The sequence below is a fragment of the Zalophus californianus genome, chromosome 2, assembly GCF_009762305.2.
Source record: "Zalophus californianus isolate mZalCal1 chromosome 2, mZalCal1.pri.v2, whole genome shotgun sequence".
In the NCBI taxonomy this organism is placed as follows: domain Eukaryota; kingdom Metazoa; phylum Chordata; class Mammalia; order Carnivora; family Otariidae; genus Zalophus; species Zalophus californianus.
Window position 1 is genome coordinate 195,111,229 of NC_045596.1, and position 121,896 is coordinate 195,233,124.

Genomic DNA, 121,896 nt, shown 5'->3' on the forward strand with positions numbered 1-121,896 from the left:
AATGTAAGCTAGCTTCAGGGGCGCCTCGGTGGCTCAGTCGGTTGGGCGTCTGCCTTCCGCTCAGGTCATGACCCCGGGGTCCCGGGATCGAGTCCTACGTAGGGCTCCCTGCTCAGTGTGGAGCCTGCTTGAGATTCTCTCTCTCCCTCTGCCCCTCCCTCCACTCACCTTCTTCCTCTCTCTCAAGATAAGGAAATAAAATCTTTAAAAAATAAAATGAAAGGATCATGGAAATTATAAAAGAACAAATTAGAACTTTCAGAAAGAAAACAACAAGAATTCCATAGGTGGGTTAAATAGCAGATTGGCCATGGATTAAAAGAGGACTGGTGACCTAGATAACAGATCAGAAGAAAATACCCAGAATAAACCACGAGAGAACGAAGAGAACAAAACATGAATGAAAAGCTAAAGAGCCCTGGAAGAGAGGGTGTGGTGGGACAGACGTCTACCGGAATCCCGCAGGGAAGGAGGAAGGCAGTATTTGAAAAGACAGTTAGTGGGAGTCTTCCAGAATCCACAAAAGAAATGAATCCACAGACACAGAAAATGCAATTTCTATCACAGAAAAGATTTTACAAGAAGCCACAAAGAAAATGCAGAATAAGATAAAATGATTAGACCAACAGGTATAGTCTCAGAAGCTAGAACACAAGGCAGAAGATAGAGAAATAACACAGCTTAGTCTGTTAGGGCCACGGCAAGAAAGCACCACGGACTGGATATCTGACAAATAACCAGGATGTATTTCTCAGAGTTCTGGAGGCTGGAAGTCTGAGATCAGGGGCCCCTTCTAGGTAACTGACTTTTTTGTGTATCCTCACACAGCAGCGGGGTCTCGGGAATACAAGTCTCTTCATAGGACTCTGTCCTCGAGACCAGATCACGTAAAGGCCCCACTGAACACCATCACATGGGCATTAGGATTTCAACAGAAGAACTCAGCCTAGAGCGAAAACCTTCACAGTGTTGGGAGAAAATAACAGCCAATCTGGAATCAGTCATCCAGCAACACTTTTTAACAACATGGACAAAACAATGTATTTTTTGATAAATAAAAACTAAGAGCAAACATCAGTCCTTCAGCAAAGGAACACTGAACGGACTGACTTCAGAAAGATAAAAAAAGCACAAAGTAATGGTCAGTCAAGAAACCGGTAAGTATAGGGGCGCCTGGGTGACCCAGTCAGTTAAGCGTCTGCCTTCGGCTCAGGTCATGATCCCGGGGTCCTGGGATCGAGCCCCGCATCGGGCTCCCTGCTCCGCGGGAAGCCTGCTTCTCCCTCTCCCTCTCCCCCTGCTTGTGTTCCCTCTCTCGCTGTGTCTCCCTCTGTCAAATAAATAAATAAAATCTTAAAAAAAGAAAAAAAAAGAAACCGGTAAACATATCAGTCAATCTAAACAAAGCTGTTTGTAGAGATGATGAGGGTGGTATCACATTTATGTTATTAAATTTAAAAAAATAAATAGATAATGATGGACAGCAACAGCATGTAGGCCACAAGCAAGTGAAAATGGCTAGTGTTCATAGGCCCACGCACACCTGCAACTCTTCTAGCTGCTGGGAATATAGCAGTGGGCAGAGACAAAACCCCAGCTCTCACGGAGCTTACATTTCTTTGGACTTTACATTCCCAAGTATCAATTTAAGAATCATTAGGAATTTGTTACATATGCATGGTAATATTTCATGGTTTACCTGATTTTTAAAAAAATCAATGAATTAAAAATTAATAAAACAAAAAGTCTCAATCAATTCAAAATAAGACAAGAGAAAAAAATAAGCATAGATTATACGTAAAGTACAAAGAAGAGAGAGTAAGTCGAATTAAGTTGACATTCATATAGCCACCGAGGGAAAGGTAGAGAACTTCAGATTGCATTGTTAAAACCTGTCTTTACGCTATTGAAAGGAGCTTTCTCTAAAACCTAAGAACATAAAAAGGATGAAAGTAAAATGCTTTCACACATATCTACTGTTGACAGTTTGTAGTTCAGCTTGCCCAGAAAATACCTCTTTCTGCATACCCTTAGTGGGTTTGTTTTTAATCTAATTTCCAATGATATTTTATTTTTATTTTTTTGGTACGGGGGAGGGGCAGAGGGAGAGGAAGAGAGAGAATCTTAAGCAGGCTCCACGTTCAGCGCAGACCCCGACAGGGGGCTCGATCTCACCACGCTGAGATCATGACCTGAGCCGAAACCAAGAGTCAGATGCGTCATCAACTGAGCCACCCAGGCACCCCTCAATGATGTTTTAAAATTTACTTGCCTCCTTCCAGTGAGAGGGGATTTACTGGCACTATGCACACACATGTGATAAAACAGATTTGTTTCTGGTAGGACCTCTCAAAGATCTGTAATTTTCTTTCCACGTTACTGGTTTTTGAGTCTTCTCTCAATTTATGAGATTAGATATTGCTCCCTCTTGCCTCAACACTCTCAAAGATTTTAGCAATTTCTATGTGAGGTAAGACTAAATGAACTGACAAGTACACATTCTCATGGGTAATTTTTCTTTATGCTCCTCAGTGTTGTAAATTGTGAACCTTCACCAGCCATCCTCTGCAGGGGGAAATGCTGAACTATAACTTGTTTTCCCCAACCGCACCACCAGAGGGCGCGAAAGCTCCAGGAATCAGCAATAGACACGCATTTGCGAAAAAGACCATCACAACGATTGGATTTTTCCACAGCTTTTCACAAGAATACACCTGCGCATGGTGAAGAATGTCCACTTCGTGAGGGTGAAATGAAATGCTAAGGCATCGAGGTGTAGAGTCTGCACAGAGCACAGTGCCCTGAAGGCTCTTTGGGAAATAATTTGGCACTAAAACATTTTACTGTAAAGAAATATTTAAAACCAAAAAATTTGGGAAACTATATTGGTGAAAATTACTTCCTTGTCCAGTGACTTTACAGGTTACACTGAATAAAAAATACTTCCTTTATATAGAAAATTATTCTCCCGTGCCATCTCACTGAATAGTTAACGGAGACCGCAATACACTGAAGACATTTGTCTCTTTCTCCTTTTAAACCTTGTGAAGCCTGTTGGGCCTGTATTTCTTCTACTGACCGCAACGTAGGATGTTACCATGAGGCAAAACTGGGCAAAGGTACCATACATGGGACCTTTGTGCTAGCACTGAGCCCTGTATGTACTACGTTTTTCCCGATATACATGAACGATGAGTGTAATTTATCAATTAAGCACACTAAGACACTAACAATGATACTTAATAATAAAGCAGAACAATGACAACTCTACTGTAACAAATGTGAATGTGCTCTCTTTCTCTCTCTCTCCCATTCTCACAATGTCTTATTTTACTGTCCTCAACCCTCTTGTGAGATGAAACACCTACCTGAGGAGATGGAGGGGAGTGACGTCAGCGTTGTGACCTCAGCGTTATGACGTCAGCATTGTGACGTCAGCATTATGACCTAACCCCAGCTGCTACTGACGTTCTGACCCTCGGTGAGAGGAAGGAGCCTCTGCTTCAGGAACAAGGTTGCCGGCAGGTAACAGAAACCCTGGGTAAGGGGAGACTGCTGATTTTCTTTTTTTTTTTTTTTCTTTTTCCTTTTTTTTTTTTAAAGATTTTATTTATTCATTGGACAGAGAGAGACACGGCGAAGGCAGACGCTTTAGGACTGAGCCACCCAGGCGCCCCTGAGAGAGAGAGAGAGTGAGCGAGAGAGAATCTTAAGCAGCCTCCACGCCCAGCCCTCAGCCCATCAGAGGGCTCGATCTCACGACCCTGAGATCATGACCTGAGCGGAAATCAGTAGTCGCTTAAACGGCTGAGCCACCCAAGTGCCCCGGATGAGCACTGGGGAAGATTTTACGACCTGTTAACAGTGTTGTAGGTATATTTAATTATCAGAAAGGTTACCAAGGATTTTAAGTAGACAAATGACCAGTGGAGGGATATAATAATGTGATGCACTGACTTAAATAAAAATAAATATTTAGAACTTGATGGAAAAGATGTTGAGTAAATACTGGTTTAATTGAATTTATTGCTGTGATATAATCAAGTGTAAAAAGCTGACGGTTTGTGAACGATGGATTTTAAGTTGAAAGTTATAAATCATGTGACACAGCTGTGCTTCACGCTCCTCACCTGAGTCTCCTGATCAGGTTTCTAACATGGTACCTTAACCACTGTCACTTCCTGGATAAGGACCCATGGTGGCGTCAGACAAATCTGCAGTTTTCTTCGCTCTCCAAATACCAAGGACAGTGGTGAGCTTTTTCCGAGTCCTATGCTCCCAGAAGGAAGCAGTGGTGAAGACATTTCACTATCTTTGAAGTTCTGAGAAGGAGCTAACTTCAAGGGATCACCTCCCCACACATTCCAAGAACTAAAGCTTCCACCCTTGCTCATCATTTCCTTGTTCACCTCTCTAAAATCCCACGTCTTCTTCCTTTTGAGACATTCTTCTGCAGAAATGAATGTTCTCCCAATTGCAATGGGCAGAAGAAAATCATCTCCTTCATTGGCTGGTGCATTTTGTCTTGCACACCAACTTCCAGCCAGAGTTTTACTTCTTGATTTTTTTTTTTTTCTGGTCCTTTTTATTTCACATGGTTAAAATGAAGGTAAATTTTTCCATACTTTTCATGGTCATTAATAAGTCAATCTATCTGATTGAACTAAGAAATTGGTCTTTTTCTGTTTTTACTAGAAAAACACTGGAGCAGACTCACTACTTGCGTCAAGTGAAATAACTACCTAGCTTGTTCTATAATTATATGTAAGGGAAAAAACTATCTCTTTGCTGAGACACTTTAAAGTCCGTAAACTGTTTAGCTCTGTTCCCTCAACTCCCCACATGCCCAACACTTCACAGAAATAATAAAAACCTGCTATAGGCCAAGAATGCTAGAAGTTCCTTTTCCCGCACACATTTATTTCTCACGGCAGTTCTGAAAGTTATGATCATCCCCATGTTTCTGAGGAGACAATGCAGCCTGGATGGAGGGGCATTCAACTCTGGTGCGGCTGCCAGGGTTTGGATATCGGCCTTACTACTAACTACCCTCATGACCTCGGGCAAGTCGATCCCGGTTTCCTTGTCCCTAAAATGGGAATGACAACAGCACCTCACTCACAGAGCTGTTGTGAGCTCACTCAGCGGGGAGTCTAATCTCTGCGAAGCACACGTACTCACGCCGGGCACATACAACTCAGTCCACATCCGACATGATGTGTGGGCAAGTCACTCTGTTAGGAAAGTATCACTTACCCAAGTTCACATAGCTGGAAAGTGACAGAACCAGAATCCAAACCCAGATATTTCTGACTTCAAAGCTGATCACTCTTTCTGTTACATAGCCCTGCAGAAGCTGAGGTTTTCTGTATAAGATTTTGTGTACATATTTTGACTGCAGAGAAGTGTGGTAGAGTTACCAATAAAAGACTTTTGAAAAGAGAACTATCTGTACTAATACCCCTTAGGATAAATTTTATTGGGGAAAAGGAATGTAAATATGATTTTAAGAAGAAAAAAGAATGATAAAGTTTTTAACATTAAGGAAAGATTTGTTCATTAGATAAATGGTTGTGACTATCAATCATTATGGTATTTCTATTCCATTTGATATATTTAGATACATTTCTTAAAGTAATACAACAGCTTGTACTTTAAGACGTTAATATTTATAATGTGCCAAAAATTACATCTTTTCTACTATTTTAACAAGATGAAAACTTTTAGATGTCTAATAATATTCGTGATTCTTGTTTTTCCCCCACAAATTTTCTATATGCTATGCAAGCAAAAATGTTTGAGGATCTCTTTCCTAAAGAAACACAGACATATCCACCAGGCTACCTATGTAAGAATACTCACAGAAACTGTCCATTAATAGGAGAACAGATGAAGAAATTTTGCAGACTGTGGACTGTTATGCATTACTATATTACAATTATTACGACACAACGAAAATGCATAAACTGCAGCTTCCCACAAAAATATTAATCAATCTCTCAAATTTACTAAGCCAAAGCAGCAAGATACAAAAAATTCCAATGGTAAGATTCACTTATGTTCATAACCAAGCCAAACTAAATTATATTGCTTAGGGATGTGTGATAAATTATGTCATTACTGCCAAGAATCCCCTTCCCTTTCCCCACAAGAGGATTACGAAATGCAGGAGACTTGCACTATTTCCTTATTGAATTTACATTTCCACCTTTCTGAGTTTGGGTCAAAGGCTTTGCCATGTGACATGCTTGAGCCAATTAAATGAGTAGACATGAAGCTTGTCACATTCAACCAGAGGCTCCAAGAGGCACCGAGAATTTCTTGCTGTTCTCCTGCTCTTCACTATTTCAAAGGGAATGGTCCTTCTCAATTTGGATTCTGGAATGAAGACATGAGGAGCATATCCTAAGCCAAACCATAAACCCTCATCAATACAAGAAATACATGTTTGTTTTTGTAAGCTACTGAGATGTTGCTATTGTTCCTAGTGACAGCAAAACTAGTATGATGCAATGCAGGTGGTAAAACTTTCAAGAGGACACAAAAGTGAAGGCAGTGGGAAGGGAGGAAGTCATGATCCAGAAGGAGGTAGGGGAGGAAGGCTTGGGGTAGTGGTTACGGAGGTGCGTGCTGTGTAATTATCCAGTGAACTACGTACAAATACTTCGTGCACTTTTCCGTGTTCCTTTTCTCCAACTAAAAACGGAAGGCAGGCAAAAGACAGAAACTTATAATTTGATTGTCCTTTGCCTCATTTCAAATGTAAATTACTCCCAATCCCTATTCTATTTAACATTACTTAGTATTAAGCATTATCAAGTGATATTACTGAGATACTTGTCTAATCAAATATAACTAAAAGTTACTCATCACGCTCATTTTCTTGCTTTTCATTAATTCATTCAATAAATATGTATTAAATGTCCCCTGTGTAGAGATATGGATAAAACAACATAAACATAGCTCTCCCGGTCATGAAACTGATGTATACCTACATTTGTGTGTATCAGGGAGCCGATGGGATTATGTATGAGAAAGATAAAGGGATTGGGGAGGATCTGAGGAAATCATCCAGGGAGAGGAATAAAGATGTGTGTTGATCATGCAACAGGAACCTGCTTGGCAGGTTGGAGGATCTGCACGGTGGTCAGTGGTGGTTGAGCTGTGTACACACGTGTTCCAGGCTGGTGTGCTTTCAGTCAAGCAAATTCTGCTTCTGCTCCTTATATGAAAGCTACAGCGTCCCAGCAGCTTTGAGGCTCTCAACTGTTTATAATTACCTGTACTCAATAGTCTGACTCCCAGGTATCTCTTCCAAGTCCAAATGGCAGGGACAACACCAGATAAAAGTTGGGCAAGAGCTTTGAGCAGCATTCACTGGGAGATCTTCTGCATATCTGAACTGCACTGAGTGATACAAATAGCAGCAACCGGGCGGGGTGGGGAAGAAAGGAAATCAATATAAACTGGGTACCACCCCTTCACTGAAACTCAAAAAATAAAAACTACTCTAAGCAGGAAATACTAGGTAGTAAGATTAGGTTTGTCAGGTAACTCTACATGCCTGCTAAGTTGCTTTAAAACATAACTCTTAAAACCTAATACGCTCACCTTCAGAAAATCCCGAATGACTAGACACTACAGATTAGACAGACTCAAAAAATATATAAAATGTTCAAAAGAATCAATGGGTCAAGCAGGGTGCTGGTCAGGTGACGCTGGGGAGCATAAGCAAAATGTGACAGATGACTAGCTGTGCAAGAAAGATTTATGCTCCTCGCCCCATCTCATAGTTGTTTCTGAGAAGTGACCGCCCAAGAGAACATCATCCTTCCCCGATGCCCCTTGCACGTCTGAATGGTCCTGCAATTAGTTCTCACCCCTGGAATCTACGACTCGCTGGTTATGTGACACTTCTGGGCCAAGCTAATTAAGCAGGTAGGATTTCTCCACTTTTCCCAACCCTCATCAGCCAGGATAAAGGGCTGTGAGCCCCAGGGATGGCCATCCTAGCATGAGATGCACCTGGGTCCTTCAGTCACACCACGTGGAAAGTTGCCTGAACACCATCCGGGCTCCTTGCAAGAGCAAGAAATGAACTCTTATTTTCTTGAGCTACTCAGACTTTGATGTTCATCTATTACAACAGTGTCATTTTAATTGAGTGCTTGAGCTCTCAAATGCTAAGAGCAACAATCAGGTAGCAATCAGCCTCTCCCAACAGAAGAGCATTTGTAAACTTTTAATAGGTGAACTGAACTCCCACTCAGTATCATAGTCTCTGCTTGTCTATACAGAAAAGTACAATAGGGAGTCTTTTTTTTAAGATTTTATGGATCTAGAGTGTGCACGCAGTCTTTTTTTTAAGTTTATTTATTTATTTGATGGCGAGAGAGCACGCGCACACAGAGGGGGTAGTGGGAGACGGAGAAGCAGGCTTCCCCTTGGAGCAGGGAGCCCGATGTGGGGCTCAATCCCAAGACCCTGGGATCACGACCTGAGCCGAAGGCAGACGCTTAACGACTGAGCCACCCAGGCGCCCCCACAGTTGGGGGGGGTCTTAAAAGCAGCAGCGGAGGCTGCCCCAATGGGACAAGCCCTAAGCTTCTCAAACTCACACAACCTGGGGACCTCTTCTAATGGGATCTAGTTCCCTCTAAGCCCCAATGACCTTGTTTCGAACCCCTTGGAGCATGTGAGAATCCTCCTCCTCCAGACTCACAGCCATCAGACTCCTTCAGGCCCTTTGTACTCACCTCCTTTCCCAGGTAGGTTATAGCCCTTCAGAGCCTACAAGGGAGTGGGGCCAAGAGCGCGGACGTGGTGGCCTTTAGAAGGAGCAGAGACTTTTTTGTCTCAGGTGTCCAGTGCCGATCAGGACCTTTACTTTTCTCCTCCCAGATGCCGGTTTCCAACTATACTCCACAGATGCACCAGTGGGATGTGTATCAACTACACACATCCCGAAAGAGAAAGGCCTCTTTGCGATCCTCAAGTGGGAAGGAAAGGCCCAGCTGAAAAGCTACTTTAAGCCTGAGGTCTCTTCAGATAGAGCAGGGCACACCTATTAAAGTAAGTTTTCCTTCTGTAGGGATAACTCATTAGTCAGGCAACGGTTTACTGCGCCCCGAATCCTTGCTTTAACCTACCACCTGGACAGTAGGAAGATAAAGAGAGTACAAGGGCAAATGTCTAAAGATCGAAGTTCTGACACAGGGTTGCCCAGGTTTGGAGAAAGAAAAAGCAAACAGATGATCTCTTTTATCATCCCAGATAACATACACTTAGGTTAAAAAAAAAAAAGACCCTCTCAACTCAGCTGATTCCGTACCCTTGAAGGAGTATTTCTACTGTTTCGGTTGTCTTGAGTTCCCCTGGTAAACGTTCTAGATCTTTTTAGAAACTCCTATCTCTTCTGATACAAAAAGGAATAATGAAATTTCCCCAACTCCGTAGGTTCAGTGCAGCCCCTCTGGCCAATTGTGAGAACCTCAGCCAAGCCAGCCCACCTGCCCACACTGGTAGACTCAGCAAACTGCACTTTCGGATGGACGCAGCTGTTATTTCTGACCCATCTCTTCATGAGCTACACATGCACCCTGAGGTTGTTAAAAGTGAGGTCTATGTTGTGGTTTTCTTGTAAGCCCTTTGCACATCAATCTCCTCCTCCAGGCACTATCCCTTGGCTCTCTTAGGACCACAGGCTGGGTCTAGAACAGAAGAGCCGCATTTGCCACGACTGAGCAGTCTAAGTGGGCTCCAAAGGAAAGAAGAGTCGGATCTAACATCGCCAGGAGCTCAAGAAAGAAAGAAAATGGCAGGACTCACAAAGGAAGAAGAGTGTCAACTGCAAAGCAACCCCCATGGTTTGGCCACACTATAAAGACAAGGACTTCATTCATCATCAGTATTTATTAGGCGCCTATGACGTGCAGGGCACTGTGCTAGGCGCTGGGCAAGATACAAAGATAAATCCAACAAGACTGCCCTCAAAGAGCTTACAGTCTAGTAGAAGAGCATTCAGTGTCTGGAGAAGATATTTTAGATGGAAAGCACCTCCCCCCCACCCCCACCCCACAAAAAGAAAAAAAAAAAAGAAAAGAAGAAGAAAAAAAAGTAAATTTACTAGACTTGGTTTCATCCATTTTCTTTTAGCTCAGCAGCTTCACATAAAAAGCATAAATCTGAAAGTCTTTTAAAATGCATACTTTTACTCGTAAACAAAATGCATTTTCATTAGAAAAAATGCTGTTTATTGCAATTAAGAAAATCCTCAAACATCTCTTCGGTATTTTCATGAATTTTTTTTCTTATGAATCTGTTATTTGTGAAGTAAACAATTTCCCAAATTGCATCAAAACGCGCAAAGACTTTTTGAAACCCATCTCTTTAAACCACTGGCAGTCACAGACGACGCCCACAGGCTCTCTGCTAAAAGGAAAGCTCCTGAAGGGAATAGGTGTTGTTCACTACCAAAGGTCCCAGCTTATGGTAGTTCCCCCCACACCCATTTCATGTCAAATTCAAAATATTATAAAATAGCACCTCCAATAACCTATACCTCCAAGGCCCAAAGCTTTAGATCATCACTAAGCTTTAGATAGAAGAGTGAAAAACAATGTTCATTATAACCTTAAAGCCCACCTCTTAGGGCTATTACGAGGCTGGCTAGACCCCATCAAAGAACTGGAAAACAATTCCAAAAAAGGAAATTCAAAATCACCCACTTCCCTATTACACCCTTAGGAATTTCTGAAGTTTTCTACTATCTGCCTTGAAGCATAAAGAAACCAAGCATCATCCATTGGGGAAATAAAAAATACTGACAGAGCTGCTTGTCTAGGTTAACCTGCTAGAGAAAAGGAGTATGTGAGCACATTTAAGATTAGTTCATTTCTAACCATTAAGTATTTTAGATAAGTATCTTGCAATTGTTCTCCTTTCCCAGTGTCCTGGGAATGTCTGGGCTCAGACATTTCTAATACTTAGGGTTCCGTAAGTCTGAAGCCTTGGGTCTGTGGGGAGACTCTGCAAGACTTCTTGGAAACATTGACACTAAAGGTAGATGATATGCTTATCAAACTGAACAAGAGAGGCCATCTGTTTTCATGTAGAATTATGGTCAACCAACAAAGCTGTGCGCACCCAAAAATGAGTTCCTGAGACAGAGGTTTCTTATTCCCGTGTTGGAGCATTCATGTCCTGAGCAGTTTTCTGAAGTTGAGTAAAAAAAAAAAAAAAACTATTATGTAACCATTGTGCTTGTTGGGCCTTTCTACCGCTCTTCCTCACCCAACTCAGAAAAACAGGTGGGCTTGTCAGGTAAATGTTAACTCAAGTAAATGCCAACATTCATCTCTAGCAAACTGACGGGTCCGCTCACCACCAAGCGCTAAGGAACTATGAGCCAGCTCCCGCACCCCATCACGTGCATGCCTTCCTGAATGCATGTACCCAATTTCTCAGCTTTGACATCTGCAGAGACTGTTTCCATGTGTTATATTTGTACCAAGTTAAATGTTCTGGGTATAAAACCTAACAGAGACAAAGTCAATCAGCACGCAAGGTATGTGTTAGTCTTTCAGTCATCTTCTTGCCCTCCCATTACTAAGGTGCTTTTCTGTTCAATCTCTCTGCTGGACAGATACCGCAGATTTTATAGACTTGTGTGGTATAGAAGAACCACGATTTAAGTTAGTGAGTGCGACTCTGTAATTTTACAGATAAAGAAACCGAGACCCTGAACAGTTTAATGACAAGCTGGGAGCCAAACCCAGGCTGGTATTCACGATACGGCAGCTTTGACCTTTGACAGAAACACATGCTCTCACATACAATAGCTGTTAAAACCAACGTATTAAATGGTGATGTATTTCCGATGAGGTAAATACAACTGTTAGCTTAAACCTATTCTTGGAAAACTTTAGCCCTTTTTGGTTACTGCTGATAGTGTAGCTAGAGTGTTTGGTCTTGCTTTTAAGGGTAATTGATTTGTAGTTGCTTCCTTGAGGATGTTTATTTGCTCAGTGTGAAAAAAATCACGTTAAATATGATCAAATATTCAACCATGTATTATTCTGCATTTAATCTCTAAGTCATTTCTACAGACATCTGGATTCTCTTACTTTATTAACATACGTAAAATTAATTTGTGCAGAGAAGGAAATGAGATATTATCTCTACATAAGTTGTTGGCAGCTTGAGGGTATCCAGGGTAACATAAAACAGAATGAAAATTTTAAGTGAATTTTGATTAGTCTGTAATCTGAGCTACAAAAGAAAGGCTAAGCTCAGAGAATCTTAGTGAAGTTTTAACTCCCTTGCTTGCTGGCTATGCAACCTCAAGGCAATTCCATAAACTGCCAGGTTTCAGTTTCCTCATCTGTGAAGAGCTAACATTTATATTACTTACCTCATTAGATTATCAGGGGTAACACACAGTAAAATATAGGGAGTGCTTGTAAGTGGAAAAGCGCACCAAGTAAGATTATTACCACCCAATAATTATTAAAATGTGGACCTACAGAAAATTTTAAATAATTACCACTCAGTGGTACTAGGCATGCTCACGAGAACCAACATTAACTCAGAAGGTAAACCATGCAAACATCTTCAACTTTCAATGGCAATGCTAAAAATTCACACAAAGATATAATACAAAGGAACATTTTTAGAGAAAGCACTGAGACACACGTATTTGGTTGACTTAATAGACTTTAAAATGAGTTAAAATGATTTATAGCATATAAAGAGGTATTTAGTCTTTAAGTGGAGAAAGTTGCTAGTCACCTCTAAGAAAAACAAGCATAATGGGGCATTCCCAAGACAAATGGAATAAAATTTCACCACTTTTGGCTATTTTTGTAAACCAGGTGTCTTACAAATAACCATTTTAATTTTTCCAGTAATGAGAGATACCCAAAAAGAGAACGTCCACTTCTGAATCACACCCAATGTGAACTTGCATGAATGCAAGGCATAAAATACAGTTCTTGTAACTCCATAGGCACCTAAAAGTTTTAACTACTCTTCATGCTCACTGTATATTCCATAAGGAATCATGGACATATAGGGAATACCTCATAAATTTTTTATAAATCTTTATTATGTAGTTGTCTTATTTTTATAATACTCCACTCTGGCGGCCTTTTTTGTGTGTGTTTTGCTTGTGAAATTAAGTAGCATATTAACCTTTCCCTTCAAATATGCCTTTGATGTTAGTTCTTATACCACCCCCCCAAAAAAGAAAAGTACCAACCAAATGAAGATGCAAGGGAAGAGAAAAACGAGATATGATTCATTAAGTATAAAAATATGTTGTTTCAAATTCAGAATAATTTAATAACTCTTCGTTATTTCATATGTATCTGGAAATGGGACAGATACGTGACCTGATCCTGTCACAAGAGGTAGAATTCCAGCATTTGGTACAACGTTCCAAGATAGGGTTAAAGTGACATTCCTGTTCCCCCTATAAAAAGACAGAATAAACATGTTTATTAGATGTCAGCAGAAAACATTTTTAGTTCAATAAAAACATTTTAACTCAAGCACCAGGGTTCAAATACTTCATAACCAGCTATTTGTAACCGGAATTCTAATGTACCAACAGAAGTCCTCTCAAGTCTCTTGTCATCAGGCATCCCATAATGACCTATCTAAACTCACTCACAGTGACAGTTATTAGAGCTATGGGCCAAAAAGTTTAAATGAGTAAAAGAGAGAGAGAGAGAATACAGAAAGAGATTTGAGCTAGCTATCAGAAGGCACTGACTGGAAATCGAATTCTCTCATTATCTAGACCGTGAACAAATCCTCTCTCATGGCCGCCCGTCTTTCATCTGCAAAACCAGAGGTTTGGTTACAACAGCTCTCCCCTAAGTTCCCTTCCAGTGTTTACTCACAGAGCTTAGGAGTTACAGTGACCCAAAACCTCAGTTATTCTAAGTCCTTTGCTGCGCATGAAAGGAAACAGGGATTCGGAGAAGTTACGCACAGCTGGAATCCTCAGCATCAACTCCTACACAGCCGCGCTCTTTACTCCCGAACGGCCCCCCGACTGCTCCTCCTCCCGTTCCAGAACGAGCCCCTTGCCAAGGGCAGTGCTCCCTCCAGGCAGGCAAGCCCAGGCCCCCTTTGTATGTCACAGTGGAAGCAGCTAAGGGCCATTTCACTTGCGAGAGAACGGAGCGCTTATCTTAGACCCGTGTCTCCGGCAGTGTTTCTACCCAATCCTTCCGGTTCAGTATTTCTTCTCTCTCAACTCACCCCTTTTTACCCTCTAATCACTTTCTTTAAAACAAAAACTACAAACAAAAAACGACAACGAATTGCTCACTTGAGGCCATTTCCATCGTCGAAGAAAAAATATTTTGTTTTCATATCTCTCAACAGCAGCTTTGGATTATCACCTCGCAGAACAATCTTGTCCCAGAGGACAACTTGGTTCAGAGCCTACATTAAAATGAAAATTAATTAGGTAACTCATCAGAAATTGTATCTTTGTCACTTAAATTAAAAGCAGTGCTAGGCAAATAATTTAATTTACATTAATGAATATAAATTTTGAGGGAACTGCTAAAATACAAGCATACAAAATAGTAACAAGTGGACAGAAACAAGAAGCTGAACTTTTCTGGGACAAAAGGTTATTTCCCTAAAGGAAATCATTGCTTTTGCTAAAGCAACTGTATTACTTAGGGCCCTCAAAGCTTACTACAAGGTTTTAGACCCATGTGCACTCCAGAGTGAGGCCCTTGGAGAAACAGAAGGGATTACAATCCCTGTAAAAGGGATTAAATTCCCTGTAAAACTTCTGAGACCCTTCTGCATAGTGTCAGAGAAACCAAGACAACCATTCCTGTTCCATCACGCTGTTGATACAGGTCTCCGCTGCCAGATGAGGTCATGAATATTTATGTATCTCCAAGGTCTGTAAATTATCAAGGAATCACTAAAGACATGAAGCCTTCTAAATATTTTTCCTTTACATTACATTGCATCATTGTTTTATTATGGAACATTCTAGAAGTCAATTCTTTTAATCCGCTATTTTGACATATCAAAAACAAGTTCTGTTTGGAAAATGAGGGGCATAAAATGGAGAGAAAATACATTTGTGACCACTATTAATCCTAATAAATCTGTTCTTATTAAGCTATCATCCATTATTACTAGCCTGGGAGGCCAGTTGCTCAGCGTGTGGTGACTACATTTGCTGAAAAGAAACGTGGACGTTATTTCTAAGAAGGTTCAAATCTTCACCATAAAGCCTCTTTCTAACATTCAACAGAAACATTAAGACAGAAGAACATAGAATATAAGATATGCCAAAGTGAAATGACTTTTTATGTACATTTATTCATTCACCAAAGCAATGATCTGTCAAGTTCCAAGCTGTATGAACTTACTAGTCACACTGGGGTAAACCAGAATTATGAACAAACCTTAGGTATACCTGTTGCCAAGAGGGCGACGTATTAATCTGGATAATTTGCTGAGACTTGTAGAATGGTAGGTGCGTATACAGTCGTTATTCTCACCTTCAGAATAGCTTTTTCTCTATGTTCTTTCTAACATTTTGTTGATTCTCAAGGGCAGGGATCAAAACTTACTCAACCCAATAATCCTAGAGCCTAACAAAATATTTGGCATAAAAGACATGCTCAAAATAAATGTTAAAATGAATTGAAGTACTAAAACTTCCAGTTAACTAATCAAGCCCATCAACAGATAAAGTTGATTAATTTTTCACCCCTTGAAAGTGAATACAATTCCAATAAAATACAGAAGTGGACTCATCTCTATCTACAAGTTACCTCGAGACCATGCTGATACAAACATAAGGGTGACTTAGGTAAAAACAACACAGAAGCACATTTTAATTCCATGGATTTCACCTTCCTATTTTAATTCATTTATCACACTCATTTACTTAACACTTTCAGGGGATTTCTGTTTTGGCGACATTCTACATAAATATCTCAATCCTTACTCTCATCTGCAAAAAAAGCTCTCAATCAGACTGGACCAATAAATTTCAATGACAAATTAGTAATTTTAAGTGTTTTAATCTAATAGTTTAGTAGCTTTTAATTACAAAATTTCTGATAAACTCTAGTTTATGAATAAAAAGACTACTTTTAAGTCCTGAAATTGGTGAATCCCATACAACTCCAAAGCAAAGGAAAGTATTTCTCAACAGATGGAGATATTAACTGTAGATAGATGGCTTAGTAAGACTATCAAAACAGCTCACATCAAAAGAAAAACAGAAATATTTAGGCGGATTTTAAAATAATCTGACAGGATTCAAAAATTTGTTATCTTTCCAGTTTTTGATTACATATATGGGTAATGAGAGTTGTAAACACAGGTCACAGACTTTGCTGATCCAAATACCTTGCCATCTTTTCTCCAATCAAAGCTGTGGAAAGACTACTTTAGCTTAAAGAATTCTACTCCCGTGCAGCAGCTCCACATCCCCATTTCTTAGTAGACTCATAATTCAACAACCGCCTTTCCGATCTTATCACTGGAAATGGTCTCCAAAGATTTCTGAGCACAAACCCCAAAATACACACTTTTATTTACAAATTATGTGCGCAGTACACATTACTATTGTCATTAGATGATATATCATCACTGACAGTGAACGTAAATTTGCATTTCAAATAATACTCTTGACCAATGTTGCATTTTCTCAGCCAACTTTCTCTAATCCATTACTGTGGCTGAGGAGCTGTGGAGGAACACACATCGGCTCTGCTGCCCTCCTGCTGCTTACACGTGGTCGAACCATTCACATTATTTTCAATGTGTCATTTCTTTGCAGGATCTTTTTAAGCCGTTTTTTCCGTTTTGTGAGGATTCGTTTATTTAAAACTAGGTAACATCACCCACTGAACTGGATTACCCTGCACAACTTTCCAAAATGCTGAACTTGAATGAATAAATGCATGCAAAATGGTCAACTCTGTGCCATGCAGAATTCCTCCTCTTACCCCAGAGGATCTGCACCTTGTCCGAGACATGCGACCGTCTGACTATGGGACTGAGCATATTAATGTCAGTCCATATTGCAAGTATTCATAAAGTTTAACTTCTTTCCCTTTTATTTTAAACACCGAAATATATAGCTAGCCCTCTCGTTTTCAGTACAGCATGTCAGGAGCTTACAAGCTGCCACTCCACCTTAATGTCAAGTAAAAAGCTAACAAACTGAAAAACTGGCAACCCTTACTAACTCTGTAAGAGAAGAAATAGTAACTCTTAATGATTTTCCTTATATACCTACGGATTACCCTGCATGCACCCCATTCTGGGGACCACAATACTAGAGGGCTACAGAAACAAACAAACAAAAAAGAGGCTACCAATCAAAGGAGATGTTTTCTTAGTAGTCACCTCTCCAGAGGCTGGTGATTTTTCCCAAACAACTCACATCAGCTATTTTGAATATTTAAGATTTATACCCTTTCATGAAGAATGAGATTTTAAAGGTCTATTAAAATCTATCTACCTATATATACTTACATTATTTTTTGTTGAATATTCTGCCGATAAATAAAGAAACAACTGCTTAACATTCCAATCAAATATATTCTCTAGATGTAAACAAATTAAGGAATATATAAATCATAAAGCAGCATACAACTTTTAAACCAATCTTATTCTTAATTATCCACAATACTAATACTAAAATAGAAAAAAAAAAAAAAGAGGTGGCCCAGAAACATACTGAGACACTAATTTAATAAAAATATATAAAAGACAAGTATGTTATAAAATCCAGCTCATTTCAAAATAAAAAAAAAACAACATCAGTGAGATTCTTAGCACCATTCCCTGCGTCACTAACCATGATTTAATAAGAAAATAACAGAGCAATACAAAATTTAGCTTTCTGTAACATTAACTAGGTCTAAAAGAAAGAGGATTTAATCTTTCAAGCACATTCAGTTCCATGGAAGTTCTAAAGTATAACCAATCATCACAATTTACATTTACTGATAGGCAAACATGAACCAGCTCATGTAATTAAATCAAGCATAATAAATTGTTCACATTGCTTTTGGACACATGCCAGGAGAGATCAAAATGTCTCAGTCCACGAAGTGCTTTGGTTAAGAATATGCAGCTGAACATCAATCTGATTTCATCAGCTTACCAGAGGTAAAAAAAAAAAAAAAAAAAATTCACAAGGATTAATTACAAGACCTATGCCACTGCAAAATGAACTGAGTTAGTGTTTGGATTTTATTAAGTATTACATGTAAATGGCTAAGTCATTTTATTACACGCATTTACACATACTGATAGCAACATGGTCATTATATTCTGCTTTTAGAGATGTGTATCTACCAAGAATCACTGTTGTAGAATTGAGAAGTCTATGAGAGCTCTTTATAAAAACAGGCCCAATTTCAAGTTTTAGCTGCAGCATTACAAAAATCCAACTAAACTATAAATGATGACATTGAGAAATATACAGTAGTTGAGACGTCAGGAAATTTCACTATAATTCTCCAGATAACGTTACTACTTCCATAAGAGATCCAAACTCCCTCCTACTAGATTGTTTTAAAACGACACGAAGACTTAAAAGCAGACATATACCAAGTTTCCCACAGGACTCTTCTGACAGTTGCACTCTATTTCCTAAAAAAGTGCCTAGAGAACTAATTTCTATTCTACTTCTAAACCCAACACTTTATTTCTAAAAAAAATCAAGTTAAAATAATTCCATGGCTGTAAAGAGCCATTTCAGGTAAACTCCCCAGGTTCGTCATCTGCTTCAACTGTTCTCATAGCTGCTTTCCAGAAGTTCGGACAGTGCAATCACCATCGCCAATCTTAATCCTGAGGTCTTAAAAAGGCAGGTGTGATCAGACTAGACATGGTAGGGAACAACGCTGCCAAGACATTAATCTAAGACCCTAAAAGAAGATTAAATTGGCCAAAATGGACAGAGTTATCAAACGCTGGAAACTCAAGATAAAGAGAAAATATTAAATCATCCCCATTTTAAAGCAACTCTTTTAAATATTAAGATTTCTCTGACTCTTATTATAAAAGTACTTATAAAAAAAACTATGATGGCAAAATTCTAGTATGGTTCACCCAATAATCATTCTGATAATGACCTCCTAAACCTTAACAGATGCCAATTCACTTTTTTAACATATGTTTCTCTCTGCTGTCATAAAATATGGATGTATTACTTGGGATTGTACATGAAATATTCGATCTAGGAAGACTGAGCACTGGTGACATTTTTCCTTCTATAATCCAAATGACCCGATTTTATTTTTTCTTCCTGAAATATAGATTCAAACTCTCTTAAAGCTTTCAATCTATTTAACGTTTCTGTGAAAAATTTAAAGTCGGTTCACAAAATAATAACTGAAAAACCCATAAATAAATTTTCTCAAGGTGTGAATGAGGAGGTATTAAGACTATTTTACCCGTGAAAACATAGGTATAGAAACTTCTAAAGTTTGGTTGATTCAGGGGACAATCAGACTCACTGCCCCTGCCCAAAATCACTAAACAACATGTATATCATTATACCACCACAGAGAAAGCAATAAAATATATTCTTAAAGGATATCTGCAGTTATATCAAATGTAATGAATCCCAGATCACTTCTTTCTCTAGGTCCAGTGAAGTCTTCTACATTTTTTCTAAAAATAAAGATAAAAGTTTTACCATCCTTCAAACATAACAGCACACACAATTCACATAATTCCTTAAAGTGAAAGAAAGGATGTAGTTGGAGGCACAGGTGGAAAGGCAATCCCACAAAGAAACAAGGAAAAATCAGAGAAACTTGTAAGTGTGAAAAGAGGATAAAAATTTTAATCCAACATAAAATTAGGTCTGTAGCTCTACGCATATACCTTAAAAGAGAATCCCCAGCAAAATGGGGAGACAGGGGGCGGGGAGTGTGAAAACTGCTCAAAGGGAGCGTAAGCACTTGCTGAAAGCCATTTGGTAGCAGGGGCAGAAGGTCACGGACGACTACAGGTGGTGTGGGAAAACGAAGCTAAGATGATAAGCCCTGCTACTTATTGAGTGCTTACTGTGTGTCTGCGTCAGGTCCAACAATGTATTTTTCATAATTATCTCAAATAATCCTCACAACAAGCCTACGAGTTGGGCATTATTTCCATTCGAGACAAAAGGAAATTAAGGCCCAGGACGGTAAGAAACTTGCTCAAGACTGACAACAGCTACCAGTGCCTGTGTCTCTTTGGATTTAAAAACCGGTATCTAGCAAGCAGCAATAGAGGGAGGAAAAAAAAAAAAAAGGCGGGGGGGGGGCACTTGGAAGTAGCTCTTCACAATGGAGGTGGCTATTCGATGAATGGCTTGTCTGCGACTCCGACAAAGAAATCAAGAAAACTAACGCTGAAGGACGAAAGTGAACTTGATGCAAGATGGAATACAGAAGATGTAAGAACCGGGGTGGAAAAGCTACGTATCAAAAAAAAAAAAGTGCTAGCGAACAAAAATTATCAAGGGAAAAATAGAACAGGCATTAACGACATGACAACGTCATTCTGAAATCCCATTTCGGGCATTTTCGCAGATTTCTTCAAGCGGCTGACTCAAAAAAAATACCCAAAGCGCCGTAGCAGAGCGCTAGGATGTTGCACGCTCTCAGCGCCTCCTAACCTCTCTCGCCAACTTCAAAGCGGCTGCGAGTACGAGCCGCCCAGGAAGGAGGCAGGACAAGAGCTGGAGCGGGCACGTCCGACGGGGCCAAGTCCGGTTGTCCACGGCACAGCCGAGCCGCGGCGGCCGGCCCGGGGGCCCGGGGGCCCGGAGCCCGGGAGCCCGGGCGGGCGGCGGACCCGCGCGCGGGCGGCGGCGGCGCCGCTCTGCTGTTGTGTTGCTCCCTCATTGGCCAGGCGTGGGCGGGGGGAAGTGAGGAACAGGAAGGAAGCGGAGGCACTGGCCTGAGTAACACTCAAAATTAAAATTTAAGAGCAAGCCCGGGAATTTGCGGTGCAGGGGTGGGAGTTCGAGGGGAAGCCGAGAAGCCCGCGACGTCCACTGGGGCGTCCGCCCTCGGGGGGCGACGGCCGCCCAGGAGCGGGGGCCGCCGGGGCGGCGCGGACGCCCTGCCCGCGCGGCCCCCGGCGCACCGGCCCGGCCTCGGCGCCCACCCCGGCCCGGTCCAGGCGTCCGCCCCGCCGGCCGGGCCTCGGCCACACTCACAGCATGATCCGCGAGACGTGCAGCCGCACCGGGACGCTCCTGTCTTTGAAGGCGGTGGTGATGAAGCAGCCGAAGGTGAGCGCCGCCATCACGCTCAGCGAGAAGGCGAACAGCGAGTTCGCCCGCGACAGCACCGTGTTCATCGCGACCGTCTCCCCCGAGCCCCGTTCCGCACGCACACCGGGGACCCCGTTCCGGCCGCGGACCGGCTCCCTGCGATCGGCGCCGCCTGCGCCGCGCGCGTTCCGGGAGCGCGTGCCGCCGCGGCCCCGCCTCCTTTCCGGTCCTCCGACGCGGGCGAGCGCGCGCGCGCACCCGCCTCCCGGGACACACCCACCCTCGCGGCCTATCGTCGCCACCAGTCAGCGACGAGCAAGGAGGGGCGTGGTTTCTCCACGGAAGACCCGCCCCCTGCCCTCGCTTCCTCTCCTCCCGGCCCCTTGGCTCGCCTACCCACCTTTCTTGGTCCTTCGGCCTGGGTGGTCAGCCCGGAGGCTTGTTGAGCGCTATTATTTTATTAATTTGCACTGAAACCCAGCAGCAAAGCAAGGAGGTTTGGAACGTATTCTGAGGCGTCGCGTTTGGAAGCAGCTCTTCACAAAACTCTTCCCCTTTGTCAAATCTGGTCAAAGTTAGAACAGTTTTTTGGAGGGTGTGGGACGGGAGACAGGGAGAAAGAGAGGCCATCCCAGCTCCCCAAAAGCAGTTTGCCTTTACTTTCCACGTCCAACCTTAGCCCAGTTCCTAGTAGTGCTTTGCCTTCCAACTGCAGACTAAACTGACTTTAAAATTGGTGCTACCAATTTTAAATATTTGCATTTAATGGGGTATTTCCAATAACTAAAAGAATGGCTTCACTGGGCTCTTAGGATCAAAGGAGATAATTAACGTGGAATTGCTCTACAGCACCCTAGAAAATTTTTTAATTAGCAAGGCATTTGCGCTCTGGTTCTCTGTTCCCAGGCCCTCCTGTCTCAGATTTGCTTTTTGAATCTGGTCGTTCAGACCACTGTCTTTGGTCCTGTGTGCACTTGACTATTTGCCTGCATGACGAGTTAGCTCATTTGATGACTGCTGCTTACTCCTCATGACATGCCAGACTAGTTTATTGAGCATCCTTGAGGGGATATCAGAAATTATACGAGAGACCATTGGTTCCTGAGGATCTATACCGCACCCTCCCAAGGCAAATGAAGATCAAGGGGCCCTTCCGTGTTCCATAGACACAAAGACACCCAAATTTGCTGGGATTCTTTGAATAATTTAGGCAGTTAATGTCCAACTTCGCTGCTCACATCACCTAGATGCTAGGCTTCCAGGAAAGTGAGAGGCTGCCAGTGAAGCTTTTGGCATTTTCCTAGTTTGAAGAACCTAATCACCTTGCTCTTTCTGGCCTCCTCCAATTCACTCAGGAATGCCCTGTTGAAACTGTATCTCGTACATGCCATGGTAAACATCTAGTCACTGGAGAACCCCCATACATCCCAGGCATGCTGGTGCCAGTTGAGCAATCAGCCTCAAAGTTGGCTTTGGGGAATTACCCTGTTGCAATATATTCAGACCAATGAAGCCCTAGGATAATTAAGATCTGAAAATTCAGACCATGCCTGGTGGGGTTTATTATCTTCCTTCACTCACTGGAGTAATCCTTATTATAGAAAAGTTTCTAGATACCCATTGGCAAACGGAGCCAGCTTTATCTAGAATGGAAATAAAATGGGAAAAGAGTTATGGGAGCTGTGTACAAGAGTTAATATAACAGGTCTGAGACTTCTATCCTTAGAAGTACCTGCTTGCAAGATTCGCCCTTTGGCATCCCGTCGTTGAAGGTGGTGATGAAGCAGCCAAAGGTGAGCTCCACCATCACACTCAGCCAGAAGGCGAACAGCGAGTTTGCCCGAGATAGAGCTGTGTTCATAGCCACCCTCTCCCTGGAGCCCTCGGAAGTTGGCTGGTAAACAGTTCCCTGCACTGATATATAATGTTTCCTAAATGATAAAAGGGACTCACTGCACCTAAACTGTTTATTGAAACAATGTGGTTTATGCCAAACACCTGCTTTCCTTCTGGAAGTTTGAAACGGCAGAGCGGGTCTACATGACCCTTCCCAAGTGAAAACCCTTGGCATTGAGTCTAATGTTTCCTAGGAATTAGGCACATACTCTGTGACTCCACTGGGAGAGGAGTCTTTGAAGCTTCTGCCTAGTTTCCTCCAGACTTCTGCCCGTGCACATTTTCCCTTTACTGATTTCACTTTGCAATCCTTTTACTGCAATAAACCTTGGCCGTGGATATGACTGTATATTAAGTCCTGTGAGTCCTTACATAGAAAATCACCAAACCTAAGGGGGTCTTGGGGAACCCCAAAACAGGACTATCTCCCATTTCATAAATTTTAATATAAAAATGACCCTAAGGATTTCTACCAAAATCTAAGAAAACTTAACCCATTCTATTCTGTAAGGGAAGGAGTAGTAGGAGTAGTAATTTTTTTTTTTTTTTATCCTAAGTCTTATGAATGTGCCCGGTGTTTTGTTCAGGATGCTGTACTGCTTACACATTTTGTGCTATCACGCTTTGCCTGGTCTTCAGATTTCTTCCCCCCGCCCTTCCCCTTCAGAGTCCCTCTTCCCGTCCTCCCCTCGGTTCCCAGTGCCTGTGGCAGGCCCTGTTTGTGCTTTTAACTCATGTGGACACGTTTCTTTTGGTTCTTGACCTTGAGTTACCTACTTAAGCTTGGTCTTTGCAGTCTTCTGCTTTTACACACGTCCACAGCACAGGATGGGAAGATGTTTTCACTACTTGTTCTTAATCATTGAGCCATTCAGTGTCTTTATCTGCTCATCGGACCTCCTTATGGGGGAACAAATCAGGCAAAATCCGTTACCTCAGTCAAGTACATTATTCATGTGGATTCATTACTACTTTCGTGCTCCTCACTTATATATATATATATATATATATATATATATATATATATGGGGAAAAGAACTTAAAATCAATATATAACAGAGAAGGTTAGAAAACTCTGAGTAATACCAAAAATTGCTTTTTTTCTGAGAATTTTTTTAACTACTGAGAATACCTGAAAAGTTAAAAACCCACATGCGACTCTATTATTCCATCTTAGTAACTTACAGAAAAGGAATAAGAAAACATCTGAATTCTTCATATCCTTACTTTGAAAGGTCTATTCTGAAGGGGGCAAAAATGTTTCAAGAGAATGTACTAGATTTTAACTCCTGGATGCTAGAATATGTCTAAATTTTTTGCACTATTACGTTTCTGTGAATCCTTATATTGGAAGGAAGGAAGAAGTACCATTCAAGTGATGTGAATATACAACTAAAACTGAAATTCTTGAAGCACAAATTCTGCTTCTGTGGTTTAATCATGTGTCATAGTACAAGAGTTAGTCATAAGTGTAGGGTCTTCTAGAGCAGATGGGGAAGCAAAGGACTTGTGACCTGGCCTAAGATCTGTTAACAGACGCCGAGAAAATGATCTTGCCATGCACCCTGATTTTATTGCACAGGCAGGCAAGACCCAGTGCCCCATCGGTGCTCCCAGGACTGTGGTGATGCAAGCAACAATCAGCATACGAGATGTGAGTTGCACATGAACTCTTACGGTGCCTTTCTGCATTTGCGTTGCTCATTTGCTTAAGACATGTTTCACTCTAAGTTACCATAGTTAGCAGTTGGTAATTTTTCTGACGCCTTTACTGAGAAGGTTCCCAAGTGATTCCTGACACCAAGTGATTCTTGACACAAAGATCCCTAGAAGAAAGCAGTGACTACATCGTGTCTTCCTTCTTCTGCCAAACAAGATAAAGAAAAAGCAAACCTTTAGCCAATCTACAAATTATGTTTCTTCACTTTCTGCCTTCATTGAGCCTTTGGATATAGAGGTGGATACCGAGAGGGACGTACATGACACTTGTACTTTCCTTTGGTTCAACAGCTTAAAGTAAACTTAACAATTCTCCTAGAATTGTTAAGTCTAAAATCGATGGTTTTAAAGTAAGAATTATTGTGTGTAACATCGTTTAAAAGTTATTTAAAAGTTTGGGGAGAGTTGCTGGAATAAAACATATGGATGATGGATATCTGGGAATATACCTTGGCCATTGACTTTACTTCTTTCAGAGATAATTCTTGGTATATCTTTTCTCTGAGGTTGGGTTTTCTGGCCATGTAATCTTGACATATTACATGCACTCATAAGGCTTGATTTTCTGATTGTAAGAGAAGAACCCCATGTTGGGGACCTTATAATAGAGGTAGTACTCAGGCGTTGGGCAGGTAAGTGGTCACTGAACAGGTGTGTCCGTGCAGAATATAGAATGCTCATGGGTATTCAGGGTAAGACTCCCAGGTACTGAATTGGATAATCAGGCTGAACTTAGAGGTAGAGACCATGGCAGAGCCTCAATCCTATCTAAGATGGGGATGAGAATAGGAAGGGAATATTATAATTTGAGGGTAAACATGGCCAAAGTCACTGAGGAGGCTTAAGGAGCAAAGCTGCCACAGCTGGGTCCCAGATCCCAGTTAGGGATCCTTGATTAACTGTGCTGCACTCTGGAGCACAGGGGTATTGATACTGTTGATAAGCTTTCTTACGGAGGTCAGGATTGACCAAACAGCTGCAGAACTGAACCTGTAGGTTATAGGGTAGGAGGTGGGGAGGGGCATCCGTTATTGCCAAAAGCAGCTTGGAAACAGAGGACCAGAAGGAGAAGATATGGGGAGCAGGAGGGCCGACATTAAAGGCCTATTTTGATTTTCTGTTTAAAAACAAAATGTCCATGACTATGTGAGTCAATGAATCAAATCTCAAAACCTTTTTATAGAAGGATAATTACTAAAAAAAACTCATACAAATAAAAAATGAGTTGTTTTTAACTCAGTTATTCTGTGGACTTTATCAAATGTTTGAAACTTTTCAGTTTACTCGCAAATATAATATTTAAGTTACTCTCTAATCATACGGCAAGTACTACCTTAATGCAAAAGATAATTTTGAAAATTTCTAATTCAAATAATGTCCTATTACTGAATTATTCCAACCACTCATTCTGTAGAACATAGAGCAACCTGTAGTACAGATCTTTTCCCATTGATTAAACGCATTTTGCTGCTTGCCTTCTATAAACTACCTATCATAACACCTGAATCACGTACGCACTCAATAAAAGATAGCTATTCATATTTGCACTGCTAAAAATCAGTTTTATCTAAAGATACATCTCGAAAGTAAAGAACGTTTGCTTTCAGTGTCATGGCTATACTCTCTCCCCAGGCTTTTATGTAAAAATCACATTTTGATAGAACAGAGCATTGAGTTAAACATCGATCACCAACGCCACAGGTGTTACGAACAAGTGAGTGTACGAGACAGAAGACATTAGAGCTACATTTCAGAGTGAACTGTAAACTACTTCGGAGATCACCTGTAAATAGAAACCTGTTGTTTCATCTACCAGCTATTACCCGAAGTAGAAGAAAGACAGGTGTGGGGGAGGGGGGGAGGAGAGTAGAAAACAGAGCACTCATCCAGATTCACGCCCTCCGGAGGAAAGCCACGTATCTAAAAGCTAGATATGAATAGCGCTGCCATCTGCAGGTACGACATCCAGCTCTCCGGCTCCCGCAAAGGCGCCACTTCCATTGCAATGAGACAGCAGGGATGGACGGAACCCCTCTGGTCCCATTTAGGCACTGAGGGCTCGCGTGACGCCCCAGCGAAAGCCACCGCACAGCCCGGGAAGCTGCCGCTCTCAGATCTACCATCACCCCCTCTCCAGACCAGGCTGTAGCTCTAAGTGGCTCGCAATTCGAATCTGAGATCATGCCAAAGCTCTAAAGCAGATGTTGGATGTAGGTGAGATACTAAATAGTTTATGACAAAAACCTAAGAAGAGAGGACAGGGTGATTCCCCCCACGCTGTCCTTCTGCAGCGCTTTACGTGGCTCTACCTTTAGAAGTAATTTCTTTGGGGGAGAAAAAAAGTGATCTCTTTGAACGAGGGAGGCTTACTAGCATCCTTTCCATGAGTCATTTATTTACAAGCCTACTGTGTGCCTAGCATTGTGTGAGCCTTTTCATTTCATTTCCTAAGTGTGCAATAATGAACGGAACAGTTCTAGTCCCAAAGCTCATGGCTTTCAGCCCAGCAGAGGAGATGGACTTTAAAGGACAAATAAATGATTCCAAATTGTAGTAAGGGCTGTGAAAGCAAGGAAGAGGTTGCTGAGATTGTAAAAGAGATTGAGTGCTGAGGAAGGCCTGTAGGGAATTCTTTCAAGATGCTTTCAACTACAAGAAAAAAAGAACCAAAGTGGTTGACCCAATAGGACATCTCTCCCTTCACCTAGAGGGCAGGTGAGGCAGAGCTTCATGGTGGATGGATTCAGTGGCCCATGTGGGTCATCAGGAGCTTGGGTTCTTCTTTCTGCTTTGCTGTCCAAAATGCCTATTTCCTTTTAAGCCTGGGTCTTTTTATGTCATGTCTCAAACAATAGAAATTTATTTTTCTCACACTTAACTGGGATTACGTGCATTGTATTCACATCCCGTGTGAGAGAAATAAGCTTATAGACTAAGTTCTTGAGCCTGCTAGTTTTCCACCAACATCCCTTCCCCTCAATTTTTAGCAGGGCACATAGCCACCGGGAATAAAGATTACATTTCTCACGTTTCCTTATAGCTACATATGGCCTTGTGACTAGGTTTTAGCGATGGAATGTAAATGAAAGTAATCTGTGTCATTTCTGGGATGTGTTCTTACAGGGAGGGAGTGTGCCTTTCCTTGCCTCTTCTTCCTTCCCACGGCTTGAATGTGAATACGATGGCTGAGCGTCTGCAGCCACATACTGAAGATGACAAAGCAGTACGCATCCTGCGCGCTTGACGCCAGCCCTTGACCATCTCTCCTCTCACTTCTTTCAAATGAGGAGAAACACATTTTTATGTTGTTCTAACCACTAGCTGGGGCCGTGTTCTGCTACCCGCAGCTCCCAGTGAATGCACTCTCCCTAAGTCATGAGCCAGACAGAAGAATGCCATACGCTGATTGACTGATTCTGGTCACTGCTCTTCCCCGGTCTAAGGATGTGGTTAAGACTTCCTGCGTTGCAGAGGTTGCATGAGGGAGGGCTGGATGAAATCAAGGAGTGGTGAGGAAGGGAGGAACGTTACTGAGTGACTGACCACTACTGAAGATGATTAGTTAACCAGGCAAAGAGAGGAGGGCTCAGTAAGGTAGAACGGAAGTATGTGTTGAGTCTCTCACCAAGAATTAGCTTGGATGTGGATGTGCTCACAGAACTGGAAGAAAGTCAACAGATAAATGAAGGGGGGAAATGACATAAGATGGGGCAGGAGTTAGATTTTGTAGGACCTTCCTGCAAAGCTGTATCCGTGTTTGCCCGGGACTGTCCTGGTTGAACCATGTTGTACTAGAAAAATCGTAATGGTATTTCCTTTCACTTTCAACAATGTCCTGATTTGGATAATAAATTCCAAGAATATGCGATAAATACAGCCCATGTTAAGGAATTTGGGCTTTATTCTAAATACAATGGGACTCAGTTTTCATCCTCATTTTGTCTTAGTGAAGACATCAGGCCTTTAAGGTTGTTTCAGATTTTATCTTCTAGCTACTCCCTTATTTGTTCCCCTAGGTCAAGCTAGAAAATTCTTCCTGCATTGGCTGCCGAGGTCATCTAGCCTCAAAGAACTGATAAAAGCCCATTCCTGCCTCTTCTGAGCCACATGATGTTCCCTACAAGATTGCTTCTCTCAAGCTAGATTTCTAATCCAGCAGTACAATGATTGTATAAGGAATCTCTCTATGTTGTTGTAAACTATATTTCTATGGTTTAAATATTTTTGCCTCTCAAAATGGAACTACCATACCATCTAGCAATTCGGGTTCTGGGTATTTATCCAAAGAAAATGAAAACACCAATTCAGGGTATGCACTCCAATGTTTCTTTCAGCATTATTTACAGTAGCCAAGAGATGGAAGCAACCTCAGTACCTTCAGTGGATGACATCATAAAGAAGATGTGGTATACATACATACATACCTATAACAACAGAATACTACTCAACCATAAAAAAGAATGAAATCATGTCATTTGTGACGAGGATGGACTAGAAGGTATTATGCTAAGTTACAAAACTCAAACAGAGAAAGACAAATACTGTAAGATTTCATGTATATGTGAAATCTAAAAAAAAAAAATTTTTGAAGAGCAAACAAAACAAAACAGAAACAGACTCATAGGTAAGTGTTGGTTACCGGAGGGTGGGAGAGGTGGCGGGGGGCGGGGGGCAGGGGGGCAAAAGAGGTAAAAGGGATTGAGAGGCATAAACTTCCGTTTATAAAATAAGTCCTGAGGATGTAATGCACAGCATAGGGAATATAGTCAATAATGTAATAATTTTGTGTGGCGACAGATGGTAACTAGATTTATCATGGGGACCATTTTGCAATGTATAAAAATATCCAGTAACTGTGATGTACACCTACAACTAATAGGATATTGAATGTCAATTATACTGCAATTTAAAAGTAATAATAAATAAGTGTTCCCGCTTATGGTACTTCTTCTCAAATCTTTTCTAACTTGCTTTGAGTGATCGTGTAGCCAGCTGGTCTGCTGAAAATTCTTCTTCTGTCTGCTTTTTTGACCTTAGGCAGGTTATTATACATTTCCTGGGCCTCTTTCCTAGATCTATATTTACTTGTAAAATGGAGCTATTAATACTATGACGTAATAGGGGCTGTAGGAGTCCCCCAGGAGTCCCCCAGAGCTGCCATCGCGAAGTGTGAAACAGGTACAGACTAGGTGACTCAAACAGCAGGAATCTATTTTCTCACAGTGCTGCAGGCTTTAAGTCCAAGATCAGTGCATGGTCAAGGTTGGTTTCTGGCACGTAGATGGCTGACATCTTGCTATATCCTCCCATGGCCTTTCCCTGTGTGGAGAGAGAGAGATTGAGAGAGAGAGAGAGAGAGAGAGAGAGAGAATGTCTCTTCCTCTTCTTGTAAGGACACCAATCCTACCAGATTAAGGCCTCCCCCTTATGACTTCCCTTAATCTTTATTACCTCCCTGTAAGCCATATCTTCAAATACAGTCCACTGGGGATTAGGGCCTCAACCTATGAATCTGGGGGGGAGACATAATTCAGCTCATAACGGGGGTATTATGAGTAACAAATGAGATACTGCATGAAAAGCACTTGGAATAAAGTTTTATATCCTGTATTTCAATGTATTTTAGGATATAGAGAAATACAGAGATTTCTATGTATCCTAAATGTATGTTCCAATGCTCAATAAATGTTGTCTGCTACGATTATGGTTATTATTTGGGGTTCTTTTTTCTTAGGACTAAACTTTTTCATTTTATCCCTGCCCTCCTCTTAAACTGGATCTTTATATCCAAGCTCTCAGCCGTTGGGACAATCATGTGCCAAATGGACTTTAATGAGTCATTCCTCATCCAAATCAATGATTCTAATATGTAAAATTTGGTATTGCAGTTTATACTGTCTATAAGAAAACAGAAACTTAGAATATGAGTTAATTGCTTCATTGTGACCAAGAGGAGGGCAATATTATATACAAAATTAATTGGGAAGAAAACAGTATCTTTGACACAAGTCCTACTAAGTATTGTTTGAAAGAATAATCCAGCACAAGCAGTGATAACACTGATGATTATTGGCATGATTTGTAGATTCAGAAAAGAAAAAGGGCCTAACTTTGTATCTGTGACTTTGATACAGCTGACACAATTATGATATATGCCATCTTGCTGTTTTATGATAAACTATATTCATCTTATTCATCATCTCTGGGTTTTAAATAGTAACTACTTGTAGTGTAGTTAAATGCTATTTTAATTCTGCATTAACTATATTGCAGATTCACTCCAAATAATCTTGTGCCTTCCAATGTACAGTATCAGAGACAAGATATTCTAGAACAATGGTCCCCAAATGTTGCTTCACCAATTGGTTACAAAAGAATCATGTGAGCTATTGGTCTAAATACAGTTTTCCAGGCCCCGTGGAATCAAATCTCTGAGGATGATACCCTACGGACTTCTCCCTCAAGTCAGACTTGTTGCAAGGGTCCTAGCTTTGTTAACAGCTAAAGCTCAGGAACACCAATGTGAGTAGTTAGGTGATACCCCATCATATTTAGTCATAACTCCTGAGTTTCTTGAATTTTCTAAGAATTTTATGGAAAATAATTTGAATCCTATCCGTAATTGCAGTTTACAGATACAATCTTTCGTGAAAACCAACCCACTGCCTTAAACACTAAAGTTGCTGGAATTTACACCTAGAGCTGGACACATAAATGCACTAAACTTCCCTACAAATTAAGCACTCGGCCTTGTGGCACACTGAAAAATAGGCGTGATCAACACATGTTCATCAATGTAATATTTTAGAATATCTGTATGGAATATTTATTTGGGGTCCAAAGAAATAATCTGGAATGAGTAAGAGGTAGTGGGCATAGATGCTTATTCTCTAATTTGTTGTATTCCATTATCAGTCTTTTAAGATAGTTCTTGGCTGCTTCAAGTGTTTACCATTTTATGAGTCATTTTCCTGCTTACTTTCATAATGCATTTTCAGATGGGACTAACCACTACTATTTTCAGTAGAGCTATATTTAGTATGGATCTCAAAATGAGAAATACCTCTTAGTGCCTGTCATACTTGCCTAAGTAAAATCAAAATATTTAATGATAGCAAGTGATTGAAGGGAACTTTTTAGATAATGCAGTATAAGAATAACTAAACTGTCATTTTTATTTGTAGTCTACATTCAGCCCACAAAATGCTTTGTTCAGTCAATGCGTTATGAGAATTAAATAAGATAATGTGTTTTTAAATTATTTGGAAACTATTTTATATATGTATATAACATAGTTATAATACATATAATATATTAATATATAATACATAATATATATATCCAAATGAAATATATCTCTCTTTATAAATGTAAGCTAACAGAATTATTATTCTTAAATAAAATTGTATATTATTAGACTGGTCAAAACAAAACATCATAATTTTTTGGTTAAGCCAACCATGTTAGAGAGTAGGAGTCTGTTTAATCGGCCATGAAACACTGGTTTGATGTTTCCATTGTGTTTTTTTTAATATCTGATTGTTGTTTTGCCAGAGGGATTTTGTCTCTATAGAAGACTTGCCTTAATGAAGACTTGTTCGTTATCTGCTTTATTACTACCTAAAACAATAATGTTTGGTAACAAAGAAGAGAACCTGTTAGAAAGAAAGCTGACAATAGCAGGCAAATTCCCCATTACTACTAAAAGGATTCACATAGAGCCTCCTACCAGAAACTGTATGTAGTAGATTGTTTCCCAAAAACTGCTTTGGAAGATACTAGAATGACTGATGCCAGTCAGGCTACTTCTGCAAATTCATATGCACAGAGAACTCTAAAAGCAAAGAAAGTAGAAGATTCTAATAGCACCAGCATTACCGAGCTTGCCTACTGAGGGTGGTGCCCAAACATGTCCCATGCAAAGATTCATCACCAATCATGCCTGATTGGTCTAGAAGTAAATTATTTGAGGACCAGTGGAATTGGAAAAGAAGGATTTCGTTAGACTATTATCCATATTTAGATCTGACACACTATAAATAAATCTCTTGAGCAGAGACCCACTCTAGTGAGTTTGAATGATCAATTATACTTTTATTGAGAGAAAATAACTTTCTAATATGTGACTTTGCCAAAAGGCAGGTTAACAGCTGATGCATTACCGAAGATACCAGTGCAGATTCTCAAATAATCATTTTTCATAGGAAACATTCTAAATCGAGCATCCACAATTCTTTGGTTCCTAAATTTTTTTTTTTTTTTATTACGGTGGTGGTCAGTATTTACTATTCAGTGAAAAACTGAGTACATGTGGTGATGGACTCAATAGAGCTTAATCTTGAGCGAAGATTTTGTAATGTCAGCTATGGTGGACATCTGTCAGTCATGTCTACCTAAATTTTTGTCGGTGCTCTCTCCATATGGAGACAGTTGTCCACACTGTGCATTCAGCCTCCCCAGTGCAGGTCCAAGAAACCACATTTCCCAGTTGCCGGGGTACTGATGTGTGACTTAGATTTCACCAATCAGATTGAGCTTGATGAACCTCTGATTTGACTGACGACAGGAAAAAACGAACTGACCTTCACACTTGCAGGCGTGGGTGTCCCTGAGGTTGAGGGTGAGTGAAGCTACTTCTGGAAATCACAGCATAGAGTAGTTTGGGTGGTCATTGATGGCAGTGGTACCTTCTAGATCACCGTAGAAACAGCATAGGTCTGAGGTCAGGTCAGGTAGCTGCTCCCTTAACAGTTCTTCCTGTGCTATTTAATTTTCACTTTCTTTTATTCTAGCCATTCACAAATGCTGGCCTCATATAATTCCTATTTAAAATGTCATTTTGTGGCATTGGACTTAACAGTACGAGTCTTTTTTTCCTGGAACATCAAGCCATTATTGACTTCTGAACCTATCCCGGTACATTATAATGAACATGAAGCATGTTTTCTCACTTTTTGGTAATTCGCTTTACAGTATTTAAGCTCAGCTTAAAAGCGCCAGATGGCAAGTAATTGCCAATAATTTATTAAGCAAATACCATGTGATATACTGAACTAGAAGAGGGAAATCATAATCCGTGGCCATGTTTTTAAATGTACACTGATTACATATTTCTATGGGGATAATTTTCTAAAATGAAGCCCAAATATCTCACAAGATGTTTAGCACTGGAGTCTTTTCTCAGTACTTTTTTTTTTTTTTTTTTTTTTTTTAACACAGTTGTATCCATGCTTCACAAGGCAGTGTTGAATTCTGGTGCCCCAATTTTCTGGTACTGCACATCCAAACTTTCGTTGCACCATCTCTTTGGTGTTATTCTTCGATGCCTTCCTTTCTCTCATTATCCGATTAATCACCAAGCTCTCTCAATGGTACCCCTCGATGTATATGGTGTTCGTGCACTTCTCTCAGTTCTTACTTCCATTACCCTCGTTCGGGCCATCCCCATCTCACCTGGACTATACCAGCTCCTTTACTGCCCTCCGAGTCTACTCTTGCCCTCTCTGATTATCTATACACACCAGCTAAAATTACCCTCCCTTGCTTTTATTAAAGCCTTTCAATCGCTTGTGTGGAGATCAGGCTCGGGAAACCTCACTAAAATGGAGTCGGGAGGTCTCGGCAGGGGGCGCTCTCACGCCCTGTCACTTGACGTCCATCGCAGACCCAACAGAAGAGGCGAACTTAACCTTACACCGACTTGACCTTGCACATCGCTACTAGTCCGCTCCTTCAGCAGGAGGGAGAGGTGCTGCCCTCGGGCCCCTGACCTGGCAACAGCTCCGCCAGGGCGAAGCCACCACGCCTCGACCTCCCCGTTCACTCCAGTGGGCTTTCGGTTCCTACCAGCCTTCCCGATTCACCCGTTTTCCTCTGAGACAGGCGTGCCTCTCCTTTGTTCCTCCGACTTGCCTGCGGTTTGACCGCGGCTTGGTTGTCCCAGGCTGCAGTGCTCTTTTATTCCCGACTAACCCACCTTTTGCTGGGAAAACAACCGGCCGTTTTACTTTTCAGGCCTCGCCTGCAGGAGGTGGAGTCGGGAGGTTCCTGGGCAATTCTCAGGAGACACAGCTGAGGGCAGTCAGCGGGCAGCCCTTGCAGCTAGAGAGGAGCTACTTCTGTTCTGAAGGGGGATCTGGGCGGCACATCACAGCTGACTGTCCCCAGCCCAGCGCGTCCGTGTCGTCTCAGCCCAGCACAGGTCCTGGGAAGCCAAAAGCCTTCTCTCCTGGGCCTGGAACGCTCTCGACGTGCCCAGCTCTCTCTGTCTTGAGCTCTCCGCTTCTGTCACTTTCTCCAGAAGGTGTCCCCTCGCTTCCCTAATTGTGGGTCACCGCGGTTAGGTTCTGTCACAGCGCTGCAGTTATTTCCCACGTTGCTCTCATCCCTGTCTTTGTCTTTTAAATTATTATTATTTGGCTTCTCCACAAGAAGATAAGCTCCATGACTAAAGTGAAAGCTGTTTTGCTCACGCTGGTCTTGCTAATACGTAACCTAGGCCTGCCACATAGCAGGCACTTAATACATTTTTACTGAATCAATGAATGAATGTAAATCTTCAGCACGTTTCCGCATTAGGGAAGCTTCCTGATTGCCTAGCTCAGACTGATCTAATTGACTGTGTCCCAGTCAGACAGGCTCAATGCTGCAGTAACAATTTTAAAACCTCAGTGACTTAAAAATGCAAAGGATTTTTACGGCTGCGTCTACTTGTCCCCGCTGGGGAGGTGGGAGGCTTCGTTCTGTACTGTCTTCATTCAAGGTCCCAGGCTGCGCAAGTCTTCTTTTCTTGCTCCCCTTATTTGCCGAGGCAAGAAAGAGGGAGCGTGGTGAATTGTGCACAGACACCACAGGCTTCTTCCTGGAAGTGACGTACATGTGCTCACATATCACTGATCAAAGCAAGTCAGATGTTCGGGTTCAGTCCAAAGGGGATGGTGAAGGGCAGTGTGGATTCCAACTCAACTGTGGTCTTACAGGGTAAGGAGACAAGGTCCTCAAGAAAACGTCTATGGAATCTAATATGTTTGCAGCAGCTTTCCCTTTTGTGATGAAATTACAGTTTTATCTCTGGAAGGTCACATTATGAAGGACACCTCCGGGCGCATTACAGAAAATTATTAATGAGAAGCCCTTGTGTGGCAAAAGTGAGCCTACTTGATGTAGCCCATCACTGGGGGTATAATCCATGTATTTATGGAAATAAATAAGGAATTTGAGAAAATCCACTGATAGCTGAGAATCATTCCAACAGGGAAAATGAAACCTGCTTTTGTAATACATTTGCAAAATTACTCCAAGAATGCCTAATTTTGCCTCAAAGCTGGATTGGAACAATGATTTTTAGCATGTGGATTGCTAGAAAATAGAGTTTGTGGCACTATTTCTTCATATACATCTGTTGAGTTTAGGGAATTTGTGGCAAGAATCTTTTCCAAGTTATCATCCACCAACTCCGTGCCTGTGTGTTTACATGTGTACTGACAATTGTAGGACGTGTATTTCAGGGACATTGCAGCAATAATTAACACTAATAATGTATCAAAGCAACTTTAAAGTAATTATTACAAGTATAAGAATTATTACAGTGTCTGTCTTGCTAGAAATGCACAATATTGTTACCATTAATTATAATAACAATAACTAAATTAATGATGGAGCTATCCCTACTAATGAGTTGTTCAAGGGCAAGACTGAGAAAGATGAAAGAGATGATTAAAAACAGAGCTCGATACGTAGGTGTGTGGTTACTGGAAAGCGTACCTGGTTGAAGGAAATTTAAATGATAATTACCTTACAAGGTCACCTCACACAATTATACAAGGCCTATAACATAAATCTGATTAGCAAATGTCACCAGACATTTATCGATGAAACAAACAACACTCCACTAAAACTAAATGCATCTTGGCCCAGCTGGACATTAATTGATAAAGTGGATTATCATGAGAGAAAATTAAGGAACGAAAAAGCCTCAAGACTTCGTATATAAAACAGTTTCTAAAATAGAATGTTATGGGGCATTTAATTAATTAATTAATGCTCAGTACAATTTAACTATTGAATAAAGTCTCTCCCTGTCTGGCAGTGACCTGATTATGGTAATTCTCTGCTGTCAATTTATGAGGTTGTATTTTTATACCTACACACAGATGTGGAAGAGAAAAATGGGTCAGCAACTGACCATAGTCTTTATGACTCATTACCAATCAATATCATTTTTTTTTTAATTTATCATGGTAGTCTCAAGAACTTAAAGGCGACTCTTCTCGACCTTCTTCAAATAACATTTATTTTTTGTTTACTCCTAGGAAACTATGGACCAACATTTGGGCATAATTTTTTTTTCGTGTTTGAGCCTCGTGAATGCCTTTTATTTTAAGCTATAAGAACATAGATTCCATAAGGGCAAAGAACTGTTGTGTTCATCACTGTATTCCCAGTGACTACTGAAAAACAAAATGCCTCAAGTATTTTTAACTACCTTTATTTCAGAGGACTTAGGCATAACCCATTTTAAGAACTAATACTGGCTTATTGAGACACATAAAGCTTTTGCTTCAGTCCTCTGCTTGTAGAATATGCTTAAAAAGTAAAAAAAAAAAAAAAAAAAAATCGAGCATAATTTCTCTCCTATTCTGCCAATCCTTTGAGAACTCCTAAATATTCTTAATATTTAACATTGACTCTTTGGAAGGGAATACTTCTGATGCTTTTTTCCTAGATGTAGGGACTCAAGTGATCCCTCCGCCAAATGCTTTGTTGACTTCCCCTCTTTCCCATCCCTGCACTGAGTGACTAACCGGATTGTCAAGTGTGGGGAGAAGAATCTGGACATGCTCACCTCCATTCTATGTTCTACCTCTTAGGAACTAGCTTCTAACCAGAAGGAGGCATTCTCTGCTGTTCCTCCAGGAGCAAGCTCTTCCCTGCCTCGTGGAGCAGTCTACTTCAGTCCAGAATTGCCAGCACCTGGGTAGATAAATGTTCCCAGTTCTTACAGTAAATATAAGAGTCAAATGGACAGTATTCTGCAACCTAGACTTTATTGATAATAACAGTGATATTTTGACCCCAGCTTCATTGCTATTTGTCTTCTTCCCTTGGGAAGGATAAAGGTGTTAATTATTGGACGCCCTCAGGACTTCATCATTGGTTACATTGGCCAGAATCACAGAGAAATAAGTTATAAGGAATAAAACCTAACATGGAGTCATCAAAGTCTGGGCTTGGGTTTCAACTTTCTTGTGCGGAGGGTGCACCTGCTGTCAGGGTCAATTTACCCTGTAGACACGGTAGGCATAATGCCTAAAGCCGGGATACTTTTATCTACCCCTGAAAATGTTTCCATTTCTTTTAAAATCTGAACAAAATAAATAGATATAATCCACCTTGTATTTGTCTTTATACCAATGCCGTCATAAAATATAATTTTTGATACTTTAAAATATTTTCTCTTATTTTGTAAGAGGTCCCTGAAGGCAAAGAGGTGCCCAGGGCACACAAAGGGCATGATGCAGCCCGGCCTGATGGACCACGGGAGCTTTTATTAAACTGCTCAGACATCTACAGCGGTGTAGTCAGCTTTTACCACTCTGACCTAAGTTACATTGGCTGTGGAGCTGTTATCCTGTCCGGTGCGTGCAGCTTCTGGCCTCTCTATTCTGTCCATGGATGAGTGGCTGCTCCTGACAAAGGGAGAATTGCACGTGTGCAAGGCTCTAAGCAAACCGCTCTTGGAGAGCATATCTCCGAAGCGAAGGCACCGAGACAGCAGCAAAGGTACGGTCTCAGGGTAGAGGCTGCTACAGCTCGCCCTGGGGGTACATCCGCAGGGGGGGCGGCCCACAGGACGCTAGCGTGACAAGAGCTGCAAGGAGGCTTCATTAGGGAGAAATACATCTTACTGCATACAGACCTATTAGATCATAGAAGGCAGAATGTATCAGTTGCCTTTAGAATGCAGGATAACTGATTGCTTTGTTCCCACAAAGGTTCCAGAATTAAAAGTGGGATGTCCGCAATTTTTTTTTCCTTTTCAAATTTTTATTTCTAGTCCACTAGTTAACATACAATGTAATATTTGTTTCAGGTGTAGAATTTAGTGATTCAACTCTTCCTTACGACAGTGCTCCTCACAAGGGCCCTCCTTCATCCCCATCACCTCTTTCGCCCCCCGCACCTCCCCTCTGGGGACCATCAGTTTGTTCTCTACAGTTAAGGGTCCGTTTCTTGGTTTGCTTCTCTCCCCCTGCCCCCCCTTCATTTGCTTTATTTCTTAAATTCCACATATGAGTGAAACCATATGGTATTTGTCTTTCCCTGATTGACTTATTTCACTTAGCAGAATGCTCCGTAGCTCCATCCACATCATTGCAAATGGCAAGATTTCTTTCTTTTTTATGGCTCAGTAATATTCCTGTGTGTGTGTGTGTGTGTGTGTGTGTGTGTGTGTGTGTGTACCACATCTTCTTTATCTACTCATCAGATGATGGACATTTGGGCTCTTTCCATAATTTGACTATTGTATAATGCTGCTATAAGCATTGGGGTGCATGTATCCCTTCAAATCTGTATTTTTTTTTATCCTTTGGGTAAATTCCTAGAGGTACAATTGCTGGATCATAGGGTGGTTCCACTTTTTACTATTTGAGGAACCTCCATACTCTTTTCCAGAGTTGCTGCACCAGTTTGCATTCCCATCAACAGTGCAAGAGGGTTCCCTTTTCTCCAGGGATGCCCCAAATTCTACATTTAAGTGCAAGCTGGACTGCAGAACAATAACCTTGGATTCATGTGGCTTATCCATGGGATCAAATGTAAAAATACTCAAAGAATCAACAGATAAACTTCAAAGTAACATGGCAGATATCAAAGTGGAGAAAAGATTGAAGCAATTTTTTAAAAGATTGATTTATATATTTTAGAGAGAGAGCGTGAACGGGCGCAGAGGGAGAGGGAGAGAAAGACTCTCAGGGAGACCCTCCGTTGAACACAGAGCCGGACTCGGGGCTCCATTTCACGACCCACGAGACCTGAGCTGAAACCAAGAGTCGGTCACTTAACGACCTGAGCCACCCAGGTGCCCCAAGTATCTGGGGAAATGTATAGACCTCCCTAGGCCTCTCAGGGAACAGGCATTAAAAATCCCAAAAGCGGCTTTTAGTTTAGGGTGATTTTCCAGTTTGGAACAAATGTAGAGAATTTGATTAACACTTTCTCTGAGATACAAGTTTCTTAAACGGTAGCAATTCCACAGGAAAAGACAGTGGCATCATCCTCCGAGGCACAAGATGGAAAATATCTGCTTACAGGAGAGTCCCAGTTACCCTAGAGAGCTCACAGCCAGCCAGAAATGTGAGGCTCACAGGGAAAGAGACATTACCATGTTTTACTAGATGGGAAGAAAAGTCCCCCAGATAGGTAGGACCTGGTGACTGGAACTGCCTCCGTTGCACATTTTGAATCTTTGTAGAAAGACTTCAGTGTCACAAATATCCCCCTCTGAGAGAGGAGCTAGTATGTATGGGTGGGCTTTTCCTTCCAAGAGTTCCTAAGTTCATAGTAGCCCAATTAGGCTCTTGCTGAGAAATTTCTTCTCTTTAAGTTCACAGTTGTGGGTGCTGTACCATTGGCATCTTCCAATAGGCAATCTGGTGAAGATAAAACCCAGATTTTTTTTTTTTTTAATCTACTCTCCTATGCTCAAAAACAATTGAGCTTCTACCATGGCTTTTGGCAATGGTAATACAGGGTTCTAGAAAAGTAATTTTTCCGGGGATAATTGCCAGGAGCAGGGAATTGGTTCGTTTTCTGCATTTGTTGGGTATAAGGCTAGGACTGTTGATAATCTTACAGGCCCTACTATCTCTTTGAACTTTTTGATATGTCAGAAACGTCAGAGAGTTGGCATTGAGCTGAAAGGCCTTTTGATGCCCCGCAAGTATTCCAAGTGAGGATCTGGGGTGGGGATGTTGCAGGAACTCTGGCGGTACCCAGTTCCTGACAACTCCTCCGACTAGGCTGAGCAGAATGAGAAATTAGTAAAATCATGTTTGGATCTTAATTTAGCTTGAGAGTTTTGTTTTGGTTTTGGTTTTGGCTTCTGTACTTCGAACTGGTAAGTCACGAGAGCAAACGAGTGTAATTTTGGATTCCAAGTCCTTTACGTCAAATGCTAATGGATTTATTCCCTTTTTAAAACTTAAACTAATTCAACAGTATATTGAAAATTGCACAAAATAGATGTCCATCTTAACCAATGATCATAAAGTGGTAACCCAGTTTCAAGGCACAGGACACTGCCCCCGTCCCATGTACCCATCCTGCCCCCACAGAGAACTCCCAGCCTGGTAAACACTGCCTAGCTATTCTTCATTATCCTCTTACCACCTAAGTCTGTATCCCTAAAAACAATGGTCAGTTTTGCCTTTCTATGAACTTTCTATAAATGAAATTACACAGTCCTTTTGTGGGGGGTGGAGGGGGTCATTACGTCAGCAGAGTCATACGTGTGGATAGCTGAAGTCCGATTTCATAATGAACTAAAGGCCTGAACTAAACTGACGGTTTGGCGAAGCGGAAACCAGATGGCGTCCATTGGGCCACTGTAGCTCTTCGGCCTCAGTGCCCATAAAGCAGACCTGAAAACGGATGTGGTCTCTCCACTCAGTGGGGGAATTCAAGCCCATTCTCAGAGTTCTGGCCAGTACTCCCCTTGACGAGCCTCGTTCAATTTTTTATAGTTGTCAATGGCCTAACTGTTTGGTCTGCCACTTGGAAAACTGCATACTGGCGAATTTGATGCTCTTCTTCGAGGCCACAAACTATGGAATGAAACCGTGCTACTAAATGAACCATCTGGGTCACTCATGTAGATGCCCGTGGTAAGGGCTCATTCTGATGAGACCTACTCAAGCTGCTGACTGAACCCACACGCCTGCTTTCCAAGCATTGTTGCCTGGATCCATCATGGCACTGACCATGGCAACACATGGACATCCTGGGCAAAAGTGAAAGATTCTGGGTTTTCTGCAGAATTAACACTGCATCAGACGTGTGACTCCTGTCTGAGGCTGACTCATCTGTCCCCTAGTCGGGGAGGCTGCATGCCCCCCCCCCAACTCCCGGCACACTGACCACTCGGGGACTTTGACCCTCTCCTGGGGTTATCAGTGGTGCCTCATCGCTGATAACTTCCTTCTGTTTATGATCCTTTCTGTTTTTCCAGTCCAATCAGCTAACCACTGTGGCTCTCAAAACTAATCTGCCCCATGTGTTCGGCTTTCTGGATCATTTTCAGTCTCTCAATGGTGTGCTTTTTCTCACAAAAACTACTCAACGATAGACGGACAACGTATTTGATGAAGCTTCTGTGCTCCCTACTATCCACCGGCATCCGATCCTGGTGGAATGTCTTCCTCAAAAATAAACTAAACAGGAAATTCTGGCCTTACCTTCCAGGCTTCTTCCTGATCCACACACCTGGATAAGGCAGACTGATCACTGAACGTGGCTGTCCCCTCCCCCATCTGCTTCCTGGATAATGATCAGAATAAAAGGAGTGGGTAGTTATATAGACACAATTTGAAAGTTTGGGATTCGGCCCTGACCATTCCCAGGTGTAATGCAGCTTCTTTTCCCCCTAATAAGCCCATCTAGCTCAGTTAGTACTCCTGTCCGGTGGCCGCCCAACCGAAGGGGGGCTGTTGGGTATTCAAACAGTCCTAGTTGAGCCACCCAGATACCTTTCATTTGTTGGGGTGGCATGATCTTAGGTCATGAAGATAAGGACATCTGGTTGGGGAATCTGCTTGCCACGTGGCCACTACAAGGCCCACAGAGGTTTAATTTTTGCCCTCCAGATCCACCCCCAGAGCGTTCCTCAGAAATAAAAATGGCCTGTCGTAACTTTCCCAAACTGTTGACGGCACTCTCAGCTTAATGGGTGGCTGGATCTGGTGCCTCCATTCACGTGGTTCTAAGCACAATTTGATCACCATCCCTGTAACCATATTGGGGAGTCTACTGGGAGACAATGAGAGTATTGCATTGAGAAAAGATGGTTCAAAATTAGTCCCTCCCTTTGGCTAAAGTGATCGATAAAACTACCTTGGCACAAGAAGACAGGCACCAATGGTTTATGGGAGTTGTTCAGCTGGTTGGGTCCAGGACTCTGGAGGGAATGGTTGACATCAGTGCTGCAAGATTTTCCTCATCCCGCTGCTTAGAGTCTAGTAAATAGTAGCCTTATTTTCACTTTGTATGAAACAAATTGGATGGATTTGGTCCCAGCCTCTGGCCAAGCTTCTGTTGAGTCTTCAGATTAGTCACAGTGGCTGACAGAGTGACATACTCATGGGAAAATCAGCGAGAAGCCAAGATGGTCCAGAAATGAAGGGTGAAGATGTTGGCTCGTGATTCTCCATGGGTCTCTTGAGTCTGTGCTCTTCTCCTAAGCAGAGGCACTTATTGCTTTTTTTCCCTAGACTGTCCTTTCAAGGACGTTTGTACAGTACATAGCCTTGGGAAATAGAGATCAATGTCTTTCTCTGGAGCAGAGAGCAGATTTGTAAAATGATAATGGTCTCCTCCAGGGCAAAGTTTAGGCCGGCTTACTGACCATTACAAAGGATTTGGACTCCTAACGCTTGGAGTCCTTCAGCTGGGAAATAACTCCACTGTGTGTGTGGAATACGCTTGGGCCCTCCGTGCGGGCCGTGCGGGCCTTGGAGGCAAGCGGAATTGATGCAGACACTCGATTCTTGCTACTTTCTGTGCCATGAATAATAAAGTCCTCTGACAGGAAAGAAAGCCTTTGACCCAGAAGGCTCACGTGTTCTGTGAGCAGCCAAGAAACTACGGCACGCTAACTTAACCACATTGCAGATAAAATACTATCTTAGATCTTCATAGTTCTTGAGGGGATGATTTTTTTTTTTTTTAATTAGCCTGCTTGGGAGTCATTGAGCTTCTTGAATTCGTGGATTGATATCTTTTATTAGTTTGGGGATATTCTTAGCCCTTATCTTTCCAAATTTTGCCTCTGACCATTCTCTCTTTCGTCTCTCACACCTTGATTAAATGTATATTAGATTTTCTAATTCTATTCCTCTTGTTCTTTCTTCTGCCTCTTTCACCCTGGATGGTTTGTTCTGACTTATCTTCTGATGTACAAACTTTCTCTTGGTTATATCTAATCTCCTGGTACCCATACATCGAGTTATTAATTTCAGGAGTTGTGTTTTTTAGTTCCAAGACATGTTATTTTTTTTTTATATCTTGCTCTTAAATCTGTGATAGCCTTTCCCCCCGCCTTTTTTTTTAAAGATTTTATTTATTCATTTGCAGAGAGAGAGAGCACAAGCAGGGGGAGCAGCAGAGGGAGAGGGAGAAGCAGGCTCCCCACTGAGCAGGGAGCCCGATGCGGGACTCGATCCCGGGACTCCAGGATCATGACCTGAGTCGAAGGCAGACGCTTAACAACTGAGCCACCCAGGCGCCCCTGTGACATCCTTTTTAAAGATTCCAGTTTCTTGCTGAGAATTTGAAGTTTGGCTTCCATCTTTCATCAGCTTATTATAATACTTGACACATACTACGTTTCTGGAAAACTTCACTCTCCAAATATCTATGGGTCTGTTGTTTTGTTGTCTGTGCTGCTTTTCATTCATACTAATCCATCTTTTTGTGCTCCCTTATTTTTGAGTGAGTGCTAGATACGTATGAAGAAAAATCTTACCTTGGTTTCACGGACCTCAGTGTTAGACATATTCATCTTTGTTTATCTTTGTAAAATATTTACGGAACCCACTACTGCCTTTGGTGACATTGCTGTCTAAGGCCAGGTGGGGGAGCTCGCCAAAGCACACTAGGTAGAAACCTTCACCAGGCCACGCTCCGAGGCAGTTACCATGGAAAATGAAGCCCAAAAGTACTTGTTAGGAAAAAACTGAAGATTGAGGATGGTGAGAAAGACAAGGAAGGAATAAAAAAAAGCTCTGGTGGTCAAACGAAGGCTTCTCTTGACTTTTTGATGATTTTACATTCTGGGCACCAAAGAAAAGAGCAAAACAAGTTGCATAATTTCGAGAAAATCTATTACGAAAAACTGGATGGTTCATCTGTTCCAAGCCCCGACTGAGTCAGCTGGTGTTGGGTTTAACATGTGAGAGCAAGGACCTCATCTCCCTTGTCCAGCTTCGTATTCCAGCGGCCAGCAGAGCCTGGTGCACAGTGCACGCACCCGAGAGGTAGATGTTGAATGAAAGAGCCTTTTCCTGACTTGCAAAGCAGAGAAGGAGGTTGCAGACATTTTGCAGTGGTGAACTGCAGTTATTGCTGGAGGGCAAGCTTGTTGATTATTTTAGAAAGGGCAATGAAATCAGAGGCTCATAAGTTGAGGTGTTGCCTTTAAAAGCAAATTAAAATTCTCATACACCTGGGGCGCCTGGGTGGCTCAGTTGGTTAAGCGACTGCCTTCGGCTCAGGTCATGATCCTGGAGTCCCGGGATCGAGTCCCGCATCGGGCTCCCTGCTCAGCGGGGAGTCTGCTTCTCCCTCTGACCCTCTTCCCTCTCGTGCTCTCTATCTCTCATTCTCTCTCTCTCTCAAATAAATAAATAAAATCTTTAAAAAAAAAATCTGATACACCTTTACAAGCCCGTGAAGGATTTATTACCCCATTTTACAGGTAAGAGACCGGGTTCAGAGGGTTATGGAACTTGCCCAAATTTGACAGCTCATAACTAGAACAACTGGGTCTTCTAAAGACCTCGCCCTAGCACTCGGCACCACCTTATCCAGTCCATCCTGGGACATACCTAAGGTCAGCTGCTAGATGCTCATCAGACTAAATGCCCAGGCTCTTCGATGGCCACACAGCTTCCACTTGTCTTCCTTCCCCTTCTTGTACAACTTTAGTTGGTTCACAGACCAGTTTAGGGTCATAAGAATATACGACAAAATACACTTTGCCATTACCGTTCTTATTATCATTGCCATCCATTACCTCTTCAGGGAAGATTTTTACATTTCCAGTACCTTAGTTTCTTAACCCAGGCACCATGAATCCCAATGTGAGATCAGCTTTATTTCTAAGACTCGAAGTACCTGCCTTCCCCCACTGTGTATCCAAAACTGCAGAGTACCTTTGTCATGGCCCGGGGAAAATATATAAAGTATTATAAAATATTTGTGATGAATCAATTTCCTAGGAAGTTATAGCTGTCCTTCATCTCTTGAAACAAAATTATGTCATTTATTTCGTATCTAACATTGGTTACGAATACCGGTTGTAGAAATGGGCACATTTTCTAACACCGGTGGGCGTCTGACTTCTTTTGTACGAATACATATCTATCGTTGGCAGAGAGTATAGCACTACTGGAAGTTGGACATTTTGTTAAACAAGCACACGGCAAAATTTTAGTGCCTCTGATGCAACGAATCCTAATTTAAATAACTTAAATAACAAAATAATAGAAATCATTACAATACAGATAATATTTGCTGAGCTCTTTTCTTGCAGCACGAAGTGCTATGCATTATTGCATTTAAACCCCACAACATGTGAGGTAGATGCTTTAATAACAGGACTCATAATTGCAGGCAAAAAACAGATGTGAAGAGATCATATAAGGCAGTACCTATGCTGTCAAAGAAACTATAATCTTAGGATCCTAAACAGGTCATTTACAGACTCCAATTTTACTCGCCAATTGACCATATCCCAGGGAAATCAATATGTTTTACCTCTTTGAAGAAATGATAATTATTAATTTCTACAAGTGTATATATATAAAAGCTGGTGAAACTGGCATGCTGGAAATGGCTGAAACAACACTGGTACATCATTTCACTTCTAATGTAGCCCCACCCTTTGGACCTTCAAAACAATGCCACAGGGAAAGGCTTCTTTTTAACCAGTCTTGAAAATAGGTGGTTTGTTAAAATGAGATGGCTGGAACAAAATCTTAATACCAAAGATGTGGGTGGGGCCCATTAGCTTTCACTCAGCAAAATACACAAGTATTTAGCCAAAGACCATTTCTAACCCCAACATGGCACAATGTGTGCTGTAAATCAAAGGGTGGGCTAGAGTTGGAGGACAGTGAGACACCATGAATGTTTCAGCTCTAACCTGTGGACAATGACGTGAGCAGAACTGTAGCAGGAAGAACTAGTGTGGGAACCCCAGCACTTGCACTTTAAGAGCTATCATCTTGTGCAAATTACCTAGCTTACGTTTCTGTGTCTTCATCTGTTGCACAAAAGGGATAATGATACCTACACCTCAACATTCTTTATTTTTTAAAGATTTATTTATTTATTTGAGAGAGAGAGAGAGAGAGAGAGAGAGAGAGAAGCAGACTCCCATCTGAGTGGGGAGCCAGATGCGGGGCTCGATCCCACGACCCAGAGATCATGACCTGAGCCGAAACCAAGAGTCAGACGCTTAGCCAACTGAGCCACCCCGGCCACCCTCTCATCGTTCTTTATAATGACTCCAGGAAATATAAATTCATCAGGACTTTTTCTCTAAAAGAGAGAGAAACCTTAATGCATATTGGTTTAATTAACAACAAATTTATTTTTTCGTATTACTGTCAGATTCAGCGGCTTATGGTGCACCTGGATTCAGGTATATATTCAAATGAAGGTGCCACGATACTACCTCTCCAAATCTTGACTATGTTTTCCTTTGCACTGGTTTAATTCCTACGCAGGCCATTTCCTTCCCGACGAGGATAGCTCCTAGCATGTTAAGACTTATATCTTGCTATCTTGACTTCTCCTGCTGAGTTAGAACGTCTCTCCCAAAATTCCAGCAGAAGTCCATGAAATACCTTTCGATGCCTTAGTTTGGTCAAGTGTTATTTTCTAGAACCAGGATATCAAGTGCGTGGACTGATCCTCTAAAGAAATGCCGGGTTTACCGAAAAATGAAACAACAACAAACAAACAAAAAACAAAACCAAAACTCCATTGGAATAGATAAAATATCTAGAACAGTGGTTGGCACATAGTAGCTATCAATAAGTGTATGTTAACTTAAAGATAGCATCTCCTCCTCAAACCTTCAGATATGTAGAGAAACCAGATTTTGGTGAAGCCTTCCGAGGCCACGTGTACATGACGATCTGTTTCACATCAGGCAGCCCCTAGGGAGAGGTGACCACATATACGACATTTAACGTGACTCAATTTTTAGGATAAACGCTCTTCCGATTATCCCCCAAAGAGCACAGTGAAATCTAAGTCAATGATAACTTGATGAATAACATGTGGGGTTGTTGTTTTTTTTTTTTGTGGATTATGATAACACTAGCAGAAATTACTCTTTTGTTCCATTATACTGGAAGTATGACTAGAGGCCGAAAGCAAGTATTTACTCCCACGTAGTACAATGAAACAGAATATAATAGGTCTCAACGGAACTATTCCCAACTACCCGTATAAATAGTCATGACTATGATGATCATGATGTCTATGAGAACTTATCCTTCATCAGTAATTAAAGATATCCAGTAGAAGCCGGAATCATCGGTGCTGCGGTGAATACAGTAGTTATCGATGACAGAAACATTACATCACAATGTCAAGGTCTTTATAAGAAGTTATGCCAGGGGGCTTTGGCTCACCTTTGTGAAGTATCTCTTTCCCTGAGTACAGCTTTTGGGTAAGTGAAGATAAACCAATTAAACAGAATCTACTGAACGGAGATAAAGCTAACTTCAGTTACCAACTCCCTTTAAGGATTTCAACGTAAAGTGTAAACATTGCTGTGTTTATTTCAAATTCCTGTGTATGAGATGACTATATTTCCTCTACGTAAAAATATTTAGGCTAAAGTTTATCAACTGGAAAGCACTAGAAAGAGGCTTTTTCTTTTTATGTCCCATTGACATTTTCAGTCTAATAACTTGCACCAGTACTGAAGCTAAGTCAAAAGAGGTTAGCCCCATAATCTCTGGAAATGAGATTGTTCTAAGAGAACTTAAAGGGTAATCTGGCCACATGTGAAAGTCATCGTCATATTCAACATCTGCATCTGCATGACACGAAATTAAGTCTCTGAAACACCAAACGCCAAAAAAGTACCAATTCGTGTCATTCCCTAGGATGGTAATGGGATGGTGCAAGAGCTTGGACAGGAGACAGGCTTGGCAGCCCGGGGACTGGCCATGGAGAGGACTCTCCTCAGACACCTAGCTGGTGGAGATGAGAGCCAGTGCCCAGAAAGGTGATGACAAGAGGAAGCCAAGGAGCCTTTTTGCCTTTGGAAGTTGTTTTAAGGATTACGCCTCAACACTGACGTCCCCATTCCCAGCCCATTACCTTATTAAAATACCGAGCTGAAAGTCACCGTGACCCTTTCTGGCCAGACCTAATATCCTTTCTCCAGTCCTCATTCTTTTCATTCCTACTCAGTCATTTGACCCTGTTTTGAACGCTCAGTGTTTCTGATGTACTCAATCTCCGCTACCCTCCTCCTTAGCCCCCCCTCTCTGCTGCTTCTCTGTTGTTTTTATGGGAGCCTGTCACCAGCTCTTTGCTGTGAATAATCCTCAAGTGTTAGCCCAGTCATGACACACTCCCGTTTTCCTTTATTCCCATTTGTTGAGCTCACACAGGATTCTGTTTCCTTTAATCATCAGAACACATGTACCCTGCCCCACCAGTTCATGTACTAATTCAGGCTCCTGATAAAATACAGCCTTAGACTGATGCCTTCACTATATGTGTGAATCTGTGTGACTTTGTCTCAGTCTCTTTGTGCATAAATCACATTTGCTCATTCAGATTGGAAAGGCTTAAAAACAGAAAATATGAGTGGTGACTTGTGCGCATATTTTGAAGTCGGATGTATGTTCAAATAGTTCTGTTCCTCATAAAGAACGTGTGCAGTCACCAAAGCTCTCTGAAGCCAACGTTCTTCATCTTTAATATGTAAAGAACAGTAATAGTCATGCTGAGAGGGAATAAGAGAGTAAACGAGAAGATTTATATAAAATACGTAGCACATACTGGACTCTCAATGAATCATTTCTTCCTGTGTTTTTAATGTCTCTCGTATCATCCATTCTAGAAGCACAGTCGTTGAGCTCAAATTTGGTTTGATTGATTGATTGATCAAAACTAACAGTATTAAGACAGTTGGAATGTACTCACTAACCACCTAAATCCTCGTACCACATCATCTTAACATGGTCAATAATAAAAGTATTTATCTCAATAAATCACTTACGTTACTCATCAATATTTTATTTTTAGGAAAATGCCAATGCCAAGGAAAATAGGCTCACAATACTTTTCATGAGTTTTTTAAATACTAATAAAGTTATGCCTGGTGTTATTTGCAAGGGTCTATAATGTGAAAAATACAACATCTAGTTTCTATTTGATGACTTCACTTACTGTTTTTTTTTTTTTTAAGATTTTATTTATTTATTTGATCGAGAGAGAGACATAGCGAGAGGGAACACAAGCAGGGGGAGTGGGAGAGGGAGAAGCAGGCTTCCTGCGGAGCAGGGAGCCCGATGCGGGGCTCGATCCCAGGACCCTGGGATCACGACCTGAGCTGAAGGCAGACGCTTAACGACTGAGCCACCCAGGTGCCCCTACTATGAGTTATTTTATTTAGCCTTAATTTTTAGTGGTGATTAGAGATGGTAAACGTTGCCAAAGGAGAGTGTGTACCAACACACAAAACAGAGGTAAAGATCAAGGAACTCCTTCAAATAAAACCTGGCACCTTGACATCAAATCCTAAATATTGGGCAGGAGTGACTTTCTCCTGGTAAAACCACGGGACTTGAAACTCAGTGCCCCACTGATAGCAGCCTTATGGAAATAAATGTATTCCTCAACCCGAAAGTATCCAGGCCCCTGATTAGCTGAGGTAGAGGTAATTATCTATAATAGCACTTACTGGTAAAGAGGAAGGAGTGAAACCTTAGCCATGCACTTAGGCGGGTTTTAGTTCGGATTCTAAAGTGCTCAGGGCAGTGACTCAGAGCATTGTGACGGCAGCTGTCTGCGGGCGGGCCCCCAGGATGTGCTCACGCCTGGTGCCCGTGCCAGAGGGAAGACTAACGGGGAGGGGACCATCATGTCATAACTTCACTGACACAGTCTCACCACCAGTGAGAGAGAAGAACGGCTCGTTCCTTTCTCTCCAATACCTCGAAGTTCACTGTCGCTGATTCCCCAAGTGCATACACCCGGTCCAAGTAATGGCCACTCACACGGTCTAGAGCTCTGCCTGTGAAAACCATCCCACTGGCCATCTTCACAGAGAGCTTGGGAATCTCCTTCTAATATACTGACCTAATTTATATTTTTCTGGGAGCCACTCAGTCACTGGGGAAAGAAAAAGTCTGCTTCACAGGACACATTTATTTTTACAGCCATGTCTCCTTTGTCTTAGGAATGCTTCATGTAAATCACTCCAATCAGATAAGATGAACAGCATAAAAAGCATTTACCAAGGTAGATAAGCATGCAACACTTACCAGCATGTCCGATCAGCGATATGCTCCTTTATCATAGGGAGCCACTTCTATTTTCTAAAGTCTATGTTAATATTTATTACTTTGGAGCCTCTCAGAAGGATTGGGAAGCAACACACAATGAACAGACTCCAAACCTGGCCAGAAAACCATATGAATAAGCTCCCTGTATAATATGCCATTTTTTATCTTGGCATTTTATTTTTGACTTAAGTGCGAAAATATTGTCTTTATAAACCATTCTTCTTAACAATTTGCTTTATTTCTCTTTTAAAAATATAGCTTGCCTAAGCTGGTACAGCCTCTCTGGAAAACAGTATGGAGCTTCCTCAAGAAGTTAAAAATAGAGCTACTCCACGACCCAGCAATTCTGCTACTAGGTATTTACCACAAAGATACAAATGTAGTGATCCGAAGGGGCACCTGCACCCCAATGTCCACAATAGCCAAACGATGGAAAGAGCTGAGATGTCCATCAACAGATGAATGGATAAAGAAGATGTAGTGTATATATATATATATATATACTCAGCCATCACAAAGGATGAATACTCACCATTTACATCGACACGGATGGAACTGGAGGGTATTAGAGAAAGACAATTATCATATGGTTTCACTCATATGTGGAATTTAAGAAACAGCACAGAGGATCATAGGGGAAGGGAGAGAAAACTGAATGGGAAGTCATCAGAGAGGAAGAAAAATCATGAGAGACTCTTAACTCTAGGAAACAAACTGAGGGTTGCTGGAGGGGAGGGGAGGGGGATGGGGTAACCAAGTGACGGGCCTTAAGGGGGGCACATGATATGATGAGCACTGGGTGTCATACGCAACGGATGAATTACTGAACACTACATCTGAAACTAATGATGTACTGTATGTTGACTAATTGAATTTAAATAAAAAAATAAAAATAGAGCTTGCCTAAATATGTATAAATATATTGCTTGCCTAAGGATGCCCTTATAGACATTTGCATTCATTCACAAATTAAACCAAATTAGGGTTAAAGACTACAGGCCTAAAAAGTACATTGTTTTGCTTGGATTTGGACAGACTATATAAAACACTCTTGCTTGTTTGATAATTCTCTGAATATGCCACCTCCTTCCAGAAGCCTTTTCTGACCCTTCCCAATGAGGATGAGGCCCTTCCTCTTTGTGCTCCCATGGCGCCCTCTCCTTACCTATATTTATCTGGTATCTGTTTCCTCCTCTAGACTATGGTTCCTTGTGGCAGGGACATTACATTCTTTGTCTCACCAGGATCCAGTAAACTATCTGACACCTGGTGAGTGCTTAAAAACCGTTCACAAAAAAATAAATAAATAATTTTTTTAAAAAGGGTTCACAAAAATAAATAAATAAGTGTTCACAAGATGAATGAGCAGTCTAAAATTATTATTCGGTGGCTTTCCAGTCTATCCATTTATAAGAAAAAAATTTTTTTTCTGACAACAGCGAAAGCAACATAATTGGCCAATTGATGAGTTAGTCATTAAGACCATCCAGTCATGGACTATTTGATGATTTAGCTCATGGTCTACAAATAGGCCACTTTAAAGGCTTGAAGTAATGGACTGAACTTTACCCGATATTATGAAAATCGTTGACATTAACAACTGGAACCCCATACACAGTCTTCAAAGTGGTCATGATAAGTAGATGCCGAGAAAGGAAATCATCTGTATATGAATCTCAGTGTCTGGGTTTTGAAATTCGGAGCGGGGGTGGGGGGGGGCGGCATTTTATATTGAGAATGGAAAGTCAGGAGCCTTGGCGAGCCGAGCACGTGTTGCAATTGCTTCCAGGGAACATCGTCAGACCAATAGCAGTTTGCGGAGAACTTTTATGGATGGTATAAATATTTTGAGCTCGGGGCATCATCACCAGCTGACATTTTTCCTCCCTCAGGACCAGCTGTTCAGGAGCATCCCGAACGAGAGCCAGGCACATTTGAGACTTGGCTCGTAGCGGAGAGCCCCGCACACTCTGGTGCAGCAATGTCGGTGTTAGAAGAAAGCCGGCCATTTGCTCAACAGTTATCCAATGTCTACTTCACGATCCTTTCCCTCTTCTGTTTCAAGCTTTTTGTGAAAATCAGTCTTGCCATCCTCAGTCACTTTTACATCGTGAAAGGCAATCGCAAGGAAGCAGCGAGGATAGCAGCTGAATTTTATGGAGTAACCCAAGGACAAGGTATGTTGACGGTAATGCCCTCTCAGTTCCCGTGTCGTTTAACTACTGCTCCAGCCACAATCCCAGAAAACATCGTATGTGTTCTCTACGGGCTGTTTCCAAGTGAATATGCCCAGAACGTCCCCTTACAAAAACATTTGTGTTTGTTAACAAATGAAATTTGTTAATTTCATGGCTTCCTAAAAAAGAAAATCATTTGCCGTGTAAATGTCTGGGTTAATAAAATCAAGGTATCATTGCGAAATAGATTAGTGGAGACCTCCCATGGAGAAAAACATATTTTTCTACTAAAAAATATTTTAAAACTTTAAACATTGCATTGGCCAAGCTATAATTTTAGAGGCTTCCATTACTGATTGTACTTCAACTGTCCTTTAACAGGTACCCGGACTTTCATGTTTTTTAAATCAATTCTTTAGTCGTATGTAAAACAATTGTTATTAGCAAGAGAAGATTTGAAGGTTGTATTTGTTTTTCGCAACTTTTATTTGGCAAGATTATAAAATAAAAGACAGCATGTCGAATACTGAGATTTATGGCATGTGTTCTCCTGGATGGAATTGTCATTGCTTTGCTCAACTTGCAAAAAGTTGACTGTAAGACAATAGGAACATGAATTAACTAATTTTATGTGTGTAGCCAGGTACATCCATCCATGTTTCTTAGAAGAAATTGAAGTATGAGACCAAATGAAAAACAATCATTTTAACCATAGACTTTAAAGGTTACAAAACCATTCACGTTCTATTGGACTGATACTCTGTACAATAAAAACAATGGTTATGGTGACTTTCAAGGTGACATTTTAATTTCTTACAGCCTTTTGATTAATTTCTCGTTTGAACATCAGAAGGCAAGTATGCACATTTTAGAGCCCAAATGCCTCTAAAGTAACTTAATATTTCAGACTCAAAATATACTATTACGGAATTAGAGAACATAATTTAAAAAAAAAAAAGCGTTTAGAATGGAAAACTTGCGTTCTTAAAATCTATTCTTCTACCTTTTCAGTTTGTGGAATAATTCATTTCAGAATCTAGGTTATTCTGCAGGTACATGGAAAGCTGAATGAAGGTAGATCTTTTTTGGTATGTGAGGTGCATAGTAAATTCATCCCCTCCCCCATCCAGGAAGAGTGTTCTTACGCAAAGTGAGGAATTTATGTACTCATTCAAAGAGAGGAAAATCTAAATGCCAGTATGAAAGTCTCACAAGAAGACAGGTCTTCAGGAAACAGGCAATGTGTAATCCTTCAGCTGACAGCCCTGCTTTAGAATGGCTGTAACTATTTAAATGTGGCACATACTATGGTCGTAAATGGAATATTTTGTTTCAGAAGCAGCAAACATAGGAAACTAGAGTTTAAAAAAAAACCCACCATATTTCTAGATATAATTTGAAATCGATCATATGATCATAAGGTGACAAAATTTACTCTTACAGGCAGCCTATAGCTCATTATTTCACAGTCAAAATTCTTGTCTACCTATTAGGAGAATTGCCATACATAAAAACATGAAATATTGGCTAAAAATCTACATGTTTTGTGGAGTGACAAGCGTTTTTAGAGAAAGCTATGGAAGCTCTTTTTTGTACATATTCATAAATAACAGGAAACAATTGTCTTCTGTTTAACCTGATCTCCCTGCACTTACACTGGAAGTCACAGGAATATATGAAATGGCTCCCATGTTCCCGTCTAGTTTTATGAGTCTGTGTTAAGATATATTAGAACTCTAGGATGTCCCAAAAAGGAAAGAAAAAATTAACACTCACTAATGGAAAAACACTTCTCCTAGGAATATACATTGGGAACATAAGGTTTATAAAAATTGTTTTGTGTTGTTTTAATATTATATCTATTTAACAAAATTCTTCTTTCTCATATGTTGTATTAATCTATAGGTTAAACAATAGAATATATTATTATGATTTTTATTCAGTGCAAGCATAAATAGTCTCCAATTTTATTGTAATATTAGGATGACAATCAGGTACCTTACAAACCTTTTTTTTTTTACAAAATCTTTCTTGGTCTCCTACCTCTATGAATTAATTTTTCTTTGCCTAGGAAATTATTAATTTCTTCATTTTGACATAGCTCTTCTTTTTATTTACACAATTAAACTAGTTTTATTTTGTTTATATTTTTATAATTAACCAATCAGGCTTAATTATCCTTGTTTAATCTAGCAATTTCCTCCTTCCTAGGAGAGATTATCACCTTGATTTCACTTTGAAATAGGCTTCTCATTCCTACTTTCAAGACTTAGCCAGATTGTTCCCCAACATTTCTGACATGGAGTTGCCAAATTCCATGAAATAGGAGAAGATGTGTGTATTCTCACGTCTCTCATAACCACAGAGGACCCTGTTGACAACCTTCTGGATGTCCTCCCCATGCCATAGTACTTTGGTACTAAGGAAAAGAAACTGTGTCTTACTAGATGCTATTGCAAATCAGCTCATTGTATTTGAGCAACGCAGGGGAGGGGTTTTTGTTTTTGTTTTTTTCTTCAAGTACTCTCCAGTCAGGCTTGAGACCAAGGTATGATTATACAAGGATGCTGGAAGCTAAATGGTTTAAGATTATTTCCTGCTTGATCTCCTTGCGATGCCAATAAAACTTACAAATCTGCCTCTTCATCTTTTAAACTGAAGACTTTTATCAACTCCACCATCACATTGAAGGGGCCAATTTATTACAGCTTTTCTCTGTACCTGCTTCCTGTATCATTCTTGCTGTTAAATGTCCTGGTTACAATCTCTAAAATATCAGAGGACTAGTCTATTTTTAGGGCTAGCATTATACTTTGAGACTAACCGTGAGGCTAACAGGAGCTGAAAGGTGTTTTCAGTTGTCTGTACTGTAGTATCAAACAGTACAGACGGCAAATGAAGATGTTGGGGGGGTGGTACATAGATTTTATGAAATCACTCCAAGAGCCGAGAAGCCATGAACTAATGCCCCAAGGACACTTCAAGAGGCAGCAACTCTCTTCTGTGGAGAGTAATAATTTCTACATTCTATCTGGGGCTCTGAAGAAAGTTCAGTAGTCTCAACTGCAAGGGGATAGGGCCAGTTCTAAGCACCTGTTTTTTGAGCACCCCTGGTATAGAGGCACTGAAAAACCAAGATATGAAAAGGCGAGATGTATTTTTTCCGTTTGTGGGTAGTTGATTCTAATTGAGGAGGTGGATCTTGAGTTGACCCCAGGAGTGAGCAATGACATGGACTAGGGGTGCTCACAGCATATTAAGAAGTGGTAGAAAAAAAAGAAGAAGAAGAAGCAGCAGCAGTAGAAATAACCGGAGCGAAGTTTCATGCAGCACAAAAATGATGATAAATTGCGCACAGATATGAAAGAATTCGAATGGCAGGGTAAGCAATTCGAACACAACTTTGAAGGCAGTAGGACTCACTGAGAGTTTCTGGTGTGAGTGAAAGTGGCAAAAGACATGTATAAAACCTTAAAGTACATGTGCATATAGTAGTGAGCTTCGGAGCTGGACAGTGGGACAGGCTTGAAGTAGATCACGCAGTTAGGCTCCTGCCGTGGGGAGATGAGGAGCTAGACTTTCCTGGTGGTGGTGGTGTGGACAGAAAAGAAAGAATGATATACAAAAAATAAAAAAAAATAAAAAGAGAGGAAGCCTGGGTGGCGCAGTCGGTTAACCGTCTGCCTTTGGCTCAGGTCGTGATCCCGGGGTCTGGGATCGAGCCCCACATCTGGCTCTCTGCTCAGTGGGGAGCCTGCTTCTCCCTCTGTCTCCCCCTCCCCCCCCCCACTGCTCATGCTCTCTCTCCCTTTCTCTCTCTCAAATAAAATCTTAAAAAAATAAAATGAAAAGACGAAAGGAATGAATCTGATGATACCTTTAAATGGCATTGGCAGAGAGCAGATGTTACTTTAGGGGAGCTGCTTGTCTCCCAGAACTAGATGTGGACACACCTAGAGGAAAAATATGTCAGTCAGCAGAGGGATTGGTTAGCTGCGCAGGCGCAGGCGAGTCCGCAGCGTCCACCCAGGGCCACTGCGGGGGCTGCACCCTTCGCTGCATGGGGAGTCTGCGGGCTCACCTTCCGCTAGTGTGAAACGTCAGGGTAAATCAGGAAGCAATAAAACTAGAATCTGCATTCTACTCTTACATCTGATTTATTTCCATCTTCCTCTTGTTCCACTTTTTCATCACCAATATCCTTCTGATTTGATTTGGCTCTTCCTGTGGATCTGTCCCCAGAAAGAGAATGAGCTGGCTTGCCCCCAGGAGTGTGTTCGTCCGTGTGACATTTACGCTTCTTGTTGTAAAGTAATATATTTGCATCTTGATATCACTCTTCGGTAGTGCTTTGTGTTCTTTGCGTTTTAAGTCCACCTCTGACGTGTGAATTTGCTCCAGCTTTGCTGATAGGTCAGGTTTCTGAGCCTGCGAGGCCGCAGACCAGATTTTACACTGTGGAAAATTCATCAAAGTAATGTCTCTCCTGTGAGGTTGCTTGAAAAACAATCCTCGTGACATCCAGACTCTTCGGGCCCGCCCGCCCTTCACATTTGAGACTTTATATAGAATACAGAATGCATGTGTAATCATCTGACACACTATCTGTTTTTGTGAGCTCATAAATTTGGTTTGGGGGTTACCATTGAGCATGGAATTATCTTTTTGGACGTTGTCTATTGTTGACACCTGAAAATAGGCTAAACTTGCCACCACAAGTCAAATGGCAAAATTGCTGGCCATTTTGGAGAATAGGGTAAGCTGGGTAGGAAAAGCAGCTAGAATTTTATATAATGTAATATCATAGCTTTCTCCATCAAAAAGTCCATCTCAGGTTTGAAAGCAGCTTTGGGAATTTAACTCTCCATCGGATGTCAACCACATCAGCTGCAGTAATATTCATTTTGCCTGTACCTGAGCCATGTATTTCACAGAGTGTGTGGTACTGCGTGTTGATTGTGTTGGGGTTAGTTATGTTAGGAACGTGTGTCAGAATCTCAGCAGTTTGCAAGAGGCAAATCTGTAGGATGACTTCTTTCATGGTGTTCATTATATAAAGGTATAAAAATACCTTGAAGATGTGAGAGCTTTGAACACATTTTCTATACTTAGGTGGAGCTCTCTGTAAGAATAACTTGAGCCAGTAGAACTGTTCTTCTGTGACAAAAGGTAGGACATTATAATGAAAAGTGCTACAAAAAATTTTTTAAGCTATTTTCATTTTGCCCAAGCTCTACTATTTTATTGGAAACGTCAGAACACTTTTTTTGGAAGATACCATTATAATACTGTGAATTAAAAATGGAATCTGGAAAGTTCCAAGTTCACAGAAGACTGTCATATTTATAATGTATTAATATCTTTCCTCTTCTTCTGTATTTGGAAAAATGAATGGATTTGGGGGGATTAAAGAACTTGGCATAGTGATAACAGCTTGCGAGGGGTCAGTTTTCCTGGGAATAGTCTTCTCATGCCTTTTGTCTCTCTCCCTTCCTTACGTCATTCAATTATTTGCTCCTTTCTTACTTACAGTGTTGACTTGTGTGTATTCCGTGACAGGCACTGTGCTAAGCATTAAGGATAAAATACACAGGCGAACCACAGTCCCTTTCCTGAAGGTGTGTGTCGTCTAGTGGGAGACAGATAGATAACCGAGTAGTTTAAAAACGTGCGAAGTGCCGTTTTACAAGGGCTAGAGAAGATGCTGTGAGCACAGAGGTGAAAGTGTAGGGATAACAACAGTTCTGCCCAGGACATGCCAGTTAAAAAGAAATCTTACCGGCAACATACATATTCGCTCCCGTAGTCGTGCACGTACGCTTGTTCCTGATGTTCAAAACCTTCCCAATTCCTCACCTTCACTCCCCCATTCACTTCTTCACCTCAGTTGTTATTATTATTATTTATTATTATTATTTCTGACTCACATTTCTCCCACCTAAATTTTTATCTAAAAGCTTAGAGTTTTATTGTAAAAAATATGTATTTTTAGGAAAGAATAAAGCATGCTTAGGGGCGCCTGGGTGGCTCAGTTGGTTGAGCGACTGCCTTGGGCTCGGGTCATGATCCCGGAGTCCCGGGATCGAGTCCCGCATCGGGCTCCCTGCTCGGCGGGGAGTCTGCTTCTCCCTCGGACCCTCTTCCCTCTCGTGCTCTCTGTCTCTCATTCTCTCTCTCTCAAATAAATAAATAAAAAATCTTTTAAAAAAATAAACTCTGCTTATTACTTATCCACTAAAGTTTTTGAAAAATAGCAGGTATTGTGGAAAAAAATTTTAAAACCAAATTTTGTATGTATTGATAGGAGGCATTGTTATAATCAATTCTGTAGTTTTTAGATAATAAGGACAGTTAGAGAGTGAAGACTAGGTCTGGACCTTCCGCTTTCCGATTTACTATCTCTTTTAGAAGATGGTAAATTATTGAAATAAGATTTTTCTCGTAATTGACGTAACTGATACAGTTTTGAATTTAATTCAGCTCAGTACTTGGACACCTTCTCTGTTCCTGGTTCAACGTTATCTGCTACCTGTAGATAGTTGAATACATATGCGTGTATACATGTGGGTATACATATGGAGAGATTTGTATATTTATCACAGGTACTACATGACTTGCCTTTTGAGCCAAAGGAGGCTTGGTTAAGTGGGGCCAACCTTTGCACATATAAAACAGCCAAACAGCAAGCAAGCAGAAATTCCTAAGGTCTAAATAAAAACAGTTAAGTTCTGTAATGACTGTTTTCTAAGGAAGTCTGTTGAGAGTATCGGGCGCTTCATCAAGAAGGTGGGGCTTAAGATAAAATTTCAGAGGCAGAACATATCTCATTAGGTACAAGTAGAGATGAAAGCAAGCTGAATATACATGCAAAGAGGAAGTTTAAAATGTGGAACTAAACAAGCGTGGTTCGTCTGGGGCAAAGACTGATGTATAAATATTAGATAAGGATTCACAGTTGGGTGGTTGGTGCCGATGTGAAAAATAAATACACATCTTCTCAATCACACATCCAAAAGTAAGTAGTTCTATTAAGAGCTCTCTGCTGCCTTTACTAGATTCAGGCTACACAAAAAGAGCCTTTATCTAATCACGGAAATAATTACGATCAGAGGTATTTTACAGAATCCTTGGTGTGATGAGGTCAATGCACATGAAATACGTTTATTTCACGAGCTCCATCTCAGAGAAGACAGAAGAGCTCCTCGACTTGGACTCCGATAGTGCACACCCTCGGAATGCCTCGGTGGCAGTTGTGTGGATTGCTGTAGTGATTTTAGCCCAGTCAGCTCATTTTCCAACACGGGGAGAAGAGAGGAAAATGTGTCCCCGAACCATGTCATGGAAAGCAGGTGGAGTATTTGGAACGCCTCTTGCTTTGAAACCACCCTCAAATCCTTTTAAAAAAAGAAAGAAAGAAGAGTTGGCTTACGGACTCTGTAGACCTTTTGGCATTTCTTCTCTACCAGCTGCGTGAAGAACAAATCATTCATTCTTCCCAGCCTTGTCTCGGCAGTGCTACAAAGAAGACCATTGGCTTTTTAGACGGCAAATGCCCAAAGCATATCAGATCAGGGAAGGAGAGGTCGCATAAATTGTTAAATTGTTAGCACTTCCAGGTGGCCTGTGACTAGACAAGTCCACTCTGTGAAATTAAGTTGGGGGAGAACATATATTAGAATGATTTTTTTCCTTATGATTTCTTTTCTTAATCTTATAATTCTCCATTGGTTACCATGGGACAGGTTTTTAAAAATCTGCCCTCGAGGGGCACCTGGGTGGCTCAGTCGTTAAGCGTCTGCCTTCGGCTCAGGTCATGATCCCAGGGTCCTGGGATCGAGCCCCGCATCGGGCTCCCTGCTCCGCTGGAAGCCTGCTTCTCCCTCTCCCACTCCCCCTGCTTGTGTTCTCTCTCTCGCTGTCTCTCTCGCTGTCAGATAAATAAATAAAATCTTTAAAAAAAAAAAAATCTGCCCTCTAAGTAGATTTAGGAGTTTTCTAGAAAAGCCCATGGAGAGGCTAGGGAGGCGTGCAGGTACAAGGTTCCCATGGGCCCCTTCCCCTTTCTAAACTGGATGGACTTTCAGAGGAAAAATTCTTTAAAGAAAAGGATGAAATGATGTTTAAACACAAACGCTCTCAGTTTGTTGAAAATATGATGCAAGTTGCATGCATCTTTATAGAACCCAACCACCTTATAAAATGAGTCACAACGGAATAGCCTTTCAACATTCTTTCCTAGGGATTAGAACAACAGTAAACATTTTGGGCCCGTCAGGAATGTGCGTGACTATGTGAAATGGCGCAAGGCCATCCCGTCTCCATGAGGGCAGCTAAAGTTGCCATGCCACCATTACCTACTGAGCAAAATAGAAACATTCAGAAATACGTACACTCTTTCCAGAAGGCTTAGAGCCTTAAACTATGGACAAGGACAAACAAAGTGAAACGTAATACTGAAAGGCCATTCATGTTCTTAAATAGAAACACTGGCTCATCTCAGCCGTCAAGTGTGAGGCTTGATTTAAATGGAAACGGACAGTGATACAATGAACGTTAAGGCCCGTCCATTGAAATCTGCTCTTTGCCCTCATAATGCTGCAAAGTTCCTCGGGAGCTGATGGAGTTGGGTAGGCTGTTGCCGGAGCACTGGAGGAAGCCATTCTCCTAAAAAGGTCTCAACACAACACAGCCGCAGTCAATAATGAGCACATAAGTCGTGACTCTGGGGGACGGATGCCCTCCTTAACAACCAAACACATCTTTGATTAACCACCGAGGAGATTTATGAGCTCCTTCTGTTTGCCAAATGACCTCATTCACTAGAGAAACGATGATTCCTGTCATCCACCAAGCGCAAGGAGCAGGTCATGTTTAGCGTGAATTGATGCACCAAATGAATTTCTGAATTTGGAAGCTTTGTGTCTTCTTTCCCTCCCAAGCCATGATCCAGAATGAGGAAATAGGAAAAGGCGAAAGTGCTAGTTCCTTCAGAGCTCAAATACATAGAGTCACAGATCTATTGAGCCTAGGAAGGAATGAATATTTCTTCATAGTGACTTTCCAAGAAGTAAAAGAAAGGAAGCTAAACAAAAATGTGAACATCATTCTCTCCATTCCCTGTAGTTATGACGAAATTGCTCATCTAGTAAAAATCTAGTTTAGCAGCCAAGTTTTATGGCTACTTCTATGTGGTCAAAGAAAGCCACAGAGCAAGAGTGATTTGGGTTGGAGGGCCTATCTCCTATATAGTGGATATGAAGTCCTGAAACAATACTTGTACAACCTAATTGGCATGACCTTCCAAGAATGTGGAAGGAGAATCTGCTTAAATAATCTCAATCTTTAGGGCCCACTGGATGTAGTAATATTTTTAAAAAGAATTTTATTTATGAAAGTTAATGAGATTCAATGATAGACATTTTTATAATCATTTAAAGGTTATTTTTAAGTAGCACACACAAATGACCATAAACCTGGTTCTATAGCATTATAACAAATATTTTGATTATTAAAAAAATAAGATGTTTGAAAGACAAAGGATTTAACTAGAACAGAAAAAAAAAAAACTAAGTTTGTAATTAACCTCAGGCTTAAGAGGCAAACAGGATTCTTGCCAAATACTTGGATACTGAATTGTAACAAGACTGCGGCCGGGGTGGGGGGCGGGGGGCGGGGGCGGGTAGCTGCAGTCTGCTCTTGCCTCTGCAGAAGACAAGTACAATTTACTAAGCAAAAAGTCACCAGGACCTTGAAGTAACTACCAATGGCACATAAGAAAAACAATGCCTTGGATATTGGAGGAACTCAGCAAATACTTATGGAATGAATAAAATACCTTAAACTAGGAAGAAATAGAGTTTAAAATCATGTTGCAGGTAACAGTGATTTAGCCATGCATAAATTATTCTGTCATGTTTCTGGTACCTTCCAGCTGTGAGATCCTAGGAAAATTGTTTAAAGTCTGCAACCCTCAGTTTCTTCATTATTAAAATGAAGCTAATGATATTTATTTCAGAGGATTATTGTAAATTTTCTATGAGATAGACTTGAATTACTTAAACCATTTGTCACAGTGTCTTGGAATAGAGTTACTCCATAAAAGTGAGCTCTTTATATTATACAATTTATAATTCTTCAAAAACAGTACAAAACTGCCTACAATTTAGTAGCTCAGAGAGGCATTGATAAAAAAGAAAGGTAGAATTATAATACATAGTGTTTGCTAAACAGTTGTTGTAAGCAGATGATGATGCTAGGACATTTTTACTAAGCACCTAAAGTGTTCTGCCCGGCATCATGTTAGAGCTTTGGGTAGATGGTTTCAGACCTTAACTGCTTGGCTTTATTTATGTGTTTATTGAAGACTAACCAACTGAGGTTCTGAAAGGTTGAGTCTTTCTGAGCCATCAGTTAGGACTGGAGCAAAGCAAGGCAGAGGGTTTGGCTGGTGTGTGGCAAGGACCTAAACAGAACGCTCTGGTGGAAAGGTGAATTCAGAGCTGATGGTTCTTAAAATTACTTGCAGACATTTCTTCTACCATCTTACTCTGTCAAAGGACTCTTCTGGGCAGAAATCCCTTGGATGGGAATGTTTTCCTGGGCCAAATACCTGGTCACGCTATACTGTAGGAATGCCTGGTCTTTTCTGGAAAGGCATTACCATGAAAGCCCAATGGAACGTTACTACCGCATATAGCAGCAAATTTCTGTTTACTCTTCCGTGGTGAGTGCCTTAGAAAGAGCTGAAGCTGCTTAACCTCCAAAATACCAAAGCACCGGATATTAACTTCCTCTGCCAAGCCTTCTTGCCCTTTTATTTTCTTTCCTCTTAATCCCTGGCAGCTGAAAAGGGAAGACAAAACCCACTCATGACAACAGGAGCAGTGAAGAGCTGAGTCAGTGCGGGCAGGGATTTGGCTTTTTTCCTTTATTTTCTGTTTCTCTCTGTCAGCTGGTCTCTCCAGGAAGCAAGCAAAACATAATTTTTCATTCTATCTTACAAAAAGTTTTTTTTTTTTCTTATGAGGCAGGAGAAAAATAACCCTTTAAAAAAAAACAAGCAGATTATATCTGGAAATAAAGAAGCATGATTATTTCATAGGGTCATTGAATAACCTTAGAGCCTATCAATATTTTAAATGGTCTGGGGCCCTGTGCATAGGTTTGCAAAATATCCCTCCAAGAGCTTCCAGGAACACTTCTTTATGAGGCCACTGCAAAGGTTATCTGAAGGTGGCTATGCCTCTATTCAGAAAAGAATACATCACGGATAATGATTTCATCTTCCCTCTTCAGTAGAAGACCATTAAACTGTATATGTTAAAACCGGGGAACAAAGTGATGATCCAAGCCATAGGAATATTCAGGCTGTTAGCTGCAAAGTCCGAGGCAGGAATATGATAAAGGACAAAGCACTTTCTCAAAATGGAATATCTAAAGGCGACTTTACTAACTGGGGAGTAACACAGCGACCCCCACATTTTCCTGAGGTAGCTCAGTCTAGCCTAGTCTGCAGTAGGCCTTGGAGGAACAATGAAGCTGATCCAATATTGACCATTTGTTTTATGAGAAGATAGGAATCGGTTCCATGTTGTAATATCAGAATTGTAATATTCCAGCAGAAACGCTGTTGTTCCCAGTGGCTTCATCCTGGGTGCTTTTAAAGCTACGTTTAAAACTTGGTAAAATACCCATCCAATAGACGTATACCAGACTATATGCACAGCTGTGCTTAAAAGTTGTGTACAGAACAGCTTTTAGGAAATTACTGGATTTTTGTCTTCCCATGTCAACTTGTCACTTAAAAGTCCCTTCGGAAATGAACAATGTATTTATTTTGTAAATATAAATTTTTCATATACTACATTTTCTTAAATTGAGATCCTTTCCTGATAAATATTAAGTGGTTACTATGGTAGGAAGAGACGATGAGAAAGGGAAAAAAGTGAATCCCTTGTTTTCCAAATTCCCTCTAATTGGACTTAACAGGGGTGCCTAGCATGTCCCTTGACCTTTTCTATACCCAGCTTTGACACTCTATGACCCAGCTCCCACTTTCTGACAGCACTATGTCATATTTTTTGTGTAATTCACAAAGTCTTTCCATACATTCTATCCCTTTTCATCCTCATAATTGTCCCCTACAAAGTCCATGGTATTAAGGCTTCTTTTACCAAGAAGGAAACAATTTAAAATGTAGAGGAAGTTGCTCGAGGTTATTGATCTCTTTAGAGGAAAGTCAAAACAGGAGTCCTGGTATTTTGATGTTGCTTCTGACCTCACTCATCTTGACCATTTGTGGGACTTTTGTTTTTTGCTTTTTGTTTGTTTGTTTGTTTGTTTTTGGTTTACACTATGAAGCAGGCAGTGTCCTTTTTCCAGAGCTAGCTCTTTTTCGGGTTGCAGTCCATCTTTCGGGGTCTCTATAATAATCCCAGCCAGACACAGAATCACTTAGCACTTTCTGGGCTGCTCCCCCGGCCTCGTGCGCATGCGTGAAGACAGGGCTTTGCGTTATCCTCGGAGCTGACCTGGCACGTGGCAGGTACTTACCAAATAATCAAGGAAGGAAGGAACAAAGGAAGGAGGAAAATCAGAAGGGAAAAGGAAGGGGATTCAAACTTAAGACCATGGATTTTATTACCACTTTCAGCACAGCGCTTCGCCTGTTCTTCTCATGCATCGCCCAGCGGTGTAAACGTTCACACACTGAGTTCAAACGTTCATGGAGAGACTCAGGGAGTTAATTCTCAAAGAAAAATGAAGACATAAAATCAATACTGTCTATAAGTTAAATCTCTCATAATGCCCTCCATTCCTCCTTCTTAATCAGTCCCTTTTCCGTGATTCCTTTTAACATCATGGATGGGCATGAGCCTTCCTCCTCAAAACAGCACGTTACCTGTCTCTTTTTGACTGGAATCAGTTAATGGCTGCTAATGTATTCAAGTATCTTATACAGCTCATAAAAACTCAAAGATTGCTTGCCTTTTGGTGAGGGATGCTACTTGTTTACCTTTTGGTTTCGCACTTTAAGCGAATGCATTTTTATTCTTAAAATGTTAGACTTTCTGAGCCAACCTTCAAATATTACTAAATGTTCGTTCTTTGTTCACTTTAAGCTGAATGCTCATTATGGCCCTTCAAAGTGTATATAGCATACAGAAAACACCCCAAACGCCATATATGAGAACTATAACTGAGAGGAGATTGCTCTCTTTTTTCCTCTAAAGCGAGTCAGAAAATTGTCAAGTGCTAGAAGATGTTACAAGAAGGGGTTTGGCTGATAGAAAACTTAGCATCAATACCTGCTGTAAATAATACCTCTGGACTTCGGCTCTTTACCCTTCAAGCCTGTGCCCCAAATTCTTTAGTATCTGTTTAAGATAGCAAAATGGTAGGAATGATAAAAATAAAAATGTTTTTAAAATCTTGCTTTCGCTGGGGCACCTGGGTGGCTCAGTCGGTTAAGCGTCTGCCTTCGGCTCAGGTCGTGATCTCAGGGTCCAGGGATCGAGCCCCACATCCGGCTCCCTGCTCGGCGGGGAGTCTGCTTCTCCCTCTCACTCTCCCTCTGTACATGCTTTCTCTCTCTCTCTCTCAAATAAATAAATAAAATCTTTAAAAAAAAATCTTGTTTTTGCCTATGCACACGACCGGCTTCTTCATACATGGGCGGCAAAAGGATTACAGTGGGGGATTGGTTTGTGTCCGTGTCCAGAATTCTTTGTAGTTAAGGTAACACCGAGGCAAGAGACAGCTGTAGCCTCCACAGTGTGGGGTAGGACTCCTGTTTAGGGACAGTTGCGCAAGGACAGAATGCCCCCAGGACCCCAGAGCGGGCCCGCCAAAGTGTACCGAGGCCTCGGTGGCATGCCAAGCTGCACCTGAGGCCAGCACACCCGGGACTCCTGACTTTCTCTGCTTTGTGCTCTAAAGACCCGCTTCTGCACGTACGTTCAACGTGGCAGAAACAAACATCAGTACCCCTCTCTGTTCGGTATCAACAGAAAACACCGAAGCTGTGCCAGCGCCTCAACCTTCCGTGAGCACATGGTTGGTGGTGATACAACTATTTGTGGCTAGAACTATGGGGAGGAGGAGATGTATGTGTAAAATTGTTCTTACATTAAGTCCTTGTCCGTGGTGCATATCAGATTTTCTTCCTGGCAGCTGTTGTGCTCAGACCAGAGAACACAGGTTGCTGATTTCATTCCTTGTATGGATTTGTGGACCTTGTTTAAATTTCAAGTTGGCAGCTGGTAGAGATAGAACATTGTAGCCAAGTGGGTAAAGAGAAGGAACAAGGAGGAAAGTGTCATTTTATGAGCATATGATAGCAAACACCAACCTAGTTCTGAGCCATGTGCCAGGGACCGTTCTAATCATGTATGATCATAAACTCATTTCATCCTTACAAAAATCTTATGATGTAGGTGCTATTGGTCGTCAGATCTGTTTTTTGCCTTCCTTATTTTTTTTTAAAGATTTTATCTATTTATTTAAGAGAGTGGGGAAGGGGAAGAGGGAGAGAGATTCTCAAACAGACTCCACACTGAGCGTGGAACCCCACATGGGTCTCGATCCCATGACCCCAAGATCACGACCCAATCTGAAATCAAGAGTTGGACGCCCAACTGACGGAGCCACCCAGGTGCCCCTGGTGTTAAGTAGCAGTGCCGTACATTGGAAAGAGAACAGGTAAGGAGCACACAATCTTGGTTCCTGTCTTGCTTTACTGGTAACACTCTGGGTGACTTTGGGGACACCGCCTACCCTCTCGTGACTTCAGTTTCTTTACCTGCAAAATGAAGAAGTTAGACAAGATCAGTGGGTTTTGAACCTTTCTTTTTTTAAGGTATTGACTTTTTTTTTTTCTTATGATCTGGAAGCTCGATTTGTGAAGCTGATAAAATGGCAACCGTGCTGTTTGAAGGCAGAGCCCCATGCTTTGCTAGCATGCTCCAAGGCAGATGGGTTGAACTCCCAGGGTTCTTTGAAACCATTTGTAAATCACTGAAGTAGATGGCATCTGAGTCCACTTCAGCTCTGAAGCACCATGATTCTTTCATGTTATTTTGACTATTGGTGGATCATTTTTGACCAGAGAAGCCTTTAGCACAGACAACCTGAGTTCCTTTTTGTGAGTTTATCGCACCCGTGACCGCACCCGCCCTGTGCCGGAACATGGAGAATGTAACGCAATTGCACTGCTCAGGACTGTCACGAGTCAGCAAATAACAGATAATGACAATGATTTTAGAACAGTCCCTGTGGTCTTGCAGACACATTTTCACGTAATCACTTCAGGGGTCACCTAAGGTCGCTGGAGGCCCACGGTGGGCAGCTTTCCTCAGCAGCCCCGCTGGAGGGGTGCTCTGGTCGAGTATTTTGTCTTCCTCTCCGCTGTTTCCCCCTCTCCATCCACAACACCCTCTCCCATGTCTCCAGAGAGACGGTGACTACGTTTACAGCAATCATTTTCTTGCCTTTATAGGTTTCACTCCCCTGACTATGCCTCAAGTAGGTAACAATTTGGTTTAGCCTGCTTTTAAATTTTTTTTATCAATTGACTCATTCATATTCAGTGCTGTAAATTCCAAATTCAGGGTAATTATGAATCACATTGATAGAAACATCTAGTACAAATAAGTTTGTCGAGCTCCAGGGGTGGAAGTGCCAGGTCATACAGCATGTGTATCTTTGGTTTTTTTAGTTGCTATCACACTATTTTCCAACATGATTTTATCTGTAGTGAAATCCACAGTGTATGAGAATTCATGGTGCTTCCCATTATTGCTAATATGTGGTGTTGTCAGTATTCTTAATTTTTGCCAATCTGGTGGGCATGTAGAGATATCTTATGGTTTAATTTTCATTTCCCTAATAATGCCATTTTCATGTTTATTGGCCATCTGTACCTTCCATTTTTGTGATGTGCCTTCCAAATATTTTGCCATCGATTCTATTGGGTCTTCTGCCCTGTTTTTCATTGATTTTAGAAGTTATTTATATGGCCTAGCAATTAAATGGAAAATGAAAAAAAAAACTTAAAAACACTACTTACAAATATGTTTTGTGGCTTGGCTTTCACTTTTCATGGTTTTTCTTTTGGTGAACAGACGCTCTTTATCTAAAATAGTCAAATTTAGGGGTGCCTGGCACAGTTGGTTAAGTGTCGGACTCTTACTTTCGACTGGGGTTTTGGAATTGAGCCTTGCCTCCAGCTCCGCGCTCAGGGTGGAGTCTACCTGAGACTCTCTCTCCTTCTTCCTCTGCCTCTCCTCCGCCACACACATGCTCGCTCGCTCTGTCTCAAAAAAATAAATAAATTTTTATTTAAAAAATAGTCAAATTTATCAATATTTTCTATTTTGGTTAATACTAATACTCTCATTAATTCTAATAAGAATCTGTAGGTTCTATGGGGGTTTTTTTAGGTAGAAAATAATATTATCTGTGAATATATAATGCCAGTTTTGTTTCTTCCTTTCCAGTTGTTGTACCATTATTTATTTCTTCTTCCTCAGTTACTCTATGGATTAAAACCTTCAGTACAATGTTCAATGGAGTGGTGATAACTCTTGCAAAGCCAGGTGCAGAGCACAAATTATAAGGAGGGTGGTGGCTGAAGTGAGGCATGGCTCATTTTAACTGAAGTGACTATTCAGTTTGGCTATTTTCATGTGGGAGCACGATAAAATGGAGATATAGCAGAGCTGGTCATTTTTAGAGAATGATTTTTTCTCTGCCCTGGATATGAGGTCTTCTTTCTTTTTTTTTTTAAGATTTTATTTATTTATTCATGAGAGACAGAGAGAGAGAGAGAGAGAGAGAGAGAGAAGCAGAGGGAGAAGAAGGCTCCCCGCTGAGCAGGGAGCCCGATGCGGGACCCGATCCCAGGACCCCGGGATGAGGTCTTATTTCTGAAGAGAGGTTTCAGATTCAAATCATATATAATAATTTAGAGTCATGGGTGCCTGGGTGGCTCAGTTGGTTAAGCGACGGCCTTTGGCTCAGGTCATGATCCTGGAGTCCGGGGATCGAGTCCCGCATCGGGCTCCCTGCTCAGGAAGGAGTCTGCTTCTCCCTCTGACCCTCCCCTCTCTCATGCTCTCTCTCACTCTCTCTCTCTCAAATAAATAAATAAAATCTTTAAAAAATAATTTAGAGTCATAATTGGCAGGTAATAAGTAACAATTTTTGTATTTTGTACTATAGATGTAAGTAGCTGTGGATATAAATGTGGTTTACATGTGATGCCCCGTATAAAAATGAATTTGTGCTTTGGTGTATGGGACATGGGCCACTCCAAACTTATACTTGAAAGATGTCACTTCTGCAGACAAGATCATGGGTATAATTTTATTCTAGCTCTCTTTAGTGTTTGAAGATTTTTATTTATTTATTTTTGTGAGAGAGAGCGCAAGCACACAAGCAGGGGGAGGGGTAGAGGGAGAAGCAGGCTCCCCGCTGAGCAGGGACCCCCGAGGTGGGGCTCCATCCCAGGACCCTGGGACCATGACCTGAGCCGAAGGCAGACACTTAACCCACTGAGCCACCCAGACTCTCTAGCTCTCTTTAGTGTCTGAGTCTGAATAAAACATTTGGCACACAGTTTTTAAAAATACAGTACATAACTCTCAGAGAACACTAGGGGAAAATGGAATCATAAAATTAATCAAACCAAAAGAACTAAAGAAAGAGACCATAGAAACCGTGGGGAAAATACAAAGTACAAAACTAATATGGGAAAAATCAATCTAAATATCATACCAATAGTTAAATATATCAGTAATTTAAATAATAATTTCAAATAAATAACTTGAGTTCTCTAGATTAAAGATAACAATTTTCATATTTGGGGGGTAATACCCAGCAGTATATTTTAACTGAGCCATCTAAAACATAAGGATTCAGAAAAGTTGAAAATACAGGATCAAGAAAGATAGGCCCAATAGAAATAGAAATACTCCCTGAAAATGTATCACCATATTACTATGAGGTAAGACTTGAAGGCAAAAAAACATGACTAAATGCCACTATGTAATGATAAAAGATGAATTTACCTAGAAGGTATAACAATCCTGTGTATTCATCCAATAAAATTGCGTTAAAATGAAAACTTCTAAATACTGGCTTATCTAAAAGCAGAAAGAAAACTTTAACAGAATTCTCTTAGTTATTGATAGATTAAGCAGACAAACATTGATGACTATGCAAACATTCAGAAGAAATTGAAAATGTAGATCTAATCTGGATATGGAACTCTCTGTCCTCATTGCTTCATGTACATTTTGAATATTTGAGTTCAACTGAGTTCAAACATTGAGTATACACGGGGCCATAAAGCATGTCTCAGTAAAGTTCAAATGATTACTATTATATAGGCTGTAGGTCGGGAAACTTTTCTGTAAAGGATAAGAGAGCAAATATTCTATGTGCGTCGTATGGTCTCAGCGCTGCAGTTATGGTGTAAAAGCAGATGATCTGTCAATGAATGTGTTTGGCTCTATTCCAATAAAACTTTATTTACCAAAACTGATGGTAGGACAGATTTGGCCCACAAAACAGCATTTGCTGCCTCTGATAACGGAACATATCCACGAACCTCAGTAAAATTAATGTAGAAATCGTGAACAAAATGTAATTAGAAGAAAACTCCTATGTTTGGAAATTAAGAAAATGTCTTTAAGGAACTCAGAGGTTTAGAGATCAAAATTATAAAAAGAACAACACAGTCAACTTTCACACATTGAAGTAAGAAAATAACAGAGTCTCAAGCAAAAATTAATAAAGTGGCTTATTATAAACAAATTATAAACAAAGCTAAAAGGTGATCTGTTGAGAGACTAATGAGATTGGTACACCGATGTCAAAACAAGGTGCACATAAACAATAGTTGGAATTCAAAAGAGAACATAAAGCAGGTGTCAATGATATTTTTTTTAAAGATTTTATTTATTTATTTGAGAGTGAGAGAATGAGAGACAGCATGAGAGGGAAGAGGGTCAGAGGGAGAAGCAGACCCCCCCGCTGAGCAGGGAGCCTGATGTGGGACTCCAAATAAGTGGTTTTATTTAACAACTTAATGCCAGTAATTGGGACTATTTGGATGAAATAGACAATTTCCTAAAAAAAAAAAAATACGACTTGTCGAAGTTGTTCTTGAAGAAATGAAGAACCTAACTAATCCTAGAATCACTAATAGAGATATAATCACAAGTTTTAAAACTTCCTCCCCCCCCCAAAAAAAAATCCAGGGGCAGATGATTTTGCCTGGGGCCTCTACCAAGCATCATAAGTCAGAAATATTCTAACAGGTGAACCGTGACGGCAGAGAAAGCAAGGGACTTGTCCGCAACTCACTTCATGGAGTTAGTAGCGGTACCCTGTAGTGGCTTTGTACTGTGTCAACTCAGTTATACCGGAACTGCGTCCCAGAATTCCCTTTCTAGTGTTGCTCCGGGGTGGGACGGGCCAGAGGAGAACTTTGCATAACATTCAGGTGGCAGAAAAAAGAGCTGCCAGTTTCACGCTCTCAAGGTTCGTGTAGGCACTGCTGTTGGCTTGCACATGTCACCGGTCCTCTGGCTGCACGAAACCCACAGCGAGCTCGGCTCCCTCCAGATGGCTGGCTTTGATGTCTCGGAGTCCCAGGCCAGGTGGGTGTGCATTCTGTGGTCAAGGGCGCCAGTTTCTCCTTGGGTCACCCACATCGCTGAGGTTGGAGGTGGTGATAGACAAACACTGGTCCCGGTTTTCCTCAGAGCTTCGGGAAGTCTCTGCTCCCTGACTTGCAATCGGCTCTGTTGCGAACTGTCAGCCAGACAGCCTAACGGTGACTCCAAGCCCAACACGCCTACAAAGACAGCAGCCTTGCAGAGATCCCTTGCCCTGCAATTGTAGAGGGTCTTAATTTTTGTTAGCTATTTTTGTTTGGTTGTTTGTTTTGTTTCGTTTTTCTTACAAAGTAGCAAAGTTATATCTAGTAGAACAAGAACTGTTTTATATACGCCACAGTGACTGAGCAACTAAAGAACCAGGAATATTTGTGGGGCTTACCAGTAACTGAAGTGCTTGAGCATTGTGAGTTTTGAATTTGCTTTTTAACTTTACTACTAAGTAGAAAGACAAGATTTGATGAAGAAAGCACGAATGATGTATTTATACCTACATTACACTAGCAAGAATAATGTCATAAAAACTAACATTAATTGAGGGCTAACTGTATACCAAGCTTAGTTCTGATTTATCTATTAATTCATTTAATTTGTACAGAAATCCTGTGTGGTAAGATTGTCATCCCATTTTCCAGATAAGGAAATTGAGGCACAAAGAAATGAAGTAACTTTCTCAAGGTAACAAATTTAGTCTTTGCCTGGCCTGAGATAGGGACCCAGCTTTGGTAGTTTGAGGGCAGTGTTGAGGCTCCTAACTATTATACTATGTTGGAATGAATGGCTCTATTAGAAAGTGGCTCACCAGGGGTTCCTAGGTAGCTCATTTAGTTAAGTGTTTGACTCTTGGTTTTGGTTCAGGTCATGATCTCGGGGTCGTGCGCTTGAGCCCGGGTCAGACTCCATGCTCATTGTGGAGTCTGCTTAAAATTCTCTCTCGCCCTCTGCCCCTCCTCCCCCACCCCATCCCTGTGCTTGCTCACTCTCTCTAAAAAAAAATAAATAAATACAAATTTTTTAAAAAAGAAAGATCTCCTGAGATTTGTTAAACCAAGGGTAGCTACATTGCTGATGCATGTGGAGTTGATAAAAACTAGTTACATCATTGAGAGTTTTAAATCTTTTCGTTCTATGTATTGCGGCTAAAATATAACATTAGGTTTTTTTTTTTAATGCAGTATACAGTTTCTTCTAAAAATATGTTTCGCAGAAGCCTGGAGAAATGTTGAGTTCTGTTTCAAAACCAGAATTGGTATCTTTGGTTAGATTTTCCCTGTTTATTTTTTCCTTTCATAATAGCATTGTGATACCTCTCCATTCATTTCACAGTTTGCACACTAGCCAAATGCTTTCCAAGATACCGTGTTAAGAGTAACAGCAAGAGCAAATATATATATATATATATTTAAATATATATATATATATTTTGTCCACTTTTTCACAAAATTGCTTTAGGCTTCATAAAAATCTTAGTAATGGAAATACACTGTCTACGATAACATATGGAGAATCGCTACTTACTGCTTACAGTTTATGAAACTTCAATGAAACTTACATGTAAATCAGATATTTTGTGGATACTTCTTAAGGAGCATCCTTGCAAGCTAGCTATGGGAATTTCCAAGTTTGTCATGAGTCTAAGAGCTCTTGATTCCCAAGCGTACAGACGTTTCTTAGACGGTAATGGAGATTCACGCCAATTCTGAAATGCCTACCTGGAGTGTAAGGTTCAAGTAGACAGCGGCTGTCCTTTCATCTCTGTGTACCCAGAACATAACACCCAGTAGACATCTAAGAAATATTGAGTGAATGAGTGAATGAAAGCATGAATAAATGACATTTCATCACCTTCCTTGGTCATTATACAACTAGAAATTAACATACTTTAGTCATTAGTGTTTATGCTAGTCTCTTATGGTCTAAACATTTAAGGATTTTGAATTTAAATTGTATTTTATTATTTTCGTTCTACCTATGGGGGTTATTTGTGTCTTTCCGAAAAATCATTTACATCTTTCGGTGTAGTAAAAAAATATCCCAAATTCAGGGACATCTTTTATATTATGATGTTGAAAAAGATATTTTAGACATTTTAAGACTTTAACTCTCGATATTAATAAATATGTGAATATGGTAGAAATCACCCTTACATGACAGCTAAAAGAGACTTACTCTGCATTGTGAAGGGTCCTGGATGATGGGGACAAGTACGTTTTCTTCAACAGAACCCCTTACCTATCTGTTTCAAGATCTACCATAAAAAATGCTGTATGTAAGCATATAATTTTGTTACTTCAAACTACATTTAACTGGATTTTATATTATGCTTCTACTTTTTAAAAAAAAATCATCCCACAACAAGTTGATAATATTGAAAGAGCCTCCTTACCTAACATTTATTCTCAAAGCCTTGCCCACACCAGCTCATAAAGTATTCTTCACTGTGGTTAGGCAGTGCTGTGATACGGGCGGTTTGGTGAGGATCCTGACTGTATATTCTCTAACTGTGATTTCTCAGACCCCTGGGGCCTTTCCTAACCACTCCGTTCCAACTAAGAGAGGAGCGATCTGGGACCACAAGATGTCACTGTAGGTTTCCCAGCAACCTTCAGAGGAGAAGTGAATGACCCTCGGACAAAGGTTCACTGTTAGATAACAATCACTCTGCTTTTCCCCAAGGTCAGGCCTGCCCTCAGACCCCCTCTGCCCTCACTCCCCTTCCCTAGGCCAACAGAGTTAGGTACCCATGTTTACATAACATACAATAAACAGTAAAATGGAGCAACAAGAGTGGGGCTCAGGGATGATGGTTTTGAGCTCCATGTGTGCGTGGCCTGGTAGAGACACCCACCGCAAGGCGGCCTCCCAGAACTGAACAATGGCCCATTCCAGATGCGACGGTACAAGGGTGGAAATTTGGCACTAGCAGGTACAAGGGAATCTAACATATCTTGTGATGATTTAAGGTGAAGTTTTTATCTTGCACTTCGTGAGTCATTGGTACTTTAGAGAAAAGAAACTTTTTTTTTTTTAAGGATGGGAAGCTTACATTTTAAAAAAAAATTTTTTTAGAAAACGGAGAGATCACAGACTTTTGCCCTAAGATAAAGCCTGGTGATGGGTATTAAAGAGGACACGTATTGAATGGAGCACTGGGTGTTATATGCAAACAATGAACCATGGAACACTACATCCAAAACCAGTGATGTAATGTATGGTGATTAACATAACATAATAACATAAAATTAAAGAAAAAAGAATCTAAACATGATCAATGTAAGTATTATTCTAGAAGGCAGTTTATGAACTGGGTTGCTCTTCAGAAAATAAAAATTATCCACGTGTGTGTGATGATATATGGAATTACTGCTTTTGTGTGATTGTGGTACTATAGTTATGATTGCAGAGAATCCTCATCTTTTTAGAGGTATATACTGAAATATTTATGGGTCAAATGATATAATGAGGTTTGCTTCAAAATAATCCCCGGAGTGGGGTAAGGGAGGGCTGTGGGTGGGTTGAAGATGAACAAGACGAGTTGTGAATTGGTAAATGTTGAACTGGGTGGTGGATAGTGTACATGTTTAGAATATTCCATTGTCATAAGGGGGGGCGGGGAAACTGCCAACCCGGATCCGAGCTGGAGTCTCTTCATCTTGATCTGTTTCTGAAGATTCAGGTGGTAGCTCAACACTGCCTTTTGGAAGCAATGAGCTCCTAAAGTTTGTGATTGGTTGTGTAAACAAAAAAAAAAAAAGGAGAGAGAGAGTGTGTACGTTTGTGTCCCACATGTAATTTGAAAACTGTCAGAAGTGGATCCAACTCTCTAGTTTTTCAGAATTTCTTGAAAATGTGTACTCACTCCTAACAGTGCATTGCATAATTACATAGATTTCTTTCTAGCATATCCCTCTTAGATTTCAACTTTCCATTTTGAAATTTCTCAGGTATTAAGATTGCTCTCCTCTAGAAGTGCCTTTAGCTCTTTGATGGTTTCCAGTGTCCTTCTTTGAAACTTCTCCAGCCTTCACAGCACTTTCTCACTGAGGATTGGCAACCAGCCCAAACTTAGGTTCCCGAGTTTTCCGACACATTAGCGTTGATTAAAATGGGAATAGAATGGCCCCGTTTCATTTCCCACATCTTGCCTAAAAGGTATAAAATTTTATTTTAGCCTTTGTGGGTAGTAATAGTATGTCATCTCTAATCTACAGTGTATTTCAGATGCTCTTTCTGAGACATAATACTTCAGAGTCCATTATCTTCTATGGAATATCATTTTAATTATTTCCCGGAGTATTTTTTCTAATACCGGTTTGCTTTAAAACTTCTGCCTCCTCGCAGGGCCCAGTGATACCCTGCTGCTTACCGAATCCACTTTTGCACTGACACGAGGAAAGATGCTAGGTTCTTCTATATATCCAGATATTTCGTAGTGTGTTCATATTTATACAATCTCAGATATCCAGTATTTGAATGATTTGGTCCCAAGCACATTCACTTCACTGTGCATTTTTTTAATGAAATCATACAGTTGAGCTACGGCATAGATTTAATATTTTGTTCCTTGTCTTTTCCAGTAAATTAACTGTAACAACATTTTCCTTCAATTTCCTGGAATCATTTTTTAAGATTACTTTTGCTTCGGATGCACCTAAAATTTTTGAAAGAAGTAATTGTTATTTCCTGAGTCCACTTGATTATTTATGTGAATTATCTTATGCATTCTGCAGGTCAGCCCATATCTCACTTAACTAAGTATGTAGTTACGATGAAATCCAATGGCTTTTTTTCTCCCCACTGCACTGGAAATGTATTACCCCCGTGGGCTACATAAAACCCTCTTGAAGTATTGAAGTATTCTTTGGAATTCCATATTCAAATTGCACTTTAACTTTTTTTTCTTTTTTTTGAGAGCCCACTATTTAAGAGGTGCAGTGTGGCAGATCTGTGACATCACAGATGTATGTACTCTGAGGACCCAACCCAGTGGAGGGGACGTCGTAGAAATAATTACAATATCTCGTGTCCAAAATTATTTAGGAACAAAAATTGTCCCAATTCTTACAATAAAGCACCCTATATTTATCTTACAACCATGAATGAAAAGTAGAAAGGCAAAAAGTCAAAAGCTTAAAATTGGAGGTTTTTTAAAAACAAAAATTAGTATTTACTTTCACAGTGTGGCTTATGTCGATTAGCATACTCCCCGTATGGGAACCACCTGGGGACAAAGAGCATATGGTTACTGACAACTGGACATGGAAATATCATGGACTGAATAAGCCCCTCATTGACGACCCTTTGGCCTTTGCCTTTGGCCTTTGGCCTAGGAATGTGCCCCCCAAACGAGCTGCCTCAGCTGAGCTGGTCCAGTTTTCCTGGCAAAGTCTGGCCTCCTTTGTGGCCATAGTATATGCTTACAGCTCACGTGCCAGCTTGCCCTTTGTACGTGAGTCCTAGAATCCGAATCAAAGAATGTTAGAGCAAGAAGACAGTAATCTTATGCAAGTTCTTCATTTTGCAGAAGAGGGACATCTACGTATCATTAAGCTGCTCATGCCAAGACATGTAGTTTGTAGGATTAAAGCTTAATTAAAGATTAAAAAAAGATAGTGGTATCCACTGGTGATAATTTTGAGGTAAATACTGGCAATGGAATATGGCAGCAACTCTGAATAGGGTCATGCACGGGAAATAACTTTACTCACAAAATGTTTTTGTTTTTACCCGGTTTGTTATATGAAGGCAATAGCCCGATAATTTTTTTTTTTCCTGTAAATACCAATGGAAAGTAGAGCCTAAAAGTAGTGATAAAAAGGTAAAGACAGAGAATGGAATCCGTGACCATTTTTCATCAAGACAGAGCTGCGTATGTTAATACCGTGTAACATCACCCCCGGCTCAGTTAATCCTTGGAGACCTACCGTGGACCAGTCACTGCTGTCCACTCGGTCATGGCCACCATACCTCGTTCAACTTTACGTGCCAGGCACACATGTGGTTTTTCCTCTCTTTTTGCTCTGCCTTTTAGGGTGAACACTCTCCGTTGTACTTAAATTGACCACTGACGCCTTCTGGCCTAGAAATGACCTCCAGAAGAATCACAGTGGTGAGCTGTGCCTATGTAAATAGCAGGCCTGTGATTTTTTATGGAAGCCAATTCTAAACTTAGGTGCTTACCAAACGAACAAGAGCTACCTACCAGCTGACGCTAATGCACGTTCACTATTTATTCCCGAGGATGAAGAAGACAGGCTCACTAGTGACCGATCTCTGAGCTCTCTGGCTCTAGCGTTCTGTCTGTACCCGTTTTCAAGGGGCAATTTCACAAGGGACAGATTTGTACATAATTCAAATCGGCTTTCCAATTTTAAGTATGGAGTTCATGTCTATTCTGTTTCCGAGTGGGAAATGCAATTTTACACGTTTTCCTTTCTGTACTGTGCAAATAGTTAAATACTTCCTGCTGCAGCTGAGTCTCCACTTTAAAAATAGAAAATCCTACTGCACTTCTGTCCCATCCCCCACCCGCTCCTTCCCAACCGCGAGCGCTTCTGAATAGAGCTCAGTGTCCAGGCCCCCTCTCCAGTTAAGCACACAGGAATCTTTGTGAAAGTCCGAGGGGGAGGAAAACGTAGCTAGAAATCCAGTCGCTGCTATTTCTTCTGGCTAGAGCATTTGCCCTATGACACCTGGTTGTCACAGACAGAAACGTCAGCCCCGCTATGCGCGCAGATATTGCTGTTGACAAGCACTGCCTAAAGCAGATCCTCACTAAAATGATAGTGAGCGTAGAAGAATGTTCTTCTGAGCGAAAAGCTAGCTGGGGTATTCTGACCAGTCAAGGTTAGTCGGTGTCCTGAAATAAACTATAAGTGACCTGTTTTTGGCAAATACTAACTTTAAACTGGGGGTGCTTTCCAGAATGTGCGTTCTGAAACGTGAATGTATGGCGTGGCAAAGGAGTACGCTCTTCTCACTGTTTAGTGTATGGAGAATGCATCTGTGGACTCCTTTTTATGGGCATATATGAAACACCGTGGTACAATCTTAGTCTCTGCATTGTTGACCTTTCCACTTCTTGATTAAAAAAATGTGTATTTAGGGAAAAAAAATGGGAAGGATATACACAACCAAATAGAATGGTTGTATTTGGAAAATATCGTGGTTTTTCGTGTTTTGCAATGTATTTATTGTCCTGTTTAATGTCCCACTCTTATAACTGGATAAGAAAATATAGCTATTGTTGCTGCTATTTCAAATATACATACTATTATATGAAAATGTAGACAACAGTTCCACAGTTCTTTTCATTTTTAGAAGGCAACTCTTAGTTTGTTTAATAAGTTTATTCTTAAGTATTATGGACCACTTACGGATTAACAACCCACTAAATACACCATGCGCGCTCTGGGGTTGAAGAGAGACTGGTACACGATAAAGTTTCACTGAACATTCAAAGGGACTGAGTTTGCTTCCTGGCTTTATCGGTTATTGATTTTAACTTCAGGCAAAGCATTTAATCTCTGTCTTAGTCTTCTTGGGCCGCCATAAAATACCAGAGACCGGGTGCTTGAACGATAGAAATTAATTTCGTCACAGTTTTGGAGGCTTCAAGTCCAAGATCAAAGCTGCCACATAGTCAGGCTTTGGTGAGAGTTCTCCTCCTGGCTTGTAGATGGCCACCTTCCCACCATATGCTCACATGGTCTTTTCCTGGCACATGTTTGGGGAGAAAGAGATCTCTCTCTTTCTCTTTTTCTAAGTCCATCAATTCTGTCAGATTAGGGCCCCATCCTCAAGGCCTTGCTTAACCTTAATTACCTCCTAAAAGCCATATCTCCAAATAGAGTCACATTGGATATTAGGGGTTGGACATAGGAATTTGGTGGCAGACAAAATAATCCTATCTTAGTCTATTTGTGCTGTTATAACAAAATACCACAGACTGGGCAGCTTATAAATAAATGTATTTCCCACAGCTCTGGAGGCTGGAAGCCCAAGATCAAGGTGCCAGCAAGGTCATGTTCTCATGAGGGCCCTCATCCTGGCTCATTGCTGGCACTTTCTCACGGTACCCTCATGTGGTGGAGGGGCTGGGATCTTGGGAGCCACTTTTATAAGGGCACCAATCCCATTCATGAGGGCTCCACTCACGGCGTAAGCACCTCTCCAAGGCCCCACCTCCTAATATCATCACATCGGGCAGTAGGATTTCAACATAGGAATTTTAGGGGGACACAATCCAGACCACAGCACTGAATCTCAGTACAATGGAAATAACAGTCAGGGTTCTATTAAGGACATACTTTGGGTCAAACATTTCTCACACAGGCCGATTTAACCCTTATAACAACTAGAAAATGTAGATATTGTTGCCCCCATTTTATAGATGAGAAAACAGATTTAGCAATCGAAACTTGCAACCAACCTGCAATAGCAAATGCTGAGAGTCAGATGTCCCGTGCAGATATGCCTTCCTCCACAGCCCATTGTGAACCCTACTCCCCAGCTCCACATGACCTCTCAGACAGAGTTCTTATGAACATGGACTTGACTATAGCCGAGGAAGCAGGAAGCGCCTCCTGTGGAGCGGTGGTGAGCGAGACCCTGATTTCAGAGAATCCAAGTTTGCAGCATCCGTCCTGGCAACCCAGGAAGGCCACAGAGCTGACGTGCTTACTCATACAGAGCTGAGAAGAGCACTTCTGAGCTGGGCTCTGCAAGGACGTCAGGGAAAAACCCATCTAGTTCGGTGAGAAAGAATCTGACTCTGAAAATTGTCATGGTCGAAAAAGGACCTTCCAAATTAAATCTGGCCTCAAGCTCCCAGGCCTCAGGCTGACTGGGAACTTTATCTTTTTAATAATGTCCCCTCCTCCCTTTCTTCCTCTTCAATTTTGTGCAGAGGTGCTAGCGCAGTAGGGAGGCGCCTCCGACCTTCAGTCCATCTGCTGGCCAAGCCCATGTATCCCTTGGAACAAATTCAGCAAATCTGTGACCCCCATATCAAACTTAAAGCATGCAACTTTGTTCTGGAGCTGGGGACACAATGCCTCCAGCCCGATCCTTCCTCGGTCCTATCACCTCTCCCAGGCGTGGCCAAAGCATGGACTCGGGTTCTTGCTGGGCCTCAGGATTGGCATTGAAAACCATCCTCTATTGCTCTCTGCCTCTCCCTCCCTCTGTTCCTTTGTCCCTCCTCTCTCACACTTCCCTCCCGCCTCTTCGTCCTTCTTTCTCTTCACTGGCTTCTCCTCACCCTACCAATGTACCTTCCCCCAACTGGGGGTCTGACGCTCCACATAAGGGAAGCTATCTTCCAGCCGCTTCTGCTGTCTGGACCTCCTAAGCCCCTGTGAGCAGAGCAGGTAAACCAGCCAAGCAGATCCACCCAATAGATGACTGTGCAACAAAAGAAGGAGAATTGTGGGGCTCCCGGGTGATGCAGTCGGTTGAGGGAGGGACGCTTGCTTTCTGCTCAGGTCATGATCTCAGGGTCCTGAGATCGAGCCCTGCGTGGGGCTCATGCTCAGCAGGGAGTCTGCTTCTCTGTCCCTCTGCCCCGCCCCCCTGCACTCGCCCTCATGCACTCTCTCTCAAATAAATAAATAAATAAATAAATAAATAAATAAATAAAATCTTCAAAAAAAAAAAAAGAAGAGAATTGAGTAGGGGGAAGATGATATGGAAAAAAGAAAAAGTTGGGGAAACATATACAACAGTCCAGTTTAATTGAAACAAGTGTGTGAAGGCAAGTGATGGAACATAAAAATGGAAGGTCTAATCCACATTGTAGATAATCTTTTATTCTCAGATGCACACATTAGACTATACTCCGTGGCGAGCCATTAAAGTTTTTGGGCGGGAGAGCAACACGATTCCAGAGGTGTTTTGGGGGCAGCTGTGTTCAGTTGTGCAAGCTGAGCACGTGCACCCAGCATGGGCTTTGGCTGCTATGGAAACGGGTGCCTTTTCCCATTTTCCTAAAGGCCCTGTATGGGCTGGCTGGAACTCTAGATGCTTTTGGAAGTTCGGTTCAGTGGCAATATTCCGAATGGTGGGATAAAGATGGGAGTCAGGAAGACCGTTCAGGGAGGGTATAGTCCAAACTGAATTCAAAGGGAAGCAAACCATACTTCATTCATCTTTGTGTATCTCTGGCATCTAGAAGGGTGAAAATTGCCTTCGTAGATCACCATAAGTGTTTAATAAATGAATAGTGGATGACTGTGAGGGCCAAGATTACCGCTTTAAGGAAATACTCTTAGGACTCACTGATGGGGAAGGCCAGAGGCTTGGCACAATGTGAGAACCCATGAATTTAGGAGTAGAGCACCCAAGAGCTGTAGAGCATCTCTACAGCTCATGAGATTTTGAACATTGATTCATCAGACAATGAACATTATTCATGTGCTAGGTCTTGGGGACACAGTAATGGACAAAATATACCAAGTCCTATTCTCCAAGATCTTACATTCTGGCAGCAATCAGTGCTCAGAGCAAAAAAAAAAAAAAAAAAGGGAGAGTAAAGAGAACAAAGAACAAGACTAGAAGGACTCTTTCCTATAAGGTGGTCAAGGAAGGGCATGTCCGATAAAGTGGCATGCCAGGGAAGAACAGAAGACAGAGAGAAAGCCACGTGCCTCTCTCAGAAAGAGGCAGTGCGGGCCGAGTGAACGGAAGTACATCTAGTGTGTTTGAGGAGAAGCAAGGAGGCCACTGTGGCTGATGGAAGGGGTCCGAGGTAGAACCTGAGATCAGAGAGGAGCCTGGAGACCTTGGAGGTCGTGACAAGGACTTTGAATTTTCCTCTGGGCAAGAGAGGAAGCCATTGGATTCTTTCTGAGCTAAAAAGGATCATTTTGGCGCCTGTGGTTAGACGGACTGTTGGAAGGGCTCAAGTGGAAACACATAGACCAGTCAGCGGACTTTTGCAACAAGTCAGGTGAGGGTAACAGGTGGCCTGCGCTAGGGTAGCGGCAGTGGAGGTTAGGGAGACGGCAGTCAAAGGCTGGATTGCATTTGAACGATAGAGGCAGGAGACCCACTGAAGTCTGCCTGTGGGGTGTGAGAGATGGAAATGGAGGATCACATGGAGCCCTGGATGGGTGGAGGTGCCAGGTGCGTATAGGGAGCAGATCTAAGAGGAGCACAGCATGCGTTCTGTTTTTCCATGTGAGCTTGAATTGCCTGTTTAAATACCCAAGTGGAGAAACTGAAGGGCCAGCTGGAAATTCAAGTCTGAAACTTAGAGGCGAGAGCTGGTCTGGAGATATAAAGTTGGGCTAATCAACATGTGGGTAATATTTCTATCAATGGGACTAGAAGCGATCCCCCTAAGAGTGAGTGCAGGTAGATGCTAGGACTCCGCTTGGGATGATGGAGATCCATTGAACGAGAAGTACCCAGGCAGTAAGTATGACCTCTCAAAGAAGCACATGAAACAGTCAACGCATAGGAAGTTTCCTGGAAAATTATTGTGCTTAAATTTAAGACCATACTATTAGTGCCAGGTGACAGAGGGAATGGTATTGTTTAAAGCAAAAGAGAAGCAAAAAGAAATAACTGGTTTTGAGAGAAAGATGATGTGTTTGGTTTTAGAAATGCATCGAGAGGCCAGCAAAATATCTGGGTGTAAATTTTAAAGTTGGCAGTAAACTTTGTGGGAGAGGCCAGGGAAGAGCTATAGACTGGAGGGTTATCCCTATGGATGAGATCACTGTCCCTAAATTTTGACCATTCCCTATCTACTTATATCTCCTACAGAGATAGAGACAAGAGGGAGGCAATGTGCTAAAACCTCATAATCTCAAATAATTAAGTTCTACCTCCTGTTTGGACGAGGTAATCAAAAGCTCATGGGGCAGGTACATGGAAATAATTGTCTAAGGAATTTCGATCGTGTTGTCATGTTTCTCCGATGTGTTTGGTGCTATGCTAAGTACTTCACGTTCACTACAACCCTGTGATGTACATAGATTTATCCTTCCCTTCATGGCTGAGAAAACTGATGTTCAAGAGGTTAAATCACTACCAAGTTCACACAGCTAGTATCTGTGCTGGAATTTGAACTCAGATCCATCTGAAGACTCCCAGCGTGCTCTGTCCACAGTCCCAGGGACCAGTGACAGTTAATTGGGATGACTGAGTAGTCTCTTCCAAGAGCAGCACTGTTCCCTGAAGAGGGTCTTAAAATCTCTTTCTCTCTTGATTTTGGATATTCGTGGATATCATAGGGGAGTCCATTGTCTTCACTTTGTTGGAAATTTTGCCTTTTTTTTTTTTAGATCAACCCTAGCACTTTTTTCACTTACCTGTTGTTTTTTTCTGTTGGGGGCCAGACACTATCTTCTTAGGAGATAATGGAGGGATCCTAGACCGTGAACAAGAGATCAATTACAGTAAGTCACATATCCACGCAACTCGCCATTTATACCTGAAGTTCCCTAGACACAGCTGGTGGTTTCAAATCTGGACTAGATTTTTGTAAGGAAACTTCCAGAAAGGCAACAGGAATGGAAAGAAAGGACAGTCTCAGGCTTGGAAGGGACTGGTTTTAACAGCATGTTACTTCCCTCTTTGTCAAGCATGCCCTCATGGGTCTGTGTGGCTCCATTAATGTGGTTAAACAGAAAAATACACAGTCAAGGTCAGGAAATGCCTGGTGATTTTTAAATATTTTGCACACCTGTGCATAGGGATGGGCCAGATGTTGAGCCTGAAGCTTATCTGCATTTTGGGATCCTCTTTAAGCAAAATAACATGAAATTACAGAGTCTTAGAAAGTGTCTGTGCAATGGAGGGGTCCTGATCTTGAGTTTCATTGGCTTCATGGTAAATCCATCGCCATTAGGAAGAAGATTGTTGGTTTAATGCTTTATAGCAAAGGGAGCTATAAAATGCATTAACATTTGGTACTGATTCCTATATGAAGATTCCATTGCTTCCCACCTCTCTTTATAATTTCCTGTCTGAGATAAGTGTCCTGACTTTCCTCTTTCGGGACCAACTGAGGAAAGTTGCTGTGACCCCAAACTCAACCCTCTGCACCACTTCGAGGTTAGCTCTGGAGGGAGTCTACTGCCTACTTCTGTGCTTGGGACTAAGAAGGAGAGCCAGGAAAAGACTTTCTAAAAAATAAATTGGTTTCATGATAGCTCTGCACAGAGCTGTAATTGTAATACTCTGATTTTATTGCAAGGCACATAGTGTAAAGAAAACTATGTTAGGATAAGCAATTTGTCAAAGAGGAACAATCAATAAGGAAAGGCCATTTTGAAAACCAATCAGATTTTCACAAGCTGTATTTGTTTTTGGGGGTGAAAGGTCATGTTACAAGGAGCTTAAAGCTCCTTAAGATGGCCGAATGGAACTAGCAAATGACAAGCGACTTTTTTTTTTTAAGGCTGATAAAACAAAAAGATATGAGTCGGATTTACCTCAACAGTGGCTGGCTTGAAGTGCCATGGGGAGATGGTGATTTAGGTATGGTATAGACGCTTACCAAACTGCGTATTATCTAAGAAAGTGACTGTTTTTACTCTAACAATGTGTTGTTTACAGAACGGGACAGGCGCGTTCCCTGTAAATTATATACCAGATGTCTGGGGACTGGTGTTGTTTCTAAATATAGTCAAGTCAGCTCTTGTGTAGCCACAGCGAGATCTTCACAGTAGGCATTTGATTAGCATGGGGCAAGTCACAGGTGTTGTGCAAAACAGTTGCCACAGTGAATAGCTTATCCTCAAGAGTTAAACTGGACATATAAAAAATCTGAGCTACCCCGGTAAAGTTTGACAAGATTGTAAATTTACTGAACTGCTATCTATGAAGATATGTATAATTTTGCCTGGTTTTGAGAAAGCTTACAAATCTTTCTAATATAAAACATATCCATATTGAAAGGTAAGAGATTTTATATTGAACACATTTGAACAGAAATTTGCAGTTGCCGAACTTCAGATTTTGAAGGGAAGGAATAGGGCGGGGTGAAGACTTAGGTCAAAACAGGAGCTAGAATTTGATCTAGTATCCTTTGATTCTCACCTGTTACTGGATTAATTTCAGAGACTCTTCTACGGCCTTACAAGGAAGCCAGGGAGGTGGGGTTGCTTGGGAGTTAAGTAAGCAGAGTTCAAACAAACAAAAAGCCTTTTGCCTTGAGTCCAGGCATGTACAATTGGTCACTCCTTCAACAGATGGACAGATCTTTATTTCCTGTAGCTTACTTTGGAAAGAAAAACGTAGCAGCAGATGTTGATTGTTGGCTTAAATGCATTTATAAGTCACTCAGCTGCTTTATTTAGTTTAATTAAACTGATAGCAGTGAAAATTATTTTAGTCAATAGCTGCTGCTCTTTATGGCTTGAGTTTCTCTGGTTTTGGAGAAAAATGATGGTTCCATAAGATTCATATTTACCAGTTTGCTTAGCAAAGATACTAGGTTATTATCTATTGTGCATTTATAGAGCAGGCACTTCACCAGCTTATTTCCAGTCCCTGCTTCAATCCTGTCTAATTGTTGTTGGTGCTTGTCCCATTTTTCGGGGAAAAGTTAGGTGACTTCATGGAAGCCACTGTCCTAAACTGGGGTGCAGATAGATCCTGGCCTGCCTGGCTCCTCAGTGTTTCCCCTCCTAAGCTGCTGGGCTCCAGCCCCATAAACTCCTCCCTTCAGTCTCCTGCCCCTCCCCCACCCCACCCCTGTTCTTAAAGGAATAATGACAGACAGCAGGGGTCCCATGCACGTGGTGTGCCGAGTTCATCCCAGGAAACAACAGGGCAGTGCACTCTCATACGCTTTGTCCCTGCCTGATGCGCCAAGGGATTCCTCATCCAACAATGCCGATTTCCAGTGGTTTCGTCACTGACACCCCGACACCGGGGTTTCCTGCAGATTACTGTGACATTTAACCCCTCTGTCTTGCCATTGGAGGGGGGCGCCTGGGTGGCTCAGTCCTTAAGCGTCTGTCTTGCCATTGGAGGTCATGTTAATAGAAATAACAGCAAATACACATAGGCTTCAGCCTTTTTTCTTCCCATCGTCATAGGCCTAAGGTTTGGTGATGAAGAAAATGCCAGTGGGACAGGAAGCTGCAGGACAGTCTGAGGGGAAACGTGGCGGTTGGGGTATGGGACACGACATCGAAATACTCACGTTTCCTTATTTTGCTCCCTCTGTGGCCTGTTCTCTAAATGACCCTTTTCCTTTTCTTTTTTTCCTTTCTTTGTGAAGCAAAACATGCTGAAATTGTTCAGAAGTCTAATTTAATATTTTTGATGGGCAAACACATTCGTATGCAGAAGAGTTCCTATTGGCTGCAAATACTGTTAGCTTTGCTGTCCCTTAAAGGTCTTCATAAATATACCAGATAGAAATAAGCCCAAAATGGATCCAAAAGACCCTTTCTCTAAGCTTTTCCCAATCCCAACATCTGGTCAATTGCCCTTTAGCTAGTGGCAATGAAAGAACAGGCAGCAATCATGATTTGGCATCATGTAATTCAACATCTCTCTTTTAGAGATAAATGAAGGAATGAAATGTATCAAGTCGTTATACAGGAGGGAAAACATGATCATTATAAATACTACAAATGATTATTTAAATTCATATATTTAAGCATTGGTTAGTTTAACTTTATTAATTTACTACTGCTCTGCTGAGTAAGATGAACTTATGTGCTCTCTCTAGAAAGTTAATATTATAATTTTCTTATTTAAGTATTAACAATAAAATCGATACTATATTCGAAGTCCTCCAGAGTTTCACTTTGCAGTGAAGTTGTTTAATGATAAAAGAGATGTGTATGATTTTTAAAGCATCAAATTTCATCTTAGAAGCTGAAATTGAAACATGGTTGTTCCCCCAAATAACATTACTTAGGATGTTTTGCACTTTCTTTAGTAAGAAATCATGTTCCACTTTCTTAAGAATTATTGCTCTGTCGCCAAGTTCGAACTCATCAACAAATGTTTACTGGTGTGCATTATTTCAATTCTCGTTTTACGATATAACAGGAGTGTCACATATTGGAAAGAAAGAATACCCCAGAGCTAGTGACAGTAGCTCTTCTTTCAGTCCAGAGCTCAAAGAATTGGACGTCTGGCTTGCTACTCCTTTCGAAGAGGCAAGAAATCATGGTGGATGGAAAGGAAAACTGCAGTGTCATAACGAGGAGGACCAACTCTAGTTAGATTATGTGACTCTCCTTAAATGATTTCGCTCCTTTTGGCTCTCCTTCCTCAGCTTTAGAATACAACCGATAACTGTATACTTGAGCGTAGGTGAGAAGGAAATGAGAGAATGCTCAGCGCGCTTGCGCGGCCGTCGTGCACGGAGTCCTCGCTCTTTGGCCCCTGCTACTGGTACAGGAAGGAGAAGAGAAGGTCTGGCCTCTGCCCTTGGGATTTGTAGCTTCCATAACATCCCATAATAGCACTGGATATTAAAAAAATACATGGCTGATTGGCAGTTGACTTCTTCCCTCTCCACCAGGTTCACTGGGCGTTTCATTAATCCTGTGATACGTGTGTGACCCACATTTTATTCAGTGAAATCGCTTGGATCTCCCTTAAGGTGTTTTGGCAAAGTTCTCCTTTAAGACCACAGTGTAGAAGCCTCGGTCTATGTGTAGTAGGCTTTTTCAAAGGTATGAAAACACAGGAGCAATGAAGTGGTTTCTAAAGTATGACTCCTTACCATGTTTCCACTAATTTTCCTGATTTAAGAAGCTTTAGACATGCTTTTCATAAAATATATGTTTCTCACAGCTAAGGGACTTTATTGAAATTGCGCTCGGACTGATTAGCAGGGTTTTTAAAAATTATCTTTATTTATTGCGTCTCGGGGATCCCAAACAGGAGGAAGAGGCAGTAGATAAGAAGACAGGTATTAGCAAACATAATCCCATTACATCGGGAAGATTTTTCTCCCTAGTCAGCCTCACTTCAGTGTATCAGCCATTGATAGCCTTTAAAGTCATGTTTTTCTGATTTGCATAATTTGCCTGTTTAATCACATTAAAAACCTCCAACATGATCTCTCATGTCCGTTATATAGAATCAACTGTGCTGATCCTGTTTGAATTACAAGAAATCACTGTGCACCCACCCAGTATCATATAAAACCTCCAGGGCAGACCACAGTGGGGAGAGATGGGGGTGGTTAGGTGCCAAGAGGCACTGGGGGAGAGAAGGAAAGGGGGGTTTCCTCGGGGGAGGGCACTGATTTTTCAAACGGGAGGGGTGCAAAAGGCATGTAAGGAGGGGGAACGTGGGGGGGACATGGCAGGTCAGTGCCTTTTTCGTCAGGGCATGGGGTTGAGGGGACAGTACCTGTCATCCACTGGCCACTGGTACATGGAGAGTCAGTGAGCCCTGAGTGAGCCCTTAGCACTTTTCAAGACCGCTTCCAATGCCGACAACAGTCGGCTCCTCCCAACCTGTGACACCCCTTTTTAGGGCCCGCCCAGCTTGTTCCGAAGTTCAGGACTTAGAGAATAGCTACTCGGTCTCCTTGGCAACCTGCTGCAGCCCCTTTATACCCTAGGGCAAACTGTAAGGGCAGGGCAGTCTGGGGGTGCAGAGAGAAGAGGAGACAAGCAGGGCGGGCATGGAATGTAGAGAGTGGGTGTTCCAGCTGCTAGCCCTGCTAAAAGTGCCCTGAAAAAATGAAACACATATTTTTGTGGCATATCAAGCGACTTTAATCCTTCCCTTCTTTGGAGGGTAGTTCAAAAGGTCCAGGAGTTCTGGGATAGGTCACTTCCAGAACATGCGTTATAACCCTCTGTGTTTGGAAACTGCCAGTCTGGATCCTTTAGACAAGAATCAGATGTCCTGGTAATGTGGTACAGGTATTTTGATCACCTTGTTGAACACGCACTCTGAAGAGTGTCTATTTCACAGGAACTGATTGTATCTGTTAGGGTTAAAACAGATGACTCACAGATCTTGTTTTCTTTCTTTTCCACCAGGTTCCTGGGCAGATCGGTCACCACTGCACGAAGCAGCAAGTCAAGGTCGTCTTCTCGCTCTGCGAACATTGTTATCACAGGTAAAATATTACTTATGGCTTGAAATATGCCCCTTTCCTGTGAGCGTAGCACATTAATTTTCAAAAGTAATCAACTCAAAAATAAGAAAGCTGCCTAGTAAATGTCACCAGTCTTTTTTGTTTTAACCCCTCTATCAGTCAGGTCCCTAGTTCCCATTTATCTTTGAAATGTCTTTATAAATATTTTGGTATAATCTTTTGTCTCAATAGTTCAAGCTTCTCATACAGTGTACTTGTTCCCTGATAGACCTAGTTCAGCAAGAAGTTAATTGGACGTACATATTATTCATTAGGCGCTTCGAACTGCTTAACTCTATACAATGTGGGCAGCTAATTGCAAAGGAAGTTTTAGTCATAAAATAGCCAAAAGGGGATCATCAGAGCAGCTGCTTGAGCAATCTTTGTTACATTAATCAGTAATATGTGGTGGGGAGTTGCCCACGGACGGGACAGAACCATCATTTCTCCACCCGCCTGTCCCTCGACTCATCAGAGAAAAGCAGAGATGCCTTACCCAAATGGAAAGGACTCTGGCCTGGTCTGTGCATTTTTTAAATGTCCAGTGTGGTTCAAATCTACACCCGGATCTGGAAGTCATTGTCCCAGTCCTTCCCAGGATCAGGGAGAAAGGGGTGTTCTCAGATGGCTGACAGGGAAGGAGAGGTGGTGCTGCCCTGGGACTCAAGGCACCTGGACTCCAGGCTGGTACTTCGAGCGAATCACAACATAGCTGACCTTCATTTTCTTATCTAGAAAGGGAGCACGTAGGACCAGATGCTCCTTTAGGGCTCTCCAGTTCCATGACAACCATGCGGCCATTTTGTTTGCTCACCACTTGATGGGGAAAAAAAAAAAAACACCAGCAAAAAGTCAGTAATTTCTAAAGGTAACCCCTCGCTCCCCACCCCCTACTGAAAGAGTCATGCAGTTCTTTGAGAGGAGAGCAGTCTTAGGATATTTTTCCACATACATCTCATATCCATGGACACACCAGACAGGAAGAGTCTGAGGCTGCCCCTAAAGCCCAAAGTGAAAGGGAATCTGGACCTTCGCAGATGTTATGCCACCGGGTCACCCGAGGGTGTGGCAGTTAGGAATTAGCTCCCCGAGTCTGACTGCTGGCTAGACAATTCGAAATCTTTGAAAGGATAACTGAAGAGATCCAAAAAGTTGCCACTCGTTAGTGACCAAGATTTGGCGTGGCTGTTTCCTTGCCTTCGTTTTAAGATTCCTCCTATCCATCCAGGTATTACAAACCACAGTAATCCTTAATATGTTACGGGGATTCAGCCACAAAAATCTTCCTATTATAGTGCTTACTATGATTGTCAATAAGTGGTGAGTTGCCAAAAATAGCAAGAAAGCAAAGAGTCTCATGTCCTAATGAGATTTCATTATTTTAGTCTGATATCATTAGTTTAACTGAAATAAGGATGTTTAAAGTGTTTACTTGGTTTTGCTTGGATAATAAAATAAAGTGGGATGCTCTCCATATGCTCGACACTGTAACAATAATTGCTATACATGCGTCATGTCATTTAATCCCCATGATGACCCTAACATTTAAAGGTTAATGTACTCATCCAAATTAAAATAATTACTGCATTATGGAACAGGGCTTCAAACCCAAGTGTAAATGACTTCATAATCAGAGCTCTCAACCTAGTATAGACCTTTGTCACTCCTATCTAGTGACAAAAATTCACAAAGCAGCTTACTACAATTTAGAGTCTTTTTCTCCCTGGTCTGGACTGACCTGTAATGTTACAGCCCCAATCAAAACAAGTGATCCATGGGTGCCTGGGTGGCTCAGATGGTTGGGCGTCTGCCTTCTGCTCAGGTCATGATCCCGGGGTTCTGGGATCGAGTCCCGCATCGGGCTCCCTGCTCCTTGGGAGCCTGCTTCTCCCTCTGCCTCTCTCTCTCTCTGTCTCTCGTGAGTAAATAAATAAAAATTAAAAAAAAAAAAAAAACAGTTTCCAAAACAAGTGATCCAGCCTATAAATAGTCTTTAGTTCTACAAAACAAAACAACAATAACAATCAAACAATCCATAAAGACCAAAGAAAGTTAAGCAGAATTTAAAGAAAACATTCACAGTCTCAACAAAATACTTAAGGCACTCTGGGGTTTAGAAATGGTGACGTTACAATAATGAGGAGTTTTGACAACTGATTGACTCTATGGCATCGGAATTGGCCTCTCCGTGCTGAACTTAAACCTGATTTCCTGAGAGTCTTTGATCTTGTATATCACTTGTATATCACATTTGTAAAGATGATTTCATATAACTCTCTGCTCACCTTTCAAAATGACTCATGTCATTTTTAGGGTTATAATGTAAATGCAGTAACTATAGACCATGTCACCCCCTTGCACGAAGCCTGCCTCGGAGACCATGTGGCGTGCGCCAGAACTCTACTGGAAGCTGGAGCTAATGTAGGTACCCATGAAAATCAATAATTTCACACCTACTGTCTAAGAGAATGGAACAAAGTTCTCATTTTGCTTTTCTTTCCTTCTTAGTAGTTTTCAAAAATAGCAGAATAAAAGTCACATTGCTTCAGTCCTCTCAGTGCACTCTAAGAAGGATTTCCAATCATTGCAAAAATGGCTAGCATGCTGCATAATAATATAGAACATTCTCTAAGTTATTTCCTGCTTTCATGATTCTAAACAGCAATAGGTGGACCTCTTTATGCCTATAATGTTTGCCCGTCTTTTGGATGATTTTCTTTAGATGAATTCTCAGAAAGAGAATTTCCAAGTTCACTAATTCACATTGCCACCAGTCAGATGACCTACCTGATCACAACCTTTGTCAACATTGCATCTGTGGACTTGTTTTGCTAAGTGAAAGGCACCTAACCACTGAATTAGTTTTTGTGTATTTGATTCTGGACTATATATTTATTTTCATGACATTTACTAGCTGCATGCCCACTCTTGCAAATCACCTACCACATCATATTTCTGTTTCTCTCTTGGCTTTTAAAAGCTTTGCTTATTGATGTGTAGGAGCTAAATATACTTGGTCATATTTACTGCATACATTTTCCCAATGATTTCTGTTGGATCGTATAACTGTTCTAAACGCCTCGCATTTAATCACGTGGGGCTGTGAATCTCAGTCTCAAACTTTGCGTTGGTTTAGGTAAACGCACTCACGGTAGATGGAGTGACTCCGTTATTCAATGCATGCTCACAAGGCAGTACTAGCTGTACGGGACTTCTTTTGGAATATGGTGCCAAGCCCCAGCTGGAGTCGTGTCTTCCTTCTCCCACCCACGAGGCCGCCAGTAAAGGTAACGTAGTTATCAGAGTCAGTGACAAGGAGAGGAAGTTCCTTTAGCAACACGCAGTGCTCCATTTTTCTTCCAATGAGTCACTGCCGGGAACAGCACGACGTGAGGTGCAAGGGGATGGGCGGGCACTGAAGAAAAGTAAACTCATTTCCACCTTGTGTTGGCAGGTCATCATGAATGCCTAGAAATACTGATATCCTGGGGCATAGACGTTGACCAAGACATTCCTCATTTGGGAACTCCTCTTTATGTGGCTTGTATGTCACAGCAGTTCCACTGTATCCGGAAGCTTCTTTATGCGGGTAATTTTCCTTAAATCATCTCCCATTCTGCCCACCATACACACAAGCAATGATTCAGGTCCGTATTTATTTCTCTAAATAATCTGTATAAAGATATCTCATTGCTAAAAGTGTTCTTGGGGCACCTGCGTGGCTCAGTCAGTTAAGCAGCTGTCTCTCGATCTCTTGATCTCAGCTCAGGTTTTGATCTCAGGGTCTAGAGTTCAAGCCCTGCATTGGGCTCCACGCTGGGTGTGGAGGTTACTGAAAAAAAAAAAAATGTTCTTATTCTAAGCATTGTCCCATGTAAGTATATAACCAATAATAAAAGAACTGCGTTCTTGATAACTCTACTTCACCCCACAAGTCCAAAAGCCCTACTTAGAAAGGTCATAAAATTTAAAACCACAATGTTGAATATAATGTCGCCAAATAGATATCTATCCATGAATAAATCCATCGAAAGAAATTTGAGGGATAGTAACTGCCTCTCTACCTTATCTTCTACCAATCATAAGAACTCATGGGCTTTCCCAGACTTTGTCCTGTCCCATCTACCGAAATGGACTGCGTGGTCTTTTCCTCTTACTTGAAACAAACCAGTCCCTCAAGGTTCAGCTTTAGCCTCCTGAGAAACTTGTCCTAATCTTTTGAGACCATAGTGGCCTCTCCGGCTATGGGAATGGGAACTCCTCTAAGGATGTGGATTAAGTGCTTTCCCGCATCATCTCGTGGATTAAGTGCTTTCCCGCATCATCTCGTGGATTAAGTGCTTTCCCGCATCATCTCCTTTCCCTACCACAGTGCCTCTCACGTGGTAGGGACCTAAAATATGTGTAAAATGAGTAAATGGATTTCTAGGCTCTTTACCGTTCGTGGAATCATTTGGCCTCTGATATACACGGACAGCTTTAGTAACCTCTTCCTATGTTACTCACATTATCTTAGCTAAATTATAAGCTTCTTGTAGGCAGTTTCCGCTCTGCTAGTTCACTCCTATAACATCTAGTAAAGGTCTTAAACGTGACCTCTGCTACTCATCATTGACCCAGTGTTATTTTCTGGCTGTGATCTCCCATGAATTTGTATAACCAGAAGAGTTTATTCTTTATTGCCCTTTTTTTTTCTTTTTCTTTTTTTTTTTTTTTACTTTGCTGTGAATGTTATTCTTTCCACCAAATATTTTACATTGGGTAAAAAAGATACTGAGAAAGTGCTGTTAGTAATTGTGGACTGATTGTTATTATCAGCCTCTGTTCTCCCATAAAATTGACATAACCAACAGAGTTTATGCTTTCTCTACGGAGATTTTGTTATGGACTATTATTCTTTCACTGAACATTTTATATTTGTTTAAAAATATGAAAACAATTACATTTATTGAGATTTGAAAGTAGCAGGAAGGCCTAAAGGGACTCTTAAAATGTACTGCTTCTTGTAAACATCATTAGTTTTACTGATAGTATCAGAAAACAGAGTTGAAAGGACTTTATGCATTTTTACCGATAGATATTTCTCGGTGTCCTGACCGCTTATATACTGGAAAATGAGGTTATTATTCTTTCCAGTATTACACGGTATTTATTTGTCGCACATGCATTGAATGATCACCACATGCCAGGGCTCACACTAAGAAAAAATAACTATGCAATAATAAATAATTTAACAGATAAGGGTTTTTTTAATGTAAGATTTTTTAAAAATTTACTTTGCATGTAGAAATACAGTGTGCCTTTCTACTTAAAGAGACTCAATGCCTTTATATATTTATTGACTTACACTATATGAGTGAGAAGTGACAGGAAAATCTATATTCATTTTACCTAACTAGCTCACACATCTAGATTCATGAATTATCCAGGAAACAAAAAGAGCTCTATTGCCTCAAAATAAATGAAAAGAAGAAGAGCATTAATAACAATCCTAGGAAATATTAATTATGATGAAAACAGATATGAATGAACCTAATTATTTATAATACTCTGTTTATAATACTAGTTAATAGGATTACTTTGGGGACTTAAAAGTGTAAAAATATTGTATATTATGGGATCTTTCAAGCATAGAGAAAAAAATATCAGAGAACATAAGCATGTGTACTCTCTACCCAGGTGTACCAAGTTTTAAGATTTAATATCTGTGTGTGTGTATATATATGTGTGTGTGTGTATATATATATATATATATATATATATATATAAAGAGAAATAACCCATTACAGACAGGAGTGAGGCCCTCTTGGTGTTACACCTTTCCACCTGCGCTGAGGTAACTGACTGGTCTAACAGTTTCTGTTTGCATTTCTCATCATTCCCTGTTTACATGCAGGTGCTGATGTACAAAAAGGCAAATACTGGGACACTCCATTACACGCTGCTGCCCAGCAGTCCAGCACGGAAATTGTAAACTTACTGCTAGAATTTGGAGCAGATATCAATGCCAAAAACACAGAGCTTCTGCGACCTGTAGATGTAGCTACTTCTAGCAGTTTGGTGGAAAGGCTGTTGCTTCAACATGAAGGTAAGAATACGTGCGCATTTAAAAACACAAAAATACACTTGCTTGAAATAGACAAAACTGAAAATCTTTTTGTTGGCATATAAACTGATAATGGCGTAACATTTAAAATACTTTGTGTGAAAGCAGACAATTTTTTAACTTAGGTTCTATCCATAAAGAAGATACCACCCTGATCTTAATTTTCTTTTTTTCACCTTACCTAAACTTCATGTTCATTTGGTTAACCTAAATAGGTTGGTTTGTTTTGACAATACATAATATGTAATTCTGTTTAAGGTCTGCTTATAAAGATTTGGAAACATGCCCCATTTCCTAAGGGCATACAGCTTCTATGGCATGTTGTAGAAACGGAATCAGGAAATATTTTCACACCTAAGACTTTTGCTATTCTAAAACAGAATCTCTCTCCCCTTTTTTTTAAGTTTTATTTATTTAAGTAATCTCTCCATCCAATGTGGATCTCGAACTCACAATCCCAAGATCGAGGGTTGCATGCTCTTCCAACAGAGCCAGCCAGACACCACCAAAGCAGACTTTCTTAAGCCTGGTTCAGACACTATAATAAAATTCATTTTGGCTTAACTAGTAAACGTAATTTGAGAAAAAATATAACTTAAAATTTCCCCTGTTAGTGCCTAACACTTACTGAGGCTTTTGAGTTCTATCTTCCTTGAAAAGCAGAATTTATTTCTGAGGTTTTAAATGCAACAACAGTATCATAAGCCTGAAGATGTTAATGTTTTAAAGAACCCATGTAGAGGGGCCCCTGGGTGGCTCAGCTGGTTAAGCGTCTGACTTTTGGTCTCGGCTCAGGTCAAGATCTCAGGGTTGTGATATCAGAGTCATGAGATCCAGCCCCTCATCAGGCTCCACACTCAGTGGAGAGTCGGCTTGAGATTCTCTCTCTCCCCTTCTCCCTCAGCCCTTCTCTCCTGGGCATGCTCTCTCTTTCTAATAAATAAATAAATCTTTTTTTTAAAGAACCCATATGGAATATACCACAATTATAATAAAAGCTTATAAATAACAGCAATATAAATGCTTTTGCAAATGCTCCTGGTATAGTGGTCATACTGCCCTAGTTTGCTTGAAAGCACTGTAGCTTATTTATGGTTTATTTCATGCATCTTTTAGCATATAAAAACCCATTTCGATTTTAATTAACAAATACTTTCTTGTCTTTTGTAGCGACTCCAAGCACTCTTTGCCAACTTTGCCGACTCTGTATCCGAAACTACATAGGAAGACCAAGATTGCACCTTATCCCACAGCTCCAGCTGCCGACATTATTGCAGAACTTCTTACAGTATCGATAATGCAGTAAAATAATTCTGAATTCTTTCAAACTCATTTCTATTTCATCCGCATAGTGCATATTTTATATTAAATTACGCTAGAGTGTAAGTGAATAGGGGGCCCCAGTGAAGAGGTGAATTTAAATTATAAGTGAGTACTAGTGAGTACTACTGTTTTATGCATTTTTACTGTTTTTTGGACTATAGCATATTTAACATCCCTATATGTTATTAGTCATTCCCATGTACCCTTTTGGATTTAGGGGGGAAAAAAAGGGAAATCTCCATTTCATGTCTTTTTAAAGTGAAAAAGAAAAATACGAACTCCTTTCTTCAAATAATGCATTAACTTTTAAGTGTTAGCCACTGTAATTGATTATCTCTCTGTATTTTTCATATTAATGCAAAATATGCGTATGGTTTAGAAAATAACAACTAATATCCTTTTTGAAATAAAGATGGCTGTCATTCAGGAAACCCACTATATTGAATGTGCCCCTGTAGTTATAATGATCAATTCATGAAGCAAAGATAACTTGCCCCTTCCCTGCAAAGATCTCACTAGTCACTTCACCACCTTCAATGTCCCCATTCCAGAAAGTGGTGGGACTCTGGTTATGGCTCCTTCTGTCTCATCCTGAGATGGTTGGAACATTACACCCCTGCTAAGGTTTTTTAAGACCTCCTCCTTCTCCAGGGTGGCCTCTGAGAGTCTCTCTTCAGTGCTTGTGTACATAGACTCCAGCCTTCTTCCGCCTCAGAAACTGTCGCTAGCTGGTGGGGCCTGGACCGAAGAAATTGAACTTCATACCCAATTGATAAAAAGGCCTCCGGGTCACGCTCCAGGATCAGGGCAGTCCAAGGTTGTGGAAAACGGAAGATGAAAATCTCCTTAAATTGTGGGGGTTTCAAAGAAAAGAAAGAGGGGGCGCCACTTAGCAAACTTAGAGACCTTATAAAATTAGCCCCATACATAGACCTTACTAGTGCTGTTTCCGGTCCCTCTTACACAAAGCAAGGGTTCGGTGTAGACTATTAGGAAGGGAGTGTCGGGGTACAAAGTAGTGTCCTCTGCAAGGGTTCAGACTGTGTTCAGTGTCCTCTGCTTTAACTGTACTTCAATGCAGTAGAAACCATAATGAAACAAATTTTGTGCCTCCTTTGTAATTTAGACAAGATTTGAGTCTGCTGTGGACTAAGAAATGAGATAATCCAGATACTCACAACTGTGTGAAGTAGAAAATATTTTGATGAGCTTTATAAATTTATCAAATGTTGATAAAATATTTTGACCACGATCTTAATAACCCAGGGGCCTATTTTCCTTTCTCCTTAGTTCTTGGCTGACTTTTGGAGATCCATGGGAAATAAAACTATTCTTGAATGTAACCCCAAAGTCACTAAGATTACCTTTTTTAAAAACCATGTTTAGATTTTCAAAAATAGAAGTTAGGCTCTAGCATGTTTGTTAAAAAAATGTCTTCTATGTGGCTAGTGAGTTTTATGAGTCTGTTTTACTGAATATCCCAGCCTAACAAATTTGAAATGTCCTCATGTATAATGTGCATTTCTTTATTATAGAGTAAACTCATTACATATAACTAGGTGTCAAACTGTTTTTCTAGTAAAACAGGTTTCTACTAGTATTTTCCCTGAGCTAGAGGTAGTTCTTAGAGTGTAAGGAAATATAATTCATCCCTTAGAGTGTAAGGTACCAATAAGAGAAGTAAATACCAAATATTAAAATTAAAATGGACACCTTAAAATTTTAGTATGCTGGTATCTTGTATCTTTGCTTGAGTATGATTGTCTTATCAAAGAAGTGTTCTAATTTAAATATATCATCTGTTTGTTAATACATTAAAGTGTGACTATTTTCCCTGGAATAAAACACCTTTTCTTTTTTCTCTCCTAATTAGTATTTGATTTTCTAATTGAAGGTAATGGAAAATAAGCTTCAATTGCTCTAATTTTTTCTCCTCCAGTTTTCAAGATTTATATATTTATTTGACACAGAGACACAGCGAGGGTGTGTGTGTGTGTATGTATATGTGCGAGAGAGTGGGAGAGGGAGAAGCAGGCTTCCCACCGAGCAGGGAGCCCGACGTGGGGCTCGATCCCAGGACCCTGGGATCATGACCTGAGCCGAAGGCAGACGCTTAACGACTGAGCCACCCAGGTGACCTCCCTCCAGTTTTCAAATCATTGTATAATGATTTGAAATATAGAGTATAATGAAACTCTATAATGTAGAGTTGTGCACATTGAAATAGATGCCTTGAAGTTCTCCTAATCCAGATCTTATTATATGTGTGTGTGTACATACACACACACACATATACACACACATACACACACATGTATACACAAACACATATACACAAACACGTATATACACACACACATATACACACATACACACACATACACACACGTATACACATACAGACACACAAAGATCCAAGGACAAAATTCCACAAAGGGAAAGACCAAGCCGAACCAAACTATTTGACTTGAGATTAAAGAAATGCAGTGAAATAATCATTGTAGCAAGGCATTACTATTTTGTAGGAGAAAGTATTTCATTTCAATTATTGTTTTAACCACAGAGTATATTTGATGTTTCCGAAGAAGTAAATAGAAACACAGTGTGAATGTATAGCCCCTTGGGAATAGAAGGTCCACAGGTACTCATTGTGTTCCTCGCTCTGTGATGGCCCAGAACCCAAATGACTGTGGTTATCTATCTATCTGACTTTACAAATTCTCTTTTCTTTGGATTATTCTCACTTTTTTACTCTAATTTTTCTACTCTCTTATTCTTTTTTTTTTAAAGATTTTATTTATTTACTTGTCAGACAGAGAGAGAGCACAGCAGGGGGAGAGGGAGAAGCAGCCTCCCTGCTGAGCACGTGGGGCTCGATCCCAGGACCCTGAGATCATGACCTGAGCCAAAATCAAGAGTCAGATGCTTCCCCGACTGAGCCACCCAAGGCGCTCTCTACTTTTTTATTCTTATTATCATTTACAATCAGCTTATTTTAAGGCCTGCCCTCTCTCTCTTAGAAACCTAAATGACCATCCTCAGACTTTTTCAGCATTGATGGCAGGAAATTCATTCAGAAACTTCAGGTTAGTTTTTACCCCACCAACTGCTGTAGGACCTTCAACACATCACTTTAGCTCTGGAGGTCTCAGTTTTCTCACTTTTTAAATGATGGGTTTCTTCCCATTTTGAATAGTGTGTTCAAATTCAAGGAGTCTTTTTTTTTTTTTTTTTTAAGAAAACAGGATGGAGAAGAACACCAACTTTCTTTTTTTTAAAGATTTTATTTATTCATTCATGAGAGACAGAGGGATAGAGAGAGAGAGAGAGAAGCAGAGGGAGAAGCAGGCTCCCAAGGAGCAGGGAGCCCGATGCGGGACTCGATCCCAGGACCCCGGGATCATGACCTGAGCCGAAGGCAGACGCTTAACCATCTGAGCCACCCAGGCACCCTCAAGAGTCTTTTAATAAGTAACTTTTGAAATTCAAATGCATTTTTCAAAACGTGTTTGGTGTATAAGAGGCTTATGTTGTAGGTACAGATTTTATAAGCCACATATTCAAGTGGATAAAAGCCAACTTTATTGTCCTAGTAGAACTTCATTTTTATCTCAAGCTTCCCTTTCACCCAGCGAAATATGGCCACTTTAGATTGGTTCATTCAATTCAATGATTTCTCAGTCTCTTAGATGCATTTTTCAGATGAATTCAGTAAATGCAAGCCTCTTTCTTCCCACTCCATTTCTTTCTGGGGTGGCATCTGACTTCCCAAAGATTCGGTGAAATCCGCTATTCGGTGGGAGTGTGCATTGGCCACTGTCTGTCCTCTGGAAGACTCATGTGCATCAAGAGAGGGAGTGGCAGACAGTGATCAGGGGACAGATCACAAAAGGCCTTCATAAGGAGGCTCACAATAGCAAAGTCAAAAAATGGACTTGACTCTCCTCGAGCTCGTCTTGTCTCCTTGCCTTTGCAAATGTTGTTCCCTCTGCCTGGAACACTCCCTACTCCGTTCTGCTACCTTGTATTGCCCTATTCCCGCCATCCATTAGCTAAAAATTGACTCTTCACGTTCAGCTGCAGGTTTCCCTGTCTGAGGACGGTGTGTTTCTCGTTCAACAAAACATTTATATCAAAGCAAGCTCTCTGAAGTTTCTCCTGACAGGTGATAAGTCAAAAACAACTCCTGACTTTGATGGCTATTTGGCTTGTGCGGAAGTTGGGTGGATTTTACAGGGTGACTACGGAATACTGTAAACTTCATCAGGCAGTAACTCCAATTATAGCTACTTTTCCATTTGAAGTATCTTTCCTGGCATAAATCACCCCAGTCCCTAGCAACTGGTATGCTGTTACTGATCTGAAAGTACTTCTCTCCTCTATAATAATCTATGAGAACCACCGAGAGTAGTTTGCTTTAATTTAGCGGGACCAATGGTGCACATTCATGATCTTGCCTTAGGTCAAAGCACTTCTCTTGCTCTCTCCCACAAGATCAGCAGAGGTTTTTGGGTGTCTTAACACCCCACAGAACATCACACTGGTCGGCTCTGTTGATGATATCTTGCTAACTGGATCCGATGAACAGGAAATAGCAAGTTCCTTCGATGCCTCAGTCAGATGCAGGTCAGCTAGTGGTAGAGGGAAACATCCCTCCACCTATGAAGCAGGATATCATTCAGCAATCGGTCAGGAAGACAGAAGGAACTACACAAATTAAACAACAAGAATTTAATATAAGGAAAGGGTTAAACATGCTGACGAACTGAAAAACTAAAATGGGGCCATCATGATGTGGGAAGCAAAGGCAGAAGAAAAATTATTAAAGTTCCTTCCTACCTAGAGTCCTTGAAACAGGCAGAGTGACCTTCTTCTAGGTACTCAGCTGCCTCAGTGTTGACACTTTGCTAAGGCAAAAGGCAATCCTAGTCTGATCTCGCCACTCCAGGATCCTGTAAGTCTACTTTAACCTATAAAAATTCCTTTGGAAACTTCTTTCGTCTCTAAAGCCCCCACGATGCATGTTGGCAGTCATCCCCCAAGCATATGGCCCACCGATAGACATCTGAAGGATCTCATGACTCAGGTTTTATGAGACGGTAATAAATGACCTTTCCCCAACAATAGCTAGCCCCCTCGAGGTCCTGGAAAGCTTGCTTCCAAAATTCCTTAGAGACTTACACTCTCCCTAACCCCCTCCCATCTTGAAAGTACATAATGGGCCACTGCTCATGACCCCAGTGCCGCTCTTTCTGCCCACGGGTCCTGTCCCGGGCTTTAATAAAACCACCTTTTTGCACCAAAGACTTTGGCTGTCGGCTTCGAACCCTAATGTCTTTCCTACATCAATCAAATCAACAGGAATAGATGATTCAGGAAGTAATTGTCACTGCTAGAACAGATTTGAGAAGTTAGGGTTATAAGAGCCAGAACTTGGAGGGAAAGTGCTATAGAATGACTCTTTTCTTTTTTAAAGATTTTAACTATTTATTTGACAGAGAGAGAGACACAGCGAGAGAGGGAACACAAGCAGGGGGAGTGGGAGAGGGAGAAGCAGGCTTCCCGCAGAGCGGGGAGCCCGATGCGGGGCTCGCTGCGGGGCTCGCTGCGGGGCTCGCTGCGGGGCTCGATCCCAGGACCCTGGGATCACGACCTGAGCCTAAGGCAGACGCTTAACGACTGAGCCACCCAGGCGCCCCTATAGAATGACTCTTGAAGGGGAACAGTAATTACAGGGCTACTGCCAACTCTCCGGAGCTCAGAAGGGTGGTCCCAGAGTAAAATCCCAGACTCTTTAAGGAGGGTCACTTCTCAGTGCTTGCTAAACATCTGAGGGAGTATGATGAAATCTGCTCCAGGAGAGCTAAAAAAAAAAACAAAGTTGGAGACTGGAAACAGCTGTCACTGCCAGGTTAACTTTTGTTGCTGTGGTGACACTCCTGTGAAATGCAAGCAGAAGGGGAAACAGCAAATCCCTCTTCCCTTCCCCTCCCGGCCTCTCTCTAGCTCCCCCTATTGTCACAATTTTTAATAAAGCTTTTAGCGAAGGAGAAACCACACTGTAGCGTTCCAACAAGCTAAATAAAGAAGGGTGTGTTTGAAAGAGAGCTGTTAGCTGCTTAACAGCTGGCACATTTATTACAGGAAAGTTCTGACTCTTAGCAAGACTGTGCTCAGTTGAGCCCTAATCTACCTCCTTGGCTGTTACTACCTAAATCTTGGGTTAGAACTCATGCTAAAGCCTAAATACTTTCTCTAACCCTAAGGATTTGGTATTTCCCCAAACTCGTTAAAAAAAAAACTCTCAAATCACAGATTATATCCTCTGTGCTTTTGCTCAGAGTAGTCATTCTGTGTGGAACTGTTCCCATCCCCCTCATCCCACAGATTTCCCGACTGTCTTAGAAACAATAATTTACACTTACTCAGCACTTACTATTGCTGCACATTATTCTAGACTCTTTGCATATTTAACTTATTTAATCCTTAACACAACCCTCTGAGGTATACATTATTTATTTCCTCCTTTTGCAAATAAAAATAGCTATATAACTTGCCCAAAGTCATGTAACTAATAAAAAAGTAGACCCGGTCCTCCAAAACTCTGTCATAAGCAATTTAAAATACTGCCTTATAAGATCCAAATCAAAGGTCACCTCCTCTGAACGGACTGACTCCTAGAGTCCCTCAGGCCAAATTATTTGCTTCCTCCTTGATACTAATATATTTTTACCATGGCAGAGCTTTTCAGTGTACATGATCTTTTTACTGATATTTATATCTCTGTACCTTCTATAAATAATCTAGTCCACAGCTGTCTAATAGAACCTCCTGCAATGACAGGGTTCTGTCTGTGCTTTAGTAGCCACTAGCCACACGTAGCTATTAAACCGTTGAAGTGTAGCCAGTGTTACTCATTTTATTTTATTTAAATTTTTATCTAAATAGCCACGGGTGGCTAGTGGCTGCAGCGAGGATCCAGTGCATAACATAGCACAGAACCGTTCCTCAAAAAAAATTCACTGAACGAATGAATCCTTCGTGAAAAACCTCATTGGGAAAAAAGAAAACACTTTCTTAGCTTCATTTTTTTTTCTTTCAAGCCATATACAGATTCATAGATTCATATTGGTTTACTTCATTAATAAACGTGTATTTGAGTAAACATTCAATGAAATATTATATAGCTCCACTATCAAGATCTAGTCCATATTTTATCTGCATAATAATACATATCTATATGCCACATTAAGTGACTGTATTTTTTGCAAAAGTTTTTAAAGGATTTTAGTCAATTTGTGTGTAAATATTTAATTTATAACTGTCGATGCTGGCTCAGCAATCATTTTTCTTCTCTGCATTGTTTACCGATAAATCCCAAATGACTAGGTCAGCGCCTGAAGGAATGAATCATATATACGAGGGCATCTTTGTGAAATGTGAAAACTTACAAATTATTTTCGAATGTTATGTAATTTTTATGAACACTTAATGTAATAACTGAGGAAACATGTTAAATCTGTAGACGTTAGACATCTATTCCTTTTAATTTCGAAAATTTTTTCTTTGGCGTTTTGGAGCAAATACCCTATCATTTCCAATTTATAAACAAAAACTGACGTTGTCTTCTGGAGGCTTCTCACATCCTCCTCAAAATGCTTGACTGACAATAGGCCTTGGGCTGGGCTGAAACCGCAATACTTAAAATGTAAATGTACAAGGACAAGGGGTTTGGAAGGAAGTTCTAAATTGGTTAGAAGTGAGGCTAACGACAACTAAGATTGAAAGCGTCCACCCAGTGAGGCCAGGGATCGTGTGCCCCAATCCCAGCGTCAGCTCCCCAAACCGGGAGATCCGCGAGGCCCGCCGCCTACCCGGCTGAAGCCCCGCCCGCCCACAGGCCCCGCCCAGCCGCACCGAGGCTCCGCCCCGCCCAGGCGGTTCCTCCGGCCTCACTGAGGCTCCGCCCCCACAGGCCCCGCCCCGCCGCGAATGCTGCCATAGAAACCCAGAAAGGGACATGGCTGCCGCCGGCCTGAGAGAAAAGTTTTGGATACTGCCGGCGGCTGCCCTACCCTCGTCACCGTCATTTTCACCACAGGCGGCAGCTCCCATCCGAGGGAAGCCTAAGAAATGGCTGGTCTATCCGCATCCACCGAAGAGCTCCCGCCTGTCTCGGTCGGTTCTGCGCTGGCTCCAGGGCCTGGATCTCACCTTCTTCCCCAGGAACGTCAACAGGTGCAGGAGCGAGCCGCCGAGACGGGCGCCTGGGCCTGAGCATCCCGGGGGCCCACGGACGACCCGGTTGCCCCGCCTGCCCCGCCACGGTGCAGGGGCCGCCCCACTCAGCTAGCCGGCTCCGCCCAGTCTGGGTTTCGGCGCCGGACCCCTGCCCGCTCAGCGCGCGCGCGCGCGCACACCACACACACCACACACACCACACACTCCACACACACACACACACACACACTACACACACCACACACACCACACCACACCACACACACACACACACATACCACACACACACACACACCACACACACCACACCACACACACCACACCACGCACATACCACACACACACACACCACACCACACACATACCACACACACATACCACACACACACACACACACACACCACACACCACACCACACACACCACACCACACATACCACACACACCACACATACCACACCTACACACACACCACACCACACACATACCACACACACATACCACACACACACACACACACACACCACACACACCACACACACACACACACACACACACACACCACACACACATACCACACACACACACACACCACACACACACCACACACACACACACCACACACACACACACCACACACACACACCACACCACACACACCACACACACACACATACACACACCACACACACCACACACACACACACACATACCACACACACACCACACACACACCACACACACACCACACACCACACACACACACACACACATACCACACACACACACACCACACCACACACATACCACACACACATACCACACACACACACACCACACACACCACACCACACACACCACACCACACACATACCACACACACACACACACCACACCACACACATACCACACACACATACCACACACACACACACACAACCACACACCACACCACACACACCACACCACACATACCGCACACACCACACACACACACACCACACATACACCACACCACACCACACACATACCACACACACATACCACACACACACACACACCACACACACACACCACACACACACACCACACACACACACACACACACACACACCACACACACACACACACACCACACACACACACACACACACACCACACACACACACACCACACCACACACATACCACACACACCACACACACACACCACACACACATACCACACACACCACACACACCACACACACATACCACACACACACCACACACACACCACACACACACCACACACCACACACACACACACACACCACACACACACCACACACACACACACCACATACACCACACACACACCACACCACACACATACCACACACACATACCACACACACCACACACACCACACACACACACCACACACACATACCACACACACACACACACCACACACACCACACACACCACACACACACACCACACACCACACACTCCACACACACACCACACACTCCACACACACACCACACACACACCACACACACACGCACCACACACCACACACACACACACACACACACACCTTCCCCTCTGAGGGAGCGGGCCTGCAAAATACACGAGGAAGTTTTCGTATATTTATCCATTCAATCAATCATTACATTTTAGACTTAAGCTAATATAGAATGCCCCGGTGACTACAAAAACATTTGAACAGTGAAGCCTCTTTCTTTAGAAACACTGGACATCAATTAATAGCCATGGGGATCAGTCAGCCCTCCGGGTGGCATCTATTGAAAAAAGTTGCTGCCTAACTGCAGCCACCCTGAACCTAACGGGCAGTTAATATCTGCTCTGGGGATGCGAACTAACTTCCATAAATATGAAGACGATGACACTTTTTGCAGTCAAGGACTCTGGTTTACTAATTTCAATATTTTTTTGATGAAGACAGGCCCGAAATTTTCAATGTGCATAGGAATCAGCTAGGGATCTTGTTAAAATGCAGAGTCAATACGAATTAATAGTTTGGGTTCATAAAAAGAACACCAAAGCCTTTGGTGTGTATCTAATCTTACCAAAATTCTATTCCATAGCAAATCTTCCTCAAAGCAATGATCCAACAAAACTAATTTTATAAGTTATTTGCTGTCAGTATGGAATATTCAGTCGGTGTTAATTGATTATAAAATATTACCAACTGTAAAAGTAACTACATTTTATTTCATTTCCTTAATGCTATCTATGTGTGGATCAGGGATTTTTCAAATGGTTTCCTGATTGCAGAAATATTCACTATATATTACCCCTGGGACCTTAAATTGTCATCCTTTGAAAATGGAACTTCTTTGAAAGTCAAGTTGGATAACTGGGCACAGTTGGAGCAGGTAAATTAGCAGTCATTGACACTTTGTTAAGAATTTTGTGTTTTTAAAGGTGCACTCCTGACCTCTTGGATATCTACACATATGTGTGTGTGGCTACTGAGTTGGCAGCTCATTTCCCTGTATTGAAAAGAATGTTGTTAAAGCTTGTCATGAGTCACTTATGAAACTGAGCATACTGATTTCAAATTGAAGTGGGACAGAATAATTGGTTTCCTTGCTGAAGAATAATATCTTTTAATAATTACCACGTTAAACACAAAAAAAATTAGTTGAGAAACAAAAGGGGGATTAAAGAGAATTCCTAGTAATTGGAGATTTATATAGAACTTCTTATAATGAAAATTCTTTCTTTCTACTATTAAAGTTCCTGGCAAGAAAAAAAATTAAATTACCTAAAGAGCTAATCCATGGAACAATTCATTGCAAAGCTGGAGTACCTGAAATCCTGATCCAAGAGGTTTATACCTTGTTAACACATCGAGAGTAAGTCATTCGGAATTTTTCTAGCACTACAATTTAACATGAAAATTTGATATCAGTCTCATTACTAAAAGGTGGCTTGTGAACACTATTTTATTTTTTATTTCCAGAATTAAAAGTATCCAGGACGACCTCGTGAATTTTACAGACTATAGTTACCAGATGCGTTTGCCCCTAGTTCCTCGGTCTACAGCTTCAAAGTCGATTAAAGATAACATCAGGTTATCAGAAATAATAAGCAATCCCAACATGCTCAGCAATGAACTTAAAGTAGAGTTCCTCTTACTTCTACAAATGTTGCAAAGAAAATTAAGCAGAAAACTGAATCCAAGTAAGTTTTCCTTGGAAATAGTCAATTGAGTTCTTCCCAACTTAATGAGGCTACACTTGAGTACAAATGAAAGAAAAGCTGGCCATTGTCTGTCTCATTTCTGCTTTTTCTGTCCCAGGCTTAAAGGGAAAATAGTTCTCTTATGCTAGCAGTGGAACGATTTATTATCATTGGAGTGGTTTATGTAAAAATTTTTCTAATGCAAACATAGCTTAACTGAGTGTATTAATACTTTTAAGAACAACGTTAGTGAAAGTGTTCACATAAAATTTTGTGGGAAATAAGAGGTTCACATATCATCTCAAGTTACTAAAGAGGATGGGAATATTTAAGACTTCATCAGGATATAAGTACTTTAGGAAAAGCCTGGACTACCGTGATTCATTCCAGATGCTTTCTAGCGTATGGTCAGTGTTACCCTTTTCTGTAGTAGCTTCTGTATGTAGATTGGGTAAGGTAAGGCAGATTGGGGCAACCCAAGGCAACTTTCCAGAGATACCGCTGAAATAAGTCTCAAAGCATCCAAAGCATTTGCCATCAGAGTCCCAACAGTTGGCAAGTTAGTGAACTTTCTCTCTCTTTTTTTGTTGTTTTTGTTTTTGCTTTTGCTTTTCTAACACCACTCGTGTCCTGGAATTTTGTAGTCCTTGATTCCAGACACTTAGTGACTTTATCGTGGCGGTGGCACCCAAATCATTAATGAATAAGGCAGCTGTAGTCATTAGGATTTTGCTCTTTTGAACCCCAGTTTTCTGAAGAGCCATTTTCTCTCTAGTCCCTGGAAGGAAACAAGAGCAGTAACTGTCACTTCCCCCTAACTCTGAGTTGAATATCTTGGATTTCGTCCTCTGTTACTCTGTTCATCTGCCATTGCCTATCAGTTTTTTGTTTCTCTTCCTTGATTTGCTCTCCTTTCTGGTTCCACTCATGAGTTTGTGAGTAGAGAAAGAATTGAGTTTATTAATCCTGTTGTGCAATTGTGTATTCAAATTCTTTTGTATGTTTTTAAACATTAAAATTTTGCTGTGATTTTTGTCATACATGCATGCATATAATGTGCATGTACGATTTAAAGAAGACAATGAATAAATATTTCTGAATCCCTTTATGGTCTAGGAAGTGGCACATTACCAATACCTTTACATTCTGCTGGTGTCCTTCTTACTGCATTCTCCATAGTTCCCTCTGAGAGTCACCACTGTCCTGCTGCCTTTGTTTGTAATGATGTAAAAAAAAAAATAGTTCATGCATACAATTTATGTTCTTCTTAATTTCATTCATATGTATTTCTTAATTTAGATTTTATCCACCTTTGTAGTAGGCAGAATGGGGCCCCCATGTTGTTCACGCCCCCATCCCTGGAACCTGTGAATATGTGGCATTACATGGCAAGAGAGGCTTTGCAGAAGTTGCACACCTTGACCTAGGGAGTTAATGCTGGGTTATCCAGGTGGGTCCAGTCTAATCACCTGGGCACTTAAAAGCAGAGATCTTTCTCCAAGTGGAATCAGAGCAATGCAGCAGAAGCAGAAGTAGGAATGGTCTGAAGTGTGAGAGGGCCTCAGCCTTCCATTGCTGCAGGGGCCACTTGGAGAACACAAGAAGGTAGGGGGCATGGCCCCAAAGGGCAAAGAACAACCCTCGGAGACAGCCAGCAACCACAGAGACTTTGGACCTAGAAAGGCAAGGAACCAAAGTCTGCCAAAAACCTGAATGAGCATGGGAGAGGATTCATCCCCAGGGCTTTCAGAAGGAATGCTGCCTTGCCAACACCTTGATTTCAGCCCAGTGAGACTCTAAAAAGAAGCCCTCAGACTTCTGTACTGGGAAAATAAAATGGCTGTTGTTCATAAGTCACCAAATTTATGATAATTTGTTATGGCAGAAATGAAAAACAAATACAAACTTCATGGTTAACACTATTGGCATCTTGGGGTTATAAAAAAATTCTATATTTAAATTTACTGAAGTTTAGCCTTTCATTTTTATTTATTTTTTAACTTTTAATTCCAGTAGAGTTAGCATACAGTGTTATATTAGTTTCAGGTGTACAGTATAGTCATTCAACACTTCCATACGTCACCCGGTGCTCATCACAACAAGTACACACCTTCGTCCCCATCACCCATCCCCCCCCCACCCATGCACCCCCCCTCTGGTAACCTTCAGTTTGTTCTCTAGAGTTAAGAGTCTGTTTCTTGGTTTGCTGCTTTTGTTTTCCTTTGCTCATTTGTTTTGTTTCTTAAATTCCACATATGAGCAAAATCATATGGTATTTGTCTTTCTCTGATTTATTTCCCTTAGCATTGTACTCTCTAGCCCCATCCATGTTGTTGCAAGTGGCAAGATTTCATTCTTTTTTATGGCTGAGTAAAATTCCACACCACATCTTCTTTATTCATTTATTGATGGACACTTGGGCTCCTTCCATAGTTTAGCTAGAGTGAATAATGCTGCAATAAACATAGGGGTACATTAATTCCCTTGAATTAGTGTTTTTGTATTCTTTGGGTAAATACCCAATAGCATGATTACTGGATTATAGTAATCATGGTACTTCTGTTTTTAAGGAAACTCCATACTGTTTTCCACAGTGGCTGCACCAGTTTGCATTCCCACCAGCAGTGCATGAGGGTGCCTTTTTCTCCATATGCTCATCAACACTTGTTGTTTCTTGTGTTGTTGATTTTAACCATCCTGACAGGTGTGAGGTGATAGCTCATTATAGTTTTGATTTGCATTTCCCTAATGATGAGTGACATTGAGCATCTTTTCATGTCTGTTGGCCATCTGGATGTCTTCTTTGGAGAAATGTCTGTTTATGTCTTCTTCCTATTTTTAAATTGGATTATTTGGTTTTTTAGGTGTTGAGTTGTATAAGCTCTTTATATTTTTTGGATACTAACCTTTTATCAGGTAGGCCATTTGCAAATATCTTCTCCCATTCCATGAGTTGCCTTATACTTTTGTTGATTGTTTCCTTCACTGTGCAAAAGCTTTTTATTTTGATGTAGTCCCAATAGTTTATTTTGTTTTTATTTCCCTTGCCTCAGGAGACATATATAGAAAAACGTTATGTTAGCCTTTCACTTTTAAAATTTTTTCAACTTTATTGAGTTATAATTGACAAATAGAAATAATATATATTTAAGGTATACAACTTGATGTTTTAATGTACATATACATTGTATAATGATCACTGCAATCAAACATATCCAACTCCTCACATGATTGCCATTTTCTTTGTTTCTTTCTTTCCTTCTTTTTTTTTTTCCTTGTTTGCTTGGTGTGGTGAGTATGCTTAAGATCAATCCTCTTAGCATCAAGTTTCAAGTACATGATACGCTATTAACTATAGTCACCATGCTATGTACTAGACCTGCAGAATTTATCCATCTTGCATACCTATGATCAGCATCTCCCCATGTCCCCTTCCCCCAATCCCTGGACATTACCATTCTACTCTCTACTTCTATGACTCTATTTTAGAGTCCACCTAGAAGTGAAATCATGCAGTATTATTTTTCCACATCTGGCTTATTTCACTTAGCATAAAGGTTGATTAATATTCCATTAATATTCCATTGTGTGTATGTGTATACACATACATATCACATTTTCTTTATACATTCATGCATTTTCATATCTTCAGTGATTGTGAATAATGCTGCAATGAACATGGAGGTGCACCTCTCTGAGGTGCAATGAACATGCATACCTCTCTGAAATACTGATTTCATTTCCTTTGGATATATACCCAGAAGTGGTATTGTTGGATCATATGGTAGTTCTATTTTTAATTTTGGGTCTCCATGCTGTTTTCCATAATGGCTGTACCAATTTACATTCCACCAACAGTGTAGAAGGGTTCTCTTTTCTTCCACATTCTCACCAGCACTTTTTATACTTTGTCTTTTTTGATAATAGCGATTCTAACAGCTATATGATGATATATTTTTGTGGTTTTGATTGCATTTCCCTGATTCCTGATCATGATTAGTGATGTTGAGTGCCTATTTATATACCTGTTGGCCATTTGTATATCTTATTTTTTTAAGATTTTTTTCTTTAAAATTTTTTATTGTTATGTTAATCACAATACATCATTAGTTTTTGATGTAGTGATCCATGATTCATTGTTTGTGCATAACACCCAGTGCTCCACGCAGAACGTGCTGTCTTTAATACCCATCACCAGGCTAACCCATCCCCCCACCCCCCTCCCCTCTAGAACCCTCAGTTTGTTTTTCAGAGTCCATCATCTCTCATGGTTCGTCTCCCCCTCCGATTTACTCCCCTTCATTCTTCCCCTCCTGCTATCTTCTTCTTCTTTTTTTTTTCTTAACATATATTACATTATTTGTTTCAGAGGTACAGATCTGTGATTCAACAGTCTTGCACAATTCACAGCACTCACCATAGCACATACCCTCCCCACTATCACCCAGCCACCCCATCCCTCCCACCCCCCCACCACTCCAGCAACCCTCAGTTTATTTCCTGAGATTAAGAATTCCTCATATCAGTGAGGTCATATGATACATGTCTTTCTCTGATTGACTTATTTCACTCAGCATAACACCCTCCAGTTCCATCCACGTCGTTGCAAATGGCAAGATCTCATTCCTTTTGATGGCTGCATAATATTACATTGTGTATATATACCACATCTTCTTTATCCATTCACCTGTCGATGGACATCTTGGCTCTTTCCACAGTTTGGCTATTGTGGACATTGCTGCTATAAACATTGGGGTGCACGTATGCCTTCAGATCCCTACATTTGTATCTTTGTGGTAAATACCCAGTAGTGCAATTGCTGGATCGTATGGTAGCTCTATTTTCAACTGTTTGAGGAACCTCCATACTGTTTTCCAGAGTGGTTGCACCAGCTTGCATTTTTAAGTAATATCTACATCCAACATGGGGCTCAAACTCACAAGCCCAAGATCAAGAGTCACACACTCCATCAACCAAGCCAGGCAGGTGCTCCTGTATTCCTATATTTCTTATTTTGAGAAATGTCTACTCTGGTCCTTTGCCCAGTTTTTAGTTGGGTTATCTGTTTTGTTTGCTATTGAATTGTATGAGTTCCTTATATGTTTTGAATATGACTCCTTTACACATTGTGAATTATAAAACATTGATGAAGGAAATAAAAGAAGACAGATAAATGGAAAGACATCCTATGTTCATGAATTAGAAGAATTAATATTGTTAAAATGTCTATACTACCCAATTGATCTATAGATTCAATGCAAGCTTGCAAAATTTCAATGGTAGTTTTTATAGAAATAGAAAAAACCATCCTGAATTCATATGGAACCACAAAAGAACCCGAAAAGCCAAAGCAATCCTGAGAAAGAAGAACAAAGCTGGAGACATCACACTTCCTGATTTCAAGCTAAATACAAAGCTATAGTAATTAAAATAGTAAGGTACTGGCATGAAAACAGACATATAGACCAATGAAACAGAATTGCAAGTCCAAAAATAAATCCATGCATTTACAGACACTTGATCTTCAATAAGGATGCCAAGAATACACAATGGGGAAAAGATAGTCTCCTCAATAAATCATGTTGAGAAAATTGGATATTCACTTGCAGAAGAATGAGTTTGGACCCTTCTCTCACAACCAAACATAAGACCAGAATAGGTCTTATGTTTAATAAACCATAAAACTACTAGAAGAGGGCATAGGAAAAAAGTTTCTTGACATTGGCATTGGCAGTGATTTTTTGGAAATGACATCAAAAGTGCAGGCAACAAAAGCAAAAACAAACGTGCGATTTTATCAAACTAAAAGGCTTCCACATAAAAAAGGAAACAAGAGTGGAAAGGTAACCTATAAAATGGGAGAAAAAAAAAGGTTTGCAAAGCATAGATCTGGTAAGGGGTTAGTCTCAAAATTTTTAAGATCTTAATTCGTCTGCAACTGAAATGGAGAACCAACTGTCTCAGACCATTTCCTGAACAAAATTTATTCTTTTCTCACTGATTTGTAATACCCTCCTGTCTCAAACGTTTCCAGTTTCTTTATGTATATGGGTCTGTTTCCCAGCTTTAGCTGATTTTGTCTACCTGTGTGCAACCTCAACACCCACACTGTCTTAGTTACTAGTGCGTTATAGTAAGTGCTGATACTTGGTCCTGCACTTCTTAGAAATATCCTGTTGCATGGACCTTTGTTATTTCATTCACTGTGATTTTAATTGTTATGAATTCAGTAGTACTGCCTCCTATTATATTTGCATTCACATCTATCATATTATTTTGTGGCTTTTCTTTCTGTTTCTTGTTTTTATCTCACCTATATTTCTTTTGGATTGAATCTTTTTTAAAGTCTTCCCCCCCCACCCCTACTAATTTGGAAAATTTAAAATTTCTACTCTTTCTAGTGCTACCCTAGAAATTTTAACATGTATATGTATCCTAATGTAAAATTAATATCTTTACTTTCTTTCTCCAACTATAAGGACCCTAAAACACTATGACAATGACAACTCCTGCCCAGCCCCCTACCACATTTCAGCATTTTAGTTCTGTCAAGTTATTTTAATACCACAGATCAGATACAATTATTTTTTATACCTAACATTTGCTTACATTTAGTTGATCTCACCATTTCTGCTTCTCATTGGCTCTAGTTGGGATTTCTAGAACAAAACACAACTATTCTATTTAATCTTCTATTTAAAAGTCCATCTTGGTGCAAAGCTAAACCTCTATCTCTCTTGTCTTCCTTTGACCACAATTTCTCTTTAGCCATGGATCACCTCAACCCTTCAAATTCCTGAACAGTATTCAATTCTTACCAGTCTTGATTTTTGAGACTGTTGATTGTAAGCTCACCAAAGTAATTAACTGTGATAATTATAGTTTTGAGAATGTTATTGTCCAGAGCTGTATATAGCATTAACAAGGTCTGATTGAGAAGTAGAAATTACCTTAGACTCTTCTTTAAGTCTCAGTGAAGGCTGAGAGCTGCAGAGGAGGGGTAAGTGATCTTTAGAAGCACAGGGAAATTAATGCCCAAGAGTGATTGTTTATAGATTTAATGAGAAATATGGGAAATGTGGAAGTAATTTTAAGTCACTATTTTTGTAGTATAAACATGTTTGAAAAATGAAATAAATCCTGTATGATTTATATGAAATATAAAAAAACCCCACATGAAATACAAAAAAATCATCTAACCTTTTATGACAGAAGTCAATACAGTGTTTTCTTTTTAGGGTACTGTATGGGAGAGATAGGCGGGGGATTTGGGGATTCTAATACACCCCAGGTGTATTCATTCCAAAGATTCATCGGCCTGTAAACACACAATTTGTTCACTTTTCTGTATACATATTACTATTAAATAAGAACTTATTAAAAAACTAATAGGAACATAAAGATGTTGTCTTTAAAGTGACTTTTTAAAGGAACTATTTTGTACATCAGAGGTGTGAACAATGTGGGGAGAGGGTTAATAACCTCCCATCCACACCACTCTTAGGAATATGATTAAAGAAACGTCTAAAGAATTTGCCTACTTTGTAAATTGTGGTGTCTTATTTTGGCAATGGCCATAGTGAATTTCTAACGAAGAATTTCTGTACTCATATTTTCTAGAATGGTTTGAGGTCAAACCAACAGTCGGAGAACTTACTCTCGATCGTCTTCCTCCCAAAGTCTCTGGGTGCAAATACGATGCCATGATTTCAAGGGCAGTCCTCGCTCCTGCTTTACGTGAGTTTTTGTTATTATTATTAACTTTTTACCTGTTAAATGAGTGTTTCTACTTCATTCCTTTAAATTTAAAAAAAAAATAGCTAAAACATCAGTCTAGGCCTTTAGTCTACAACTGTGCATTAGGTTGGTAGGCTGGTATGTTTGGGTAGACTGAGGGGCCTGCGGTCTGCAAGTACCAGTTGTGTCCAGAGACTCCCGAGCCAGCCTCCCCTCTCCCCCACCACGAAAGGGACAATTTCTGATTTTTCTTGAAGGAGAGGAGTCTGAAACAGGGACGGCTCATCAGTAGAGCTCAAAACTCAGTTCTCTAGCAGGGATGATGAATCCGTCCCAAGGCAGCGATGGATACTTGCCTGCCTACATTTCCCAGTTGGTTGTACCACAAGAAACCACTTGTCTAAATCCTGGTTGTTCAGAAAGCATGTACAGCATCGCAAACTACACCCCACAAGCCAAAGTCAGTCTCCTGCCTGTTTTTACATAGCCTGCAAGTTAAGGATGGCTTTCACATTCTTATGTGGTTGAAAAAATATATCGAAAGAAAGATATTTCCTGACATATGAACATTATATGAAATTCAAATTTCCATGTCCGTAAATAAAGTCGTATTGGAACCTGGCCACGCCTGTTCTTCATGCCTTGTCTGTGGCGACTTTTGCCCAACAGCAGGGCTGAGTCATGGCCAGTCGTTGCCCACAAAGTGGGGTTCTAGATTTAGCGAATACAAACAGACATAGCCAATACAACTAATTCTTTTGTGGACATGTTGAGGACATGCTTTTATTAAAAATTATTGTTTATCTGAAATTCGAATTTAACTGAGTGTCCGTATTTTATCTGACAAACCTATCACAAAGCCTAAAGTATTGACTGTCAGGCCTTTGATGGAAAATATTTGGGGACCTCTGCTGCAGGGCATGTTTTCTTACCTGTTAAGGGTTTTCATGGGAGAAAAAGAGGTCTTTGTTTACATAAGGTCTGGAAAAGCGATGTCAACAGATTCCTTCATTTAAACTTAGGATTTCACAGAGCCTTTTATATGCTAATATGCATTGTAAATATGAAAGAGCAGAGGTACAGAATCAAGTGTTTTCCAAGCTCTATTTGATCACACATCACTATCATTGAGTTTTGTTTTGCTAATGGCCTGCTGGAACTACTGTTTCTCAGAGCGCACTTCTCAGTATCTAGACATTAGGCCCGTCCATGAAAACCTCTTTAACTCATCACATGCCGGAGGCATGGGACTCTGCAACGACAGAACCCAACATAAGTAACGATGTTTCTATGGGAAAAAAAATGCATCCGTAGTTTCACCTTCAGGTTCTGGGCCTACATCCTCTCCTTCAACCTGCCTCAACCTCCTTCCCATGGTGACGGCTGCAGTGAAAACTCCAGCAGGCTGGGAGCCACGGGAGGGCTGAGGTCGAGTCAGCGGGAAGCCTTCCCTGGGGCTCTTTTGATTCACTTGCTTGCCTCTTTACCCTTCCGGCTACTTGGACCTGACTCAGGCCAGGAAAGCACATGGCCACTTGCTTTGGGACTTGTAATGAAAAGGCAGAAGGACGAATGAGTCGCAGCAGGGCGTCCTTCCAGTGTGAGAAACAGATGCAAAGTGTCCGTATTTGAGAAAATGATGCCTACCGGTACTTGAATTGCTAAAGAGCATTCCTCATTTCTGTTCTCTTTTCAGAAAAATTTCAAGGTCACACACAGGCGTTTTTAGAAAAATAATGCTATCATTTCAGATCAGAACACCCAAGTAGAGTGGATTCTTGCTTTTACAATTTTAATCATGTATGAGCAGCTATAAATAACTTCTCCCCCATTTTATTCTCTCAATGCTCTCTGTTATGAGTCCCTCTCACTTCGGTGGTCTTTTTCTATCCTTTTAAAAGTGGATGATGGGCTATGGAGGTTTTCAGGGCAGATCAGGAAAGGAAGAAACATGCTTTTATCTTTTTACGTCTCTCAATCCTGTTCCAGATACTTGGATTCTCTTAATCTAGACAGAATGGAAAGTAATGAATGAATGGAGCGGACTTTGGTTAATTACATGGGAGAGAGCTGTTTTGCTAAATTTTATTTTCTCCCAAAATTTGTTCAAGGGATTCCATTTCAATCATTTTTTTTTTTATTTAAATTCAATTAGCCAGCATATAGTACATCATTAGCTTTTGGTATAGTGTTCAATGATTCATCAGTTGCATGTAACACCCAGTGCTCTTCACAACACGTGCCCTCCTTATTGCCCATCACCCAGTTACCCCATCCCCCCCACGCTCCTCCGTTTTCAGTTGTTTCTAATAAAAGAGTAGAGTGATAAGTTCAAGTCAGCTAACATAATTTGAAAGTTAATGGAAGGAGAAACAGAGCTAGACCACTGGAACTGGGCCCTACTTTACCATCTAAGATTGCACTGCACATAACACTGAAACCACAAGGCCATTCATCTGGGAAAAGCTTCTAATTATCTGATAAGGTGGTGAAAATTAATTGTTAGATAGGTCATTACCTTTGTTTTTGTTTTTTTCTTTAACACTTAAATTCCTCCATTTGTTTACCTAAACCTAGCATCCAGCAAACTACTGGGCCAGGGGAAAACAGATTTCTTAGCTGTCACTGGCTCCTCACATTGGAACTGAGTAACCTGAAGAGTCTGGGCAGCTTGGAGGCTTCAGTGCAGAGCTCCAGAAACTCAACTATGAATTCTGTGTATGTGCCAAATCTCAGCACTGTGAAAACCATGGCACTGTTGCCTCAGCTGCTTTCTGAAGCAACATCTAAAAATAACTGAGTCATATTCAGTATCAGATACACCAAAATCAGCCCTGGATATTTTAGGCACTGCTAATGACTTTTGGAAGTGGGTGACATTCGGATTTTTTATTTACAGCTACTATAACGCATGCTTTAAATATTCTGTTTACCAGGCATTTGGATGAACCTGTGCTCAGCCTGCTGCCCATCATTCTGCATGTTTCATGTATTAGAAACATTGGTTGTTGTGCAAATATCTAATAACCACAAACTGATTTTAATGTTGTTTATTTAAATATTCCAGGAAATACAGGTACTGGTGGCAATCCACTTAAGAAACTTATGTGAAGCAAGCTGGAAAACATTCTTTTGAATCTGCTAGGAAATCTATCAGAAACAAGGAAAAGTAAGCTTGAAAAGCACCCGTCTAATGGCCTCGAAGAAGTGATGCCCCATCTACTAAGCGGATAGAATTACCTAGTCTTGGATATATAAGTAAATTAAAGTGGTGTCTCATCCATAATTGGGCTGAAGAACATGCTTTTTCAATTCAACAACCATTTATTAAACACCTGTGCCAGTTACTGTTAAAAATACAAAATCAAATAACACAGAAAGAGCAAGAATCATTTAAAGGTACAGTTAAACATAACTCACCATGACAAGTCAAAGTTATTTCTCATAAATTCTGTAGGAATGGTGAATCTACATTTTTGTAATACATTTTCCTCATTAGAAATGAAAAGAGCTACTACTTTGCCTGATATATATTCACACATCACATGCGTTCATAAAAATATTTATTCCGAATGATTTTTAATTATACATTGGCCCACAGAGAACCTTGTCCACCCCCATAAATAGCCTGACTTGAAACATTTTTAAAAAAATAGGTGTCCCTCCTGTTGATAGAGTTGTGGGAAAGGAAAATTGTGCTTCACTTGGAATTTGGTTCTGGGGTTTAGCAAGCCATTTAGTTCAATTAAACATTTTCTATTGGTTGCTTCCACTCCCCATAATTTCACTGGAGGGAAACCAAAGCAAGCTGATATCTTGAAAGATTAATTATCTTTCATGCATTCTTATAATTTTACATTCACATTTGGAAATTTTTCTTCAACTGGAATTTTTCATGTCTTTATGCTCTCTCATTAACAGTC

The 121,896-nt window shown here is 41.0% G+C and overlaps 3 protein-coding genes and 1 long non-coding RNA gene across 8 annotated transcripts; 2 read left to right on the plus strand and 2 right to left on the minus strand.

Moving 5' to 3' along the window:
- Positions 1–9,893: 9,893 nt before the first annotated feature.
- SPCS3 (signal peptidase complex subunit 3) lies at positions 9,894–21,511 on the minus strand. Its single transcript, XM_027598888.1, has 5 exons — positions 21,227–21,511; positions 19,613–19,686; positions 17,536–17,612; positions 14,339–14,454; positions 9,894–13,471 (listed from the first exon to the last, which is right to left on the minus strand). The coding sequence occupies exons 1-5, from the start codon at positions 21,367–21,369 to the stop codon at positions 13,339–13,341; spliced, it is 543 nt and encodes a 180-aa protein (XP_027454689.1). The 5' UTR covers positions 21,370–21,511; the 3' UTR covers positions 9,894–13,338.
- Positions 21,512–67,739: 46,228 nt separating this feature from the next.
- LOC113924087 lies at positions 67,740–75,802 on the minus strand. Of its 2 annotated transcripts, none has more exons than XR_003520527.1 (5): positions 75,681–75,802; positions 75,007–75,082; positions 69,802–69,921; positions 68,297–68,412; positions 67,740–67,870 (listed from the first exon to the last, which is right to left on the minus strand). It is a non-coding gene; the product is annotated as an uncharacterized LOC113924087 (long non-coding RNA). The 2 variants fall into 2 exon arrangements; XR_003520526.1 differs by having other exon boundaries at positions 69,679–69,921.
- A 182-nt stretch (positions 75,803–75,984) lies between these two features.
- Positions 75,985–100,654, plus strand: ASB5 (ankyrin repeat and SOCS box containing 5). 4 transcript variants are annotated; one of them, XM_027597368.2, is made up of 7 exons: positions 75,986–76,220; positions 91,273–91,352; positions 93,684–93,791; positions 94,507–94,657; positions 94,825–94,959; positions 97,267–97,458; positions 98,647–100,654. In XM_027597368.2, the coding sequence occupies exons 1-7, from the start codon at positions 76,184–76,186 to the stop codon at positions 98,772–98,774; spliced, it is 831 nt and encodes a 276-aa protein (XP_027453169.1). In that variant the 5' UTR covers positions 75,986–76,183; the 3' UTR covers positions 98,775–100,654. The 4 variants fall into 4 exon arrangements, with proteins under 4 accessions (XP_027453171.1, XP_027453169.1, XP_027453170.1 ...); XM_027597367.1 differs by lacking the exon at positions 75,986–76,220 and adding an exon at positions 79,980–80,140; XM_027597370.2 differs by lacking the exon at positions 93,684–93,791 and having other exon boundaries at positions 75,985–76,220.
- A 5,634-nt stretch (positions 100,655–106,288) lies between these two features.
- Positions 106,289–121,227, plus strand: SPATA4 (spermatogenesis associated 4). The gene is made up of 6 exons (XM_027598877.2): positions 106,289–107,037; positions 109,296–109,425; positions 109,790–109,908; positions 110,016–110,236; positions 117,857–117,973; positions 121,041–121,227. The coding sequence occupies exons 1-6, from the start codon at positions 106,820–106,822 to the stop codon at positions 121,082–121,084; spliced, it is 849 nt and encodes a 282-aa protein (XP_027454678.1). The 5' UTR covers positions 106,289–106,819; the 3' UTR covers positions 121,085–121,227.
- Positions 121,228–121,896: the final 669 nt, after the last annotated feature.

Bases quoted from the DNA above. Each gene is read 5' to 3' on its own strand.
- SPCS3 (XM_027598888.1), bottom strand. From the start codon at position 21,369: ATGAACACGGTGCTGTCGCGGGCGAACTCGCTGTTCGCCTTCTCGCTG. The intron at 17,613-19,612 runs ATATCCTTTAAG...TAATTTGTTTAC, and splicing joins TACATTTGATATAACTGCAG to ATCTAGAGAATATATTTGAT. The intron at 14,455-17,535 runs GTAAGTATATAT...ATTTTAATGTAG, and splicing joins AATATTCAACAAAAAATAAT to GCTCTGAACCAAGTTGTCCT.
- SPATA4 (XM_027598877.2), top strand. From the start codon at position 106,820: ATGGCTGCCGCCGGCCTGAGAGAAAAGTTTTGGATACTGCCGGCGGCT. The intron at 107,038-109,295 runs GTGCAGGAGCGA...TGTGTGGATCAG, and splicing joins TTCCCCAGGAACGTCAACAG to GGATTTTTCAAATGGTTTCC. The intron at 110,237-117,856 runs GTAAGTTTTCCT...CATATTTTCTAG, and splicing joins AAGCAGAAAACTGAATCCAA to AATGGTTTGAGGTCAAACCA.
- ASB5 (XM_027597367.1), top strand. From the start codon at position 80,020: ATGCGCGCAGATATTGCTGTTGACAAGCACTGCCTAAAGCAGATCCTC. The intron at 80,141-91,272 runs GTTAGTCGGTGT...CTTTTCCACCAG, and splicing joins GGGTATTCTGACCAGTCAAG to GTTCCTGGGCAGATCGGTCA. The intron at 94,960-97,266 runs GTAATTTTCCTT...GTTTACATGCAG, and splicing joins CCGGAAGCTTCTTTATGCGG to GTGCTGATGTACAAAAAGGC.